This window comes from Zosterops lateralis, assembly GCF_965231275.1.
Source record: "Zosterops lateralis genome assembly, chromosome: 3".
Taxonomy (NCBI): domain Eukaryota; kingdom Metazoa; phylum Chordata; class Aves; order Passeriformes; family Zosteropidae; genus Zosterops; species Zosterops lateralis.
The window spans coordinates 21,073,042-21,217,220 of NC_139764.1; the positions used below are offsets into that span (position 1 = coordinate 21,073,042).

The 144,179-nt window shown below is 41.6% G+C and overlaps 2 protein-coding genes and 1 long non-coding RNA gene across 5 annotated transcripts; 1 reads left to right on the forward strand and 2 right to left on the reverse strand.

The window, feature by feature from the left end:
• Window positions 1-21,194: 21,194 nt before the first annotated feature.
• Window positions 21,195-33,490, reverse strand: TLR5 (toll like receptor 5). Of its 2 annotated transcripts, XM_083858173.1 has the most exons (3): window positions 33,362-33,469; window positions 29,245-29,352; window positions 21,195-25,538 (listed from the first exon to the last, which is right to left on the reverse strand). In XM_083858173.1, exon 3 carries the CDS (start codon window positions 25,529-25,531, stop codon window positions 22,949-22,951), a length of 2,583 nt encoding a protein of 860 aa, XP_083714299.1. In that variant the 5' UTR covers window positions 25,532-25,538; window positions 29,245-29,352; window positions 33,362-33,469; the 3' UTR covers window positions 21,195-22,948. The 2 variants fall into 2 exon arrangements, with proteins under 2 accessions (XP_083714299.1, XP_083714298.1); XM_083858172.1 differs by lacking the exon at window positions 29,245-29,352 and having other exon boundaries at window positions 33,362-33,490.
• Window positions 33,491-33,533: 43 nt separating this feature from the next.
• On the forward strand, window positions 33,534-35,857 carry LOC310907736. 2 transcript variants are annotated; one of them, XR_014589709.1, is made up of 3 exons: window positions 33,534-33,637; window positions 34,468-34,558; window positions 35,206-35,857. It is a non-coding gene; the product is annotated as an uncharacterized lncRNA (long non-coding RNA). The 2 variants fall into 2 exon arrangements; XR_014589710.1 differs by lacking the exon at window positions 35,206-35,857 and adding an exon at window positions 34,908-35,184.
• Window positions 35,858-48,959: 13,102 nt separating this feature from the next.
• On the reverse strand, window positions 48,960-118,306 carry SUSD4 (sushi domain containing 4; the record flags this gene model as incomplete). The annotated part of the gene is made up of 8 exons (XM_083856208.1): window positions 48,960-49,938; window positions 51,112-51,494; window positions 52,705-52,849; window positions 53,829-54,020; window positions 67,882-68,070; window positions 71,469-71,648; window positions 78,867-79,079; window positions 118,186-118,306. The coding sequence occupies 8 exons, from the start codon at window positions 118,304-118,306 to the stop codon at window positions 49,910-49,912; spliced, it is 1,452 nt and encodes a 483-aa protein (XP_083712334.1). The 3' UTR covers window positions 48,960-49,909.
• Between the last annotated feature and the right edge of the window lie 25,873 nt (window positions 118,307-144,179).

Below are 144,179 nucleotides of genomic sequence, written 5' to 3' on the forward strand. Positions count from 1 at the left end.
AACCCCACAAACTTGCGTGTCTACGTGGTGCAGCAGATCTTGTTGGTGATTGTTCAAGTACATCTAAGAGTTTTAGTGCTATAATTTTTATATACTGGACTTGGTATCTGTTACACAGGTTAGCAGTACATCAGTGCAGTGAGTTCAGCTGTCACCAGCCTGGACTTTGGACAGGAACTGAAGTGCCTTCTGAATGAGCAGCTCAAAACTGAGACCACCTCTGTGAGTGTGAGTGTGCCTGTTGGGCTTATGCCAGACACTGGTTTGTTGTGGGTAATGGAGAAGGAAGGTTGAAATCTCTACTTCCGTTTGTCCCCTGAATACAGAAACTGATAACTGTGCCCAGCATAGATATTTCAAAACTCAGAAGGTGAATCAATGAAGTAAGTCCTTATGATCCTGTGTAGCTGAAACTGTGTGCATGGGCTGGGATTCTTTGATTGTTCCAAATAAATACTTAGATTTTTGTAGCTAAGAAGTTGCTTATGTTCAGGCTTATTTATTTTTCACTTCAGCCTGTTAAATGTAAAAGTTGGCCTGATCTATTTCTGCTTTGGTGCTGTTGAAGAAACAGTATGCTCTTGTGCTTAAATTCATATTTATTTTGAATATATAAAAGCTAGAATAACATGCCAGGCTTAAATGCCTATTATTATAGCTGATGTTTAATGTTATTATTACTTCAGTATTTTTATAAATGGGCAAGACCAGTAGAGACATATAAGCTCTGATTTAATTTAACCAGTTTTAGTACTTTGTGATTTCATGAGGCCTTTAAAATAATGAATTTGAAAGGCTAGGCCTGGATGCAGAGATGATTCAAAGCACCTGAACTTGCATCGTAAAGGATAAGAGGTGGTTATAACACTGCAAAGGGCCAACCAGTTCCAAGGGGCTGCACTTATGCTGGTGTATGCCTGCTTTTTAAGTGTGTTTCCAGACACAGAACTTGAATAAGACCCACTATTATATCTCTCCTAGTGCTTGGAGCAGAGGGAGGGGTTGATCTCAAGCAGCAGAGCAGGTGATGTGGCCTGTGCAGCAGGGGAGCACTGGGCCATGCAATTCATGAGGATTGGAACCCTCAGTAATTTATCTGTCTGATATTAGGTCTAAATTTGCCTTTTGTCCATTGCCATTGTGTTACTCTGCAAGTTATTCCCCTTCCTTTGGGCAGCCAGGAACGGTTCCCTCCTGGTGCTCACGTTCCTCAAATCCCTGCAGTTGCTGCTGCCTGCAAAGAGGCCCCACTGAGGAAGAGTGCCTGCTGCTCTCAATATTGTGTGCAGCCTTGTTGGAGCCCCTTGTTAAGTGGAGGAAGAGCTGGTGGCATTCATTTATTTCAGTGGCCTTGCCCCAAAGGTAGCTGTTGTTTGTATGGTCACCTCCTCTGCCTCCTGGGGTCTGGGAAAAGAGCAGGAGTGCTGTGAGCTCCTGAGGTGGACTGTAAATATAAGGGCTGTGAATTTAAACCTTTTGTGTCTTCTGATCTCAGAAATTGTCCTGACATCTCACATTTGCTGTCTTGCTCCTGGCTTTTGATACACTAAAATAGTGTATCCTGAAAAGCCTGATTGATGTGAAACCCCGCTGGAGGTTTCAGTTTCTGCACTTGCTCTGGTTTCACATTGCATTTTGAGATCAGAAAAGCAAGGATTCATGTCAGATGTTGCTGCTGGTGTCCTCCTGCTTCCCTCCACCCAAGCCCATGCTATCTGGAAATGGGTCCGCCCTTCCTTAGGAAACCCAGACAGTGAGGAAGCCACAGCCTCTTCATGTTTTTACATTTAGGTGTGCCTGGCTGAATATAGATTTCCTCAAAGTGATTGCAGCTCTCAGACTGGTTTGTTTTTACTTCAGAGGGTCTGAATTCATGTTTCAGTGTATTGAACTAGATGCAACTCTTGTTTGTAGCCTCTCCTACAGCGGGAGGGGAGATGGGAAAGACAGAAATTGCATCAAAAGACTTACTCCTTCCATCCCTTCTCTGTACAACAGTGGCTGATTTGTAGCTGATGATCTGAACTGAGAATTTGACTCATAGCTACAAAATTTTGCCATACAGTGAATTAGTAAAGGGAGATCTTGGAGCTCCAGCCTGCCTGGATATGGACACAGCACCTAGAGCTGATTGCTGTCATAAGGAAAAGGATGTGCATCCTGGGCGGTGCTGTGCTGCCTGAAATCCCTCTGTTCTCACTGCAAAATACTCCAAATTAAATGTGGGACAGGAAGCTACTGACTATGGAATAGTAACATGAGATGTACCCCCCTTGTCTTCTGCAGACAAGCAATCCAGGTGCAACATTCTGGAAGCACGTGTGCCTTTTCCCAGTGACTGTCCAGAGAGCCCAAGGTCCTAATTCAGGAGCAGCAAATCATACCTAACTTGGAGCATCACCCTCTGAAGCTTTTCAGAGGTTGCAATGTCTTTTTTTTTTTTTTTTTTTTTTTTTTTTTTTTTTTTTTTTTTTTGCTAACATTGTAGCATAGGCTCTTTCTTGTTAATTCACAGACAAGCAGATTGAGACGTGAAAGTGGAATGACATGGGAAAGCTGGAAAAGCACAGGAACAGGTGACATGTTTTTATCTTCTTCCAGGTTGCAATATGGCAAAGGGGCTTCCATGAATCTTTCTGTTTGACCAGACAAAGGAAAAGGTGGACAGCCTTACCTGAGATACATACTCTGCTCCCCTTAGCTACCAAAGGAATCCAGCTGGGACAACACAAGCTCTGGCCTGGTTTATTTATCCTGCCTTCAGTACTCAGCTCCCACAGGTATCCCCGTGCTGTGGAAATTAAACCATAAGGCAATGTTGGCTTCTGTGGGAAATCACACTATGCAATGGTCTTCAGGAGTTGCATTTTAGGGACAGAGCAGCTCCTTTTCAGGGTAGCTGGTTGCCTGTCACAATAGGGTTGAATCAATGGATTTGATAGTCCCTGGCTCTGAGCCCAGCTCTTGTCTCTTGTCTTTCCTGTGTTGATGCTTCAAATCCAATTCATCTTCCTCCCAACAGTCACCCCTCAACCGTGTGCTGGCTTGGGAAAGCTTGATTCAGTTCACCAATCTATTGTTCCCATTTGTTTGTGTGTGTAGTTTTTAACAGGAAAAGGCGTGGGGTTTATCCATGGCATCAGACAGCACTCACCCAGGACAGCTGATAGTGCTGCTCTGTGTGCAATGTGCATCTTAATAAAAACTTTATAAATCTTGTGTGCTCTTTGTAAACAAAAACACTGGATTTCCAGTTCAGAATCTTCCAGTGTGTAAATACTGATGTTAGGAAATACAGGTGATCTACTCTTGTTCTTAGGAATGAGCAGTTTTCTTGCACACCTCTGTACTTTTATGTCAAAGCCATCATTTGATTTAGATTTTGAACAAAACCTCTCTGACTCTGGAATTTACAGTTGTCCTTTCCTGTGAGAAGAAATTAAATGGGAAACAGTTTTTCTGGTGAAGTTCTATTATTATATACACATATGTGTATGTCTAAAAATAAAAGCTAAATAAGCAGGCAAACCCCTGGATTTCTTTAAATGTTAGACCTGGTCAGAAAAGTTGAGAAATGTTTTTAAAAAGAATTTTAAAATCTTGTTCTTACAGTGTTTACTCACAGTGTTTAGGCCTACTGAAGCTTTGAGACACATCAGCATTCTTTACTTGAGAAAGCTCAGGTTTACATTAGTTTCTAATATTGTAGTCTTTCAGTCCCAGCTTTCTAAGAAAGAAGGCACTACATGGTATCTGCTTCATTTCTGCAATATTAAAGATAGGACCATAGTGGAAAGAATGCCAAAATAAGGCAGATGGTTTGGTTGTCCAGCATTTTTAGTTCTGTATTGTTTCTGCAGCCTTTTGTGGGTGTTCCAGGATTTACAGATAAATATAAGGTGAACTCTGAAAGGTAACATTATTAAGAGAGGAAAAAATGAAAGAATTAGGGAGAGCTAAGTGACTAATATTCATATTAGCTACTTCTAATTCAGAACTTACAGAGCTCCAGGAGAGGCAGCATCCCAGACATTACATCTCTACTTGCATGATTATAGTTATTAAAAACCATATATGAAATAAAAAACAAGCCTAATTCTCAGATAAGGGGTTAAATCTATAGCACTGTCAGCCAGATAAGTCCTTCTTCTGCCTGGTAAATAAAGCAGAGACAGAAGTGGCTGCTCAGAGGTGTATTTAATATTGATAGAAAAAATAAAAGGGACACATGTAGAGACAGAATAGAAGAGCCTGAGTTGTAGATTTGCCTCTCAGAGTGTGCATTGCTGTGCTGGTGGGTGGGGACCTTTAATGTCTTGAGTTAGGAAGAGCTGCCAGGCTCTATGAAGGCAGCCTGACCTTGCAGAACCAGTGATTGGAACAACTGGAGTTAAGCAGTGTGTGCAGAGCTGTGACATGGGGCCCTGGTGGCTGTGCAGACAATATGCTGCACAGTAACTGGAGTGCCTTCACACACACCATTACTGTGCTGGCATGAATTGCAGCACGCAGCCATCTGTGCCTCATCTGCCAGCATTTCAAGTGGAAAGACAAAATTCCTTCATTATCTCAGTTTGATTGCTGCTCTGCCTGCCTTTTGCACTGCTGTGGGTACAGAAGGGGTGAGTGAGTTGTCTGGTCAAGGTTTTTCCTTGACGCTGCTCCCAGGTGTGGCTGTTCCAAGAAAGGTTTAAGTGCAGATTGTGTTCCCACTGTAATCACATTGAAGTGTTGTATGGGTGAGGGTGGGGAAGCTATTTTTTCATGACTGGCAATCAGTTTATCCCCTTGAAGCATGACAGTCGATACCTTTGGCCATTTTTCATTAACCAGTGTAATATTAGATACTGTTCTTATTCCTACTAATGTCTAATCCAGCTTTTGTTCCCTGCCAGAGGATATCCAAGCAGAAGGAAGAACTAGGAAGACACTGTACTGATGTAGTGTGACTGATGTTCCTAGGAATCCACAACAGTAATTGCAGGGTTTTCCTGTCCTAGTTTCCTTCTCCTCTTGGTACTGAAGTTAATGAGGATTTGAAATAATTCAAATCTTCAATCTTGTACTTGCATAATAGTTATTGATATTCTGAACAATGAAGGCAACAGATTGATGTGCCATCAGGAAATGCTAAGTGTTGTTGCTGGGGGGCTGAGAGGGTTACACAAAATACAGTGCAAACAATATTTCTTCAAGTAAAGCAGGAAGTCAAAACCTTCCCCAGGCCTTTATAGTTCAAGAATTTGTTCTAAATTTTGCCAAGAGAGCAACTTGTCTAAGAAAGCAGTTTCTGGAATAAATCAAAGTCCTTGTTGCCCTGAGGGCCTCACTGAGATGTTCTTCTCAGATATCAGCTGCATGAGAGATGAAAATAAGTGAGTCTATCTGACTGACTGCTGTTCTACCTTGTCTTTCTGGCAGCCTGGAGAGAATTAACAGAGTCACAGGCCTGGAGTGAGTGGGGTTGTCAGAAACTGCAATATTTGGGAGTCTTGATTTTTAAGCGAAAACCTCAGAACATGGCTGAACTGGAAAACCCTAAAGAAAAGCACAAATACAAGAAATGCAGCCATTTAATGAAATAAACTGTTTATCAGCTCTGGAAATTACTGTCTATAGCTGTGTCTGGTGGCTGTGTGGATTGGCAGTAGCAAATGTTTTGTTCTGCTTGCCATTCACTGTGGGGCACTAGGCAGGAATAAGGAACAGTGAGCCCTCTATGCCCCTAAATGTCATTTTAAAAAAGAGAAGCTGGAAAGAAAATAAGAAATAAACAATCATGTTATATTCTTTGTTTTCAAATTGTTGCTGAGTGATACCTGAATCCAAGGACCTGGACCTCCAGGATTATTGTTTGTTTCAAATGTTATTGCTATGATTTTATTCAAGTGCAGTTTGAATGATTTTGAAATGTCAGAAATGCTTTGTGTGACTCAGAGTGTTATTACAGAGTTTGTGAAGTGCTGAGGATAGAAATATTATCTTTAAAAATGTTTCAGTTTTGAAGACCTTTACCTACCACGTAAACATGTTATTAATTTAAAACATATCACCAGCATTTATACAGAAAATGTCCACATTTCTTTGTGTCTGCTTGACATTTTCTCTTTTTCTAAGTCTTTCCATTTTGCCACTGAAAAAGTGAAAGAAGAGGAAAAGAGATAAAGGAAATAAAAAAAGGACAAGAAAGCTGAAGCTTCTTTAATCCATGGTTTGGTTTTTTTCAGAGGATGATTCTGAATATATGATTTTTGCTGGAAACTAATATTTTAAATGTTATTTGAAAAGAAAAAAGCACCTCAATCTGATAAGAAAAGCTTGTTTTGTTTAAGACTTTGATCTCTTTCCTGCCTCTAGCCTTTGTGCAGCTTTGTCTCCTCTTTTATAAATCACAGGCTTGTCTTTTCACTCCAATTTGGGAAGAATGTCAGGTATGCCTGTGTCAAATTGCCCACATAACCTTCTCTGCTTTGAGGCACACACTGACATTAAGTTGCCCCTGTGTAACTGTGTCCAAGCTATCTGGTTTATCTCTGTCACCTCAAAGTGGAGTCTCCTTTCACACTTTTCCAGGTAACAATTAAAACCAGTAACTGCCCAGAATTCTCAGCTCTGCCATGTGTGCCTCATGCTTGGCAATACAAGTCCCTGTGAGCAGAAATTATAGAGGAAATCCAGCTCCAGTGAAGTCTGGATTCCTGGTAATTTTAGGACCAGAAGATATGAAAAAAATGCATTTCTTTCTCCCATATTGCTGATCTTTCTATGTGGAGGTGCCTGGATCTCCCAAATCTTTCTCTTTCCTTTTTTCTTAGGAAAAGTTGCTACTTTGTCCAGGTGCTGGCATCCACACAATTTATCAATGCTAAAAAATCTCTGAGGTCACTCTGGTTTCAGTGATTTTTTGGGGGCAGTTTTGATTCTCATCAAGATGTCTGTACAGCGTTGTGCCAGTTACCCTTGCTGCATTCCCTAATTTCTGTTTGCAGTTTCCCTCCCATCTCAAATTAGTCTATCCCAGTAATACTTAGTTCTGCTTCTTTGCTTATTTCCATGTTTCACAGAAAACCTGTTTATGATATTTTCCTTGGCAAAGGCACTTGGAAATTAGGGGTGTTATAAGAATAACTGTGCAAAGCAATGACTTTTTTTAATCTTGCCCAAACCTCCCTCTCTATGAAGGAAAAGCTTTTACAAGTTGAAACAAGACTGGTTGGTCATCAAGACTGTACAGTGAAATTGCAATCACAGAAAGTTACTTGTATTTCCTTCTGAGGTGTTCAGTGTGTCCAACCAGTTCTTGGACAAAAACTGAGTGCAACGACTCAGCTGAGCAGAAATGGGATTAATTGATTTTTCTTTCAAAAGATTTTGGATGGCCCGTATGGTGGTTAAAGCAAGAAACACAGGGATTGTGATTACAGCCTATAGACTCTGACTTTTCCAATGACTTGTACTGTTCAGTTTCTCTGTGCTCTCAGGTCTGAGCAGTGGGGGGAGGAGAATGCTGATCCTTCAGGGAACAAAGAGAAGTTTACAAAACAATCAGGAAGCCAAGTTACATGGCATGAATTGTGAACAGTTCACCCAGACATTCCTAATCTGCTCCTGGAAGGGACTACCTGATTACTGAAGCCCTCTTCCCTAGAATCCCAAATGAAAAATATCAGTGGCCATGAAAAAACAGAGCAAATGTGCTGACACATGAGCAGAATTCCATCTTGTTATTGCACAGCTCTGCTCCAGAGCCAGCAGGACTGAGACTGGGTCTTGACTGTGTCTTGGATTTGTCTTTTTTGAAGCACAGATTGAAAACAACAGCCTGAATTTTTGAGGGTTTGTTTTGTTTTGTTTTTCCTCCTATATGAATTCTTTAATTATTCCCCAAAGTTTTGTATTTCACACCTTGCACTTTGCAGCTCTTCAAGAGCTCTGTACAAGATTGTCATGCTTGGAGATACTTCACCTTAGATACATCCCATATGTCAGATATTGCTTGGAAATGAGACAGAAAACAATGGGTTGGAGTGTGATGACTTCCACATGATATATAAATCTTATATAAACTTTATCTACCACATGATAATAATGCAAAATAAAAAGTTATCATAGATGCTGAAAAACTTCCATGGCCCAACAGACCTCTCAAGGTACTGGCACTTAGGCATCCTGTGATTCGTTGCTATCCCAGTGGATACTTTGTCCAAGGTCAGTTATAGAGGTGCTTAGATTTTGGAACAAATTTTGGTTTGTAGCATGTGCGAGTGGAATGGAAGTCACAGAAGCCACTGTGTGTAATCCAAAGGCAAATATTTTACTCAAAGCTCTAAGAATTTTGCCTTTAAAGTGCCCTTTATTGATTACCTGGTTCTTCCTCTTCCAATAATAGCTTTTCTGATTTTTTCTCTGCAAAGTGAAATCACATTATGAAATTACATTAGTGTGCATTGAGAGAGCACCAGTTATCTCATCTGACATTTTATGTATTGATTGAAATGCTGAGAGATGAGAAAGTCATGATTTATAAGAGTACAGTGAAAAACTGAGAAGCAGGTGAGGGAAGGTCACAAAACATGAGCAGTAAATGGGGTCTGAGCACACTCAGATGAGTCTGACAGGGCTATTCCATGATGAGAAGGAAGGAATATGGGAGGGCTCTTACTCCCCAGTCTAAGTTTGTTTTGCTTAGCTGTTTTATTTTTCTAGGTAGTCTTACCAACCTATATGGAACGAACGCCACTGATTGTATGAATTTATACTAATACCTATTGCAGACCTTCTTATTCAAAAATAGTTCAGACAGTTAAAATAGTCAGAAATAGTTCATGAAGTTAAAGCAGTAGAGGTGCCCCAAGGTGGTTACCCAGCCAGAAGTCAGGACAGCCCCCAGCACTCTTGAACCCCAGTCAAGGAGTCTGTCCTTTTGGCTGAATTGCCTCTAATCATGAGACCAAGGAGTGATGTCAGGGTTGTGTTGTCATCTGCAGTTTGAAATAGCTGGGCAAGTCACATTTAACTTGAGCTGGTTTGTGGAGCATGCTTGGCTTTGTCAGCTCCTCAACCTTGGCCATGGGGGAAGAGCATAGAAAGTCTTTTAGGGGAGGGTTTTTTAAAAACAAGATTTTTGCTTTAATTGCTATTTACATGTTCCACCCTTCACCCTTTTTCAGATCTCCTGCAGAGAGATCTTGTTCTATTTTAAAAGCTTGGGCAGGAACTTGAGGCTAGAGTCTGCAGCCAAATCAAACAGGAATCTCACCAACCCAATAGAGGGTTGGCTGATAATAAAGGCTATCTCCCCAAGTCTTTAAAGCTCTCTTCTTCCAAAGACACTCCCTTATCTGAAGCTTCTGGCTTCCCATGAGAGGGTATAAACATCTTCCTATGCAGCAGGGTACCCTTTGACATTAAGAGGAAAGCACAACTCAAGATAAATTGAAGAGGCTTTTATGTCTAATCTCAGTAAGCATTCAGAGGCTGTGAATGTCTTTTTATCCTGAGTTGTTGAGGTCTGTTTTGTTTTTTTGGCTGAGAGCACATTTTGCTTGGAGTTCTATTACATCTCTCATGGCTTTTTTTAATTTTTTTTATTTTCCAGATGAGCTATCAGTGCAGTACTTGTTTGGTCAAGACTTGTGTGTTTACTTGGCATCTTCAGTGTATAAACCCAGTGCTGTTTGCAGGGCTTCCATGCAGCCAATTCTGTTAATATTTTAAGGCTTTGACTCATGTGGCTTGAGGGTAAATGTTTTCTGACTTTAACATTGTACCTTGCTCACAGGAGCAAATTCTGATGACTTCCTTTCATTGGCAGAGGTTTCAACTTTGTCAATTCACTGCAATTCCTCATTAGAGGTTTTTTTAAAAGGTGTCAAAGATTTTTTTTTCTTTTTTTTTTTTCATAGCTGTTGGGACCCCATCAATGAACAGTTCATAGAAAGCCCAGCTCACTTCATAGATATGCATCCTCTGTGACTGCTGAAGGCAAGATCCCTGTGCTCCCTTTGCAATAATAATCTCCTCTTCCAGGAGTGCTAATCTCCAATGTGCTCTTCACCTCTTCACTGATCCTTGTTCCAAGTCCATTCCCAGCCCTTGCATCCCAAGCACCCTTCTCCTGGCTAATGCAGAGCAAATGAGGTCTCATTCAGTGCCTGCTTTAAGCGGCCCCACTGCTGTCCTAAAGGATGGAGGCTGAAGGATTTATGGGGTTCTTTGTGCCAGCCCAGGGCCATACACTCTGCTTCTGCTGCCCTCCAGCCTGCCAGGCTGGGAAGACACTGGAATTGACCTTCTCCTCCCAGCAGCAATGCCAAAGGCCTTTCTCTCCTGCTTACTGGGAGGCAATTAGAGAGAAAACAAAGACATTTCAGCATGAGATTCACCCCTGTGTCTTACCAGCAGTGCTGACTTTACTCAAAGCCCTTCTCCAGCCTCCTCCTTCTATCCCATGGGTAGAAAGGGGTGCCTCACATGTTCCCAGTAACCAGGACAGGCCTTCCACACTGAATGTACCCTCGTGTTCCAGCCACTTTCATTTCTTTCAAAAGGAAAACATCCCTCAAGGCTCGTGGTGTGAACATGTTTTTAGATAAAGAACATGTATCCAACCACTATAATTAACCTTCCATTTTAAAACCTCCAGTTCCAGATCAGCTCCCTACAGGCTAATTCTTCTGTTTGCAGGAATGCATGAGTGATGCACAGATGCTCTGTCAGGACACTTTACCTATTCATTAAGTTTGATTAGATAGGATTTGCACTCTGCCATCTAAGAGAGTGCCACTTTCTGATATAATTAGTGTTCCTCCAATTAGGATAAATGGCTGTTTCATTACTTTTAAGTGGATCATTAAAGTGCCATTCCTGTCTCCTGCCTCTGGAGCTGACAAGGGTACCTGCACACTCCTTTTTGCAAAGTCAAACCTAATTTCAGGAGGCTAATGGGGAAGGTAATGTACCAGGGCAGATGTTGCTCAGGGATCCTGCTGAGAGCAGTTCCTGGGTAGTTGATTTTCCTGTGTGCTTGAGGGTCTGATTTGCGAAAGAGAAGTGCCTGATTGCCAAGACAACTTTTGAAGAAGTTCCTGGAGGCATCAAAACCTGGAAATTATTTAAAATACATATTGATAAGCTTCTGTTGCCAAATGAATTCCTGTTATGACAGTGGAATTGTATTAGTGTCACAAGGAAAACACAGAGATTGTGCCTCATCAAGACCAGTCCTTGTATCTTTGTTTTCCCATCCCACATTCATCCACAAGGATGTCTTCTCTCCAGGGGTCATGCAATGCTTGGAACCTGGGTGTAGCAGCCCTTTTTGTTTCTACAAGAGGTCTTGCAAATTCCTTAATCCTTAGATACTGCTGTGTTAAAAACACCATTTTCTGAGAACCAGAGGGCAGATTTCTGGCCCATATCAGAGAATTGTGACTCACATTTTGGGAAGGGATAGAGACATCTCTTTTGTAAGAGAGATTTGAGTTGTGAGTCACTGAGCTGGTCCCTTTCTGTAATTTTTTCCTTTTTAGATGTGGAATTCATAGACAGCTATATATCTTAAAAATGCTTAAGGCCACATCTGCAGAAGAATAATCTTGACAATTTTGGATGCTGTAAGTCAGAAGCTGGTCCAGCTCTGAGATCATCTGATTTGTCCCATCAAGATCTAATACTATTTTTAAAAATTTCTCAAGAAGGGCTAAGATTTTGGAAAACAAAGATTATACTTCTTGCCACAGGATTAATCTACTCAAGGTATAGTAAAAATGCATTTTTAAAAAAATTAAATGTCTGTGGAACTCCCTGGGCATCTTTCTATTGATGAAGCTGGGTCAGATCTTAGATTGCTTAAAATGTAAAAGGGCTATTTGTTTTTCTTTGCACTCTTTGTTTTCCTCTAGTTTTCTCTGATTTTCAAGCCCTTTTGTTATCTTCTGACTCGTGGTCACTGGTTGTCTTTTTACCACAATATAATTGTGTAAGACTTGTCCTCCTCAGTTCATCCAGCTTACAACCATCCACATATTTCTTAGGTTCACATCTCAGATGACTCATGAAAGCCAAAACATCCACAAACCAGTTACCAGCTTACTGATTGCCTTCATTTCTCGTAAGTCTGGAAGAAAAAAAGAGTCAAAGATGTTTTTCCCATCCTCCTCAAAGTCAGTGGGTATCAGGCAGGTGGGCTGCAACCTTTATCCCCTTCAATGACTTCTCAGTGGGTAGACTGAAACATGCAGAGCAGTCACAAAAGCCAAGTGGGAGTTGGGCAGGGGGGATTAGATCTTGAGGAATTTTATTTAATTAATCTTTCTGCTCAAGTAATCACATCTCACTTCTCAGACTCTTACCCTTCTAGGTCATGTTTTCTCTATCAAACTGTGAAGTAACACACAGAATTATATAGCCTTCTTGGTATCTTTGATTTAAAATAAAAACATAAATAATTCTGAAGTGACAGGAAAGTATAAATAGATGGGGTAAGAAAATATTTACTGCTGTGTAAACAGCTATCAGTCTGTCAGAGATATGTGCAGCTGCTGGATCTCGGTGGGAGGCAGCCTGAGCCTTGCACCTTGAGCCACTTGTGACAAAGGTTTGCATTGATCCCAGATGCTGCTTTGAAAACTGAGGCTCGATACATCTCTACTCTTTGCAGGAAGTCAGAATAAACCCAGCAGCTCCTGTCTGAAATCTGTGCTGGTTTGGCTCTGGAGGGTGTTTTGGGGAGGTGGCAGCTCTAAGTGAAGATTCTTGCTCCAGACGCACATTCCAGAGCAGAGGGACATTTTGCAATGCCACATTTCAGGGACCAAGGCACCAAACACATTGGGGCAGATCATCAGGCATTATTAGTGCATGTATCCTGGAGCTCTCAAGATGAGGTCTGGCCTCAGGTTCATAGGTTCAGGCAGGATGTGCTCCTTATGTCATGCCAATGAAACACAGTCAACAGGATATGGGGATACTGAGATCTCCAGCCTCAGTAAGGGCTACCAAAGGGTCACTGGAAGAAAAGCTGCTGCTTCTTCTATAGGTGAAGTGCAAGTGTATCCCTTCAGAGTGTCTCCTGCTAAGCTTTTCCTTCAAAGAGGTAAAACCGGGGTCAGTGAGCAGTAAGTTATTGAGTTAAAAGCTCTGGATTCTGAGGCCATCTGAGAAGTCTACAGCATGGCAATAGGAAAGGTGAGGCTTGGCTGAGAAGTGCTGCTCTTGTGCTGCTGTTGATGCAGTTCTGTTCAGTGAATATCATCACCCATTGCTGTGTCCCATGAATGTGAAGCAGGAGCCAATTTCTGAAAAAAATGTCCTGCTGCCATGGGAGGACAGAAATACATTTCTCTGAAAATTGAGAAGGCAGAACAGCCCAGCCATAATGATTACTTGCAGCAACCTACTCTGTAAAATATATTTTCTCCAGATATTTCTGATGGTCCCTAATTTATAGTGTCAGGCCTCTTTCCTAAGGCCTTGCAAATACTGAGTAAATGCAAACCTGAGGTGAGTCATGGATCCTTCCTAAATCTTGGATCCTACAAGGAGCCCATGGAGAGTAACCTGAGTGGAAGGAATGATTGTTTATTAATAAGAGTGTCTCTGGTGCAGATTCTGAGGTCAGTCAGTGGTGTCTGTGCAGATGTCCCAGGCTGCCTGTTGGATGAGAAGGATGAAGCTTGTAGAGTGCCACTTCTGCCTCCTCACCACAGTATCAGCAGGATGGACTAAAAAGGTGCATCTCTGGTGCCTCTGGCAGCTCCCAAGTATGTTGGAGCTCTGTAGAAAACTGCAGTTATTGTTTTTATTCTTCAGGTTTGATACAACTGGGCAGCCCTTTTATCTCCCAGTGATTTTAGGAGTGTAACACATGCTGGCCTAGTGGAGTCGTGCAGAGGAGGAGTCAGGTTTTGCAGCTGTGTGCACTATAATGCTGTAACATGAACAAGATAGTTTAGTTCTGTCCCTTCACCTAACTCCAAACTGTGTTATAACCCATCCTCAGGCAGGACAAACTCTCTTGTGTGCCCTTCCTCCTTGCAGGGCACGGACGTGTCCCCTGCGTGTGCACTGTGGTTGGCCACCTGCAGCCTGGCCTGCCTCTCTCTTTGGGGTCAGGCTCTTGGCTGACTGGGTCAGTCTTCCCCAAATCATTTACTGCAGCCACTCTTAAGCATTTTATAGGCCTTCCTCTTTATTGCTCAGCTTGCAGGTAGCTTATTCCTCCCTCATGAGGCGTACACTCCGTGTTCTGACAGCACACATGGCCCTGGTGTGGAAACAGTCACGGTGCCAAATCCTCTAAATATTGTAAAATTCCAAGACCCAGTCCAGGTCTCCTAAAATAGCATGTCTGAGCAAACTTCCTGGGGCTTTTTAAACAGCCTTCTGATGTGTGTGCTGGGGCACGAATGGAACTGCGGATTTCTGGAGTGTCAAGGGGACGAATGTGTGTGTACCCAAATGAGAATATTATGAATGAGTCTCTTCAGAGAAGAACACTGATGAAAAGGACACTGTTAGCAAAAACGACCACAGAAGTATGAGCAAATACTCGAAAGGAAGAACACCCAGGGGGAGTGGGTTCCCACTTTCTAGTGAACTACATTATTTTCTTTTCAGAAGTCATGCTAAATAGGAAAGATTTTCCAGTTTTAGCAGAAAAACTGAAATAAGGTCCTTAGTGTAAGTTCTCTTGGGTGTGAAGACAAGTCCCAGTGTACTTCCATGGCCATAGGATAAGCCTATGGATTTGTCTCTTAAGAGGAGTTACTTTAAAAAAGACTAAGCTCTTATCTGTCTTCTGTGTTTACATTGCTTCATCAGCATGTTGTTTAATTGTCTCTTAGTTTTAATATCTTTTCAACTACAGCCCCCTCATGATACAGGGCTTTGCTGTCTTCTCACAAAAAAGATGAAAAAGTGAGGCATGAAGAGGGTGATTTGCACAAGATTCTTTAAAAGTTGAATTTGTCTCCATTATTTCAGGTTATTGGCCTCTCATACCATTCTTTGTCTCCCATTTGGTCATCTACAATATGAACAGAAAGTGAGCTGACAGGGACATTGCCCTCTGTAGTAGTGCAGCTCCACTTTCTTCACACTGAAAACCTCTGTTGGCTTCGGATAAAACTTTCCTGCAGCTGTTGTTGGTAGTTCTGCTTCTCTGGGTTCTTCAGCTCTTTCAAAACAGACTAAAGATCTTTCCTAACCTCTGTCTTGAGTGATTTGTTTCCATCTTCAGTGAGAATAATTGCACAAAAAATGGAAAACAGGGCAGAAAACTGCACGGGCTTTTCTAAAGCATGTTTCAAGTTTAGGAACAAAAAAGAAGAAATTCCCCCTTTATTTAAACCAATCAAGCCCTGTCATTCCCAGCTCGGGTCTGTTCTCCATCAAGTCACATTCCAAAATTGCTCTTGATAAAGAATTGTAAAGACAAAACTGAGTAAAATACCACTGGCTTTGTACTAACCGACAGCCTACATTTTTCCCCTTGCTGTATGTGTCCCTGAAGGGTATCAAGGGATTTGGTAAAGGTGAGGTGTGTTCTGGATTTCTCTTTCTTCCACACCACCTTGTATTTTCCTTCATACCATGAGGCTGCTACAGCTGAAGACTGAGCTGGCATCTTCATAAAAGGTCTTGCCTCTGGCAGGAAAAGTGCAGCCCAGACTTCAGAGACATGAGGAAGGACTGTGATTAATCTGTGGCTTTTCTCTGAAGCCTGGGCAGTGAGTATGGTGGACATACGTGGGTACATGGTTTGCAGATCTTTCTTAGCTTGTATTTAATCACACAGACATTCATGGTACTTGTCAGCTGCTCTCAGTCCTCCCTTGCAGCACAGGATGGGCTTTTCCTGGATGTCTTCAAGTCTATTTATAACAAAAGATGGTGCAGAACAAGGGAGGCTACAAAAAAGAGTTTTAACCAGTTAAAGTCTGAAATAAAGGAAGCTGATACTGACAAATGCAAGTTTACTTCTAACAGGCAGTTGGAATGCAGTTTGAAGGCTGTTCTCCCTAGGAAAAGAGTGAGAAATTCAAGGCCTGCTTTTTGGGAGTGTTGAATATTTATGTCAGGAGAGCTGCAGGTGCTAGTGCTCTCATACATAGTAAGTGATTCACACTGGCATTTCTCACCATCCCAAAGGAAAAGCTGGGTATATGGGCCTGGGTATTGCTTTCTGATGAGTTAAAGTGAATAAATTCCAGAACACTAGAGTTTTGGATAAAAGGAGGTTATAGTTAGAATAGTTTTGTTCATTTCTCATACTCTGTACAATTTATTGTTTCACCTTTTTTTTCCCTTATTGACTTTAAATTCTTAGGTGTCATTGTTTTGAAGCAACATATCCAAATGGCCCCTTCCAAAGATTTTTCATGATCACTGATGAATTTTAGTATCTGAGATTTCTCAAAAGAGAGTTCATGCATTTCAAATTATCTTGCCTTCTCCCTATTCTCCCTACTCCATTGCTCTCTTTCCCAAAGGTCTATCTTCATGAGGACAATGTCCTTATGGGGTCATATGTTTTTCATGGTTTTTCCTATCATTCTTAATTTGCAAGCCCTCATCAGAAATACCAGAGCATGGGGCACCTGAAAAGTGTTAGCACCTCCCAGTGAAATGCTCAGTGGATTCTTGCTCCCGTCATGAATAGGCTCAGATCAAGTTGGTGACACTCAATGACTCTTCAGGTCCCTTCTCCTCCCTGTAAAACCAGTTCTGACCCACATGGGCAGACAGGTAGCCATTAAGTGGAGGCCTTACACTGTTAATTAGTTCTGCTGATAAACAGAAGACTTCAGTTTGAAGGTAATAAAGATGCCCATAGTAAAACTCCTACTAAACCAAGCAAACAGACCTAAGAGCTTTGACAAACCTGAACTCTCTTCCCAGTGCTGCCTGTGCCCAAAGGTACATAACTTCATTTTCTCTGCCTCAATTTCTCCATCTTTAAAGAGCAGATAATAACACGCACTCATCTTTATAAAACAATTCTAGGTTTACTGCTGCAAAGTCCCACATGTGCCAAATATGTGTTTTGATACTGAACCTGATTTCAATGCTGAAATTACACTGCCAATCCAATTTTTAGGAACAGCGTCGACAGACCTCACGACTTGAAATACTTAACTTTAGATAGCAGCATGAACAGCCTGGTAGGTATAATCCTGATTCAACACTCTCCCCCAAATCTGCAAATCTGATATCTCAAACTGTTGTTTTGCATGGGGATTATCCATCTGCTCCACTCCTGTCCATCACTGCCCTCCATGCAGGTTTGAGGCAGCCTGTTTTCTTTCACTGTGGAATCTTGTATATGGTGATCAACCCAGTGCAATGACTGTTCATAAATCCAGTTTTGCAAGAGACTGGTGAACTGGTAAAAATACTCAAAACAACATTTGGGACATACTAAATAAAGAGTGAAGCCTTCTTTGATACTTACTGATGTTTACATACCATGTAATTATTATTATCATTGAAAATCCCAACTTCCTCTCTTTGAACATAATGTCTAAACAGGAAAAAGCTAACCTTCCTGTTTGGAGAATTGTTAGTTTCAGAAGAAATATATTTTTTTCCTCTCTTGCTTGCAATTCTCAAAGATTTTATTTTTAATACAAATGAAAAAGACAAACAATAGACTATCTAAAAGGAAGGAAAACCACATGTCTGAAACAAACAGAGTCTGCTATGAATAGATAATCTTTGCACTATGAAATAACTCATGTCATACCTACATTTTGACTTTTGCATATTGGGAAAGGAAATGTAGACTTATTTTTGGCACTCACTGTACTGTATGTACACAATACAGAAAGCAAAGTTAAGGTCAGAGAGGGAAGAGAAGCCTCCTGTCAATCTGTACAGAGAGGAGGAATCATGTAGGCAGTTGGCCTGGCCCAACAGTAATTTCTAGATGTGATGCAAGGCTGAATTTAAAACTTCAGGTACCTGCTTGGCATACAGTGTTCTCTGGTTCAAGTCAGTGCTGACATGGCCCTTTGGGTAAATCTCACCTCCTAAACTTTGCTTTTGCAGCTTTTAGTTTAGTTAAAGGAAATACTGGTGGAGCAGCACCTGTTCCAGGTGTGTGTGTAATTTTTGATGGCTGCCAGGAGCAGCTTAGTGAGACTGAAGACTGAGACACTCAGCTCATCTTGGGGAGGCAGAAATCAGAAAACAGGTAACTGAAAGCTGAGTATGAAAAAGTGCTCATACCAAAGGCAGAACGACCTGTTTGGCATTCCAAAAGTGTTTCATACCTTCCCAGAGTCTGACAGGCAAACTAATGGAATAACCACCAAGAGGGGCCTTGTGAGGACTGCTGATGTCAATTTGTCAGTATGGGAAGTGTTCATATTGTCACTTCGCCTTCATGTTATTTCATTGCAGTCAAGGTTGTAGTCTTGCATATCCTATTTAATAGCAACTACTGAAATATCTTGCATGAATGGAAAAGGATATCTATGATACAAGATCACTGCCCACAGAGGGCTGGGAAGCTGAAAAGGCCTGTGTCTTTCCATCATCTTCCTAAAGTTCTTTATTCCAGGACTGACTAATTTAAATGTTCTTCACAACTAAGCAGAAGTTCTGAAATACTTGGGCAATTTCTTGGCTCTTGTATTTACAGACTGTATGAATAGCTACCACCTTTTGATCATGAAGAAAGTGTGAAAATGTGGTCTTACAGGGTCAAATACCAGACATTTATAATTGTTTTCTATTCCTTGGGGGTTTTTTACACCAGTCTCTGATTTTGGAAGCCTTATTTTACAGAACTGCCCGCTTACGTTGGCAGTACTGTGTAAGTGTACGGAAACCCTGCCAATATTTCACTGGCTATTTCCAGGTGGATCTTCTTACTACATTAGGGCATTATGCTTGCTCATTTTGGTACAGTCAGACCCTGAAGACATATCTTGTTCCTTGTCTGTCTTTGCTTGCTTCATGTTTGTACTTCTCATGGAACCCAAGTGTGCAGCCTTCCCAACTTTGTGCTTTTCCGGAGATCTGCATGTGAAGCTTCAGCTCCATTTGCAACCACTCACTCCAGCCACTCAGTTTTCTCCTGCTCTTTCTCTGTATTTTACGAGGTATGGGCCTTGCTTTGTGATTTACTGGGCTGCAGCTCCAGCAAGAAGAGAACATGTTAAAGCCATTGGAAAATAATGGGCACCACAAGAAATCGAGAAGGTGGGGTCCAATGATCTGAAATGCAGATGGTCACTGGCAAGGAGAAGGAGAGCTGTCATGCTGAAAAAAAGACCCAGAAGTCAGCAAATGAGCTGAGTTAATGATGTGACACAAGAAAATTAAAGGCAGAGTGTTTCTGGGCAATGTAGGAGTGTCCCTCCTGAGACTGAGCTCTCTGTACTCATATCCATCCATGCTTGTGTTCTCCAGGCAGGTATTGGGGTGGGAGCAGTGCTGGATACTGACTGTCAGTAGTTAGATCTATCACCTTGTTAATTATAACAACCTGATACTCTACCAGCATGCGGAACAGTCTCTCTGATTGGGATTAACAAGTGTAATTGGACTTCACTGAGAATACTGTGCATGTCAGATGGGAGGGAATGCCTGATTTCACTGTGTGGGAAATAGTAACAACAATGTAAAATGTGAACTAATGCCTGCCCATACAATTGTTGCTTCTGTTAGTCTCCATAGGGATATGTTTGTAGAGTCTGGATTCTGGTCCTGAGTGCTGGGATTTCAAGGAGGAACCCATGCAATCCTTGGACTCTGAGAGGCTGGCTAGATGTCACTGTTGAACAACACTGCCCATTTGACCAGTAAGTGTTTATAATACATACTGCAGTGGTAGGACTGGGCTTTGCTATCAAATATCTGAGCTGACACCATGGGGCACTGAGTCACTGTCCTCCCCTGTGCTGCTACTGTGAATAAATCCACCAGCTTTCACCTTAATAGCTTGCTTTAGAGCCAGTGCCACACTTCAAACCCTATTCTGGACCCTCTCCAACAAGTTAATGTTTTTTACTGAGGAAGGTGAGCAAAAATGATGAGAGTATCCTTAACTAAGGAGCCATAAAAATCTGATAGAGCAGTAATGTTCCCAGTGAGCCTGAAGGAAATCCGATCAATAGTTATGAGGTTGAGGCTCAATTTATGGCCTGAATTCATCAAGCATAGTCTTTCTCCATTTTTGTACAGGATGCTTTTGTGGTTCCTGCTGAGCAGAGGAGTATAAAGTGAGCACAAGTCCTTTCTCAACAATTCCCCAGGCTTTGTCATTTAAGATAGCTGACTCTACAGAGGTGGTGATCAGGGTCCTATGATCTATCTAAAGGCAATTTTTCATCATATAGGACAGGCTGTACCAACTGTATGTGTTCTGAGAGTCTCAGGCTTGGAATGGTTTCACAAAGAGTAAAAAATAAAGTTATTTTGGATCTCTTTAAAATTTGACACTGCAGTTATTCATTACAGCCAGGAATGGTTCAGCAGCATGTCCTCCAAAAATCCTTTTACTGCTTTTTGTAGACCCTTTGCAATAGAATTTTCAAGATGGTGGCTGGACTAATTCTACATTTCTAAGCTGCCTCTGTGGAAGAAGTTTTCCCATCTGCTTCCAGCACAGGTGTGATCTCTTTAAATTTTGAAATTTTTTTTTAAGGACAGAGGCAGACAATCAAATTTCATCCAAGGATTTTATTAAAACCTCCATGTAAAAAGTCAGACCTTTACAAAGCCTGAAGTAAATGCAAACCTTATGTAGCCACCTCCCACCAGTGGCATCAGCATGAAATAGACAGAAGCTTCTCAGATTAAATGAAAAAGCCTTGGTTTAAGCCATCTCCTGTATCTACTTGTCATTCCTGCATACACAGGTCAGCAGGACAAAGTTTTAAATATCTGAAGTGATAGGAGTATTTTGAAAATATACAGTAAGGTTCTAAGCGAAGAAGGCTCTAAATTAACACTTGACCAAAAATATTTTCTGATACTCATTCAAATATAATTTCTTAAGGGTGCTTTTAAATCCCCAACTCTTGAACACCATGCACAGATCCATAGACTGAGCACCTGGAACTGTAGATGATCTTCATTGTACAGATTCATTCCTGCTTTGACTATCTGCCAGTGGGTTTTATGTGAAATACTCTCTAGTAGAGCCTCTGCCTTTAAAGGATGCCTATAAATATCTGCACCGGTTGACAGGCAAAAGGAGAAAGAGTCAGACATTTTTAGAAAAATGTAAGAAGTGCAGAGAGCTGAAATGCCCGTGGTGGCTTTTCTGACGGCTCATGGGGGGCTCTGGGAAGGCAGGGCTGCTGGTGCTTTCCCAGCCCTCTCCTTGCAGCAGGATTTTCCCCTCCTGCCAGCAGCTGCAGTGGCAGGCGACAGGAGGGGCTGAGGAAAGACGGGCTGTTCCCTGAGCCAACAGCGACACCCAGGGCTCCGCCAGCACAGTCAATCCTTTCTTTCATCTGCAACCCCGTATCCCATGCCGCCTGGAAAATATTCCAAGGTTTAGCCCTTTCTGCCTTCCTGAATGACTACACTTATTGAGAAGGAAGAGATATTTTGCCGAAGTAATTTTATCGACAGAAGTCATGTATACTGTGCTGAGAGTAAATTAGATCAGCCACAGGCACATCTATATTCCAACGACTGCATTCACACAAAGTGGATTAGGCTCTTTCATCTCTATCAAAACAGTTAAGATTATATTATCTGTTTGCAGCTAAGGTCGAGGCAGACAACTTATAAAACCTCCCATTCCTGCTTCCTCACGACTGCAAAAAAAATCTCACTGAGACCACACTGAAATTATTTTGGTAAGCTTCTGTTGAATAAATGCACAAAGGTGAACAGTACACTCAAGGAGTATGTCACGATCAAAATAATAGGTGCAGCTTCTGTAACAGTGAACACTGAGTCAGACTTTTATTAAAATGACCCTAAACAACCCCTTCAAGACACATACCTGAGCAGAGAGTGGCAAAATAATTAGAGAAGAGAGAGACAGGCATTCATGTCTCTAGAAAAACATTTCAATGGAAGCAAGAAAACATCTTAGAATTGATCAGCACACAGGGTGTGCTGAGGACAACCCGAATTACACAGGACAATTACAAAGTACAAATGCATTTCCCACTCCCAGAATGCAAAAGCTCTGTCACCAGGGTACAGTCTGCACAGCTGCTGAGGTAGTTTCTTGTTTCCATTCCAAGCTCAGGCTTGCTTCAGGTGCAAACGGAATACCAGTTCCTCTCTGCAGGGCAGGAGGCAGGTCAAGTGAAAAAGCACCCAAGCTGAACAAGTAGCAAATGTTGTAGACCAACTATTGTAGTTTGACCACCAAGCAGAGAAGTTGGTGGAGGGGAAGGGCATGAATGGAGTCCAAAGTTCGTATGTTCCAGCTGAGCTGAGGTAAATTGAGAAGAAAATAAACAAATGACATCTGTGTTACACCAATATAAAGCATAACGGTGCGAAACAATGATTGTACTGTGAAACACAGCATGAAAAGTTACCAGTGCAGCAAGCACAAAATTAAATAGACCAGGAACCGCAATGATCAGGCTTGCCAGGGCCTGAGAGCACTTTTGGTCACTCCTGGACAGTACCATGGGCTCTCTTTGAAAAAACAACCATGAGCATCCTTCTCTAGCTGAAACAGACCATTAAGCAGTACTCCAAAAATCAGGACTAAAGTGCCTGAAGATGCATCCAAAATGTGAAGCATCTGTGGTTCATTCAATCCTTCTGAAACGGCATGTTGTAGTCCACAAAACCATTGCACTTCCATAAATCTGCTGGTTGCTTTGTCTCTGTGTTCTGAAGGATTTATACTGAAACAGTTATCATTCTGCATGTCTTTTCAAGGAAAGATGGAGCCAACTTCTGTTTATTCCTGCCATGGCACAGATGGAAATGGAATATTTGCCTGGAACTCACACAGTCAATGTGAGACAGTTGCTATATGCTGCAGCTCTATGCCACTGGTTTTCCTTTGCACCTTTTTCTCCTTCCGAATTTGGCAAGAAAGGTTATCTAAAAACCAATCTACATCTTGATAATCTTCAGGCCACCGCAAATACTGACTCCTTTGTAAGAAGTTTCGAATTGGTTTGTGTTTCTTCAGCTGATACTGAGAAAGTGACCCAACCACTACCACAATGAGGACATCCTTCAGGTCACAGAAGTACCTGCTCTGGGCAAAATTAAAGGCTTCCACACACCACCCATCTTTGAGAAACTGCCTGGTCACAATGCAAATGGTTTTCCTGCTGTTCCAAATGGCATCACGAATATTGTTGATATGTTCTTCTCCAGGCAAGAAATCTCTTTCCTCAAAACACAAGGTAAATCTGTTTTTATCAAAATACTGTGAATCCAGGTGCTTTAGCAAAGAATTCTGGACCCATTCAAAGTCATTTTTGCTGTAGCACAGATATGCATCATATTTGTATTCACTTTTATCTTCTACTCGTGGTTGGTTGTCTATCAGTTTTTTTGTGATGGTTTTATACCAGACGAAACAAATCCCCCGGCAGCGAGTAAAAATGATGACTGCCACCAGAAGCATGAGAATAATGACAGAGAAGATGATGAACAGTGAGAATCTGAGTGCCTGCTGGAGTTCATCTTCATCACAGCCATCGTATGTCAGGTGTGACAGGGGCACCCCTTCAAAGCCAGAGGGGTACACACAGTACCTGTCAGACGGGGAGCCAGCCAGGGTCACATTGGTTTCATTCAGCCACACCAGCAGGCTCTTTAAACCACAATCACAGACATAACTATTATGTGTGATATCCAGAATACTCAAAGTCATAAAGACTTCAGGCTCAGGGGAAAGCAGATGGTTTCCAGATAAGTTTAGGCTTGTTAGGCTTTGTGGGAAAAGCCCAGGAGAAAGATGAGACAACAGGTTGGAAGCCAGGTTAAGTATTTTAAGAGATGTTAGACCTCTAAAAATCTCCTGTGGAAGAGCACTAAGATAGTTGTTATTCAGATGTAGAACCTGAAGTTTGGGCAATGCCCCAAACACATCCAAACATAAATCTCTCTCCCACACCAGCTGCAACATATTTTCACCTAGATCCATATATACTAACTGCTTGTTTTCTACAACATTAGTACTTTTCACACAGTAAGAGAGACGGTTCTGTTTTAAGAAGATGTACTGCAGATCCGGAATTCTGAAAAGAATATACAGGTCACCTAAGTCTGCCAACCAATTTCTTTCTAATTCGAGGTATGTTGCAGTTATTGCTCTGTCAGCTACAGACGTTAGCTTATTGGCACCTAAAAAGGCAAGGGTCAGATGTGGAAAGGAAGGGAGTCTTTTAATGGCATTGTCTCGGAGATCAATTGTTTTCAGATTTACTAATTGCCTGAATGATTTGTCATCAATGATCCCAATATGATTTTGCTGTAAATCAATATACATTACACTACGTAGACCCTCAAAAGTATAATCATACAACTCACCCAAAAGGTTACTTGAGAGATTGAGAATTCTTAGGTTGCTCAAGCCAAAAAATGCTTTCCTTTGTATTGCATTTATCTTGTTCTTGAAAAGGTTCAGTGATTGCAGATTACCAAGACTTTGAAAGATTAAAGGATTGAGAGAGAATATGAAACCCTGTGAAATATCAAAGATTCTAAGATTACTTCTTCCTAGTCCTGCAAAAGTAGAATAATCTGGATCTTTTAAGTTATCAAAGCCAAATCCTGAACCCATTATATGAGGGCTAAATATTAAAGAATTTATTTGAGTCCCTTTAATGGCTGTAGAGAAATACTGGAATTTCTCTGTGCTCCAGCCATTGTTATTAAGGTTTAGTAAGTTAAATGTAATATTTTTGAAAGGATTGGAGCAGTTGGCCCAGGCCACATCTTCTGTCTTGTACAAGTGATTAGAATCAAGGTTAAAAAATAAAAAGTGTTTTCCTTGGAAGCTGGTAAGATTGATTTGACAGAAGTTGGATATCTGGTTTAATTTCAGGTTCACACTTTTCAAGGCTGTTAGATTATAAAATAAGGGATGAGGATGAAGTTTTGTGATTTTATTTGCTGAAAGATCCAATTCTTCTAATGACCTCAAATCTTGAAAGTAACGTTCTTCCAGGATGGAGTCTCCAAGGGAGTTGTAAAACAGACGGAGGATAGTCAGGCTTGGCAATCCCACAAAAGCATCAAGATCCAGCTGAAGAATCTGATTGTTTCCCAAGTGTAATACACTAAGGTTTGGCAGGTTCCTGAATGCTCCTTTTCCTATAGTAACAAGACCAACAAACTGGTCTCTGATTTCCAACACCAACAAGTGCTCCAGCAGTGGAAACGAAGTCACAGTCACTTGTCTGATATAGTTGAAAGCCAGAAGAAGCTTCACTGTATCCTTTGGCACAGGTGGAACATCTGTGAGGTTGCAGAAAAGGTACATGGAGACTTGGGCTTCTGAGTAGCAGCTTCTAAATGCACACACCCCAGTAGCCAGTGACAGGCCAAAGACAAGTAGGAGCTGATGACACAACATGATGAACCTATGTGAAAAAAAAGTGACAATAGTGAGAATTAGTTCTGCAGTTGGCTGTCTTTGCAGTGAGTTTCAGACCACATTTTTAACAGCTATAGAATAGAGGGTTAATGTCACAACAAAAATAACTTGTGATTTGGGATTTATCCTTTCTCCGAAGTCTAACAGGGATCACCTGATGGGCTGTTGGTCAGAACATGCATCCCAAAAGGATGTGAGGACCTCCTATGACCTAAAAAGTAACTCTCCTTTATGTTCCTTAAAACCCTACCAGGTAAGAGTAAAAATCTTGGCCTAGCTATTTAAACTGCACCATGGAACTGGTAATGTTGCTGTCTTAGCTTAATTCCTTAATTAGTTTTTCCAAAAAGGCTAAACCAGTTTGGATTGTCTGAGTCAAGTGCAGCCACCCAGTCATCTCAATAGGCAAATGCTACTCTTTCCTTGAGTGCTCTCCTTGTCAGGACTGTCACCTGTTTGGAATTCAACTTGTTGTCACATAGAGGTGCCTAACAGCCATGAGTTTTTAAGAAGGGGAATCTCTTTTGGGGCTCCTTGAGCCTCAGATTAACCTGACAACCTGAAATTGGTCTGGAAATGGCTGTAAAATAGTTTTGAAAGTATAGGCAGGAACAAGACTAACAGTGATGAAACAACCAAAAGAAAAGCAGTAGCCTGAAACTGTGCTGCAAGATTTCATGTTTTATGAAAAACTGCATTTCCCAAACTGTAAATTCCTCAATTATACAAAAAGGTGCATAGCACAATTTATGCAGCTTGCTGATGAATCCATTTATTCCCATTCTGTATTTTCCTTGCATTATGCCACCTGTCTGTCTGTTGCCCTTTTTATCTGAGACATAAACCTCTGCAGAGCAAGGAAGGTCTTTTTTATTGAGCATGGTAAAGACCAGAGCAAATTACTAGCCCTAAAGTGGTTGTTTGTGTAGTGCAGTTTAAAAAAACTCCCAACCTTCTAACTAAGATTGCAGCCATCTGCTTCTGCTTTTAGGCAAGCATTTATTGAAATGAAATGACAACCCAATGGATGAATTTTTGTGTCCTCCAGCACAATCTGCTTAAAGATTGGTAAGTGTGAATTCTTGTAGAACCAAACCCCCAGTGGCCATCTAATGTCTGCAAAGTAAATCTGCTTCAGAGAGGAAAAAGTGGGGCTTGAAAAATTACCGGTCTGATTTGAGCACAACTCCTTCTTTAAAGGACAGGTACAAACCTCTATGCAGAATATTACACAATTTATTTTAATTTAATTTAATTTAATTTAAATTATGCTTATTGCTGCCATACAATGGGATTCCTGGGAAATGAGAAAGTATGTCAGTAGAAACCACTGACATTTCCACTACAAATACCAAAGGAAAGGTCCAGCCAATTTTTAGAGACTATCTGCTCTATAGAAAGTACAAGGATACTACAATACAATCCAGCCTCCTGACTGACATGATCCCACTGTATCAAACATTTCTGGTGATGTTCTTCACATCATCTGATTATATTAAAACCTTAACTTGTAGCAGCTTGGACTGCTGGAATGAGTCTGCAAATTTTCACCTTAGAGGCTCAAACACTAAGTGGGAAACCCACATAGCTCACAACTTAAAATAGTGATCTTGTCATTTTTAAGACAATCTCATGTGCTTGAGACAAGCTCTGGTCCTTGAAAGCAAAAGAGATTAGAGATATACGATCAGAGTTGATTTCTGAAGTCCTGGCATTCAAAGTTCATTCATGTTTTGTCTCACTAAGGAATTTAGGATGTGCCGCATAGGAAATCAAATTGTAGGCAGTGAGTATCAAAACTCTCTTTTATTGAGCATAGTAAAGACCAGAGCAATTTATTAGCCCTAAAGGAGTTGACTGTGTACTGTACTTTAGGAAAACCATGAAGAAATTTTAGCTTCTTCTATGGGGAATAATTCCAAGTACTAAAAAATAATTGTATTTACTAACCTCTTTTTTTTTTTTTTTTTACCTAACATGCACTCCTAAAGAGGGCTTTATAAGCAGTAAACGATTTAATGTTTGTTGTGACTACAAAATATTGTAGGTGATTGAAAAAGACACAGCTAAACATACAGCAAGTCATTCAAGATCTTGTTTACTTTTTTACTTTTCTCTTTGCTTGAACCATGAAAAAACAAAACACCAAGTTACTCTTTTAATATTTGATAGCTATTATATTGCTTATTCTTGACACCTTGATATAAGGTGTTTACCACAAATAGTTTTAAATTACATTTATCTTTCAGACTTTTACCTTTTCATCCCAGATAAGATGGCTGCTTTTAAAGTTTGGGCAAAATCACAGCATCATCAAAAGCAGTGACAAAGAGAAAATACTTTGAAAGTGAATATTTAACAGATATGAAAATGTTAGAAAATGTTGGTTTTAAATTTTAAAATGCAGTTTTATTTTTAGCATGAGAATATAAGAAAATGGGGAAATATTCGTAGTGATCTTCTCTTTTTCATTGACCTGCTTTTCTACATTCTTGTAGGCTAAAAAAAATATCTAATAATCTTTTAGCAGTTGTTAAACTCCAACTTTGCTCTGGTCTAGTGATAAGCAAGATTTCACTTGTAAACTCTTTGCTCCCTTTCTGCCTAAGTTATTACATTCTCCCCTGAATCCATAAGCAGCAGAGGGATACTGGCAATAAGAAATGTCTCTTACTGCTCCCATGAAAACAGCAAAGATTTGTAATTTATCAGAATCCCATCATGTAGCAGTTTATGCAACCCTTCACCACTGCACATTAGCATGTAAAACCTTTTGGGAAGAATATTCTTCCCACAAAATGAGGATCACCTCATTCAATTACATTCGTTGTAATTACATTCAATGTAATTACAAATTACACTTGATTACATTCAATATAGATGAAAGGATGTGTAAATGCTTAATTCATAGAAACATAGAGTCACAGAATCCTTAAGGTTGGTAAAGACAACCAAGATCACTGAGTCCAACCTTTGACCAAACACCACCATGCCAACTAAACTGTAGCACTAATTGCCAAGTCCAGTTGTTTCTTGAACACTTCCAGGGATGGTGACTCCACTACCTCCCTGGGCTGCCTCTTCCAATGTTTAAACACCCTTTCAGTGAAAAAATTCTTCCTGATGTCCAACCTGAACCTCCCTGGTGGAGCTTGAGTCTACACCCTCTTGTCCCGTCAGTTAGAGAAAATTTTCATTATTGAAAACTGGAGCACTGAAGTTCAGAGAACCAGAGCCCAGCAGGTGAGATTTTGTTTCCTTCTACTGTGCTGATGTCAGGAATGAGTAAGCAGTAAAGGGAAGAGGGAAAGTGGGAAGGCTTTGAGTCATCTGGAACTGACCTTCCCTATTGTACTCACTGTTTTAAAACCTGATTTTGCAAATCTGGTTTCAAACCACAGCAAAAAAGGATGGGAATTGGAAGTACCTGAGCATGGTGGATGTTGTAGCAGTGCCTGTCTGTCTCAGCACTGCTGTGTTTGCCTGAGGACACCCAGAAACTGTCAGTAAGCAGGGCCTGGGGGAAAGCCGAAAAGGAGGGCTCAGACTGTCTCTTTTTGTTATTTATGCCAGAGCAGCAACTCTCTCATGGAGATTTAGAAAGCACTTGCTGCTCCCCTTTCCATACCCCCAACAAAAATGCACTGGAAAAGTTGCTGTGCAATTGCCGCCTAAACCCCATGAAAATTCACCTGAATAGACAAATGTCTCAATCTCTTTCTTCAGATATTGGGCACCTTCCAGCCAACCAAAGGAGTCTCCCTTGTGTGATCTTCTCTTTATATTCCCAGGTCACAATTCTGTAGGGAAATGAGAATCACTCCTACTTCTTGGAGAACATGCAGAACAAAATACCATTGTCTGTTGCCCTAGTAGTATTCATGTTTTCCTCACTTGTGGCAAAGGTTATGATTATCTTTCCCAGAAGCAGGTGATATTCATTGACTGTGAAGGACTACTCGTATTTGGTGCTTGGTAAAATTTCTCAGAAAAAAAAAAAACCTCAAAGACCTTCAAAGAGCATCCTTTTCCTTTTAATCTAACAGAAAGCCTGCTGACAAGGCGTTTGTAATATTTATTTAGGCCATAAAAAGGATCTTGAAAGATATATTGCAAAACAGTAAGTCTTTGTTCTTAGACTGGTCAGATAAAGGCCAACTGCTATTGTAAAAATTTGTATTGCTGCTGTTATCTGATTAGATCAAATCTACTTACTGAAACAAAAATAAAGCCCCAAGCTTTTGCCTGGGCTTTAGGCCATCATAATATATGCATTTGTGCTCATAAAAAGTTGTGCAGTGTAAACACACTTTTTGTCCTGGGGCCCCTCTAGCCAATTCAGATGTAAAAAACAAACTATTTCATTCATCAGATGATTAATGAATGTACCCCATCCCAGCCACTCAGCCTCTCCCTTAAGTTGCCAGGATGCTTAAATGAAATATAGAATATCTCCTCTTCAAATCAGGAAGCATCTTACAAGGTAATTGAGCACTGTGACAGTTCCTATCATTGATGGAGAAAAGCATAAGGCAATAAGGCATTTAATGACCTGACAGAGCAGAAGGACCATAAAAGCCAGTACTGGTTTGGGTGTAATGATCTACTTCCTGTTTATATTTATTTGTTTGTTTTGATATCCCATCAGATCATATGATGAGATGCAAACACACAAAGACAGATGTGATTCCACTAATTATAGTGTAACAGTTCTTTACAAGAGAGCAGTCCTCAGAAGGGTAGGAAAATAAACTTGAAAATAAAGACTAAAACATACTCTGGTCTATTCTGTGGAGGATAGGAGTAAATTGGATAAGCAGAGAGAGAGTGCCTTAGCCCCAGACCTCAGCTTTTGGCCCTAGCTCAGCTGTTTTTAGCCTGTAGCACAGTTTTGAGTGTGCTCCTGCTGAGCAGGGCCAGTCTGCGCCTTTCCCTGCCCAGCAGCCAGCTGGGATGTTTGTTCCAGTAGGGCCCCAGCACTGGGCACTGCTCCATGAGCCAGCCCCACTCTGCCCTGTGTGCCACAGGACATCATGAAGGCAGAAAGAGCCTTAGCAGAGCACCAACAATCCATCTTCCAGGTCCTAAGGAAACAGGGCTTCAGTGAGGACAGTGAAGATTCATTTGGAGGTTTGGGGGGGTTTTGTTTGTTGTTTGTTTTTCCAGAGTTTTTGCTGCTGTCGTTTTCCAGCAGCGACACTGGTTCACAGCTACACAAACCACCTGTGGGCAATCACAGTCACCACTCAGGTATTCCTACATCTTGAGGCCATGTTTTCCTTACTCTTTGAAAGCTGTCATGAGAGAATTGCCTGGTCTAAACTAGAAGGCACCCTGGGGGGAAAAAAGTCACCTTTCTGTTAGTTTCCCTTCCCTCTTCGCTGTAACTTTGGACTGTGTTTTTCAGAAACTGGATTTAGCCCAAGGACACAATGTTGTTTTTTTGTGCTTGCAGGATAATTAGAAGCAGCCAGACTTTAAGCTCTCACCTGGAAAAGATCAAAGTGATAATAGGAAAGGAGTCTTAGGAATGACAGTCAAGTTTTTAAGTTACAGGAAACCAGCTTTCACAGATGAGACAGAAATTCTTCAGGAAGCAGTGAATTCTTGACAAAGCGGAGATGCGGCAGACATGTAACTCCTGGGGTCACAAGCAGAACTCTGAACAATTCTTTTTAAAGGTCTCACCTTTTTATAAAGTTCATCAGTGCTGTCACACCTGTGAAACAGTTGTCAGGCACAAAACAGTGGTAATGGTTTGGTAGCCTGAAGTCAGCAAAGATGAGTAATGGTGACCAGCCAAGGGGGAATAGCGTGATTACCACCCCTGCACTTCTGGGACCAAATCTGGGCACACTATTTATTAAAGAACTATTAAAAAATATGGAAACAGATTCCTGAATATGCATAGCCAAATGGAACAAATTATAAAAGAGATGTTTGCTTTTGCAAGTTTGGTTTTTTTTGGGTTTTTTTTTTTTTTTTTTTTGCCCATGCATTTTAAAAAAGTAATCAAAAGGTAACAAGCTGCAAATGTGCAGTGACAAAAAGTCCATAAACATAATACAAAGAGAAAATAAAATCTGCCCAGCTTTCAGGTGAAATCAGAAACCTACTCCAGACTTTCCTGGAATTGAGATGTTTGAATTTATTTGAAATAGTCTTTAGATCTGAATGAATTTGAGTTTGCTCTTGGTGGTGGAGGAGAAAAATGTGAAAATTTCACTCACTAGTATGGCTGACAAAACTCTGTACTGTCAACCTGTGATGCAATGAAGACCTACCAAGTGAAGGAGGTAGAAAAGTGGGGGATAGCCCTCCTGAAACCTTTCCTGGTTTCCATGGGAGGCTCTTGGTGAGGGAGCTGTTCCATCGACTCCCAGCATGGCAGGAGCATCCTAGGGCTCACCTGCATTTATAGCCCAGATCAAATGCTTATCTACTGATTATCCTTACACGAGGTAGTCCCAACCCAACCAGGAAGAAGTGCTGTCACACAGGCTGAGCTGCATGAAAGGCATTTAGAGAGGAAGCAGGAGACTGAATGACACGCTCCATGCAGTGCATCTAGAAGAACGTGAACCAAATTTCTGAATCCATGAAGACCTGCAGTCAGACACCAAGAGGTAGCCAACACAGAAATCCCCATGCAGGTTATATTTTAAATTCTCTCCCTACCCAGTTCTTTCCAGAGAGAAAGCCAGCTATGTCTTTATTTAGCACATTAATCTATCAAGTAAAACAGCTACAGTCAGTTCTATTTTCTTCACAATGGAACACCAAACCCTTTTTTCCTGCTCATACCCACTAACTGTGGAAGCATGGGTTATTTTGCACAGGAGGCACTCTCCTCTTCCATTATAGCTCTCCCAACTGAGTGAATAATACTCAAGATTCTCTAAATCAAATACATGTTTCAGCCTAATGTGGGGTTGGGGGATGCTTTGTATGTGGCCAAGGGAGGGAAGAGAGAAGATCTGCTCTGGGCTGCTTCCTTATTCTGATTATGCATGTGTTCAACCCAGAAACCATCCCTAGAGAACACTATGGAGGTCCTTCTTGCTCTGCCCTCTAGTTCCTGTCTTTCACCACTTTATTCAGCTTCTGAAAGTTCTTGCATAATGACACAGCTCCACAAGGAAGCCGGAGGAGGCCAAAATTAGCCTGTTGCCAATTAAGAGGAAGACACATGTGTCATTCACCCTGGGGCAGAGATCTGATGGACTGAACTCTCCCATGACCTGGGTGAATGCTCCCAGCTGTAAGTCACGGAATTAAAGAACTACAGCAACAGTCCACTGCTCTATTTTACAACACTGCTGTGTTTCCTGCTAGGTCTGACCTAGAAGCTTGTCTACCTCACAACACCTATGCCATGTGGCCAGATTAGGTGCTGCCCAGTCAGCCCTGCCAGACTGGGTGTCTGCAAAAGCAAAACACTTCGTGCTCCAGTTCTGAGGTACTGAACTCCAGGGTGGAACTGCTGAAATCCCACAAACTGGACTCTTCACAGGCCAGGGGCAGATGCGGCTCTGTCTTATCAAGTCCCACCTCCAACGCCTTTTGTGTCTCTTGGGGACTTTGTACCCCACAGACCTATTTTCTATCCTCATAAAAAGAATGTAGTAATCCTTGTCCGCCAGGCGGGGGGAAGAGTGAACGAGCTCTAAGTTACACAGCGCTTTGCAAAACGCCAAGCACAACCCTAAAAATGCCTAAACAAACATTCTCCTGGGGGTGGAGATCCTCATTGCTTGGCGGCTTAAAGGGACACAGGAGGGAGGGGGGGCAGAGAGGGTGAATACTGACCCTTGGGCTGTGACAGAGCCGGCTGTGTCGGGCTGTCGCTGTCGCTGTCCGGCCCCGTGTCCCGGCCGCTCTGTTCCCCGCCTCGTTCCCCGTTCCCTGCCCTGTTCCCACATCCAGAGCGGCGGGCTGGAGCGGGACAGCCTCCTCCACCCGCCGGGAAGCACCGCCCCAGGCAGACCGGGAAGGAGCTGTTGTAGCCGGAGCTGCTCATCCACGCAAGGAGGGAGTAAACAGTGGGCAGAGCCAGAGATGGCGTGTGAGGAGGAGGGGGAAGTGGTGAGTATGTGGATATGAAACGGTGGAAAAAAAAAAAAAAAAAAAAAAAAAAAAAAAAAAAAAAAAAAAAAGTGAAAAAGCGCTGGAGGGTAAATTCCCCAGCAGAATCGAAATGCTCCTTGGCTTTCCAAGATGGGCTGCTGCATACTGAATTTTAGGGCCTCAATAAAAGAAGAGAGTGCAGTGTTGGAGGCAGGTCTAGAGGACAGTCACAAAAATTCCACAAAAATTCTTAGAGGGCTGTGAAGACAGGGTGAGACAGCTGGAGTTGTTCAGCCTGGAGCAGAGAAGGCTCCAGGGACACCTCATCCCACCTTCCAGTACTAAAGGGGTGCCCACAAGAGGGCAGGAGAAGGACTTTTTACAAAGGCAGGTAGTGACAGGACAAGGGTGAATGGCTTTAAACTGACAGAATTTAGATTAGATTTGGATTAGACTTTAGGAAGAAATTCTTCACTGTGAGCATGGTGAGGCAGTGGAACAAGTGTCCCAGAGAAGCTGTGGCTGCCCCATCCCTGGAAGTGTTCATGGTCAGGTTGGATGGGGCTTTGAGCAACCTGGTCTTTTGGAAGGTGTCCCTGCCCATGGCAGAGGGTTGGAACTGGAAGATCTTTATGGTCCCTTGCAACCCAAACTATTCCATGGGGGAGGGTCAGACCAGGGAAAACCAGCCTGAGGGGTGCAGCAAGAGCACAGGAGGCAGCTTTTATGGGCTTTGCTGCATTTTAATCTATAGATGAGCAGACTGATTCATCTCAGGCTAAGAAACGTGAACATTTGTGTTTGCCAGCTGCTTGGTGCTTGAGCTGTTTCTTCTGGTCTTTTTTCAGGTGGAAAGAGGCATCACATCTCTGTCTCTTACCTCCAGTGCAGCTGACTCTCTGATCTGCACTTAATCTGACCCAAGATCACTGTAAGCAGGTGATCCTCCACTCACATTATTATCCTATTCCTAATGGCCATTATATCCCATTTCCTACATTACCTTATACTAAGTGGAATACTTAGGCTTCCTAAAGAAGTTAGGATTGAATGATATATCTGTGACTGAAGTGATTTATTTGCCTGTTACTGTAATTCTTAGAGAGCAATCAAGGAATAAAAGGGGAGATAAAAGAGAGGACAGGGTAACTTTTATTTTTTAAAAAATTATAGTAAATTAGGTTTTCATGGTACATTTAGATAAAATCTCTGGAAATTGATGCTGTTTGAAAAAGTGACCACCTCTGAGCTAACTCTTGAGCTCACTTTTGCATGTCCATATCCACAGGAGAGAGCTGGGGATTCAGTAACATTGCATGGGAGACATGGGAGCCTAAAGCACTGGATCTGCAGTACACATCTTGTTAACCAAAGTGTCACCTAATCTGGACAGCTGGAAATGCAGCACTGAGGGCCATGCTTTAAGATTATTAAATAAAGTGAATCTCAGCTCTCTTGGGGTTGCATAAATCTCAACCTCTTTTGGAATTAAGTGCCTAAGGCATCTCTTGCTTGCAAGTCACACGAGGTTGTGGACCCTTCTCCTATCCAGATTGCTCCTTCTGGAATCCTTCTCTTTTTAATAGGATGTGAACTCTACTTCTCTCCCTGATGTCCTCTGATATCCCACCAGACAATGAGAATATCTAGACAGGAAATTCTTATTAAGCTGTTCTGCTTTCTATGGAATCAGCTGGGCCAGAGATGACACCAAAGTGCCTGTTTTCATATGCCTTTTTTCATACTAATCTATGTTATGTACCTTTAATTACTTATACTTACGTCACTCGTGTATTAAGTACCTATAAATGATTGCATACCATAAAGGCCTAGACCTCCTGGGACATTGCAACAACAAAAGGCATACAAAGGGTGCACTTCATGTCATCTCATTACAGTGGATTACAATCACTTCATTTCAGAATTTTCTTTTACTCCTTTAATCTGAATTTCACTTTATTATAAATTCACCCCAGTCAGTTTTTTCACTTACTTCTGTGACTTCGAGATTTCATTTCCTTCCATGTGAGGAGATTCTTCATTTCATGAAAGGAAATGAAATCTTGCGATTTCAATGAGGATCCATTCAGCAACATTTGGTCCATTTTTCTGGACTTAAAACAGTAAAATCAGAGAAGAAAATGTAACAAATACTCGGGAAAGGAGATATGATGAAATAAAATGCAATTGAAAAAAAAAAAGAAAATTTGGAAATGGAGTTACTAAAATCAAAGGGATTGCTGTGAAATGAGGTGCAGTGAAAAGGAACAAAATTTGGCAGAAATATTATTACTGAAATCAGGGAATGAAATCAAACAAAAAGACAAGAGATGAAATTAATCAAATAAAATGCTAAAAAAAAAAAAAGAGCATTTTGCAATGAAATGAAAACAGTAAAAGCCAATATGATTATATGAGCAGCAGACAGTGGCCGAAAGTGTGCTGCTGCTTTCTAAAATAGTGAACATGGTAGGACTTCTCCCAGACCAAAGCTGCTAATACCTAAATTTCTGGCTGCCACTGAAGCACAAAATGCCACCTCTGAGCTGACCCCAAGACACTGGGGGGAATGAGCTTTTCCCCCCCATGGAAAGTGGGTACTATTCACATCCAGTTGCACTTGGCAACAGTGGGATGCTGCCTCCTAAATTCGCAAACAACACAGGATTTCTCCCAGAACAAAGCTGCCAGGTCCTAGGACTCTGGCTGTCCTTAGATCCTCAGATGCCATCTCTGGGCTGAGCCTGAGACACTGGGGGCTGAGTATTGTTTTTCTTTGAAAAGGGACCAGTTCTCATCCAGGCATTGGAAATCTAGGGAGATGCATTGAACCTTGCCAAATTAATTCTCATTTAATTCTCAAGTATTCATTTCCTCTCATTAAATGAAGAATTTCTTTCAATTAAATGTAATAAAGTCTTAAATTCAGAAAAGAAAATGTATCTTAGTTCTTACTAAGGTATGGTTGAAAATCCAACCTGGAACTTTTTTGGGGTTGGTGCATTGGCTGATTTGTCTCTGAACAATGCTTGCACATCATTATTATGACTGAGAACTTGCTTCTGGATTAAATCTTTTTGATCCAGTTATTAAAAACTTCTAGGCTTCACATGAATAAATCACAGAAATCTACAATAAAGATGCCAAAATATTCAGCTGCTGTGGTGGTTCTCTCTCTCAGAGAGAAAAAGAAACAGCCAAGTTGTTTGTTAATGCAGCTGTATTTCCTGTAACAGTGTGCTGACACCTTTCAGTGCCTTCTAGCACAGAGGAAGTAATGCAATTCCAAATGATGCAGATGAGCATGTCCTGCATGTTATATTTTGACAACAAAAGGCACACCTACACAGCCCTCTCATGCTGTTCTGTCACTTGAAAGAAATGATGGAAGGAAAAACAAAAGTTGTCGTCCCGCCAAGGTGCCTCTGTTTAAGCACAGACATGTTTCTTGCTCTTCCCCTGTCTTATGCAAGTCACATACACTCAGTGAGCTAAACACCTGGCAGGCACCAAAAGGTATTAGGATGGAGGAGGTAAAGATTTCCTCTCCAATATGCATGGGAAAACACCAAAAATTAGGAACAATTACTTACAGAATTTTACTCTCTCCTAGATTTATGCAGCTTCTTGAAATTTAGTACTGAGAGACCTCTTTTTAAGCATGTTACTAATTTCAAGAAAATACCATGGATGAATGTTCATTTATAAAAGATCAGTAAATGCTGTAACAGGTTTTATAGTTATTTGTCTCACATTTTGATAAAGACTGCAACAGGTTAATAGGCTGTTTATTGCCAGGGTTTATCACCAGCTATGATGTCTTCTGCTGATGTGCTCATAACATTTCCAGTGTATCCCACCCCATTTTAAACACTTGAATAAAATACATGAATAACATGCAGTCTTTATGAGACCTCTTAAAATGCAGCCAGGATATAGTCTTTATTGAAATAAGACCCAAACAGGTGCTTTCTCTTGTATTTAATGGAGTGAATTTAATAGAGAAAAAAATGTGCTTCCAGCCAAAACCAGCCCCTTGTGTGTGCTGGTTGTGCAAATGACATTTGCCAGTTATAATGTACTCAGCCTATGAAATTGTAATAGCCACAGAAGGTTATCTATGGCCAGTGACTAATACCTTCTAAATTAAGGCCTGTAATTGCACTCCAGTGATTAATGCATTAAATTACCTGTTTCTTACATGTAAGACACTTACCAAATGTGTATCTTATTGTACCTTTGAGCTCACCTATAATATACAATAGGCAGGTGAAATACATGAGCATTTTCCCCAGGCTCCTTCTGAGCCAGGCTTCCACCCACACAAGATCAACGCTGTAATAAGGTCATTGTTTCTGGAGATGCACATTCACAGATCTTGCATAGGTAATGCCATTAAGTTCTTTTACCTTATGAGTCCCAGTTAAAATTATCATAATAAATGCCAAGAATGATTTGGGTTTTTCCCATATGGTTTTCACAACTAACATATGAAAATCTATGATCTCTTTAACAAACCTCTAACTTGGGGAAAAAAAAAAAAAGTACAGGGAAAAATAGTATTTTGGGAATAATTAAAGTGTTCTAGAAAGATTTTTATCAGAGCAGTGAACTCAACAGTTTGTCCACATAATGGAGAGAATAAGAAAAGATAAAATTCTGCATGTACAAACTTAATTATTCTCTCTTTATGTACATAGAAGAATCTAAAATGAACTCCTGCAAATTAATTTTTTTCCTGGGTTAGATGGCATTGATTTTGATCTCAGTCTCCTTCTGTGAGCTTTTTTCTTAGTGAGACTAAAGACTTTGGAGAGGCAGTTTTTTGTATTTATCTGCCTTTAGAGCCTTGGCTACCACTGACTTCAGTTACAAATATGCCTGTGTTAATTTGAGCAAAGCAGAGAAAAGCAGGCTCAGTAAAGGCTAACTGAGCAAAGCTTGATCAATTTAATAAAGTGCTCTATCCATCTCAACATAAGAATAATTCAATATATTACGTTTTAGCTTGAAAACGATGATATTTTCATTTTAGCACACACTGAAACCAAAGTTTCTCTGTTGAAATTAACATGGTCAGATCTTGGCAAAAAGAAACCCTTGGGGCTGTGCTTACCCTGCTTTAGATTCTTAAACCCAAGGTAAAAATATGCAAAAGGATAGTGATGGAGGAACTGGTTCAGCTCGCTCTGCTTCTCTCCAGGATCCGAGTAGGTTGTAGGAGAATAATGTACTCCCACAGTTTATTATGGATAAAATACAGCTCTGGATTGTCTGACCTCCACAGCTGTGCAGGATAAATCCGTTTTGGGCCCTGCTGTCAGGCCAGCCAGACCCAGCAGCAGCAGCAGCAGCTGTCCCCTGAGGCCACTCAGAGTAGAAGGAGACCTTTGTTTGGGCAGCATCCACCAGCCAGCTGTTCCCTGTATCCAGCAAAAAAAGGCTGACTGGAGCTGAAATCTGGTTTTCCTCTAGCCTAAATACCTCTCAAACGTCGGGGCCGTAGCAAAATGACCTGTGACAGCTTTTGTGTTACTCAGTTGTCTGGCACCGGGATGTGAGTGTACACACAAGGCACTTGTGCAAGCTCAGGTTCTGCCATGGAAACCCCCTGGGAATCGCACAGTGCTCATGGGATCAGGAATGACAGGAGAGAGCCTTGAGATATAATTTTCTGCTGTGTTAACAAAAAGGGGAGATGAAGGTAAAACAAGATTGGCTGGTAACACCAGAAGAAATGTCCCATGAAACTGAAAACTGTACATGCTGACAATATGCCAGGGCTGTGCATGCAGCTGGAATTTAAAAGCCAGCACCTCCACGACAGCCTGGTATCCTTGTGACTCCTGTGGTACTCCAGATGAGTCAGTTAACAACAGCACACTCAGCCAGGATGGCCAGCTTGGTCCATCCTGGCCACTTCTCCAAATGTAAAAATGACACATGAATTGTGACACCTCACGTTGTGCCACTCAAAAACACAGCGGATGAGGAGAGCATAAAACTGGCACATCACTTCTTGCACTCCCAGAATATTATTCTTTTAAGGATCTGCAGAGTGGTTTAGTAGCAAAGCATGTGACATCCTAGAGAAAAAGTCCTTAGCTTTTTTTTTCACATGGAAAGATTCCTGCAGGCATTAAAATAATAACCTGAAGTCTCAATACTAGATCACATTTTTACCAAGAAGCAGGTGGAAGTAATCTTCTGTTCAAGAGGGAAGACTGCTGGGTAACCACATGAATTCCCAAGTTGGGTGACAGCCCCTCTGCTGCTGCTGCCTCTGGCTCCTATGTCCAGGGCAGGAGGGGCCCCAGAGTGGTGCAGACAACCAAGACCTGCCCACCTGAGATCTGTATCAGAGGCTGTACTTTCCAGTGGCCACCACAGCCCTCTCTGGAGAGATGCCCTTCCACTCCAGCTCCTGCCCCACAGCAGGGAGTCACATTGATGGAGTGAATACAGAATAGAAAAATACAGCAGTTTTTCTGCAGTTCCTTCCACCTCACCCAGTGCTCAGTTTAGCCAAACTCCACTAAGTGGTGCTTTGCACTCCTGATCTTATGCTGACAGTATCTGCTAGCCAGGAGTAACTGGAGAAAGTGCTTGGAGCAGGATGCCACATCACTTCTGGCTTCATCCACACCTGAAAGTCCAACCTTTCAGGCATGAAATGTGTTTCACTTTTGTATGGCCTCATCCTGTATTATTTCTGCCTGTTTTGATGTGACAGCAGTTTCTGCTCCTTTTGTGCTATCAGCACAAGCCCTAAAACACTGCTCTTATCTAACCTGTTCCTGCCACAGAGAGTCACTGCCTAAAGAAAAGAGAGATGCTGCAGATGCCAAGAGGTTTGTGACTCACTGCCTGTGAAGCAACCATCACCTCACAAATCATATTTGCCTGAAAAAAGCATGCTTGCCATTTACAGTAACCCTACCCATTGCTGATATTTTCTTTGTACATTTGAGAGAGAATTTGGTGCCTGGTCACCTTTGCTCCTGGCTTTTGTGGCCAATGCACCAGTACTGATGGAGCTGTGTGGGTCAAGGCCCAGTAGAGATGGGCTAAACAATATAAACTTGTGTCTCTTTTGCCCTAATGTAGATGGTACAAATCAAAACACAGCCTTTAGCAGTGAACAGCTGTTGTTTTTGAGAGAGCAGAATCAATTCTCTATGACCATGCCAAGGGGTAAAGCAGTTGCTCAAGTGGAACATTTGCCAGTTATCACAAATTTGTGCTTTTGAGGGTTTCTTGCATTTCCTACCTTTTCCAAGTTATATAGAAACTGTTGTGTTTGGCATCTGCACATGTGAGTCCCTCTACATTTGAAATTTAAAATGTATCACAACCTGCTTGGCAGCAGGTTCCCTGTAAACTTTCAGCATATATTTATGGCTCTCCACAGTAATTTTTCATTTCTTTTTCTGTGGCTCTGCTAATCAAAGCCACAGCTCACTTTCCTTTTAAGGTCCAAACTCTTTCACTCTGTAGAAGAGAAAAACACTCATCAAGTGTCAAAGGTCTTTGAGCTGTTGTATCGGTGTAATCCTGATGATTACATAGGACTCTTTCTGACCAGCAGCCTGGGATTTGTGCCTTTCTCACTCAGTAAACAAATCTTTTCTACAGAGCTTAAATATGTAATTGCAGGGCAGAGACTGTTGCCTCCTAGGAAAAGCACTTATGAACACATCTTGCAATAAGTGTTGAAGTTTCAGTGTAATTACGGAATAACATTTTTCTGGTTTACAGGCTGGATTTCTTTCCAGGGTCTAAATTATGAACATTAGATTTGGCTTCCCTATTGTGAACTTTCTGTTCTTCAAGTACATGACTAATCTGAAGAGAAAAATGAATGCATGAGGACAACATGACAACGAGGCTACTCCTAAGATTGATTTATTCATTTATTTATTTTCTAAAAAACGTTTGTTTAGTTTTCAATGGTACTCACTTTGGAGGTGATGGGAGTTGAAAATATTCACTGCCTCACAGAGCCAGGCATGATGGACATCCTGAAACAAAGATCTGACAGTGCTGAATACTGCTGAGGCAAAAACTTAAGAGGACTTGCAACCATTTCTAATTGGCCCAGCCCTGACCAGTGGCACATCCATCTTTAGAGTCACCAGGAACTGGATCTGCTAAACATGGAAGAAGTTTCAAGCAACTTCTCACAAAAGCCAGTCCTGTAGTCCGGCTACAAAAAGCAAGCAATGCTAAACCAATACAATTTCACTCCATTCCACTCCACTCCACTCCATTCCATTCTACTCTATTCCATTCTTTTCAATTTCTTTCAAGATTTTATATTTTATCAACCAAATTTAAATTTCTTAAAATCTTTTCCTTCCCTTTCTGTCCATTGTGCTACATTTTTTGATTTCTCATTTCATTCCCTTAAGTGAAATGAAAATTCTTTATTTCATGCAAGGTAATGAAATCTCAAAATTTCATTTTCATTTCATTTCAAGAAAGATTGTTTCAGTAAGGTTTGGTTCATTTCACTCCATTCCATTCCATTCCATTCCATTCCATTCCATTCCATTCCATTCCATTCCATTCCATTCCATTCCATTCCATTCCATTCCTTTGTTTTAACTTCATTTCACAATTGTTTTTCCAAATTCATTTCATTCTATTTCTATTCCTGTCTTTTCATTTCATGTCATGTCATCCCTTGAATTCTCATTTCATTTCCCCTTATTTTATATATTCTAGAGGAGGCAGATATTTGATTTACATCTGCTGTCTCCTAGTGACATAAAATACACTTTGGTGACGCGGCCTCAATGAAGAAACTGAAGGTCAGGGGACAATCACATTCTTGCCCATAATTCAATATGAAAATATGTAGGCATATTTAGGACACTTAGGCATCCAAAGGTGAAGGCAGTGCTGTTCTGGATTTATTAGTAATCTAAGAGGGAAACTGTCTTAGTTTCACTTCGTTGTCTTTGCCTAGAGCAGCCTAAGGCTGTTGATGATCTGTTGCACAGCCCTATGTTGCGAAGACTTAAATGAATCCACAGTACCACAATGCACCCATTCTGCCTCGAGTCACTGCAAATGCTGTAATGCAAGTAAAATCAGAAGTCTGGATAGATTTTCCAGAGTCTGGTTTTGCTCTAAAAAGTGTAATGGTAAACCCCACCTTCCCGTGGAAGGCAGCCCATGGCCTTTCTTCTGCTTCTGGGAATCAGACTGGGACTCCTGACTGCACGGTCAGAAAGAGCTCGTTGCTGAAAGGGGTCCCAGTTCTCATTCATTTCACTGGAAATGGAGAGCAGTCTGTATATCCAGAGCCTTCTGTCTGTGACAGCTCCTAGATTCAGAAATGCAGGGAACAGGACCCTCCCAGACTAGAGAAAACTGACTGAAGAGGCATCATTATCTTTAATGATGCTTCTTCTTGGCAATTTTTCCTCCCACTTTTTCCATAAACCAAAGAGAAAACTATCATCTAAGCCTTGTTGTAGGTATGCCTCTCCCCAGTAAGATGTATTTGTGATAGATCAGCCCAGCACTCTAAGTCTAATTGAGAAGCTGGACACTTTACAGCTGTCATGATGTCTTTTTTAATGGCAGGCTTCAGCACTTATGTGGCTCTGTTTACACTTCACACTGCTGCAATGTGAATGGATATGTAAGAAAACTTGCTAAGTTATTGTGGCACTTCTCTTCCCAAGTGGTTGCCCAAAATCCAATGGAAAACCAAGCAGGAGGTGTACAAGCTCCCTTTGCCAGTTGGATTAACCCTCATTTTTGCTGCAGCACTTCAGTAAAAGCCAATTATACCCAACTCCAGTAATGGCTCTATCAGTGATAGACTGCAGACATTTATAGTCTTCATCAATGAACAGGCTAAGTGAAGCTAAATCGTTCTGCTAAACTTTTTAGTAAGTAATTAACCCTGAATTATTAACAACAGGCAGCTATGGTAATGGTTATGAAAGAAATAACAACTGGTTGCACAGTTATTAGCATGAGAGCACTGAACAAGGCAGGCGAGCAGCATGTGCTGCCATGGAATTAATAGGAGGGACAAGGGTGGCAAATGTGATCCCCTGCAGGGCAGTGCAGTTCCAGGGGCTCACAGAGCTGCTCAAAGACAGTTGCTTTGGCAAGAGCAGCATGTACTCAGCAGTAGATGGATGGAAGACAGAAGCGGATGGTAATAAGGAACGTTAAAAATAAATCCAGCCTCATTAGGTTAAAAAAAAAAAGGAGAAAAAAGAAAATATGTGAACCTGACAGCTCAGCAACTGGCAACTCTTTAGTTCAAGCAGTTATCCAGGGGACAAGAAACTCATACTGGAGCATCAGGAAGCAGGCAGATGAAGTGACCTGCTGTGCACCCTGTGTGCCCTAACTGGACCGTATCAATGCCAATTTTCTGAAGATGTGAGCTCACCAGTTTCAGAAAGGAGGGGGTCTTTAAAAAGGTCTTACCTCAACAACACCCTAAAACACTAGCAGATCCTTAAAACCCTTGGCTACTGTGTTTTTATAGGAGCATTCACATGCACCTGTAAATATTGGGCCGATGAAAGCTGGTGAGCTGACAGTCCTGGGACCAAGGCACAGACACAGCACTCACAAAGCAATGTGGGCTCCCCTCAGTGCCCCTTTCTAACCATCTTCATGGACCATTTGCCAGGAGAGTGAGGAGCTCCATGTCCCTTCTTGTCCTCTCTGCTGAGAACTTAAATGAGCAAGGCAAAATAAGAGCAAGCTCTTACACGGGAGGGAAAGTGTCCTGCTGGGTACTGCACTGCAATTAAGCAACTTGTTTTGCTTCCCAGCATGACTGGGGTGGCAGAATGAAACTGGAACAACAGTAACAGTTACCAAAAAAAAAAAAACAAAAAAAAAAAAAACAAAAAAAAAAAAACAAAAAAAAAAAAAAAAAAAAAAAACCAAAACAAAACAAAACAAAAAAAAAAAAAAAAAAAACCCCAAAAAAAAAAAAAACCTGAGCAAAAAGAAGGATAAGCAGAGGAGAAATGAAGGCAAACACAGTAAAATGAAAAAAAGTGAATCCAAACCAAAACCAAGGCCCTTATTGTAAGCAGAACCAGTTTGATGACAGAAATGCAGAGGTAAAGAGCTGCTGGAGCCCCAAAACTTGGAAGCTTGTGCTTGCCTCTTGACTTTCTTTTGAACCAGTTGTATTAAACAAACAGCTCCCTCTTTTCTTACTGGAGAACATGGGGAATTTATCCATGTCCCCTGGACTTTATTAAAATTTAAATGTCTTTTCTTCCTTCTCCAAGTTTTTGCTTAATATATTTTAGCAGGTGAATGCAATTTTCCTGGGTTATAAAATGTTCTCACATAGCAGCTGCCCCTGCCCTGCAGGGCAGCCCTTTGCCTTGCTGAGGAAAGGTGCCTCGAATCCCAGTCACCTCATCCATCCAATTTCTTTATGGGATCTTTGTGAATTATTAGAAGTCTGCTCTGACATCAGGACAGAAGATAATTCAATCTCAGCCCTTTCTGTTGCTGTTAAATAACCTATCTTCCTGTCCTGGAAAATGTAGGGCTGGAAGAACGGGCTGTGTGCCACTATAGAAATAGAAGTGAGGAGAGAAATCTGAATGCATGAAGTCAGTTATATACATTCTATGGGGAGAGAAGGATTTATCTGTCTATTCTGGCTGCACACCTTGGCCTGGGAGAGCAACAGGCAAAGCAGGGCCCATCTCCCCACTGCCACAGGGCTTCCCCTCCAGTTAGTACAATTCCTTTGGGAACTATGTCGAAGGGACTGGATGTGTCCTTGACTATGGGAGATCCCCCTGGGTTTGGGGCAGATGTTTACTTGCTTTGTAATTCTTTCTGCCCTCAAGTCATGCCTGGGCATCCACAGGAGATCAGGAACAGGAGCTTGAGACATGCTTCCCTCATCTGTGCTACTCCCCCTCTGACAGCTGACGTGCTAAGCTGTGCTACCATCCACAGCACAGAGCAGGGAGAGCAAACTGCTTTTGGGCACGGGAAGCAAGTTTTGCATAAACATGACAATGGATTCTGTGCTCCAGTTGCCTGAGCTGCTGTTTCTCATTGAACTCAATAGGTGTCTTCAGATAATTGCCAAGAGAGGATTTACTTCACCTAATGCACAGGGAGTATTAGAAGGGCTGCATTCATTTAGCTGCCTAAGATAGACATGAAGACCAGAAAATCCCAAGTTTGGATTTGTCACAGAACAAAATTCTGAAATCAATGTCAATTCAATGCAACAGGGTTTAATGCACAGGATTTTATTGGAGTTCAGCCCACACTACATGAAAGTTTCTGTTGGTGGAATAGAGTATTCCTGCCTGTGGTTTTGATGACCAGTGTGCCCAGTACCATCAGTCTGGAATTAGTCTATGGGCAAAACTGGGCATCAGCCAAGTTTAGTTCTCACAAGGTGGGAATCATGCAGAGACAGAATGAGAGGGGGCCTCAAAGCTCACATTGTGCATCTCCCCAATGTTTTCCTGGCCTCTATTTATTTAAAGCAGTCTTAAAAAATCTCTCAAAGGTTTTTACAGCTTCTTCAGACCATCTCTCTCTCCTAGTAACCATACCTGTGACTAGAATGTTTTTCCTAATATCTAACCTAATTCTCTCAAGCTTCAATTAAGTCTATTATTCTTGTCCTACTTATATGGATAAATTCCTTCTTTGCAAAATATTCTTTTTATGTTCTCTTTGGTCTTCTGTTTTTCACATTGAACATTACATAAACTGTGACCTGTGAGGACAGGACAGGTTCTTCCAATTCTCTCTGCTTGATTCTCTCTGCTTGGCTGACATCCAGCTACACCACGTCTCCCTTGAAGAGGAAAAAAATTGCTCAACATTTGACACACTGCTCTAGTTGAGGCCTTACTAGTGCTGAGTGCAGCTGAATACTTCATGCATTTGGTAAGTTACAGTTCTGTATAAACACTCCTGTGTTGACATTTAACATTTTTACAACAGCCAGGCTCTGTTGACTCATGCTCAGTTGTGATTCACTCCCTGCAGAGCTCCTGTGAGACCTTGGATCCCAACCCTTCACCCTGCACGCTGCAGGTCAAGCCCCCATCCGTAAGTCAGTGTCGAAGGCTGACACATTGCTCACTTGTGCTCCTCTCTTTTCCTGTTAGAAATATTGACAGGGTGAAGCCAGTTCTTGTTTTTCTTTCCTGGAATTCTCAGTACACACCCTTTTTCTCTCTGCTGAAGGCACATGAGTTGTCCATCTTCACTAAGATGCTGCTTCTCCCCTCACCAACAAGGGTTTTCCTGGACCTGTTTTAATTCACATCCAGTTAGCTCAAGGGAAAACAGCCCTTAATCTGTGTAAGATGTTCTCTTCCTCCCATCTGGTCTCATTTACACAGTGAACATCCTGCCATGATCAGAGCAGCTCTCTCATCTCTTGAGGCCCTAAAAACATCCTGAGGTCTCAGGCCAGGGATCTGTGGAGTTCTCCAGGGTGTCCAGGTTGGTGGGCAGGGTGGGGGCACCTGGGGAGCAGCCCCCAGCCCCGGGTGTCACCTTGTGGGTTGGGACACAGCTGTGGATCCAGAGGCAGGCTGTCCTCTCATGAGAATTCAAGCCCTATGTGGAAAAAAAATAGCATGAGAAAGAATCCTCTCTTTTCCCCCAAATATTCAAGCATGCAAAACCCCCAAACTCAACCACACAAATAATCCCTCCCCAAAACAGCCTTTCAGGAAGTCTTACCCAACATAAGCAAAAAATGGTAAAACTCTCTTCCCTTTACAAGCTGTATTTAGCACAGTGCTATCCAAAAGCTACCAAGCAAAATTAATACATTAATTTTTTTCTGGTGTATTTGCAGTTCTGCACTTCTTAAAATAAAAATAGTCTAATAAGTCATAAATTTACATTTCTTAAGTTACCCTGTCTGGCTCCCTTAATGAAATGACTGCAATACAATACACACAGCAGTGTAAATCTGTAAAACCTCAGAGCTCCAAATGTTAATCAAGAAGAATTTCATAACAGAAATTAATAAATGGAAGCAAAAAAATTTAATAAGGAATGAAATTTCACGAGCCGCAAAAAGACCAGCAAAGATGGATTTCATATTCTTTTATAAGGCATTTAAAGTAAATTCAATACTTTTCAGTGGCATTATGAAACTGAAATCACATAACTGACTGGAGGCTTGGGGCGTGCTACAGTCCAGGGTTGGTTTTACAGCACTCCTGTCTTGTTTGCTGGAGTGATAATTCCGAGCATCAGTTGATCATGCAAACACCTCTGGAAGGCTGAAGGATCTATAAAGGAAGGGGCAGCCAAGAAAGTACAAACACCTGATCGATACATCTCTGGGATAAACCTGAACATACAGCTGCAAGTGAGACAATTCAGGAGAAGAAAAATGCAAATATTGTGTAAGCAAGAATGGAGGATAATATGGAGTATGTTTCATTTTTCAGTACCAATTGCTGTGTTTTCATCAATCTTACCATAGGAAAATTGACATAATTTTTTCTGCTCACCACAGTTTTTGGTCTGTTTTTGCTTCTTGCTGTCATTACAGTTCCTGACAGGATGCTATTAAACACTTTTCTTGAATGGTTGCAGCACATCTATTATTCCACTACCCTGGCTCATGAGTGGGGCCACTAAATGGTACCACAATACAAAGAAGTCATTAAACAATTATGAAAAAATAACAGAGCAGCTTGTAGTGATCCTCTATTTACAGCAATAGAGATATTATTAATTTACTTTGTACATAAAACCAGAACTCCCCTTTGGTTTGGATTAGCCCACATGATGGCAATCTCTGTCATTAACACACAGTGAGTTATTCCTTCAAACACTGCCAGTTCAAGATGTTTCGTCTGCACAATACCAAAAATAAGACAAGAAAAATTGCTTGGATTTCAGTAAGTACATGAAACAGCCAGGAATTTTCCTGACAAAGAACAAATAGCCTGTAACACCACAGAGAGAACCCCCCACACAGGCTTTAGCACAATGCTCTGGCACAGCCTGCAGAGCAAAGAAAACCCTTAACAAAACCACATTGCATCTGCAGAAGCTGTGCCCCTCCTGCACCCATTCTGTGTGCTCTGCTTAACCAAAACCACTCTCCATTTCCAGCTGGATAATGGACGTGAAGCTGAAAATGCCACAGGACAGGTGTTCTGCTACCTCCTACCTTCTGGTAGGAGTGGGTGAAAGAAGTGAGAAAGGGAAAAAAAGGCCAAGTACACAATAGTCAGATAAGTCAAAAGAACTGAAACTCAGCTTTATTGTTTTTCTTTTAAAAATTATTCTACAATAATGGCTCAGAATACTACCACGATGTGCAGGGACAAGGCAGTACTCTGGGCTATGACTGTAGATTACTCTCATATATATATATATATATTTAAGAGCTTAAGAAAGGTTGAAGCATGGCAGTTCAACATTTCTTAAGCATATATTTCATAATTTTAACATCTTCTAGATCTCTCATATTACAGCGGGATTTATCAAATGCAATGTAGTCACAGAAGTCTTGCATAAATACAAATATTGATATTGTACTTTGAATATTGTTTATGATAGAAATTCTGCCTTACCTTAAAAAAAATCTCCAGATCATTATGTAACCTGGGAGTCTTTCCTTTTCTTTCTCTTTAAGAGTTTTTAAATATATATATATATATTTATATATATTTGCTATTGTACATCAAAGTATATATGAATCCCTTCATTTCTGTTATACTATCTGCAGACATGGTCTGAAGCAAAATCACCAACAACTAAATCAAAAACTTCCTGGTTATCATAGGAAACCCAAAGAGAATCTTTCCTCTTTTTTTCTGTTTCAGTACTGATATTTTTTAAACTTTAAAGGATTCTTCATAAACTAGAGGTCCATAGGTCATTTAAAGCAGTCTTTATAAGCAAATTTACATATTTTGACATGCTTTTGTGAGGCAGTTAGTATCAAAATCCAATAGCATTTCTTACAGAGCCATACGACTTTCTGCGATGCAGATATACATTTCATTTCTAAAAAGCCACAGTTCTTTTTCTACATCTGCTCTCATCAAATCCCCAGGATTCATTCATAAAACTGCTGCTGTTCCAAATGCTGATGCTGTTAACCCCACTGTGGATTAAGACATACACCCAACCTGGTGACATCATCACGTGGAAGATTGATAAGTAGGAAAACACCCTCCCCAAATCCACAGAGAGTCTTTTCTAGCTTGGAATCCTCATGATTCATGTCACCCAACAGTGCAATGTGACGAAGACACAACTCAGTGCAGGCTAAGGGTCTTCTTCCATCAAAGGAATCTCTAGGAGAAACAAAGAAATACCATTGACTGCTGATTGCAATTTCCCTTTTCCCTTTTGCAGAGTATTATTGTTACCAATTCTACAAAACTAGAAATGGACGTTGCAAATATCTGAACAAGACATGGGATATTGCCAATTCTAGACCCACTCAGACTTTTAACACCTCTATGAAAATTTGATAACTAAAAGTACACAGGTTTTCTCCAACAAGTTAGGATCACAAGAACCTAAATGCAAACATCCTTGCTACTACATTAATCACTGAAGCAGCATTCAGAGGTGGCAGAGACTTTAACTGGCAGCCCCATTTCTTCCTCTTCTCCTGGGTGTCCTGTTCCCCTTGCGATACTAGCAAAACTACCCAAAGCCCTCTGAAGCAGAAGATTCCTCCACCCAGACCTTCACCCACACTGAATTTAGGACACTGAGCTTCATCTCAGTGACAATGGAGAGTGGGGCATGAGCGTTTCCCTCTAAATGTCTCCAAGAAAAGCCATCTAGTTTCCTTAACACGCTGAACAGCACCAATCAGACCCCTATGAAATGGTGTCAGTACATGCTCATGTTGGATTTAAAGGCAGGCAAGTTCCCTTCTGGCACATGGATCTCTGGGCATGTTCTCCCTGTGCTGTGACTTCCATGTCCATGGCTTAAGGCTCACATGCCTCAGATGGAAGGGACATTTTGCAGGATGCACAGACATGATGAGCTTGTTAATAAAGGCTGCTAATTTTGGCCCAGTATAAAAATATAATATATTTTCTCTTTCAAGAAGAAAATCCTGTTATTTGCTGTGAAAGCCAGCATATGTGAGGGAGCTGTGAAGGTAGGACTTGAGGAGCAGATGAACAGACCAGCACAGGCAAGATGAGGGTTGGCTTTGCTGCTGTACACAGGTGTTTGCTGACATCCCTCTTGATGAGGCTGGGGTCTGGACAGGAGCCTTCTGGCCTGGCATTCAAATCACATGCACCAGCTAGCAAGGACATATCACAGACATGAAATTCTATAACCACAGAGTTTTATGATTTAAAAAAGTTTCAAATTAAGGTGTAGACAAAACCATGGAGATTGTATAAGTGAGTCGGCTGGGTGAATTTCTCCTCTGCCAGTACAGACAAATGATGGTGCCCTGCTCATGGACTCACCTATTGCACCTATGCAAGACTCACCATCTGTGATATCGATCCGGGGACTCGTGGATGCAGCGTCCCCGTCAGTGCTATGGGATACGTCAGTTCGATCTGGGCCGGGAAGTGCTGCCCCTTGGCATGTCAGGGACGGGTACAAACTTTGGAGCAGTTCAGAGGAACCCGACCCACTGTCACAGGTCTCAAATTCACTGGGCTGCGTGTCTGGAATCCTGGGACCAGGGTAAGCAGGAGGATTTTGATCTTCTGTCTGCAAAATGTGCCCCTGCCCTGCCGTAGCTGAGTATCCGGGTGCCAGGGCATTCAAGCCACTGCTGACAGCTTCATCGTAGGAAGGCAGCATGACAGGAACACCATCCACCACCACGAAGTCAGGGTCACCCATGGAGCCCTCCTGGTTGCCTCTACATCAAACACAGAGAGGTTATCGCAGAGAGCAGGAGCAACTGCTGAACGTCAGTAAACACAGCACTTTCTAGTCATGACAAGTGAAGCTACAGGGTCATTAACATCCACAGAAATGTTTGTCAAACTGTGCTTGGGTTGGCAGGAGGAATCTGTTACAATGGGAAAAACTGAAACCAGTAATTGGAAGAACAGTTCCAAAAAGGGAAGGTAAACAATTATGTGGAAGAGATAAGGAGCACCATTTGCTGTGCTGTGCACAGTAGGTATCATGGATATAAGATCACAGATGTAGTTTACCAGGCAAAAGTGTCTGAACCCCTGGCAAAATGTATACTAGACCACAAAAGTGTTTACAGCCCAAATAAACAGGCACTGAGATCACTACTGCTGGATGACAAGGGTTTGGTGGAAAGATTTGTGGCTTCCTCCAGGCCTTACTTAAGGATGGGGGCTTCCTTAACCAGTATTAAGTTGGTTTCTTTTTAGACAAAATATTTCTGTTAATTGGGAAAGTCTGTTAAACTCTAAAGAATCTGTTCAGTAGCCTATTAAACACAGTATAGTCTAGGCAAGAGGGAATCGGTTCCAGGTACCTTTAAAACATGAAAACATCTGAAAAGGAGAGGGCTGAAAGCCATTTTAGTAAAGTAGACAAGTCCAGGCTATAGGCCTTCCTCTTGAAGAGCACTATGTCAATCAATGACAAATGCTCCCAGCTCCATGATATTTTATGGAAATAAAGGAAGATGCAAGAGACGTTTATGAATAGTGATGAAAAAAAACTAATGAAGGCAAAGCAAACTCTTTATATAAATTTGTCCATAGAGAAAAAAGAAATTCTTTCTTGAAACTTACATTACTAAGTCTACAGTAGTTAAAAAATTAATTCCCCCAGCACCTGAAAATGAGTATTTAAAAATATTGTCAGCTATTTTTACAGGCAGAAGCAGCAGCTCTCAATAGAAGAGTGGTAATTACTCCCAGAGTGAATCTGGCAAACTTTGCTTTTTATCTCAGCTGCATGAAGGAGTACTGCAGGTTTTTGGGGGTTCCCTTCCACACCAGTTGTTCAGGGGCTTCTGCTCAGAGCAGAACAAAGCATCTGCAAGGCTCATGAGCTGCTCCATCTCTCCAGCAAGGAGTGCTGTGTGTGAAAACTGAATCAAGGCCCTCAACCATCAAAGTAAGAAAGAAACCAGTACAAACCGTGGAAGGAAATGTGTCTTAAATTTGGTCTGGAACATCCTGGCTAAAATAACCAGTAGCAGTACTAATAAAACACTGGTAGCAGTAAATGCCACTATTTTCCATGTCGTCAGGAGGGTCTCCTGTGTATTTGGCCAGGTTTGTTCTGCAACAGAAAGACAATACAAGAGTTGTGTATTCCTGTTGTTATTTTATACTCAACACTACTCAGAAGTGCCAGTTAGGACCAGACATTTTTTATATGCAACCTGTAAAAACACACATAAACCCTTTGCCATGTACCAAAAGCAGTGTTAACATTAAGCTGCCACAGTGGCTGGATCTTGCTTTTTCCCCTTGACTTGTCTTTTATACATGCTATTATGACCTTAGCTTGCATACATAGAAAAATACTCAGATGTTAAAAAATACATTTGAAGAGGCAGTGATCAAAATGTGTGGGAAAGGGATTTGTTGAGAATTCTCAAAGCCTGACAGAAGGCTCACACAGTAGGTATCTGTGTGCAAACATCAAGATAGAAAATGCTGACTTAGAAATGCCAGGGAATAGGACAGACATTGTTGAGAGAGAAACAGAACTAGAAACAAGTTTCAAGCAACAGCCTTGCAAATAAAACTAGATACTTTGAAGAAAGAGAACTATGAATGGTGTACTGTAGTAGGACCCACAAGGGGTAAATTTAGATGATTTGCTTTAAGGCATTTAACAGCACTATGTGGCAAAAGCTGATAGGCCAAGAAATGCTTATAATGTATTGCAATTAGGAAATACTTGGCTTCTGATTGTGTTGGTGCGAATTATAACATCTGTATTGTCTCACCCTTCACATGAGACTGAAAATAGAATAGAAGTTTTTTAAATGCCTCTCAGTTGCCCCATCTCTGGGTCAAAAAAGGGTATAATCTGACAAAAATGGTTTAGAATCATTCAAGGTCTTGGGAATGCACTATATTTAGCCTTTTTCAAAACCTTGAGACTCTTGAAAGCAGTAGCATCTTAAAATCATTGCTCATCACTTAACCATGAAACAGAAGAAGTTCACCAGGCATTACCAACCTACAGATCTGCTCCAAAATGAGGGACTGTCAGAAGACAGGACTGCCAGGGCAGGACCATCCTTTACCTGTTTTGACACAGTACACTTGGTAGGAGGGGAACCACTCTCCGTACTGGCAGGTGATGTACTTGTAGTCGTTGGTGAGGGTGTAGCCCGGGTCGCAGTAGAACTCCACCACCGTGCCGTGGTTGTAGCGCTCGCAGGGCCGCGGGTGGCAGATGTAGTCCCCGTGACTCACCATTGGAGGTAGTGGGCAAACTTGGGCAAACAAACAAACAAAGAGAAAAGGAGGAAGACATTAATGCCAGCAACCCGCCACTGGGCAGCTTCAGAGTGTCAAAATGCAGCAGGCACACCTCAGGCTCCCTCTCAGCTCCCTGCGGCTCTGGGGACATCTCAGTGGCACCAAGGCACTGCTCATCCACACCAGTGAAGGGATGCACATGCCAGGGGGTCACTGAGGTGGGATCTGGGAACCTTCCAATCCTTCTGGATTGAGGGGAAGAGGAGGGGAAGAGGAAGACAAAAAGGGAGACATGCCCATCAGCTGGCTGCATGGGGATGGAGCAGGGCAGTCAAAAGGAGACTCATGCCTTTCATGAAGCATTTATAACTCAGCTGTAACATGCTATTTTTTTGTTTCATTAACATAATTAAGTGGTTATATGCATTAATTAAATTCCTTTTAAAAATAAGTTTGCCGTCAGCAGCGCTGCAAGAGATGCAAAGCACCTAGTGTTGCTTAAGCATGTGGAGTCTGTATCACTGTAATTTTATTAAGTTGAGCTTAAAGTCTACTGGTGGTATTTGTGTTTTGTTATTTCTGAACAGCCCGAGTGATCTCAGTGGGACCACTGGTGGAGTGAGGTCTTAAATATAACAGAGGCTGAGCCTGTGTTAATTAAGTGGAGTGGTTTACTTAGGGTTAGGTAAATAGGAGAGAATTGCAAAATAAACATGTGGGACTTTTCCTGTAGGCCTTGAAATGACAGCCCAGGCAGATGAATTCCATGGAGAACTGAGGGAGCACTCTGGAAAACAGCAGTGGGGAAAGCAGCTCACAAGCAGTATTTTTACAAGAGAGGAAACTTTTGCACTGTGTCTTGGTTGATTACTGCTTTCTTAAGTGCTTTTAGCACGGGGCAAAAAAACCTTACAAAGTGTAATGATGTTTCAAATGACTGCATACTGACCCAAAAGGGGCTTCAGTTACTGGATGGCTGCTTTTATTTCCCTTCAGAGGCAGTTCCCATCTGGCTCAGTGCCCCACCTACAGGCCCTTCCCTTCACTTCATGCCTCTTTCATGCAGGCAAGACCTACTGCACTCATTTAAATAATGAAAATGACATCTCTTGGAAGAAGAATCTTCCCAGAAATTACAATTCAGCTGCTTCTCCCTGTGAATCTTGTTACATGAATAATGCATTTCATAAAAAAATACACAAGATATTAAATGAATCTTCAAGAGAGGCTGATTACAATGTGCAGCAATGTCTATTCCCCATCCTCTGGAGACACGGTTTTGTTTGCATTTCCACTGGCAAAGCTTAATAATAACTTGAAATCAGAGTGAGTAATTCACATAAAAATTCACATCCTTAATGCTCTGCACACTTTCCAAAGTCTCTGGGCCCACTAAAAAGAGGAATACTTTACTGGGAAGTCAACTCAAGATTGAAAACAATTTTCTTAAGATTAGGGCGAGGTTGTCAGACTGAAATAGTAGGAAAGCACCTATTAATAATTCTTCTATTAAAAGGAAAATTATCAGTGAAAGCCATGATCCTGGCCTACCATAAGGAAACCTGGTATATTTTTATTACCTATGCTTAGAGCATGAGAACAAAGGAGAGAACAATTTAAGCTCCTCTGCAACTGAATTTTGCCAAGCTCTGGCAGTGCACAAGAGACGTGTAGATGCTCACAACCTTTCTAGCAATGAGCAAGTAGAGCACACCTTATCACAAAGAGCAACACTCAGAGAAACTAATTTTCCCCTCCAGGAATGTAGCTGCTACATCATCCCTAACCTCTTAATGTCACTGAGAGCCAAAGCAGCCTGCTGAATAGAAAAATCCCTCAAACTGGCATCCCAGCAATGTGGGTCAGCTCAAGAATGACACATTTCCAGGCAGATTTAAAGCTTTATACTGTGGGAACAACCCAGATATGGAGCTGTCAGTCTGTTTACAAATGGAGGTGTATTTTATAACACCCTAAAAATGAGAGTATCACTCTTTGTGTAGGATATGTACTAAAGAGAGTGCCACCCCTTCCACGGACACATCCATATTTCAAGGGAAGTGCTTGTGTCTTGGTGCTGCCTGGAAAATCCTGCAAACAATTTTTTATTGCCCTGTCAAGTATTGGTCATGAATTAGTCAAGATTTATGGGGTCAAACCTGCCAACAGCTCCTGCATGGAACACTGGGAACCAACAGATGCAATGGAACAGGTTTGGGACTGAGGGCCTTTAGCTCAGCTGAAACAGTGCTTCATTCTTATGTCAACTGGACTGCAAGAGTCAGGGATTCTAACTCACTTGGAGTATCACTTGCCACCTCCTGTGAACTTTATGTTCAGCCAGTTTCAGGATCCCTTTAACGCTTCCATGGGCAAACTGGCCCCATGTACAGTCTGTAGCACTCAGGTCCAAAGCCTCTTTTCACAAATCAAGTCAAAGATACATCACAAACAACCCTAAATGAACTCACTTGGAGCTCTAGGCAATGAGTTGTACACTCAGTCCTTTTCTCAACTCACTTCATTCTCATGGTCATCAAGATCTTTTAAAGCCAGTGGAAGGACAGCCAGCAAGTGCCCTTGGTTTTGACCATAGAAAAGAAAGATTATGAAAGTCTGGAGGGCAGCTGAACTCTCTTGGCTCTCTTGGACAAAAAATTTTTTAGTGCAGAGCCAGTCACCTTATAGAGTCTGAACCCTTATTTATGCCAGATGCCAGTGTGTGATACTGGTTACACAGATTAAAGGAATGAGTCAGATTAAATATGGAGGGAAACTCAGGTAACAAACCTAAGGCCACTGAAGTCTTTTAGGAAAATTAAAATTCTAGCATTCTCAGTGATGAACCCTAATTGTGTTTGGAAATTATAGGCCATGGATTTCAGGCAAATGCATCAAACTCACAGAATGAAAATAGCCATAAACTGATTACAATAAAAGCATATCTGACAAGTACATTTTCACTGCCAAAGCCAACAGCAGTATGCACAATAATCATAGAAACAAGGGAATTCTACCTCAGAAAGTCCTCACAGATTGAAAAAAGCCCTAAGTGCTGTTCTTAAGTGTTATACTAAATCTTTACTACCAATAGCTTTCAGCATCTTCACTTTATAAGGCTTTGGAGACTTTAATGCTCTAATTACAACATCCAGCATGGATAATCCAGTAGTATTTTCTGACGACCAGCATTAAAAGACAACATGCCCGTGTCATTTGGAGCTTGGCAGAAGGCTGGACATAATTCAAACAGTGTCTGCTGGTGGTTCTGCAGCAGGTGATCCTGTTCCTCTGGATCTGTCTTTGTACAGCAATTGGCCACAGACTGTAAGGGGATTTACAGGAACTTTATAGCTCAGCATTCTCAGCTGAGAAGTTGAATCATTCATCAAAAAGAAAGAGCAATTGTGTTTATATGGCAAACAAATCCCTTGCTGGATGCTCAAGAGTCCTGTTATTCAAGGAAGTTGAAGGGAAAAATTCCTGATTCGATTTGGTGGAGTTTCCTGCCTGTTCCTAGGAGCTGCTGGAGCTCTCCTCTGAGATCAGCTTTCTGCTCTGGCTGATTTTAATGAAGGACTAACACTATCAAGAAGAGCTTAAAACCCGGGGAGCTGAGCCTTGAGTTACCAGCAGTGTGACACTGTGGCCTGGAGCAGGGCCAGGCAAGGGTGGCACAGGCTGAAGGCACTTTATGAATTAGTGAGGTTCACCCAGTAATTTTTTCCTACCCATTACGGTCAAGAAGCTTTTTAAACTCTGCCCGGAGGATGCTGCAGTAATTCTGCAATGTTGACACTGGAACTGGAGGAGGGAGGGAAGATTTTTTGGCATTAGCATATTCTCAATTAACATCGATGGCACAGAATAAAGACATTGCATGACTTTTTAAAAGCCACTGGTAGAGAGAGAACAGTGGTGGTACAGATATTTATACAGCTCAAAACCTGTTTTTCAGACAACGTTCAAAGGCTAGTGGTTTTAGTCTATGGTCAAAGTAGACAGGTGGTAAATCACTCAGGTTTTGCCCAGCATTTTTTATGTGAGCCAAAAACTAAAAGGCAAAAATGTCTTGAAGTACAGGACACTTACTTATTAAAAAAAAAAAAGGGGGGTAGGAACAAGCAAGCTTATTTTCCACCTGTGATTAATTGTCTCAAGCTACTAGTTCATCTTTTGTGTAGGACATTAACTTCTTGGTCAGCTAGGTTAGCAGAAAACCCCAGTGTAAGGCCAGCCATTTCTGTCTGACACAGGGATGGAGAGGATTAGAGACATTTGCACCTTATAAAGAATAACACTTCTTCCAAGGAGATCGTGAATGCCTGCTTGTTATGCAAAGAGTGAGAATAGATTAAGATGAAACTTCCAGATGAGAAAGACAGATAAAAACCTGCCAGTTCCACTGTGCAGGAAAATGCTGGTGTGTCTCACTCAGAGAATCATCTGAGAGGGGGATACACTGCTTTGCTCACAAACTGGAAGAGAACAAGAGTTCCTCCTGACCCTCACTAGTCACTTTTGTACACATCAGGATGCTAATTATCACCAGGAATCTGGACACCTGTCACCTGGCTACTGCATCCGAACCAATGTTTAATTCAAGCTGTCACTTACTCCATGAGACCACAGCTGTGCATGTCCCAGCAGGTCTGACCCTTCCCATTGGGGATGACCAGGTCCCCACCTGGAGCTTTCCTGGCTGGCTCCTGGGGCCTAAGGAGGGGTCCTTTTCCATATACTGCCTCAAACAAAACACATGCTTAGGGATGTAAGATCTGAAAATTATATTTTTTACAGGAACATAGAAGATGAAGATTATGTTTGTTCCTTTTTCTTCTTCTTTATGAACACTGTGCTAATAAACTTGGTTTCTTGGTTCCCTCAGTGCTATCACCCTTCATACTTACAGAATAAAACAAATCATCAACCAAAAAGTTTTTCTTTCATATTCATAAGAATTCCTGTCCAGTTCACCTGACAGACCTGTCCATTTCCACAGGTATTACCAGCAAATGAATCACACCTGCACTGCACAGTACAGAGCCTGAGGAAATTAATTCTGCACTTTGAATACTAAAAAAGGGATTTTTCTATTCTATACTTAGACAGAACAAAAATACAATTGGTACAAAACCCAATGTATTTTAGTTCTAAAACAGCAAAGCAAAAATTCCCATTAAAATGTCCAGTATTCTAAGTAGGATGGAAGAAAAACTACTGGACTTAACTGCTGATATCCAATCAAAAGCTTGAAGAAGAAATTTCGAGGTTTGTAAAAGGAAGGAAATAGCAAACCCAGTTGCTTTAAAATAAGCCCTGTCAAAACACCTCATTCTAAGAGCAGCTACTTAATGAGACTTTTAAAAAATGATACTCTTCAGGAATGTAAGCAGAACAGGAAGCATTACTGGAGTAAATTTTCATTTATTGTGAACATCAGCTTAACAATATCCTAATGAAACATTCCTACAAGAAATGCTGCTGGCACTGTGGAGGGTGCCTATCACAGCTGTACTGGAACAAACTTGGTGGCCGTTGAATTCTGTGTTCTGAAAGTGATGCCATGCTTTCAGGAACTTTTCTGATTACTCATTCCCACAGCAAAACAACAGCACCAAGAGTAATAACAGAATAGAAAATTTGGTGGAAACAACTGAGCACTCACATATAAAGTAAATCCTATTTAAGCCTGACTGAAGATGTAAAGTAATGAAGATACAAGACGCTTACTTTGAACTCTCAAGGTGCCAGAGAATTTATTTCTTGAAAGCCTAGAGCAAGAATGATTAATAATATTGTATTCTTAGCCAATAGTGTCCAAATACTTTTCAATCTTAATCTTTCTTGATTATTTAACCTTCACAATGCCACTTAGATGTTTTCTACTGAAGAGACAACTAACAGGTAAGCAATTTCTTCTCAACCACTCAGCAAGTCAATGTTAAAGCAGCCAGGAACATACCCCAGTTCTCCTGGCTCCAGACTGCTGGCTGTACCCCTAGAAAATCACCCCAGGGTAATCCTGACCCAGCTTTGACACTGAGGTAAGCCTTTCTATGTGCACACAGTGAGAAGAACTTCTCACTTTCTACAGAGTGTGAAATGAATTGAATAATTAAGTTTTTAAAGAAAAGCTGCTTCTCTGGTCTAGCTTTGACAGGCACCATCTCACTGAGAATTGCATGAAACAGTATAAAACTAGTTTCAAACATGTTTTAATAATAATAATTTAATATTAGCTGATTCCAAAATGGAAACAGACAGTGTTTGACAATCACTTACGGTACACACTTCCTTCCTGGAACTGCAATTACCCATCAGGGTTTGCAGTTCCAGTCAGTTGAGCTCCTACAGGAGCATCATGCCAAATTCACACTCAACCTCAACAACTCTGCCCTTCCCAGCACAGTATCCTGTGAAACATTGATATCGATGCTGAAGTCTTTAGTTTCAAATGTGTTTCACAACAAATACAGGCTGAAGCACACCCAAGTGATCTTCTTCCTATAAATTATAAGTTAAACAATGAAAGTTTCATTTAAACGACAAAAAATTGATGACAAGTTTGCAGCTAGAGAGCCAGGACTTCTTTTAGCAAATGGCCTGCAATTATATTTAAGGAAATATTTAAATTCACTATTAACATGTGAGTGCTTGGAGCACTGTGGTCTCATTTACAGCAGATAAATCTGACTTTCTCCATCCTCCCTTGCTTCCAGTTTTGTTTCTTCCTTCCCTCATGAGTGGATGGCTTTACGATCAGCAATGGTCTTTTTAGGACTTTGAGAAACAGATGCTGGGAACTACACAGAAACTTTGCAGGGAGGAATTAGAAAACTCAAAAATCAGCCAAGGCTTGGGTATTTGACAGGCATCCCAGGATAACTTGAGGACTGGAAAAGGTCAAAGTGCTTAGAAGTATAATGGAGGAGAGAGAGCAGTCAGGAAGTTGGCTAAGAAAACCAGACAGCCAAATGCTCCTGTCAGGAATGTCTGAAAAAGTCAGTGAAAGCTGGATGTATCAGTGGGTTTTTATGTTACTTTAATCTCTCTTTTTTGAATAGCTTTTTCTTCTTTGTCATAAGCAAGAATCCCTTGAGCTTATGTGGGGTTACCTACACCCATCACCAGGGACTGATGGAGACAAGGAATGCTGGAATAGACAAGCTGTAATCCAGGGCTTAGCTGAAGGCTGAGGAAATCAAGCTAGACAACATAAGGAAGGAAAAAGCACAAGGTCCCATTCCCAATGGAGAGATACAAGGAAAAAAACCCCAATGAAACAGGGGAGAGAAAAACCAGCACATGATCTTAGCTCTGTAATTTCACAAACCATCTTACAAGACCAGGAAGGCATGGAGGAGTGTTGGTTTCTGGTATTTATGTTCAGCTCCCAAGTGCCTGCCTATACTGATTGGTCAAAGTGACACCCTTTAAATATTGGGGTTTATCTCTGGAAATGAAGGAGTGAGTGGACTTCCTGATGCACAGAGTCCATAGGTACAGTTCCCTCCATTTGTTCTGTGACTGCACTGTGTGGCCAAATTTAATTAACATGTCCATAAAGCACGGAGATGTTTGATTTCAAGGTAGGCAATTTGTTATTTTCATTTCCAAGCAGCCTTGTCAGATACATTTAAGATTAATATCAAAAAATAGCCCTCAGGAAGAATTTTTGCTTGCTTTCCCTCACCTAACTCACAGTATATTTAAACCACTATGGATAAAACATTACATGCATCTGGCAGCTAATATGGAACTTCAGGGCAGAAATGATGGCTCCATGAACAAGTTGGGATGTCTGGCTGATTCTGGAAATGCTAAGGAGTTTCTGGAAGGTACAGAGGTGATAGAGCAGGTGTAAAACAATGATTTGCTGTGGCAGTCCTGTGCAACAAGCAATACCAGACATGAAAGAAATAGATTACAAGATCTTATTCTGTTGCTTTCTTGAAAAACTATGAACAGTGGAGAAGGCATCTATTTCAATCTCAGCGAAAATCGAAGATTTCTGTAATGCAAAAAAGGAGGAGTCACTTAGAAATACAATGGTATTTATGTTCTTCGATGTCTTCAACTTGGAGCCTGCTCTCTAAACCCTCTAATCCCTCACAACAAGAGCTGCAAAAAGCCCACTTTGTTGTGTATCCATTCTGTCTTGGATTTGGACTATTTTCCTTCATGTTTCACTTAGCAATACAGCTGCTGGAATTAAGACTATTTAGGCAGCATAACTTGACTTCTCTGTCTAGCATTTCATGTCTCTATGTTCCTTTTAAATTCAATTTTTTCCACACCTCTTCAGCTGTGGGTAACAGATCAAGTTCAGCATTTTCCAAAAGCACAAAAATCCAGATACTCCAAGTTAAAATGTTCACCTTCCACACTCATACATGGATGCATATAATTTTTGCGCTCCTGGGTGATGAATGAATCAACTGTCTATAGTGCAGAAAGCAGCAGATTTATTGAATGACTTTTTCTAAAGAAAAATATACTCTTAAACTTCTTCCTCACGCTTGCTTTCCACGACAAGCACCCCCAGGGTGAGACACTGTCAGCCTATTTCATCCTTTGGGTATCAGGCTGAAGGTATCACTGACATAAAGGTGTTGCCCTGATAAAGGCCTTTGATATATGGTTGTCTGCTGCTATTTGAGCATTTACTGCTGGTTGTAGTTTCTGAGTCACACATTTTGCTGTAGGCAGTGAAATAGCACTGTAGTCAGAGCTATTAAAAAGCAGGCTACCAATATGTCCTATGTTAACATTAACTCAGTTAACCTGGATGACCTCTTTGGCAGTTGAGCAATATTTAATTTATTCTCTCTCTTGCCTGCAAGCTGAGTAGGTGCAAGCCTAAAAGAGAATCCTGCTATCTACCTCACTTAATTTCTCAATACCACAGTGTTTCATAACTTGCTCGTATTGCTGCCCTCTGCTCCCTCTACAGGACTTGTATCTGTTGGAGATGTGCTGCATCAACATTATCATCCCTGAGGATACACATCAGTCTGTCATGTTGAGATTTATCTAAAGCCTTCTCAAAGTCAGAAGAGAAGCACAGAGAAAAATCCATTTGTACCATTGTATAACATCTCAGGCTTAGGATTGCTTACTTCATCCCATCTCCTGAACATAACTGATTACAGGCTGACTTCTCTCCTTTTTTCTCAGGGTGTTGCTCTATGTTCCTTCAAGAATTTAGGAGATTTTAAGTGCCTAGTTTATCAGAGAGACAGTTCGGTGTCAATCACTGTTCCTGACATTAGGGATTGTTATGGAAGAATGTAAATCTGTGAAGTTTTCCTTCAAAGGGTCCTGCACAGAGCTGGTTACAAAGTTTCAGCTGTTTTGTTTTGAACTATTACAAGGCTATGGCATTTCATCTGTAATGTCACCCTCTTCTGCCATACCCTTTACTTTCCAGGGTCTAAGTCAGAATTATCAGCCCCTCTCTATGGGTGTCTATCCCCAGGCCTATGAGAAGAAAAAAAATTTAAAGCTCTGTTCTGTATTCTGACCTGTCTTTCCAGAGTATTTTTTTCTCTGCAGCATCCTTTGTTGGTTTTGATTTTCATCTGGTTAACCCCTTTTATTCTCCAGAAATCTCCTGGTACCCAGGTAAGAGAGGTTGGGTTCCCTTGCACTTCCGGCTTTATTGTAAAATTTCTTAATTCCTTCCTTCTCCTACCTTTCTTCCACAGTTTCTATAATTTTCAGAATCCTGTCAGTACCTTTGTGGTTGCTTAGCTTTGTATCTTTTCATCTACCCTCACTATGAGGTAGTTTTATATTCCAGAGTTCAGAAATACCTTCAGGTTTTTTCTGTGTTTTCACTATCTTCCATTTATTGAATCTCCCCTTTGAAGTCTGTTCCTCATGTTTGTTTCATTTTAATTTCAAATCTACCTACAAAAATTTGAAATTTTCTATTTTACTTTCTTTCAATTTTAACCTGAGCTAGAGAATCTGCTGGTCCCAGAAAGCAGAATCAAGTTTTGATATTCCAATGCATTTGATTTCTTGCAAGACCAGCTTTTCTGTTCAGCTGGGATGGTGCTGAAACAAGACATTCTGGATAACAAGATCATGTCTATTGTTTGCAAATTGAATTAACCTGTTTTCCCTTTTACTCTTAAATACAAAGCCGGGAATTCCCAATGACACTATCCATAAAACTGCTTTATTTTCTGGCACTATAATCAAATTCTCCCAGCCCTTCCTCTCTTTATCTGCTTCCCTTGCCACTCCCCACCCAGTTCTTTATAAGAACTATTTCTTACATCTCCTTGGAAGATTTCCAGAGGGCATGAAAAATTAAAATACAGACTCCAGATGGCAAGGAATGTAATCATATGCAGATCATGTTCCCAAAGTACTCATGGCCAAGGTTTCTTTTTTCAGTTTGCTTTGGAGTTTCTTGGGTTCAGAGGTTTGGGGGGGGGGGGGTTTGTTGTTGTTTTGTTTTTTTCTTTTCCCTCAAAATCCTGTGTAATATTTAATTCACTTTAAAGTACAATATCATAAACATTTCCTAATTTTAAAGGTTTCATTTCACAGAGTTCCATGCAGGTATATTTTCAAGTTTTTGGTCTCCTCTGATGTTTTTGGAAGCCTTTTGATTTATTTTACAACTAATATTTATACCCCCCCTGTGGTATTCTTCACTCTCATTAATTCTGCACCCATGATTTGCATACCAGATTTTACAGAAGGCAATCACTAACTTACATCAGTTTCTACAGATGGATAATTAACCCCAAATTGGTACTTTAAAAATCATATTAAAAAACCCAAAGCCCATTTTCCTTCAATTTTCTTGGAACTGTCTATTGAGTTTCAGTACAAAAGAAGATTTAAAAAGTTTCTGCATAATTGTGAAAGTCTTCTAGAAAAAAAAAGGAAATTAAGAAAGTTAAAGAAGTAGAAAATTCAGTGTGAAGATGCTTCATCTTATCCTCTAAATGATTGTAAAATTTTCTAGAACTGGTAAAACAACACCATTTCCTTTACTGTCCTCTGACATCACTCAACCATTTCAACTAAAGCCACCCAAATGATTCAGCTTGAGGCAGACCCTCAAAAATCAATCTAAATGTTTTAAATCTGGCAACAGTACAAGCAATTAAGAAGAGGATCTCGTACCGGTGAACACTTGGCAATCTGAGCTAGAGGCATCCTTTTTTTGCCAGAGCCACAAGCACTGCCCTGGCCAGAAGCAGCTGTTTCTGAGCAGTTGCTGCTCAGCTCTGCACTGCACTGCTGGCTGCACTTCAGTGCCAGGTGACACAGTTTCTGTGCTCTGCTCTGACTAAAGCAGCACTGATTTCACTCATCAGAAAAAAAAAAAAAACTTCCTTCTCTAACAGCAAAAATGAATCTCTCACCCAAGCTGGTGGAAGCTCCCTGCTCACCAGTGTTGAGGCTGAGGCTGGGAAGCCTTGGAAAGCTGATGTGCAATAGGAGCTGCATGATCCCTGGTGTGCCCTTCTATTTAAATAGAGCCACAAACCCTTCATTCAGAATTTATTTGCCCTAACGAAGAGGAAAAAATTCACCAGACTGATGTAAAGTATTTTTGTGACTACACACAAATTTAGGAAATCCCTTCTGTGGAGGCATCAACAAGAACATACATCTAAATGGGGAAACTGTAAGCACATTGTTTATACGAGAATAAAAGCTCTCAAATGGTTTGCTATAGCTTCCTAGCAGTCATTTGCTTTTAATCATTACCATATTAAAATACGGAGTAGGAAATGTCATTACAATACATATTTAATTGAACATGGAAAGAAATAAATGGAATTAATTTGTTATTTGCAGATTTCCTCTGTGAAAAATACTGCTTGGTGAGATTACACCGCACACATAAAAGGAATGCTTAAAAATGAGCTTGACATTGGAATGCAAGGTGGAGAATAAAAAAATATGCAGGGAAGGAATTCTGTCCACTAATTAAGAGTAGTGGATTGTAACAAGATTCCTGGAGACTGGCACTCTTTGCATAAATCACTCGAACAAACACTTTCAAACATGGGCATCTCGAGTTGATTTATCCTGTCTGGATTCACTCTGAAGATCACTGCACACCTGCTGAAGCAGAGTTCACAAGGGGAGCTGTCAGGAGTGACCTTTCAGTGCTGCTGGAAGCCCTCTCTTCTCCCCTAAAGCTGAGCAGAACCAGCTCTTGCAAGTGTTGTGCTCCAAATTTAGTCTCCTGTGGTTCACTTAACAAATGCACTGTTGGGATGCCCACGTGAAACCAGGATGGAAAGGTTTGGCATTTAAAGAGAGCACTAAGAAAGTGATTCAAAAGGGGGCTGAATGGAAATCAGAACTGAGGAGGCCTCCCCATGGCCTTGGCCCAGAGTCTGGCACACACTGATCCCCCCATCACAGATCACAGTGGTTGAGTGGGGATAATAACTTTTGACGTGTAATTTAAAATGTAGAACTGTCAGGGCAAAAATTCTTGCCTCATGTTTTAAATTATCAAGAAAAAGAGCCTCTCTATGACTTTAAAATACAAGCAAGAAACAATGAGCACATGAGTTCACTCGGGTATTTTGATAGCAGCTGGGATGCTCACCTGTGTTAAGTGACAGTAAGACATAACTTTTTCTGCTTCACATGCTTGAGTTTCATGCTCTTATCTTTCTGACTGAAGAATTGTCATTTTTATCAAGTCAGTTATATTGTTTGGATTAAGCCTAACAGGGCCCTTCTGATTCTTTAATGTGTTTTCCATGCTATAAACAACAACAAACAAGACTTCCAAAAATGGCTTACATAGAGCTGATTGAGGATTAATCTTTCATGGTGAGCTAAATAAACAAACAAACAAAAAATCATCTTGTTTTGTCATTCCAAAATTGCAAAGGCATTTTTGAATTTTGGAACTTGAATTGTCAGCTAAAAATAAGGATCATTTAATTATTTTTGTGCAGTTTATCACTTTGTTGATGCTTTTGGCAAATTTTTGCACTTCCAGAATGCTTAGCATTTAATTCAGTGACATAAGCATCACATATGAATTACTCTAATTGCTTTTAGCTAAATTCTACATATAGAGAGCTTCCTTTCAGGCTTCAAATAGAACAAAAATTTAGTTCTTTTAGGGGAATGAAATGCCGAGGATGTATTTGGATTCTCATAACGCCCTAGGATGTTTCATTCAAGATGTGAAGATGGAGGAGGGTAGTTTATGCAGTTTGGCAATGTATGGAGCAATCCATCCAGTGTTAAATGTTTGGGATGCAAACACAAATGCACTACAACACCCTCCATCCCAGCTGTAGTCACAGATTATTCCTTTTGGCTCAGTAGGATCTACCTGTTCCACACTGAATGGTTTTTATATTCCTCATCAATAAATTAGCTCCGTTATTTTAGTTGTCAATCCTCCTTTAAGGTTGACTACTACGAGAGACAGCGAATACTCGAGTGTGCAGCACCGTGTGGCTGAGTAATGACTGCAGCTGGCACAGCCCAAACTGAGAGCTTCTGTGGGGTATTTTTTAGCTGATCATGGAAATCTATCCATATGTGTAGGAGCTCTAACCATCTGCACAGGAAGGCGAGTTACATAACCTCTTTGGCGTCCTGAGCAGAAAGGCAAGCAGAGAGTTCACATTTTAAAGGCAAAGCAATCATTAGGAGCTTTCCCTCTTGCACTTGGGACACTGCGAGGGCAAACACTACTCAGGGAGCACCAGGAGCTGAGCACACAGCAGAACCCACACAGGCTCTGCACAGCCAGGGGAAACACCAGCAAGAGTGGGACCGTGGCTACAGCCCTGAGGTAGAATCACAGAGAGCATGCAGGTCTTGCAAACTGGAAAGATAAACAAACAGTAAGACATTTACCTTCCACATCAAGGCACCTAGGTGGGCTATCTGACCAGATAAGGTTATACATGCACTCAAGGATCTCTGTCCCTTCTAGTTTATATCCAGGAAAGCACTGATAATACACCACTGTTCCTACGGGGAAGGAGGCCCCAAACTCAGATACATTAATGTAACTATGAGGAAGAACCAACGGCCTCAGGCAACCTGCAAATTAAGAAGAGGGAGGTTTCTTTTATTATCAAGTGCTTATCTCAGTCATCTTCATGCATCTCAGTCACAGTTTCTAAATTGAGGAGTGTGATATTTTTCATCCTCTCCACTATGAATGGCATGTCTGCATGATCTCCCTCAGACAGATCTGCCTCATTATCCTGTTTCAAACCCTTTTGTTGTTTAGCCCACATGCTTTGCTAGCGTGGGCTCCTCTCCCAGCAAATCCAGGAAAGGTTTTTGGAAACTGACGGTATTTTGTTTAGCAAACATGCACCGTTTCAGCAGATGGCAATTTCTTTCTGAGGTAGAATCTTTAATAAATGAAGATTGTCATTTATATAAATGGTGAGTTTTATTCCTCCTCCTAAAAGTGACAGGCGTGTAAACCCTCTTAAATATTAAAATCGCTCCTGTGACAAAGTGCACGCAACTGTTAAAGGTTTGCAGGCAGAATTAATGACTTTGAAATTCTAGTCTGAGAAAGTCTAAAAGGGACGTGACTTCCTAGGAGCAGTCCCATGACAAATATTGAGCAAGGGCTTAGACCAGGTTATCAAAAAGTTAAGGTCTCTGTTATCATCAGAAATTGTAAATGTAGTCAGAATCAGAGACCATGTTCCAGTTCTACTTCTGGAATTACTCCTGAGGGATTTGTATCATGGCTGGTACTGAGCAGTGACAGTCAAACGGTCACCAACCAAATTTGGAGCAGCAAAGAGCAGTGAATTTAACAGATGGCATGTCTTCGTAACATGTCATTCCTCACGGCCCTAGAAATGACCCTCTGGGTAATGCTTGATACTGTTTAATGTTTTAATTTGCAATAATGTGGAGAAAAGATGACCAGTAATCATGGCATGAAAAATAATATTTTAAAATTGTGTGACTAATGGAAGCTGCATTATGGCAGTCCATAAATAGGTCTCCTGCCACTACTAGGAATTTGTGAAGGATGCTCATAGGACTCCCATAATTTTAAGCCAGAGGAGGAAACAAATCAGTCTGAAAACTTCTTGTAAAACACTGGCATTTAAAATAAAAAGCCTCAGCAGCATTTCAAACAGCCATTTCCTTGCAATTGTCTTTTGAAGAAGAGGAACAAACTCAAAAGAAAACAAAAGAAAAAGCTTGAAAGCTTTTTGCAGCATGCTGTACTATCAGAGCAATGATTTCGTAGCTGTTTAAGCAGCTGGTTATGTCCCTGCTCAAATAAAGCTTCAAGCATCCTATCTGCTGGCTGCTGCTTCTACCCTGATCAAGAATGCCCCACACACAACACACTAATTCCTGCAAACTGAGCAGCCCATCAAGCAGGACCACATAAGCAGCCCCCAGTGGGACAAAAAGAGCATAGACTGCCCAAGCAAGACCAAGCTTATTCTTCTCTGAGCTGTATCAGGAAAAATTTGGTCCTGCTAGCTCAGAATTTTAATGCTCATTATATTCTTGGCCATGCAAGACAGAGATTTATTTGAATTTGAATGACAGCCAAGTGTTTGTGGAAATTCCTACACCTCCAAACGAGTCAAGCTGCTTGGAAAACTTCATTTTGACATTTTTTTTTGCTAAATAACATCGTTCCAGACCAGTAATTAATATTATTATCTCACGGCAAAAATAGAGGTTAGATTCTTAAACACTCTATAATCCTTCCCCACTGCTCTGGCAGGGGAAAAAAGGCATCTTAGTGTCATCAGACTTCCCTGCCTTTTGTAATGAAAGGCCTGTAGAAATGTAATTGACAGACTACCTGGAGCAAGTAGACAAGTGGCTTTGATCTTACAAGTGCCTGACGTGGCAAAAAGGAAGTTCTGGAATTCTGCAGTAACTTTATGGAATTTGGCAAAATATGGCAAGGTCTTGAATCTGAATTGCCTATTCTCTGCCTGCCTGGTAATCACAGCACCTGGGTCTTGTGCAATTGATCTCTCAACTTTTATTAGCACTGCTTTCATTTTGAAAAGCAATTAATATTGACTATTGAATAGGAGCAATTGATTGTGTTTCACAGTATAAACACAGCAAAAGAAGTACCAGGCCAAGGGGTATTTGGGGTACATCTGCTTACTCAGTAAATATTGCCTGTCACAAAATTTGCACCTGGATCTTTGGCAAATACAGCATCTGCAAATCAATCTTTTAAGCATTCATCTCCACCTGCTGCAAGAGTCTTAATCTACCTAAATTAGATAAGAGGTGCACCCCCACAGAGAGGGGCTGTACACTTCCTACTGCCACACCTGATGCCATTGCTGATAAGATACCCCAAAACTGGTGTCTGCTTTGCTGTGGTTTTGCAAAATCTCCACTTTGCTGTTAGGCCTGTTCAGATAAAATGTGTGCATCTCAGATGCTGAGCTAGCCTGCTAATATGTCTAAGCTTCTGCCACAGTTGAAGGCAAGATCTTGGGGGACAGTCTGATGTGCTATTGCTGCTGAGAAGTGTCCCAGCTCCCCTGCCTGCCTGCCCTGACTCTGTGAATTGGTGTGACAGTGTAATTAGGTGGCTACAGAGAAGTGTTAGCTCTGTGAGGTGACAGATCAGTTTGAGGAAAGCTGGGAGTAACCCGGTCTGCTCCTCAGTTAGAATCTCTGGCTGCTGTTCAGGGGGCCAAGCTTGCTACCAAGACGTGACTTGGTTAAAGCGGAGTCAGTGGTACTCAGACGTGCTTGTTAGAAATGTGAAGGGAAGGGGAGCCCAGGGTTATTGAATTTCCATTCACTAAAGCTGGCTTGCCCCCAGCCATTTCTCACAGTCTAAGCTGAGCTGGGATCCCATGCTGTTGATGTTTCTAGTTCTACGGTTAATGGCTTTTCTGGCCAAAATCATCTCTGTGCACACCCTGAATTTTCAGTCAATACGTAAAGGTTTAATGGGCTGTGAATCTAATCAACAGCTCTGCCAGAAACTCTGATAGAAGAACAGGTTCCAGTTTCTCTCCTCTTCCCCTGCCTTTTGCACAAGGTAAAGGAATATAAAGTGCAGTTAGAAGCTTAAAGTCTTCCACAAATTAATGGGTGAAAAAACGCAAGATGCCCATCAGAACTTCTGACTGATTACCTTGGTTGTTTTTTCACTTTTTGATGAAGTGTATCTGTGTCAGATTTGAGCTTTGCCAAAAAAAAAAAAAAAAAAAAAAAAAAAAAAAAAAAAAAAAAAGGCAATATTTAAAGTAGTATTATAAGCATGGGAATGTTCAGGAGGCAATATCTTTCCTGTAGTGAGCAAAGGGGAAGAGAAATCAAAAAAACCTTAGCAGCAGCACTACTCAAACACTGCACTGTGGAGCTTATCAGATCACTGACATTCTTCCAACTGTAGGAAAAAATATTGTCAAACTATCACAAGATGCATGAGCTATAAAACAGGACGTGCTGGAGTACTAAACCTTGACATATGGGTAGATTATCCCATGTTCCATCGTCTTGACATATGGAAACCATGTTGTCTAAGTCAGGGTAACGGATCTGGAATCCTTCATGACAGCTGATTATTAACTTATCGCCAGTCCTGTATGTCTTGTTATGAACCTCTGCATCTTCAACATGTGGAACAAGGCAATCTGTGACTTCATGAGAAAAAGAAATAGTGACTTAATTAAAAAAACATGGCCAGACCAAGCTCTTAAACAGAAGTTAGCATTCAATACAAGTGCTCTGCTTTAACTGTTTGGAAAATACATGCATTTCAGTAAAAGTGCCCTTTCCTTAGTAAACCACCATTTTATGAAGTCTATAGCACTGTAGGAGAAGCTGAGGAGCTACAGTAATGGATCATTCCCCCAGCCTTTTTAAAACCAACAAAATTAGGAGCCTTTAGGAAGACTGGTTAAATTTGGCCCTCCATTCATCATGTGTGCAAATTACACCCCAAAGTCTGACTATCCCAAGGTTCCATGTGAAGGCAGACTCTGACAGCACTAAGGACAGGACAAAATAAAAGATAAAATACAGATATGGCACAAGGAACACAGAAAAGCTGCAGCTTTTAGCAGAAGACAGATGAAAATCAGGTACATTGACAAGGGTTTGTCCAGCTCCATTCCACAGAGTTCATTATGAGAATGCTTTCAACTTTAATCTCCTTGATTATGTTTTAAATCAGATAGTTTTGTGTGCCTGCATTCATATGCCTTTAGAGGATACTATTTTAGTGTCCTGAGCAGCATCTCAAGTGCTTGTAGAAGACTCTCAAGAAGGGACTGCAAACCTGAAGTGATATACAGGGATGGGCCCTAGTACCTATCTGTGACACATGCATCAGACAGGCACATAACTCACTCTAGGTACCAGTGCCAAAGACACCAAAATACAGAATGAAGCTCAGAACACTGAAAGATGTGGAAAGTGGAAAGTGGAAAGGGGAAGCAGGGGAAAAATCCCCTCATAATACTGAATAACTGAGATACAAGCCAAGAGGGTATGAGAGAATACTCTGGGTGACTCAAAGTTCATCCTCATCACAAAGGCAAAGTGAGAAGAAACAGAAGACGGGGAAAGATTAAATATTGGGAGAAAAATTTTGTTTGTCTGCCAGCAGTCAATCCATGACAGAGATGGTAATAAAAGTTTCCAGGCATCAAAATCCATAAAGTATTTCAAATACAAGAAAGACAAAAAATATTATAAGCCTGTGTTGTGCTGTTTTATTTCCCCAACACTTCTACCATGAGAGACAATTATATTCACTTAGGAATACTATATTTATAAAGAAAATAAAAAAATAAATCCCTTGAGGCTTGCATAGAAGAGAAAGCTTCTGCCATTTTCATGGGCAATTCTTGCTAAAGAGGAAAAGCTAAACTTGTATTTAGCAATTAATTGTTAATATGCTCTAAGCAAAGTGATAGCGACAGCTTGTTTATTTAGAAGCACAAGTAGAAGGAAGATAAACTGTCATTTAGCACTCACAAACTACTAAGATCAAATGTATTTCATGGTGTTTTTCTTTACTTGGGGGGGGTCTATTACTCTGAGACTCCATCACTAAATTTTACTAACCTGAAGGGGGACAGTGTTGCTCCCCCAGTTAAAACATACTTTGTACCTTCTCATCAGAGGGATGTTTCTAAAATACATTTTACTTAGCTAACTTGCCTGAGCACATTATTAGTTAAAAATTCTTCCCTTTCTCTTGTTACTTTTTAGCTTCTTGGCAGCTGCTGCAGGTGCCTCCTGCCGCTGGTAGAAGGAAGGGCTGGCAGCCTGCCAGGCAGGCAGAGAAACTGCAGCAAGAAGTTCTCTTAGAATTTATTCATTTATAAATGCACATGTCTGGGAGGATCCATGCCCTAACTGGAGGCTGTAAAATACACTGGCAAGGGTGCAGACATTACTTTCAAAGATGGAACAGTTTTCTCTCTATATATAAAGTTAATCAGCAGAGAAGACAGCAGAGGATGCCCCAGAAGAAATGCCTTACACTAAGCCATAAATGCTGCCATGAAGAGGCTGTCCTGGGCACCCCATGAGGATGGGATGAGATAGATGGAGAACCTGCTTGGCAGCCACACAGCAAGAGACTGGAGATGGATGCCAGAAGATAACGTCAGTGAACAGCTCCCCCTCTTGCTACAACCTCTTCCTGTTGCTACACAAATAAAGGAGGTGCGTGTACACACAGCACAGTAAAACATCAGATTTCATTTTCAAAATAGGGGAAATTGATTCGGTAACAGTGATCTATCACAGTGACTCCATCCCCATTATTCCAAGGAACAGCTGTAGATGGGATCATTTTGGTTGGGTAGATGTTGGCAGAGAACAGCGATAAGTTGCTCATCGCGCCTCCTCTGCCTGCCACATCCTGGCTGACTTTGATAACAGGCTTATTACAAGCCCCAGCTAAATGCCAGACCAATAGACCACAATATTACAGCTCTTTTTCCTGATGCCTTGCAAGCAAATGCTTTCCCACTGGCTGAACTCATATTGTTTAGCACTTAGTCAGGCATAAACTGCAGTAGCCACCTCTCCACAAACAACTGGATTAGCTGGCACCAATTCTGCATGGAAAAGCTAGAAGGAAGTGACTGAATTTTAAAATGTCCTGTCCTAGAAAATAAACTATTTTATTTTAAGTCCTTCTCAGCAAATCCGTGGAAGCTGCTAAACCATTTAAGGGCATATAGAGTGTTTAACCAGCATCGAACAGCAAAGGCTGTGACTTACACTCCTTTCTGGCAGTTTTACATGATCTGCTTATGTCTACTTGGTGAGTATTAAAATGGACCAGCTAAAAGGACACATTTCTTATCTTGCAAGGGCAGAAAAAGGTGGGGTAGAGCCAGCAGGCTCAACAGCTTGACAGGCACAAGGGCCCACCTTGCCCTTACTTTCATGAAGATTTGTACATTAGGAACTCTTGGCTTTAGCAAACTAATTGCATTCCTCATCACAGCAGATTGGTCTGAAGAACAAAATTTGTTAAACAGTATAGTTAGAGTCTTTTGCTCAGGTGCAAACAATGCAGAACCTCTCAGAACTTTTCCTTCCACCCCATGGGGAAGGAAAATCACCCTACCTCCTCCCAAGAGCACTTGGACCACAAGAGCAACTCAGAAGGAAGGCATGACCTAGACACCATGGAGATAGCCACACCATCCATGGGTACCAGATGGCCTGAGACTGCTTGTATCTATTACAGGTGAGCCCTTACCATCCAAATATTATCCCTGGTCCATGGTAATGTAAGAAGGTGCTTGTAGGATTTACTTGGGACTACTGCTGGATGTTGGCCAAAACCATGTCAAGGACCTTTCCAACACTGTAAGAGTGTGTACAACCAAAGAACAGTGTCCCAATCCCTGCTCTGGCACTGTTTTGTTTACTATCTGTATGTAAGTTTAAATGCAGAGGTCAGATGCTCCTGTGTATCTCACTGCAGACAAGTCTCTGAATTAGCCTTGACTACATCAAGTCACACCACTGGCAGGCTGGAACAGAGAGAAACAGGGAGGAAGGATGAAGGGAATATCATGAAGAATTGGTTTGATTCAGAGTGTGATCATGTACACCCTGTGCTCTTAAAAGTAAACATTTAAGAGCAATATTGTATCTTGGGGTTTTTAACTAGTGTTAAATCCACAGTACTCTGTTATTAGGGTTGCTCTGTGGATGGCAAACGGTATTTTAGTGCAGTTAAATAATACTTTCTCTTTATTGTTATTGCTTGTATTGCAACAGTACAGAGAGACTTCGCCTAAGATCTGTGGCCATTGAGCTGTGGGCCGGTTACACATATCACAGTGTGCTCATAACCAGGCTTAAGAATCAGCAAACACTGGGCAAGACAGATAAAAGATGGGAGAATAAAAATATTTCAGTCATCTCACAGACTCAGGGACAAAGGCAAAGCAAATGGAGGGCTAAACGTCCTACAGGAAAGCTGTAGTCAAACCATATACTAGCCCACTACTTTCACTGCAGGTTTATCATCCCTGTCAGTGGGAGAATGAGGCACTGAGAACATCTCCAAGGTGTCTGCCTGCAGAAGCACAGGGAGAGGAGGGCACAGCTCTTCGCTTCGTTGCCATCTCCATGCAGACTGTAAATTTAGATTCAATCTCATAGGAAAGAGCCAGCATTTGTTCCAAGTAGGGCAACAGCCTCAGCAGCCACATTATCACAGTGGGAGAAGATTAGATTAAAGTGTGAACAACATGACATACTGCTCTTAAACAGTAAATACAAAATTCCTACCTCAGAGGTTTGGTATTTATGTGCATAACCGTATTAGAGCTGATGAAAGGTACAGTCACAACATGCTGTAGATCAACCTAAGAACATAACTCTAAGCATACAGATTTTTGACAGGGCATTTATTGGGCACCCAGTCATGCAACTTCATTCTCGTCCTGACACTTAAAATCTCCTGCCTCTTAACGAGAAATGACAGACCTATAAAATCAAATTGATTGGGTGAAGAGCTCCAGGCAAACGTATTAGTTCCAAAATCAATTACATTCTGAAACAGGTTGCTTTGCTTCCTTTGGTAAATAGCATCCATTTGTGATTAGAGATTGTGCTAGTAAACACATAACGACAATTAAACGTACATAACATATAGACATAAAATTATCCTTCACCAAACACAAACTCCTGAGAATAAATGAACTCCAAAGTGAGGAGTGTTTTTACTGTTCAAGCTCAGCTGGCACTGCCTGACATTTATATATGCTGGGATGAGAGGCGTGTAGAGCATACCATAGCCCAGGGAGCAGCCAGCCCCCGCCGTAAATGGTAAATGCAGCATAAAGTTTATTTCACCTTGTGATAGGTAATGATGAATGGGAAAACATTAACTTCTCCCTTCTCCAGCAGTTGCTAGAAACTTCAAATTTCTTTCTATATATCATTACAGAACTTCTGCAATGAAGACTTTTATGTATGTCATTAGACAGCTGAGAATCACAAACCCTGTTGTAATTCTCTCTTGAATTGTCTCCAGATGTGCCACATTTCTACACTGGCCACCTCCCTGCTATTACCCTCTCTCAATATTCTGCTCCCAGTGTGCAAAAAGATCAGTCTAAAAATCACTTAAGCCAGTGTTTAGGCCACATGGACTGCCACTGAGCCTTTGCTTAGTATTTCTTCTGAATCAGTGGTGCTACTGTGCATTGGAGGGGAGAATTAATGCTGTAATCTAATACCTGAGGTATTATTATAATGTTAATCAGGGAAGTACTTAAGCACTTGCTTCACTAAGTCCTAAATCAGGGTCCTACTCTTTGGTCTAAATAATAAGAAGCATTTTTGCATCTGCCTAATTTTGAGCACAGAACTTTAACAAGACTAATCACATAATTACAGTTATGCTCCAGCTTAAGTGCTTTGCTTGATCAGAGCATTGGCTAGCAATCCTTTTTAAGCGTTCTGTGCTGGAAAGTAATTATTATCTCTAAAGCAACTGTTGTCACGTCATCCATCACATTCTCATCTTCCAATTTCTTTCTCTTTTGAAAACACCTGGCTCGAGTGTTGATCACACTGACATTAGTGGCAGTTTTGTTGCTGGTGGCACTGTGATAAGAAACTTCCTCCACAGATTTCCACTGGGCTGGACGGCCTGGGAAGAGGTTTGAATATTCAATAAAACACATTAATGCTTATTTTGACAACTGCAGTGGATGATACAGGCAACATTTCAAAGATCCACATCAGCATTCCTAGCTCCCTGCTGTGCTTAAGGAAACAGAATTTCCAAGCATTAACACTTTTTCTGGTAGTTCCAAGAGCCAGTTTAGACACAGGCTGCTGTCACTCTATATGTATTTTTTCTTAAATAACCATGAGATGAGAGACAAGGTCATTTAGGAAAAGTGGCTGTCACAGAAAGGGCACGATTTTCATATATAGTTATTTTTAAAAGCATCAGGTAGTTTCTTTGAAGCTGACCCATGTGACCATTTGATGAGGTGCTCTTGGCACCCCTTTGCCTTTATCTCTTGACATCAGCTATCACCTCATGGGACAGCTCACAACTGTGCCCCTCATGGCTCTGTATCCCATGGCCTCACGTGTGTCCAGGAGAACATATTTTACCAAAATTTCTGCTGCCAACAGGCCAGCTGCCCAAAAGCCAATGCACTCCTTACCAGCTGCCTCTGGCTACTCTCTCCAGTATCTCATGTACCACTTTCACACTGGCCACTGTTTAGGACAGTTCCCTTCACATGTCCCTCCTGAGCGTGGTCTTCCCAGGCCCTGCTTGTCCCTGGTGTGGCACATCCCTGTCCTGGCACAAGATATTCACACCCACCCCCCAGGACCATAAACAAGTACCTGCAGCTTTTATAAAGGCTAAGTGATGCATGATCCTTTGCAGTAAGTGTTTTTGTGAGCCACATAACTCTTCAACTACCTCTGAATAAAGTCCACGTATTTATTTGATTTTAAATGGTGAAAGGTAACCTGAAGTAGAATTTATCTTGCTCCACCATGAAGACAATGAGGCAATGGCTAATGTCTTCAGTGGAGAAATCACAACTCTAAAATGTAAACACTTTATTTAACTAACACTTTTCATGTCTGTTGACTTTAATAGCTCTGTTGACCAAAAATAAATCATCAAGAAGGACAGGTTATATCTTTAATATACTTGGTGAAATAAATAATTTGTGCAGCTTGGGTGTACTTTGGCCAAAATTTACAGTTATGAAATTCAAATTAATCCTGTCTCTAAGACATAGAGGAAGAAAGCAGTGTAACATCCTAAGTATTTAAAACCAAATACAATTTCAAATATACAATAAAAATAAATTGGTTTATGCCATAATAGTTTGAATTATCTCAGACTAAACTTCTACCCTGGCTTTAAACTTTTGCAGTCTATGTGTATTTGATTTTGCTACTTGACTTATGCATACATCATAAAATACTATTGTGTAAAATTCCTGATTAGCAGTAGCAGTAGCATTGGAAACACTGTACTTTCCCAGTAAAATATTGCAGAAAGGAATATTAAGTGGGCAGCTTTAATAAATAGTTACAGTTACCTTACAATGGAGGTTGTTTTTCCTCTCTGCATCAATTTGTGACTAGTTAAAAGGGAAGGTTAAATTCTGTTTTCACATATCTTTATGCCCCTTTCAACACACACAGCCTCTCATGGTACAAATTTAACTGACAAACAAGGATTGTGGATGGAAAATTAAAGTATATATCCAATAAGACACAGTGAAATGGACTCCAACCTGTTGTGTTTCGTCCAGAGACACACAGACATGGTACATGGACAGTGAGAAAAACTGACACGGTGAACAGCTTGAAGAAAACTGACTTACCTTCTTGTAGGCACACAGGTTTATCACTGGGTTTCCAGCTCAGGGAGCCATTAAAGTGTCTCACACAAAGTTTTTTGGAAGTACCATTGAGCCTGTATCCCTCTTGGCAATGGAAGCGGACCACCACGCTCTCAAAGAAGACGCCGGCGCTGGGCGTCTTGTAGCCATGCTCAGGAGCCCCAGGATCAGCACACGCCTGCAGGTCATCAAACCCTGTGCCAGACAAAGATACAATCAAACTCTGCTCGTTTACTCCTCATGCTTTTTCTGTCTTTATCCATCACCTTCATGAGGACCTCATATCTTCCATATTGAACACTAGCAACCCTGGTTGGGTACCAGGAATTCCAGAGTTGGGAGAGGACCCTCCCCCAGCTACAGCTGAAATGCTCAGGTGACAGAAGCACTCCTGTCTTTTCACACAGCTACTGGGGAAGCAGAAGTCAACCACACTCCTCAGTAGCTGCCCTGGATAAAAATAAAGCACTTGACCCAACCTACCAGTGGGGATTGCTCGGTAATGTATCTGTAATTACTTTTAGGGACTAGGGGATTTTGGAGGTCTCGTGCAGTCACTGGTAAGAATAATAATGTGTCAGAAGCGGAGAGGAAGAGGAAATAAAGGGGCATGAAACTTAACTGCCATCCAAAGGCACAGTAATTGAAATAGGAGAGCTGCTAAGTACAGGGAGATTTCAAGATAGGAGGGAGATTTCAAGATAGGAGGGAGATCTGCCACAGGGCAAAGGGACACAGTGATGTTGGATGAATGTGACCCCCCCCCCTTATCACTCTGGCTTGGTAGCCATTCCACACTTTCCAAACACTGGTATGGGAGTGCTGTATTACTTCATTGATACCAGAAGGGAGTTTGTAAAGTCCTTTACCTCTACAAAATTAACTGTAAAATAACAAACTAAACCCCAACAGTTGCAATCATTAAATGTGCCTGTTTATCACTTTATCAAACTCATTTCAATGCTATTTGCATAAGTAGAAGCTTTTTTTTCTGCAAAGCAGCAAAGGTTTAGTGCAGCACTGAACAAGGGCTGCATACAGAAAGAGCAAATAGCTTTGGAACAGGAACAGCAGGGGGGCAATTAATGCTGGCAGGAGGGACTGCTGGAAAATGTGAAAATCATTGCATGGTAGTTTTAATGTTTTGATTTAAAAAGAATACTATCAGAAAGACTCAGCCACTTCCTGAATGATAAGAACGAGATGCCTCCACAGTGCAGTCAGAGAGAAGGAAGATATTACAGTAAAGGACTTTTGGAAATAAATCTCTGTTTCCTGAGGCTAAATCATTCCCTCTGCCAAGGGCTCGTTGTGACACTGTGGCAGCCAAATGGAGAGCACTGAAGGTGATGAAGGGCTCTTGCATTCAAGCACTGAAAGTCTCTGCTCAGTCCCCTGGCTGACAGCTGCTAGAGGAGAAGCAGGAGGCCCACACCAAGCCACTGTGCCCTATGTCCCATTACCTGCTCCTGGGAGCAGAGGCAGGACACACTGTGGGGTCACCAGGGTGGATTGCACATTCCTGATTTCCAGGTCCTGTGCTGAACTCCCCAGCCAGGCTACAATTCCCAGCAGGTGACTTGATGGACAGAACTGAATTCCATGACCAACAGCCAGCCTGTGCCCCCCTGCAGTGCTCCAACACCCATGGACCTCCCTCTCCACTTCACCAGCATCCCCTCTGCTGGCTGAAACAGCACAAGAGCAGCAGAGCAGCTGCTCCTGTGCAGCTGCACTCCTCCATCCAGTGCAGTTTGTCCTGGGAACTGAAGGACCAGTGCAGTGACCAAGTCAAACACGTCCCTGAATTCCATTCTCTGTCATTTGCCAGTGGGATGAACAAGGAGAAGCACAGTCATTATGATCATGGGATTACACGCTGTAGGCAATACTTATTAACAGAGAAAGGCTGTCCATTTTTACTGGAGATTAAAAAGAAGCTCCTTATGCTTCAGACAGCAAACCCACATCCTTTAATAATGTCAGCAAGGATCTTAATTATTTCCCATTAAACCAAGGGATAACATGACATTTAGATCAATTTTGTTACTTCAGTAATCTTGGAATTTGCAGTCAGGCGAGGAATATTCTAACCCACCTTGAGATATGTGTCCTTTCTCACTAGCTGCATCAGGGAAAAGTACACTACTGCCTACTACTTTGCCTCTGCAACAACATAGAAAAAGAAAAGGTGCTGAGATCACACACAATTTGCCTGGTTAAAAAAAAAAAAAAAAAAAAAAAAAAAAAAAAAAAAAAGAGCCAAGCTCATTTCTCAGTTTTCATTAAGGCTGATATGCAAAGTTAGAGATTTTGTGTCTGTCAGCACAAAACCCGACTCAGAAGGCAAGAATATTTTCTTCCCTGGTGCAGGCTAATTCTGTGACCCTACTGCCACTTTTCTGGTGACCCTTCACAAGCAAAGATTTCCATTCCTCCTAGGGATCCTTTTGCAGTGCGTTGGTCTCTCAGGTTCTTTTTCTCAAGTGCAGTTAGCGAGCAGATAGATTTATCCCCAAGAGGAATTCCCAAGTAAGAACTGGAACACGAATGGGAAAATTGAATTATGCACCCTCTAGTTTCTACAGAGCCAGCAGCCAGCTGTTATTCAGCTACTGCATAAGAGATGACACATGGACTCGGCACAGGATCATCGCTTCCTTGCTTGTTCCTGAAGCAAGGAAGGAGGAAAAAGCCTCAGGGAAGAGCCAGTTCGGCAGATGACACATGCAATACAGTAACATCTCATGGTAAGGCCATGAAAGCAAAGCAAACAAAACCCCAACTCCATCTTTGCTCCATAGGTAGCAACAGTAGACTCAGCCCAAATCAAAGTCCTGTTGGAATCAGTGGAAGGCACCTGTATGTCGACCTTCTTTATGAAGGTGTAGATGATCCAGGCATAAAGCAGGGAAGCCAGGGCTGTGCTTGGGCTGGGAAGGAGGAAGGACACATATGAGGAAGGTGTGGGGAGGCTGCCCTTGTGCTGAGGATCTCCAGTGCACAACAGGCATGGCAGGTGTTCCAAAGGGGCAATTGCCACCACCCAGAGGAGCCTGGAACTGCTCTGATTTTCACCAGGGCTGCTCCTCTCTTTCACAAGAGCTGTGCTGAAATTTCAACAGCATATTTGTCTTACAGCTAAGACCATCAGCCTTTTCCAATTTAACTATAAAATTTCTGGTACAATATTCAAGAACAATAGTGCTCAAACATCCCTGAGAATTGCCACCTTCCGGTTCTTAAGGACAGCAGACTTGGACCCTTTACATAATAATCCTTTCCATATAATATCACCTAGTTAAGCTCCACCCTATCAAAAATTTGTAAATACATGAGATACAGCTTGGTAACATTTTCATAATCTTTGTTTCTTTTTCTTTTTCGAAACTATACATTTAAGATCAACAACTCCAAGTTGTGATACAGTAACTTTCTAATTGTAGGAATAATCTTACATTATAGATGAGATGCTACAGACACCTTATGCTCCGATCCCTTTAGAACCTGATGAAAAAAGCCAAAAAACTTCTCAGCCAGAGCCACAATACAAGTCTTTGGAAGAGAAAGCCAATCTTTTGGCTATAATAAAAAGCTTCCATCCTCCAGGAAAAAGGTATCTCAAATAACATAAAAAGTAACTTCAAACTACAATGGATTCTGTTTCTTGACAAATCCTTCAATGAGTCTTTGGGGAAAAGAAAATTACTGGTCTTTTTCTCATGGTTAAAAGGAGGGAAGGGGAAATCATCATCACCACCTACTAGTAAAAATTATACAACACACTTGTTAAATAAAGTAGTAAATTTTCATGTTGCCTATATAGTAAAAATTTAGTAAGGCCAGCAGCCATCATAATCAATACTACATCATTAGCAGCAACTTTATGGGATGCTACTGCACAGCTTTAAATCTCTAAAGTAAAGACCACACAATTACTGCTGGAACTGACTATTTCAGTAATCAAAATAGGTTAATATTTTGTCCAAGTTGCAGACTTTCTGTATTACAGCACCTTTAGGGGATATTGTGTAAAATATCATGGACAATAATGTCTTCTTGGCAAGGTTAATGAGCCCATAAGATCAGCATAACCAACAAAGCATGCAGTTGATGCAGAATATATTTTGGGTTTAGTATTTACCAATTTACCACATTTCTACACTTGGGCCAAACAGAAAATAGCAATGTTCTTATTTTGGATAATCCTCAAGCAGATTATATGGGTGCTTACTTTACCTAAATTACTTAGTATTGTCAGTCAGGTAAAATAACGTAAAATTAATGAGAATATTGAAAAATAAGCAATGCTCTCCTTCGAGTATAAAATGAACCATTGCAAATAACTTGATCAGATTGCTCCTAGAATTCTGCATTGTACATTCTCAAACATAAAATGATCCATCTCATCCCCCATGAAAACCCTGAAATGTTGAAATCCAGGGAAAAATTACATGAGTGATGACAAGAAATCATGACAGCCACAACCGAGCTTCAGACATGCCTAAAAAAAGGCAGGAGAAAGAATCCCTCAGTTCATCCCATAAATCTGTTTTTCTCTGTTTCTTTTTCTCAGTTTCATATTTTGTTTTCCTTGTTTCCCTCTTCCCTCACCTCCATATCTTACAGCTCCTTGTAAATTCATGGTGCTGGCAAGGTGATTTCTAATCTAGATTTGATGGACTTCTTTGCCTCTGAAGGTGCTATAAAACATTTCACTGACACACTGATGATGCATGTGACCTCAGAACTGGCTGCACTCATTCTTAAACAGGGGCATCACTCTCATTTCAGTTTGTTACATACACCCAGTGAATGAGAAGTGACATAAAATGTGCAATAATATTCAAGATAGAGAGTATTTTCAGGGTTTGTCTTCAGTAGGATGGAGAAGGTGCTTCTTGTACATCAAGACCTGCTTTTGGGTTCACTAAATCTGTCTCAGCCAGAAGCAGAGGGAGGCAGAGGCTTCACAGACTGTGGCAGGACCGGACTGCCTGCACGCACATTTTAGAAGGAGTCTGTAAACACTGCAGGAACAGGTTATCTTAGGCCAGCTCTCAGTAAAAAGCCATTCTGGGACTAAAACAGAAGGGCCACGAGTGCAAACATGCCAAAGGCTTGCTCGTCTTGTACAAAGGAAAAGTCGTTTCCATCCCTTTAGGAGTTTCTGCCCCGTTTCTGTGAAAGCTGCGCAGGCAGAGCGCTGTTTGCCTCTGGCTGTTTATGCTTCCTTGCTGTGGATGATGTTAATTGAACTATCCATGTACCCCAGGAACAAGAAAAGAAAGGATGTGCTTCGATTAGCATCTAGACTTGGAAGTGAAATTTAATTATAAAGCTATGATTTCATTAGTGAAATGCCTGCTAAAATCTAAACTCTCCTTAATCCCTGAAGGGTCACTAACGCTTAAGCTTCCCTGAGACTCCAGCGGCTTTGTAAAACCCTGCCCTGTTTAAGATGTGAATCACAACCTCCCTTGCTATCCTTGCAGAACGCGCTCCCAACTCCCAGCACGGCTGGATATCCCTCCTCACTTGGCTAAGCCTTACCCAGGGCAGCCTGACAAGCCACTGGAAGAAAGGGAGAAGTTCAAATTATTTTGTAGGTGGAACAGAATAGCAAAAAAAGACCTCCAAGGGCAGGTATTTTGCTTAAGTCACAAGCTGATCTATCAAATCGAACATCATTAAGCTTCTTTATCCTTCTTATAACACAAGATCATCATAGCAGAAAAAAGGATCAGTGTGAAATGCAGCTCATGAGCACCAAAATGACCCATCTGCAGTAAAAAATGAACATGCAAGCCTTGCATGGAGGGCAACAGACACCAAGAGAGGGCAACTGGTCATTCAAAAGGCTGAAAGGTTGACTCATTTGCAATTCCTTGTTTTCCTGATCTTTCATCTTCTCCCACAACCCTGGCCTCCCACCTCTATTCTCTATCCTCCTTCACCACAGCCCACTCTTAGCCAACTCACCACCTGCCCTTGCACTCTCCTCCAAGACTGCCCTGCTCCCAAATCTTGCCCACCACCATGTTTACCACCTCCCTTTCTCCTCTTCTCAATGGGCTCTTGGAAAGGGGCAGTCACTCAGAGATGCTCCTAAGGGTGACAATCAGCTCAACCTTAAAATCCCTACTCAGGTATGACAAGTCCCTGGGCATTTTTGTGCTAAAACAAGCTGACATCTCCCTAGAAATCCCAAGAACTGCTGCTCCCTCCAGAGCAAGTACCAGGGGAAGGAATGTGAGAAGCTGTAAGCAGGATAAAGTGTCCTTAGAGGACAAAATGGGTCTTCTAGGAACCACCCAGGAACTGCTTCTGCCTGGGAATACCACCAGGGAGAAAGCTGCAGTGTCAGCAGGGCAGGTTCCTGGGCCCTGCAGAGATGACTGCAGATGTAATAACAGCATCTTTATTTCAGGGGTCACGCCTCCAATTAGTTACTCCAATTACCATTCAACACTCACGGCTGACAGCACACCCCAGCTGGTGCCTGACCAGTGTCACACAGCAGGCAACAAGCTGAATTTCCTACCCATGGAAACCATCACCAGTTTTAACTTTGAATGGGAACCTTGATGCAGGATTCTTTTATTGCCTTCGTGTTAGGCTAATACATAAGGAAAAATTGCTTAAAATTGCTAGAAAAGGAAGGCAGTTCAGAATACAATCAGCAAAGCACTTCAGTAATCCCACAGCAAACTAAAAAGATGCATTTGTTTCTTCTGGAAAAGGAGTTTCTTCTAATTAACATCTTAAACAGTGCAGGCCTATCCCTTTATCCCTTTAATCACAACTTCTCACAATTAATACAGCTATGTCATCTTTGTAAATAAGCCATTTCATTTATAATGCAAGAAGCACTTGTTACTCCCAGGCTTTTGTAATCCAACAAGTCTGACTGCATAATTTATGAACCCTGATGAAATGTCATATGCTGCTCTATCATCCTCTGAACTTGCCATCACTTAAATGAAAAACAAAAGGCAGAAGGCAAATTTGCTGCTGGTTCTGCTGACAGAGCTCACTTCTGTGTTTTTGTTACAGAAAGTTACCATGGCTATCCTGGGATATGATTCAGGGTGAATAAAAGCCAATTTACCAAATAATAAATCCCACAACCTCCTCCCAGCTCCTAAACTTTTAAACTGGATATTTATTTTTTCAGCAAAGCCATTGAAAATGATAAAACTGGTACTCTGAGGCCTGGACTGAGGTAAGCTCAAATCAAGTATTAGGCAAGAATAATTAAAGACCCGAAGACAAAGTTTGGTCAGCTTTCTGCAAATATAGAGTGAATATTTTCTAAATCTCCATTTACTTGGCTAGTTCAGTTTAATGACTAGTTCTCTTCAAGCTGCAAACTCCACCAGAAATTTTATAAAGTATAAAATCAGAGAGGTTTCTTTCCTGTTCTGTGAAAAAGAAGCCTGTGAGAATAAATGACTTCTTCAATTTCCAATAATATCTCATGTTTCTAAGTTAATTTAAAATACAAAATGTGCTTAAATAAGCCTATCTGTGTGCATATTTATTATCCTTAAGGTAATTTAAACTACTTTAAAATGGTTCTTCTTGGAAATGGTAGTTCCACATTTCTTATCAGAGCCTTGAACATCTGTGAATTATAATATCTATTTTATTTAATCTAGTTTCTATTTAATTTACTTATTCTAATTTCTATCTATTAAAAATTCTAAACATGGTTTGACAAGGATGGCTTATTTTTGAAACAATCCAGTTTTAAGGAATAACCAAGCACCACCTTTTACCATAATAAAAACAAGAATTCACACTAAGCTCTCTATATGCTTCAGTAAAAGGGCAAATACCTAAAACAAGCTCCTAATCATTTTGCTGATAAGGCACTGTAATAAAGATGATATTTGCCAATGTGTGCTTGTAGGCTGGTGACCCATAAGCATCATCTTAAGGAATTAAATATGTACAAATCCAGAATATAAAATATTAATACATCACTTATGCCAAGATTTTCTTTTTACTGATTTAAATGAATAAGTGAGCTCATTACTTGGATTTAAACCAACCAAGCCCATTCCTGTTTTCATCCTCAGATGTAACATTTATATATTAGCTGTCCAAGGATTTCATTAGAGTTGCAATACTGTCAGTGTGGGAATCCAGCCTCAGGTCACTAAACTGGATTAATAACAACATAGACAGTCACTAATAAAAATGTGACAAATAAAATAAAACAATATTCCCATAATTTCAAGAATGTTATGGGCCTTCTGTGTTTTTCAAACAGCAGTATCTAAGTATTGTTGTTTATCTGTCCCATATTTTTAGCACTCTGGAAAAAATTAATTACCATGAGTTAGCTTAAACAATCTTAGTCTAGACAGGCAACCCTTAGGAAATATAGCAAAAAAACCACAACCAACCAAAAACATAAGAAATGAATCATGAGCTAGTTACTATAGTAATGCTTCTTCTAGACCAATGGCATATAATATTATTCATCACAGCAAATCCGAAGTGATGAAATGTCACACTGTTCAGCAGAGATCCTTGTTTCTATAAGATGCAGGAATCAAATACTCAGGGGTATGAGTTGGGGGGTTGATATTTATGCTCTCATCAGCCACAGGCTTCCCTAGATAACACTATATTTTTATTGTATACCACAGTATGGTAATCCAATAATTTTTTGCTTTTCAGCTGTGCTGTATAAATCGATTTTATACTTTCCCAAGACCAGGCAGAACTGGATATGGAGACAATCAGGATTAATGTCTGAATATTGTAATATTAAACTTTTAAATGAAGTGCACACTAGAGAAGACTGAGAGACAGGGGATTTAAAAAGCTGGTACATACTAAAACAGGAGAGCAGACAGACACTGTTTCCAGCTTTTGCAATGGTTCCTTATCACAAATCCTCTGATGCTTCTGGGTACTCTGGCAGCTCTCATGCCCTACAGTGATTTTTCCCTATTTGCACCTACCCATGAAACCATGCCCTTTCCTCTTAAATGGGGACCTCATCACAGCTATCCATTTTTAATTCATCTTTTCCTCTGTCTATGTTTTACTTGCAGGTACTTACTTAGCCTTGCAAAGTTGGGATAATATTTACCTACAGGTCTAGAAGATGTAAAGGAAGACGAGGGTTTATTGTCACCATATCCAAACACTTTTAACTTAAATTACTCATTTAAAGTTTTCTGTCCTGTGAGTTATTCTGTCCATACCGAGAAGACTGGAAAAATCAGTGGGAGGTTAAGATGATGCAGAGACATTTTTCTTCCCTTCCTTTTTGATTTGCAATTGTGCTACACTTAATCCTCATGTGCCCATTTTCCTCATAAAGTCCTTCCAAGGAACTCCCAACAGATAGAAAGTGATAGGAGGCTGCTCACAGCATCGGAACAAGCAGCTCAGAGCAAAGACTCAGAAGAGCCAGTGAGCAAGATGAAACATTTATAATTAAAATCCTATGCAACTACACAGCCACCGTATTTAACCTCCTAAAAAAAATTCCAGAAAAATGTCAATGACAAATTCCACTGGCATACTCAATCTTTATGGCATCACCAAAAAATCGCTGGTGTACAAAGTCCCCTCTGGTCCAGTATTTCCCCTTTCAATGCAGTCTGTTTACCCTCTAGTCAGTTTTCTATCAATTCTCCAATTCTTCCATGACCCCAAAGCTTCACAAATACTTTCCCTAGTGGCAGTTTACAAAAGTCAAGGTGGACAATATCTGCTGTATTTTCCATCCTTGGGAAACCAGCTTTCTCAGGAGATTAACAGATTATTCTGACACAACCTTTCTTTTAATACAGATCTTATTTTTTTTTCATAGATTTTATTTTATATCATACCTCCAATATTTTTAACCTCACTACCTTAACTCGAAAATCTCAAATTTTTGAAGTGAGACAACCAAGTCCCTAATTTCCAGATCCTTTTGTGGTTTTCTTTCCTTTTTTTCCCCTTTAATCTGTGAATATTACAGATAGTGTCTTAGGGAAATACTGGAAGTTGCTCCATTTCAGTTCTATGGCAGTGAACTTAGGCAGAAGAGGAGGAAGCTGAGGACGGAAGAGAAACCAAAGGAACTGGAGCAGGAACAGCAGGAGAGACTTGGCAAAGGTACAGAACTGGGATGTAGGGACATACCAAAATATGTTAGCCTGGAAGGTGACTGACAGCTGTTTGGATGGTGACACCACTGGCAGGTCAGAGAGGAGGAGATGGGAACACAAGAAGGAGCCCAATAAGGTTCCTGGAGGCTAAAACTGGAAATGGAGAGGGACAAGAGGGAAGCGAGGGAGAGACCCTCAGTCATAGGCAACAGAGATGAGCAGTGCCTTGCAGGACAACTTTGGAGGCTGGTAAAACACTGTGAGAGCCTCCTCAAAGGTTAATGGCCTACCCTTTTGGATCAGAAAAACCTGATTTTTTTTTTTTCTGATGACACCTCTAAAAACTACAGACTCCGTAATGTTCTTGGCGTTGACAACACTGAAGTGGAGACTGTCAGATCAATTCTAATACAATTTATATAACATATACACATCACTATTAGTCAGCTGAAAGATTGAGAGTTAGGGTATTCTTGTGCACAGATAATAGGTATTGCTGAGCTACCTGATGCTCAAAATATTTTCATAAAAGCCAATCTGAAAATAACATATGCTAGTTAAATTTAAAGATTATGGGCTTTTGTTCTTCAGAAACCATTCACATCCCTACTTTTCATGAAAATAGGTTCTCATCATTTTGAAAAAATAGAGGAAGAATAAGCTGTTATTAAATTGTTATGGTACTGTAAGTTGATTAACTGGGAACTAGGAAAAGTCTAGAGCTAATAAAGTGATAGTTCTTTGTTCTTATTCAAGGGACAGGAGTTTTAACCATATACACAAGCAATTTATTTGAAACTTATTTTTCTTAATAGATATTCATTTGAGGATTTCTGCAGCCTCTCTCTCCCCAGAGTGTTAGATGGTTCTTTTCAGAGCAACAGCTGCAGCAAACCTAGTTAAAATAAAGAGCAGGCAGCACACAGATCCATACATATGCTTTGCAAGAAACAGGCAGCATATCCAGATTTATATGTGTGCCACTCCCCTAGGATATCATAATTGTGTTTGTTCTTTTAATAACTTTAGGCTCCAGTGATCAGAATAAAAATTCTATGCTGAAGCTAATGCTTCATCCTTAGTTCACCTCACTACCCTGAATTATATAGTAAGCAGACTTAAATAAATGCAGGAGTCTGGCTCCTTCCTTACACCAGACTCCAGCCACACACATAATAGGTTGCCTGATTTAATTCAGGGTCTCTCTCTTCAAATCTTATTTTGTTTTTACAAAATATTCAGCTCAGCCATTTCTTTCCGTGTACAGCTTTCCGAGCCCGCCTTCCAGCATTTGGTGAATTGCAGTCTCCCTGATAGGAGCAGCACATCAAGCTTCCTGACTTGCAAGAGCAGTTGGGTTATTTAGGCAATCTTGTTCTTCCTAATTATTATATCTGCACTTTACATTTACAACCTCTTTCCACAAAGGTACCCTGAATAACTGAGTTTGTTGAGCAGCTTATTAAGTCAGCACAGCCTTTCAGCAGCTATTGTGACTACAGCACGCCAGTCCTAATCTAATGATTACATATGATTTTTTAATTACTATAACCAGGCTGCAGATTACCTTGTAATGAAGACGGATCTATATAACCTATACAGCTCCCTTATAGATTGCCAGTATCCATGAGGGTCATAGGTAGCACAGGCTAATGGGACAGTGGTGAGCAGAAAGCCAAACCCCCGTCAGTCAGTGCCTACTCCAATGTGTCATACAACATAATGGCTAAAAGTGAGCTGAACATTCCTAAGTATACTCCCATTGTCAGTTTCTGATCACCTTGAATGTTTTTTTCTTACATGATCTGACACTATCTTGAACCTTGTTTGAGACCAGAGATAACTGCTTAAGGAAGTTATAGAATCATAAAAGGGCTTGGGTTGGAAGGAATTTTGAATTTATCTTTTTATGACACCTTCCTATTCCCCCATTCTTCCCCTTTCAAGTTCAGTTGTCTTTTAAGCCCTACCTCAAAACTCCATTTAATTCATGTATTCAAGCTGCTTTCCCCTTTTTGGATTGTTCTCCATGAGACCTTTGATTTTAGGCAATAAAATCCACAGAGAAGAAAGCACCTTACCACACTTGGTGGTCTCAGACATAGTCTGCCCCAACCTTGGGCTGAAAATGTTGATCTTTTAACTATTTGTTCCTGGAAAAAGCCACCTTCCTTCACATGTCATTAATTTTCTATGAATATGTTGCTGCACCTATAAACAGAGAGACTTTGATTGATTTGACCCGGCTTGTTGTTGAGGAATACTTGTTCCTGGGATGAAAAGGAGTCTCTCTGCTCATGATTGCTGACTCAAGCCACTTGGTAGCCCACATGCTGCTCACCAAAGAAGTATCAATCATCACACATCAGGCAGGAGTGACCTCCACAGGTAGTTACAAGTTCCCTCACTGAGATATCACACATGGCTTCACCTAAAGTTCTTTCCCATTTACAAAGCAGGCTTGTCCTCCAAGCATTCAGACCTTCTGCTCTTGTAAAATGCAGCATCTTGTGCCCGATCAGCAACCTGATGAAACTAGGCAAGGATATGGGAGTGATAACTGTACTGTTTTTATTTTCCACTGTCTTGATGGAAAAAAATAATGTATAGATATATGCCCTTGTGCATTTTAAAACTCCGCACATTTCCTATGTCATAGATACAATTATACACACAGTACACCACATACACAAGTCTAATTGGAAACAGAGTGAAGGCTGAGGTAAAATAACTGTATTCCATGGAAGAATTGAGGAAACTGCTACTTCTCAAAGTCTCTGTATGCAATCCTGGCTGAAACATCTCAGCTTTCTCTCAGGAGGCAAGGGATGCTCTCTCAGTCTCATCAGCTGTTCTACATGGTAAGAAAAAAATACAAGAACAGATACTCCAAATTGGGATGAGTTCAGCATTTTTTTTACAGTTCATTTAATCAGTAATCAGGTAAACTTAATCTGGTGCCAAAAACCCACATGGTTACACCTACTTTTGAAACCCAGCACATCCAAATGAGGGAGGAAATTGCTTTAGTGTGATTTATAACGGCAATGAAGAGTTATATTCTTTTTGGTAATGACATTGTGTGATGCATTTTCTCTTTGAGGAGAAAGGTTCTAAAGTGTTTTAAGCTGTCTCATCTACCTCTACAGACTCCAGTGAAACTGTGAAATCCTCATGAGAATCACGACTGTATAAAAATCCAGTTATAACCCACAAGCTTCTCTGCACTTCGGTTGTGGGTTTGTTTTTTTTTTTGTTGTAGATTCTAGGCTCCATCAAACTTTCGTGGAAAATTTGTCAGTTTTATAACTCATTGGGCCATTGAAAGGGCTTTAGCTGTATATTATGGCTGCTGTGTTTGTGGGCAGCTTTTAGAGTGAAAGGGGAGAGGCAGAACACAACGAGGAGGGAGCGCAGCTTGTTCATGACCTACAGAAAATGAATGAACTGGGCAGCACAAACTCCATGTGCCCAAATGGGAAGGGCACTGCTTAAAACCAGTCCTTGCTCTGGCAGCTGGGAGGGTCAGTGCCACTTCTGGGGCTGGCAGAGGCTGCCTGGAGCTGGTGTCTGTCCCATCCCCCTTGCACAGGTAGCGTGTGGCAGCTGAGCTGCGGCAGCAGCCTGTGCACTTTCTTTGCCCATGAGATGAAATGCATTAGCTTCCACTTCCTGCAGCCACATTATTTACCAGATGGATTCCTAACAAACAGCAGAACCCAACTGCTGAATTATTTTACATATGCTTGGAAAGCCTGGGAGGAAAATAAACACAAAATAAATTACTAATGGGAATTGAGTGATGCATTTTTGAGCACAACAGACCCCATCATTATATCAAAAATCCTCTGTGCATTACAATTCCATTTAAAATAAGTCAAAAATCAAAGTAGTTTCACACTCTAAGTGAGATAACAGGTCTAATTTTCACTCAGTAGAAATACAAATCCTGTTCCTATCTGAGCACCTGTTCATTAGCAATGGTGTACAAATGTGTTAAAGCTCATATTGTGCTGCAAATATGTTTCAGCTTTGCCTGCAAGAAATTCCCCTTTCCCTCTTCACTATGAATTTACATTGCTGCTTCTGTACAACAGCTATTATTATTATTATTGCTATTATTATTATTACTACTACTTTTTCTTTTGGTTTGGGCTTTCAATCTTAGGAGGTGCTCTGCTTTTTTCTGCTTTTTAAAAAAAAACAAACAAGATCCAAATGAAATTAACGCAGCCACGAGAGGGAGCCTCTGATGTCTTTGTAGAGAAGAAAAAGCTATTGACAGTGACAGAGAAATTAATGAAAATAATTATCGCTGAGAAATTGAATTCCAAGAAGCAGTGACTTTGCCTTAAGACCAAATTCTATTTCAGTGTAAGGTTTTGTGAAAAGATGTAATTTCTGGCGTGACTGCCTCCTTTCAATATGCAAAGTATTCAGAGGAAGGACAAAAATCTGACTGGGATGAGAGCAACTTTGATTAACAGTTGCTTAATCTAAAAACGCAGAAACTCTTCAGCCATGGTGAGCAGCAGAAGCAATTCAGGCTACTCAAGAGAGCCAGCCTTTTGCAAGCAGATATTAATATATAAATAACAGGAGGGTAGTAGAATGGTACCAAATTTTCATTATCTAGACATAAACTTTTTTATGGATTTTGCAAAACAAAACATGCAGCTTCTTTCCCCTGTGTGAAGTCTGTGCAAACACAGGTTTTGTATATGTCATGACTGCCTTGGCAAGAAGGGAGACGAAACCAGAGCTTTCCAGAAAAGACAGAAGAGCTTTCTCAGACATCTCAACATCTTGCATAACCCTATCATGCTCCCTAGACAGCTGACCTTCAAAATGTCATAAAAATAGGCAATATTAAAAGTACAGTTCTACAGAGTAGCATCTGTGCTTTACATCCTATTCCTGCCATGGCTCTTCAGAAGAAATCTGCCTTAAAGCATATTTTGCTTAAAGGATAAAAAAAGGATGTAGCATGTTTGCAACTAGTATCTTCAACAGCACATTTAGTGAAATATTCATCACTTGTTCTAGTCCCTGAACTACTTCTGAATTGCTTATGTCATTTTTTAGAAGATACTCATCATATAAAGACCTTTTATGTTGGTATTTCTTAACTATCATCTTTCTAACCAAGAAATTTTGCCAGAGGGGCTTTACTTCACAATTACAAAAACTTGTTTTAGTTTACTTGGTCTGGAACTGTGAACCCTTTCTCTTCCTACTAATGGGGAAAATACTGCCAGGGAAGTACCAGACTAATTTTTCAGATGTATGGTACTTACTATCCTCCCTCAAGATGCTTCTTGTGCATGCTAGGAGACTCAGTTCTGGGCTTTTCTTTCCCATAACTGACACAAATATGCTACTGGAACCCACAGCAGCAACACTGCTCAGTTGAAGCTATCTTTCATTCTCATATCCAAAATAACTCTGCACAGGCAACCCAAGGAGTAACACGACAGGCACGATTAGGTATTTAAAAAATTTTGTCCTAACATTTCCCAAAATCCAAAGCTATTAAGCCAGAGATAAAACAAGAACAGAAAATTTCATTTAAATGCTTCAGTACAAAGTGACAGGGCACTGAAAGTAAGCATTCCTACTGAAGCAGCTTTAGCTACAAGCCTCTCTGCCAACTCCACCTTCCCCAACGCAGCACAACCCCTCTCGACTACACATCTGTTCATCACACCTAATATAATCTCAGTTATATAAGCAGCTCCAGCACAAGGCACTTGATATAAATGTTGATGTCATGGTGATTTTTAAAAACAACATTTCTATTAACATTCTGTCTTCAGCCTTCCCAGCTGGCTGACTGCAGACCATTTCCCAAGATGTTCCAGTTCTTCCCTGCAGAGCTTTCTCATGTATCTTAATAATAATTCATAACATTTCTATTGCACCTTTTACTTTGACTCCCACTGACATATTCAGCTGTGACTTCAGAACAGCAGTAATATTGTTGTAGCTGTGATTGCCTCCAGGATACATCAAGGCAACATTTGTCAGTAAAAAAATATATTTTACTAGACCAATTAAGATAATTATAAAAAAAACAGACCATCTCACAGCCACACAAGGCCCTCCTCACAAAATCTGCTGTATTGTTTCTCCTGCAGTTATGAACTAGGAAATGCCTGCTTAATGGTGTGCTGGCCAGAAGATTGAATTGATTGGGAATATAACCTAACCTCATTACAGGAGTTATAAGTTTGCAAAGATTTTATATTTCGAACCAGGGCAAAATCTAATCAAACTAGAAACGTATTTTCAAAAGCACTTTTCCTTTCCCTCTCATCATTAGACTCTTCACTGACCTCCTTAACCTTTTCATATATATATATATGTGGATCAGCGAGTAACTATTTACATTTTACATGCTGAAAATTAAGAGGCCGAGAAATGCATGTCAGAACAAAGAAGAGAATGTAGATCAATCTAATGCTAAAGTAATCAAGGAGAAAATGAGGTAAAATCACTTTGCAGATCTGTTCCAGCATTTTCCCTCCCCAGTTTCAGGAACGAGTACAACAGGCAATCACATGCCACTATAAATTAGCCTACCTCTAATAGCACACACACAAGGCCGAAAACCAGTGAGCAAACATCACTAAACATAGTCTAAAAAGCATAAAAATTATTGTCCTTTTGGCAAAGATGTAAAATGCTATGAAGTAAAATACCAGAATCCTTAGTAGAGGGTGATTGCAAATTTCTCCCACTGCCCCAGCAGTGCTCTCTGATCCCAAGAAGTTAAATTCTACAATCAAGCACAGTTCAACTTCCACAATCTCATCCAAAACCGGCACCTCTGATGAGACTGCGAAAGGTCATGAGGAGACCATGTGGGATACAGACATCTGAGCAGCCGGAAAATCCATTTTACATGTGTGAGTTCATTTAATTATCTACTTAGATGGCAGGAATCTCTTGTCACTGTTGAACTAAGGTCATTGAATCATGAGCTTAAAATACAGTATTCTTCATCCCTCTGTCCAGATTCAAGGTTTCAAGGCCATGGTGGCTTTTATGTAACCAACTATGAGACACTGCCAACAGAGCAGTCATTTCATTGCTACACAAGGGAAACGTATCCACATTCAGAACCAGATATGAGAAGAAATGTATCAAAATGCACGTATGTCTGTGAAATCAGTGACTTTGCAACTTCTGAAACTCTTTATTTCTGTGTGGTATGTGCTTGCCATATTTGAGAGATGTTTGGTATAATCTGTGCAATGGAGAATTACATTTAAGACTGACTGTGCTGGACAACACCTAATTGTAATAGCCAGCGTATTCCAATGAAAGCCAGTTCATTTGACCTTCTGCATCTTGTTTCAACCAAGCCAGGAACACTCCTGCTATGCCATCTGTTCCTACCACGGAAGCAGCAACACAAGGACACTGAAGAAGTCGAGCTGTGCCTTAGCAGTCTGGTCCCACCTGAGCCAAGGCAGCATACGGTCATGTTGTGTGTTCACCAAGACACCAGTGTGACCAAATTCCTAATTTCAGCTGAGGATGGTAGCCAGGCTATGCTAAAAACAACTGTGGCACTCATAACAGCCATAACAAGGGTGGTAACAGTAACAGCAAACTACAACAGCACTGCCCTGCCTAATGTTTTTTTAGTTTTAATTTTCTGTCATTCCCTTCACTTACATTGCAATGCAGATCTTTAACTCTGTATTGAAAGGGTTGCTAAACTGTTTCACCCTGACCAAGTGCTCCATTTATCTGGACTAAACTTAGAAAACATATGAAAGGGGAGGAAGAGTAGTTACATGTGGCCAAAGTTAAATATTACTTAGGCCATACTTCCAGCCTGGATTATCCAGGTTCTGGAACATGAGCAAAAAATGTTCATATGCATATACAAATCTTGCTGGATACACTTAAAATTTCATATAGCAAGTCTGAGATCTTCATCTTCTTCTTTGTATTAAGAGTACACCACAGCCTTGCACCCAGCTTGCCATAAGTCCATGTACATTGGACATGACCTGCACGTCACATTTAGCCATTCCATAATTATGCAATGTCTGTATATCAGATTGTCTCCCACACTTCTTGTTTCCCTGACAGGACTGACGGACAAGTCTGACAGGGAGGCTTCCTCTGAGGTGTGTTGATATTTGGTATGTCACAGAGCAGCACAACTGCTGAGGCTGGAAGGGATCTTCTGATCATCCAGTCCACAGCCCCAGCTCAGCCAGGGACAGCTGGAGCAGGCTGCCCAGGACTGTGTCCAGAACTTGAATATGTCCTCAGATGGAGACTCCACCACCTCTCTGGGAAACCAGTGTTTGGTCACCCCAATAATGCAAAACTGTTTCCAGATATTCAGAAGAAACCTCCTGTGTTTCAGTTTGTGCCTTTTACCTCCTGTACTGCCACTGGGCACCATTCAAAGCCTGGCTCTGTCTTCTTTGTCCTCCCCATTCAGGTTATTTTTACACATCAGCAACAGCTTCCCTGAGCTTTCTCTCCTCCAGGCTGAGCAATCTCAGCTCTCCTGGCCTCTCTTCACAGGAAACAAGCTCCAGTGCATCTCTCTTCCCAGTGCAGCCCAGGATGCTGTGGCCTGCCTTTGCTGCAAGGGCACACTGCTGGCTCATGGTCACCTTCTTGTCCACCAGGACCCCAAGCTCCCTCTCTCCCAAGCTGCTTTCTATCTGCTCAGCCCCAGACTGACTAATAAAACTTGTAAGTGTCTGAAAATGAACTCCACTTTAAAATGTGTTTCTGCAAAACACCAGACTTGGATGTAGATGCACAAATGGCAAAGAAAAAAAGAGATCCTTTAGACCAGACCAGGCAGTGGAATTTTTTACAGCCAACTGTGAAGTGTTGATGAGTCAAACATGAGACTTGAAGTGCTCAGCTTGCAGCTACCCTGACTTAAAACATTCCTCTCAGACATTCACATAGGACCGGAACAGACAGCTATAGTCTTCTGCTTTGAAAACATCTCCCTGGTGTAGTTTGATAAGATTCCACTCTCTCCTGTACAACAAAAGAAGATAAATACCCATGAACACCAGTTTTATGCCTCCTATGAAAAACAACTCATCCTCAACCTTCTATATGCGTCATTTCAAACACAGAGATGAAACTTCCACTGGGCTATCTCGATTTTCATGTCTGGCAAAATAAAAAGAGAATCTTTGAAAAGGAAAATATTCTACACAATTTGCTACATTGTGAAGGTTGCTTCCAAAATCAAAGGCAAATGATCAGTAGCAGCCTGTTGCAGTCTGAAGTGTCTTCTGGATTCTTAATTCAATATCCATATGGCTTCTGTAACTATAAAACTATAAACTCCTTCCACAGTTAAAGGCTTCTTCCATGACTTGAAGACATGGCCACAGCACACTACATCTTTCTCTGGGTCAACTACCCTATCCCATTGTACGTGGCAGCAGATGGAAGCTACGGAGTTCAGAACTAAGGGAAGGAACAACACAGTCCCAATGACCCAGTATGCCAGGAGCCAAAACCAAATTGATCTTCCAAATCACGTAGTGAGAAAGTTGCATCCTCTCCTGAAATTGCCCCTTCATGGCCACAGCAGTGTTCTTAGGATCAAGGTTCCAAAGACAAGACCTGCAATGCAACAGATGCAGTGAGACAAAGGGTGGCAGAATTCCACCTCTTCTGCTGAGATGTCACCTATGGAATATGATTGTGATCTCAAAACTTACTATTACCAGAATGAAGCTCAAGTCACAATAGCTCACAATTCTATAGGAATTTTCTCAATGACAATAAATGGAAAAAGCATCAATAAAAATGTTGCCACATTGGACTCTTGCTTAATGCACTGCAGAGGAAAGGGGGAATATATATGGTCAGTGTTTCCTTTTTCTGACTTTTTTTTTTTTCCCAGAAAGCTCTAGTCTTAGACATCTGTACACAGTAGACAGATGCCCAAGGGCAAACAGGTTAAAAATGTGAAAGTCTAAGTGCATGGTTCACAAAATATCTGCAGTTCTCTCTCAATGTAAAATTCTACTGAATATCAGTCAGAATAATTCTTTTGTTGAAAAATGAATGCAGGATTGGTTACCTATGACCTCTGCATTTCAAAGGACTGTACCTAGTAAAAGGACAGACTGTAAGCTACAAGTGATCACACCCTCCTTCCAAGAGACTGAGAAGACAGTAATTTAGAAAGTGCTGATCTTTAAGAGGCATTCAAAACAAAGAATATCTTGAGTTTTGAGTTCAGTTTTAAGGACAATACTAAATAAATATATTATTTATTTAACATATTTCCCAATTTAAACCTTTATAACTCCAGACCTGTTATACAAGTCAGAACTTTCCAGAGTCTGAAATAGAGCAATCAGAAACTATGTGTGCATGATTGCTTATAAAACCAAAATGTTGTATAAAATACATAGAGGGTATAAAGGAAACTGAGGTGGGAGACCAGCTCCACTAATTTCTTCAGCCTACGCAGACATATGCCCAAAGGATAAAACTATCATCATCTAGATATTATATCTATTCTCCACCATTTTAATTTCTAAGTAGTCATATCTTTTGCCCAAAGAGTCTTCCAACTTGGCACTGCTAACACGTCCCTGGAAAAATCATATATTCATTTCAAAATTGAATAGAAACACAATTTACTAACAATTACTTCAGCTACTTATTTCTCCACATTTCAAATATAAAGCCACAGCTTTGCACCCCTGAAACAAACTCATCCTGCAGGCAGGATATGGGTTGGAATCTCACCACTGTGTCCCAGTGAACCAAGGTGCACTGGGATGTCTCAGCTGCTCCTGCGTGACAATTCCCACATACAGTGGAATTAGTGAATCAGCCCATTTGGGGCAGACTAGGGACAGGCATTGCCTTCATTTCACACAGCAGCTGTTTGCTGTGGCCATACAAACCTGAGAAAAAGACAAATCCAACACTACTGATTCCAAGGGTACCTGGAGGCAAAAGCAGCCCCTGGAGAATTCACATGGCAAGGCCAGAGCAGGGACAGCATCTGTGAGCAGAAGTGGTGACCACTTCAGAACAGGGCCCTCCTGCACATGCAGAAGACACATTCATGAATAGTGATGTGTTCATTCTGAATAATCAATCTTAGGAACTGTCACCTGCTCGGGTGGAGTGGATAGAAGATCCACGCTTAAATAAATATAACCTGTTTGATTTAAAAAATCACTGCCTCCAGCAAACACTTGAGTATATATTTACATGAAGAACAGAAGAATGAGTAGGCAGAATACAATATTCCACTCCATTCCAGAAGCACATTGCATAAAAATCCCACAAATACAAGCCTGGAGCAATGTCAAGATTATTTCACTGCCTACTTAAAACCTGCAATTTTGCTGTTAAGCTTGATGTTTGGAGCAAGATTCATCAATGGTCTAACAAGAGGTGAAACGACTCACAGAACACAGACAGTTTTGGCAGCAAAGGACACATGACCTCACCCAGAGGCCGTGGGAGAGGTCCTCAATTCAGAGTCAGAAGCTGGATTCAAAAGCAGGGAGACATCACTAAGAGCCACTGTTGTTAAAAGGGCAAGATGATGCAGGCACTGCCCTTGTTAAGCAGGAGCAGGTCTGTGAGCAGTTTTGCAGACAGAGTGAAGCAGAACTGAACTGAGCAGCGTGGCTGAAGAGCAGCCCTCTCATGGGCTTGGCTAAGGGGATCAGACTGTGTAGTTCCAGTTCTTAACATTTATCCATTTAGAAACCTTTTCAGCTTAGGTCATTCAACTCATAGCATGTACAGCATCGTCTATTGACAAATAACCTTTAAAACATTTAAGCACAGGAGCACATCTACTAAAAAACAGTCAGATTTCATATTTTCCTGCTTGCAGCTGACTCATTATGTGACCTGAACTTTATATTTAAATCCAGTGTGTGTGTGCACAGTGTGTCTCTTGGTATTTGCTTTGGTTTTTCAAATATGTTGTTAAGTGAAAAATGTTCTGCTGTACAAGCCAAAGATGCTGAACACAGTAAGCTTCTGTCAGTCTTAAAATACATACTAACTTTTCAACTGCTACATTGCATAAATAGGTATTTAGAGGCTGTTTAAAAGCAGATTATTTATGTAACAGTTCATAATAAATCCTGTAGCAACAGTACCATTTTCATGCAAATTTGAACTGAATGCCTTTTAAAAATATTCTCCTTTTGTCTAATATACTTACACAAAGGTAAAGCAGTTCAGAAAACAAAGTGTAACTGAGCTGTGCCGTTCTCAATATAGATCAACTTCAATTTTGTGAACATTTGGGTCAGATTCAGCTGTGTCACAAGTCCAGAGATGTCAGAATATTCTGTAATTAGTATTTCCTGCTTTTGCAGAACACTGGGCAGATGGTCACATTTTGAAGAGATTCCAGTACAGTGGCCAGAAGTCCTTCCTCACTGATGGTGCCATATGATTGAGGTGTCTTAGGTCAGGATCCAGTTTCAAAAGATGGTACAAAATCACAACTTCCATGGACTTTTACTAGAAATTCGGGATAAATCACCTCTGAGAATGAAGTCCTTCAATTAAATCAGTGGTCTCCAGTGCTTTTTTTTTTAATATTAATAACATTTGATCTTGAAATGCCACCTTATGTGTCAGGGCTCAGCCCCAGGCAAAGATTTTTCATTAAATGGGAAAATAAATGCTTAGAGGACAAGCTCTGAAATCTAAAAGAAATTCAAGCCATCAGTGCAAATGAACTGGAGTCATAATCCAGCCTTCAGAGAGACCCAGGGTCTCCCCTGGCCAGTTTTACAAATTACAGGATCAAGTAGGACAGAAAAGTTCTGCTGTATAGGCACTAGCCTGCTACAACTGAAGTCTATTGTACAAAAATATCAATTTCTAAATTGGCACTAAGTTAAAGAAAACTGAAAAGTGAGCTAAATTTAAATTTTCAAATGCTTTCAGTGTATCTCTAAAAGTATGATCCTAAATGGTCTATCCAAGGGACAATCTGTGCAGAGCCAGGAGTTGAACTTCCAAGATCTTTGTGGGCCCCTTCTGAACAATTTCTTATTGTTTCATGAAAATCTGGCAACTGAATTTCTCTCCTTAATTGTGACATTTCACTTCTGGTGCAGAACTCCTGTGGTCTTCACTGAACCAGCCAACACTCAGAAAATACACAGGGGAGGCCACAGGAGCCTTGTGGGACAGCTGGTGCTAAATGTAAAACTTCCAGGGACGGCAGAACAATTCCCTCTCTTTGCTGACTCAGTACCAGCTTTTCCTTCAACATTGACAGAAATTACTGGGAATTAGTGTCAAACAGCCTAGGGCTGCAGGACAGACAGGTATCCCTCAAGAGAATGGTAAGAGAAGGCCTCCAGGTAAAAGGAGCTTCAGATTTGGAGCTAACAAGTGCTGACCTACTGAGGGAAGAAGGATCAACGATCAAGTACAAATCCCTTTCGTGTTCAGCCCTCTTGAATATACAACCACTCGATATTAATCTTCCATTTTTTTACAAGCTGACATTTCAACTCCCTGCTCCTATTTCTGGCTGCATAACTTTGCATCCTGTATTCCCCATGTATAAAGAACAGGATTCTTGTGTACAAGTATATTTTTTCCTCCAGCGACGCACAAAGGAGTGGGTGTTCACATATGTGTAAGGCATATGTGCGAGCATTCACCCACATTAACATTTCTGGGTTGTCAGTGGCTAGGTCTGTGTGCAAGTAATCACAAGACAGGTTGAGACACAACACGGAAATCTGTCCCATCTGCAAAACTGAATCAATCATGTGCTGTCAGCAGAGATTTAGCTCACAAAGAGCTCGAGTCTTACAACATGGTATTGACTTAAAGGCCATGTTGGTAAAGAAAATCGTATAAATTAATACTCACCACAGTATTTTATCCTTCATTTAAATGTCTAACAGAGGGGCAAGCAAGCAAAAAATTGTGACTGTACCAAAATGTCAGGTCTGTAGTTCAGTGACCACTGCTAAACCAAGGGGACTGGGATTCTTTGGGCAACTCACCTTACACACATCACGGATACTATCTGGGTTTTTTTTACCTGCCAGCTCAGGGGTTTTTTGCATCCAAATAGTGTGTATTGCAGTTGACAGAATTTCTTCTCTCTGAGGAGCAGAGAGAAAAGAAGTCTTCTGAGTTGTGCTTCTCTGTCTGCTCAGGGGATCTGAGGAAGCAGGGAGAACAGATGGGCAAAGTAGCATGTGCAAAAGCATCTCTGAACCCAGCAAGTCACTCAACAGAAGATCTAGAAGGGACCCTTCAGCTGTCACTTTCCCAGAGGTATCATATAACATTTTTGGGCCTGGGTTTTTGTAATTTTGGAGGTTTTTTTAATCACAAGCATTTTAATATATTAAGCTGAAAATGAGAATATATCTGTGGGACTTTTGGCATTGACAGCATTCAGTCAGTCCAAGAAACCAACAGGCTCTGTCCACTGGGCCACGAATTATGACCTACCAGGAAAGGACTATGATTCCAGAACTGCCCAATGATGCTATACAGAAATCACTACACTGAGCATGGGCAGGGTACAGCTGAGTTCTATTCCCACCATGGCATTTTATTTCCTGAGTCTGGGTAGCTCCTCACAAGAAAAAGGAATTACATCCTAGCAGCATTTACCACCCACAGACCCTGACAGATTTAGCAAGAGGTACGGTGATTCAGTACACAGAGGGTGGATTAAAAATAGTGACGTTGTGGCTAAGCTGCCTCCACTGTGTCTCTAAACACTGACAGCTTCAAAGCAGCCACTTACAACACTTGAAAACTATCTCTGCTATTGGAATTGCGTGTCCACACATCAAGGTCATGAAACATCTCCTTGGCATGAGGGCGATGAGGCCAGAAAAAAGACAATCAGGCCAAAAATCCTGATTGTACAGATAGTTACTAAACAAAACCCCTACTTCCTACTCCATGCACTACAGCTTTAAAAACGGATGAGTCAAGAAGGCAAGTGGAGAGAGCAGCACAGCACAAACTCAGTAGCATCACTGTGCCCCAGGATATAATAAAATGGATAGAGAAGAGCTCAAATATACAGAGAGACTGTTCTACTTCCACTATCTGCAATCAGTATGTTTGTTCTGGGATAAAACACACATCCATAATCAATACTAAAGGAATGCTAGACTGTGTCTCCTATACTTGAGCAACTGATCAAGAAATAATTTATCCCTGTGCAAGTCTTGCCCTTGTAAGTCTGCCAAGGTCAGTGTCACTTTAGGTTATCAGCTGTTGGAAGTGCTGGCTAAGTTAAACTGCCTAGAGCAAGCTTTAAACTTACATACCCGACTTCTTTGACAAAATGTCTGTGTCTTACTTTATCTGAATTTGTAATCCCCTGATAATGCAAGGCACAGTCTTCCCCTGTGCTCCTTATTCTGTGCCCTCACTTCCCTTTTTGGCCCAGATAAGTCTTCCAAATGTAGCAGACCAAGATTTCACTATGGAGAACATACAAGCATCACTCAGTTGACATTCACCATCATATGTCCCTCTTAAGAGATAATTCCAATTAGATGTAAATCCTGGTAAGGTGGGAATTTTCCATTAAAAGGTTGCTGTGTGTACAGTTCCTTAAAGTGATTAAAAAATTATTTCTTTTCTTCAACTCACCATAAAACCAAAAAAAAAAAAAAAAAAAAAAAAAATCTCCTTATTAAGTATGTGGCATCACCATAATGAGCCACAGACTAGGATCTAAACCCCATTATTCAGTAATCTGAATGCAGGTTTTTGCTTTGGTCACAGTCTTAGCAAGTGTCCCAAAGGCAGTAGCACCTCTGTGTTCTGCCCTGAACCTTCACAGTAGCTCAGGCTCCTTGTTTCACTGAAAGTTTAGGGACTTCAGGCTTATTTCAGTGCTTAAGCTAATTCTATAGCAGTTTTTAAACTCCAAAGTTACTTCACTGCTTTCTTAGGGTGTAAACATGGTTTTTCCTTCAAATCAGACAGTATCACCACTCACTTTTACTTAGAAATTCAACATTAGACACTGGAACTGCTTGGGTGCAACAGAGGATTTTAATGACCAAGTATTCCCCAGGTAACCCTGGCAGGAGCAGGGGCCATGCAGCCTGGTAGGCTTTGCAGCACTCCATGAGATTAGGAGCAAAAGCTTTCAGAAATCAGTGCACTTTTCCAAACTGAATCTGGATCAGTTATTCCACAGGAAAATGTGATTTTTTGTTTATTATACCAGTACCACCAAATATCTCACCTCCGAAAATCATTCTTTAAACATAAAATAACTGACAATCTGAAGAAAAATGGAGAAAATATTTATACTTTAAATAGGACACACCAAATCCACAGGCCTCTGTGTTGCTGTTTCAATTAAGTCAGTCACATTTTCTACTTTGGTTTTTTCCAGCAACAATTCAAGTTACAAAGTCTCTGTCCTGTGCAAGGGCCTGTACAGAACTAGAAGAGCAGAGGGCCATTCTCTCAAGGAATAAGCCTGTTATGAAAAGAAGCCAAACAGATGCACAGCATCTTGCAGAAACCTGGTTAAAAACAGAAAGATGAACATGAAACCTCTCAGCAATATCAGATTGTTCAACAAAAGGCACAGCTGGTATGGAAAAATGAACCTTTGCTCCACCATCTCCTCTTCAGAGCTAAAAATAATAGTGAGTCATGCCAGCAGCGGTTTTGCTATTTAGCTTTACAAATTCAGGTCATTAGGCTTGGATGTACAGAATCATTCTCCTCCTACCACAGATCATATGAACTGATAGTAGGGAACACTCAGGACAGGACACTGACCAGCCTTTGCTTTCAAAACTCACTAAGGCAGCCCAGAACAAACCAAATTACTACAGTCAAGTTCAATCAGAGAGTCAAGAGTGACTACCTTTACAACTAGGAAAAAAGAGGAAGCTTTACATAAAGCTCTGAATAATACATCCCTTGACTACCTTTTTCCCCATCTAGCACATCCCTGTCTTGTTCTTCTGACTCTTTTTTTTGTATTTCTGATCAAGGCAAATGGTTAAAAAGTGTGCATGAAGATATTTTTAAAAGCTAGTTGATCTAAACAGCAGAGAGACCAGATGATATGGAAAAGGCTGAATGGGAGCCAAATTACAAAAAGAGACATATTAAACATTTTTAATTGCCTTGTAGCTTCCCAGAGAATCTCTTAGAAAAGGCACTATGCCACCTGTTCATTTTATTTTCAGGTAAGTACTTTTAAAAATAAGTCAGAGGAAGAGATAAGTATGGACTGACAAGGATCTAAGGGAGAAAGAATTAGTGGTTTTTAGATGCTGAAAGGAGAGGCTGTACATCCCACCAGAAGGACCAACATCATCTTGTGTCATAGGAAAAGCAGATTTTCATCATCCCCGCACGTAAATTGAGGGGAGCATCATTTTAGAACTGTTTCATGAGGTCAAATCTCTTCCCTACCTCCTCCATTCCCAAGGCCAAGTGTAGGAGGTAACAGAGAGGATCCAGATTTGCTCTTGTAGGAAATTTGTCTGTGGTGCTGGTGCCCAGAGTCCCCACGGCCTGAATGACTGCCTTGGAGCAAGATAGGAAATTCACAGCAGAAATGGAAAGCTGATGAATAGGAAAATCCCTACATCAACCTATTTCCAAACACGTTCGGATCAGGGAAAAACCAGCAAATGGATTTCCAAGCTAACAAACAGCAGTCTCATGTTAACATTCACAGTAAGCTGCCAGTCCCATTGGCTCCTGGAACCCTGCTGCAGCTCCCTGCACTGCCTTGGGTTTGCACTTCAGAGGAGATTTTAGGATAACAGAATCACTTGACTGCAAGGACAGAAAATATCAGCACATGGAAAATATTTTTTCTAACACTGTAGGTATGTATATATGCAGTACCAAAGGACCTCTCCCTCTCCAATGAAACAACCAAAGAATTAAACTGAGATTAAGTATGGCAAAAAGGGATCATAAACACCAAATGCTAAGATAACTACAGAGTTGCATCTGGGAGCTGCTACATTGTTCCTTTGGAAAAAAATAATTATCAGATCAGATTTATAAAATATATTAAAAAGTCAGATTTATGAATGCTTTCTCTGAAAGTCTGCATTTTTAAATCACAGCTTTAAACAGGCCAGGATGGCAAATGTCATTAATCATTTACCTGTAATACCAATGCACTGCAGCAAAACCTCTAGTCGACATAATTCTGAGCTACTTTAAGTGAGTGCCCCCTTACACTTATTAATATTCTAATAATGTTGGCCTTCTAAAAAAAAGTTCAAACTACTGGTTTTTTCAGTCCTGTAACCTTGGCCTGGCGGACATACTGATTTCCTGGGCAGTATAGATCTACCTGCTCCAAGTACAGGGTTTCTCAGACAGCCTTTTGGAAGAACCAAGAAAACTCTTCCACATGCAGAACCCAGGGTTAAAAAATACACCTGTTAGCAGCATCCAGAAATCACACCTCCTAGTACATCAAGGCTACTGCAGAAAGGCATCTTTCATCTTGGTTTTGACAAAATTCCTCTCCCTGCAGTGAACGCAATTTATCTGATGGATTTCTCTTTGAAATGAGGAATGAAGTCCATCTCCATAACGTTACTGAGTATGAAATAAAAATGAAATAGAATCTAAATATACCCAACACTATCCAGCTCTCCATCCCTCACATGAATCCAGTATCACTCTTGTGCCTAAAAAGAAACATTAGAGGCAGCGCTCATCCATATTTCAGTGTAAAAAGCAACCTTGTAAATGCTAAGAACCAGCAGAAGAACTCTGGAAAGGCTGTCAATGAGAGTAGCATATTTTTTGCTGTTTCATTCCTGGGTTGTATTGGGTTTTTTTTAGTTTCTTACTCTTATTCAGCATATATGCATACATCTCTCTATTTATCTTCTTCCCTACCCATCCCCCTATCTGTAAGATTAATAAGGGGCATGCTAAGTGCATGGCTGCATGCAAAGACAGATATGTACCCCTCCTTTATAACCAGATGCTCCTTCCTGCAGTTTCTTCCACTGGCATCCCTTACAGCCACTGTGCAGAGGTGTGTCCCATCATGACCTAATTTCCAAGAGACCATAGGCATAATGGAGTTGGGCTTCATCTACACACATTGTGCAATCATTCATATATTTTATCTGGTGAATATTTTCACCACATGAGATTTTCCCTTTGAACTAAAATATCCTAGCCTCTACAGAACAGCCTAGTCTTGACAAAACCAGTCCTAGATTGGTTTTGTACTGGTTCTTGAAGACAAACACACTGAGTAAAGACAGCAGTGACAGATGATGTGTTACCAGCAGGGAAGTGCTCTGCTAGACTTGTAAGGTGGATTCTTCCATCTGGGCAAGCATTTCTGAGTGTCAAAAGAGAAGAGGGCAAGGCCTGAAACAACAGCTTTGCTGGCTGGGACATGAATCCCACCGTGCAGAGTGAGGGGGAGTTTTAAAATGTGGGTACTGTGCTCACAACCATGTCACACCCTCCAGCTCACCCATGTAACTCCAGATGGTATTAACCTGGAATTATGTCTAAAGAAAAGAGACCGTGTCCTCCATACTTCTTCCCTGGCCCCACAGAAGAACCTCAGGCCTTTGAAAAGAGAACAAGGAGTGCACAGGAAAGAGCATGTGATGTTATGAGTCAGCAATGGAAAGAACTGCCCAGGATGATTGTCTCTGAACCTGAGGAGGGATAGAGCAGGACCCAAGATTGTGGTTGCAGCAGCTTGGTGCTCCCCCAGAATGATTGTGACTGTATTTTTGGGGGGTCATGGTCCCCCTTCAGAGGAGAGAAGAATGTTCTGCACTTTTACAAGATCAAGACAAACGTCTGTGTATTTTCATTTTTACTATTGCTCATGATAACACCATTTTATCTTAATTTGTTCAAGATTACTGCAAAGCTGGTAATTGCAATCAAGCTATTTTATAAGTCCAATTTACAGGAGACCAAATTATTTATTATTTATTTTCAGTTCTAAGTGGATCATTTGTGTTTTCTCTGAGTAAGATGATGTGTACAAAATATCCCTAAAAATGTCAACTAAGTGGAGAGATACAGAAAAATGCCTCTCTGTCTCATAAGTACCCATTGCTTTCAGAATACAAATCATTCTTACACAAACACAGCAATAGCATGGTAGGCTTCCACAGAGTATTAGAAATGCATTAAAAAAACCCCACTGTATGCTATGAAGTTTTTACAGCTAAAAGATTTGCCCAAGCAAGCAGTGCTGTTGACTTCAGTCCTCACACCATCACAGGTCTCCTCTTGCTAATTCAGTTCTTAGTGCTGCCCTAAATCCAACTTCCATTTTAGCTTAACCAAGCAGCTCCTCCCCACACACTCTCCAACATCCCCCACTTCTCCCTCTGCCATTCCTGAATAACACAATCTTTCTGGATACCCACAATTGGAAACCATTTCACTGGAAATAGGAACTCAGGCACTGGGGGTGACAGCTGTTAAGCAGCTGCATATCAAAATTCCAGTTAAAATTGTTTATTTGCAAACACACATGGAAGTGTTAAGCTATTGACTGGCTTTTGTGTGGATCTAATCTATTACCACAGGGCTGTTCAGTATATACAACTTCACTCAGTCTGCAGAAGTAAAATACAAATTCACTTGGGTGCAATTTACTGTGGCAATAACCATACTGTTTACATCATGATCAAGCACAAAGAGTTGGTCTAATATCCCCAAGGAGAACAGACTGTGTAAATAAGCATCTTTTATGGGAGGGATCTGAGATTTATTCCTGATGCTTTCCAATTGTGACTTTGGAAAACCCTTGCAAGCCCTTCAGAACAAGTAAAGTAAAGCTGACCTTTTTGAGAACTGCTGGTGAAATATCTGATCTTGTGTTAAGCACAAACTTAGCTGTGACCTTCACTAAACCAGAAGAATGGAAGTTCCACCATTGAGAACCACAACAGCTCCTTCTGTGCTGGCAGCAACACATGAACATGGGGCAGCCAGAGCTAAACTTCAGCTCCCAGGCTGTTAATTAATCCATAACTTTTGAAAGACTCTATGCTGGGACAGCCTGCATTCTTCCAGCCTGACCCAGGAGAGTGACAGCAGCAGTCAGTACAGCCCAAGACACAGAACTGATGGATTTGCACTGACAAGCAGCACAGTGGAGGAAGTAACACTTGGGAATCTCACACTAGAGATGGAAATCCTGAGAGTCCTATGTTACAGCATTGACAATCTGAGCTAGACTTGACAAAAACATTTACAAAGGTTAGAGAATGAAGCATTTGGATAGGTGGTAGAGTTTCCAACCTAAAGTCTCAAGTGGTAGCGTGCCTGAGGTAAATGTGTTCTGAGCAGGAAGAAAAACTACAGGCACTTCTGAGCTCTTTTCCAGTCCTATTTCTGTGACTCTGCTCTCAAGTGTATTGTCCTATGCCTTGAAAGATGGAAATGAAATTTCTGTTCCATAGTTTTTTTACCGTACACACTTGCTGGTGCTAATGACAGAAAGAAGAGGACCCCATGTTTACTTTCTTTTTCTGAGCATTTTCTCCCTCCCAGCATGGCAGTATGGCAGCTTTTCTCTTGAATCTGTATGGTGTTCTCCAGCCTCCTGACAGATAAACAGCTATGAGTTCTGCTGCCTTTCTGCAGTACCAAAAAAGATCAGAAGGCTTTGCATTTTCAAAGACAACCTCTTCTTTTTAGCGTGTTCTCTCCAGAATGGGAGTCCAGTGATATAATGGTTCCTCTGATTCATGTGCATGCCATATCCCATTTTTCCTTTAGCAGTGTACAAGAGAGTGTATTTTTAGGATATTATCTCATGATACACTTGATAACCCAACTTCTACATAATCTAACCTTTAGTAACATAACCTATTTTCTTCCTCAGGCTTCCTCTTTTCAGTTTCCAGACTTTTTTTTTTTTTTTTTTTTTTTTTTTTTTTTTCCAGATTTTGTAAATTTTTCTAGTTGCAGAATTTGGCTTTACACAGAAACTCTGCTGCACCCTTTGCCATGCTTCACCATGTGCAGAAAGGATCAAGGGACCAGACCTGTTTCATCCTTCTGTGTCCTCTGCATTACATCTTGTGTTTGCATGAGCCAACATTTGTAAGCTGAACCCATATTTTTATGGAAGCACATCACACATCCACTGATTTCTAAAGTGGGATGGGCAGTGTGAGGCAATGGCACTCATGCCACAACCCACATGGAACTGCCTGTCATGCAATGATCATCTCCTCTCTAACTGTTCAAGTATGTTAGAATTAATTTAAAACACACACAGTACTTCTCTAATGTTGCCCTTTCGTGTAGACTGTGATCATGAACCAAATGACTGAGCAAGGCAGAAATACCCTTCCTGTTAATATGGGCTTTACACCATGAGAAACCTGCATAATACCAATTTTCAGGGCTCTACCCTATCTCATGACACTTTTTTGTTGTTGTTATTCTGAAGATGTTTTTGGTGTCTGGAAAAATGCCATGTGCTATCTCAGATATAAAGGAGTCAGGCAAATAAACCACACTGGAAATACTCTCTGATTTGCTTAAGTAGCAATTTAAGTGAATAGGAAATCTGCTGCTCATCTCAATTAGAAGACAGTCACAGCCAAAAATCCCATTATAGCGACCATATTATAAAAATGTGGATTAGGAATTTCCCTAAATTCTATTTACAGAAGAAAGAGCCGGATGAAGATCCAAAGGATCTCTTCCCTGTATATGGCAACATCTGTTTCCTACGTGAAATGTGTCTTCAAGACATTACATCTTTCTACAGTCATTTCTCCATCTACAAAGGAGCATAATAAAACTTATGTTCCTTTATAAAGTGCTTTAAACTCCATGGATGAGAAGAGCTATATAAAAAAAAGTCCCATTTTTATTACTGTTGTTACTATTAAGCTACCACAAGCAAGAATATTTGTCAAATTATGGGTTTAATGAGATATGTTTATCAAAAGTAAGTAGGGGTGCTGGCAGAAAAGCCCCTATACGCCTTTCTGAAGGTGGTCATAATGACAAAATCAATTAATACAGAAATGTTCCTGGTAAATTCTGGAATCTCCCTAGCTAAAAAAAGCTTGGGACAATCCCTTAAAAACAAGCAGAGGAGGAACCCAGGATGGACACTACTCAATTTAAAAGATTCAAAGGTCACAAATGTGGAAACACATTTGCCCCACAGGATCTCAGTGAGAACAGATGGCACCACCAACCGCTCCCACTGTTTACAGTGCGAGGAGAAAGAAAGAAACATCCCAAGTTGCATAAATCCTATCAGCAGCCCAGCTGTTCAGGAAAAGCCATTGGGAGCCCCCTCTGAAAAGCAGGAGGCCAAACTTGGTGTCAACAGAAGCCTTGGGGTAACACAGTTAGATAAAAGGTGAGTGTGGACACCAAAAAGTGCTGTTATAAACCACGCCACTGTGAGAATTAATAGATGTACAGCCTATAATTGGTTTCATAGTGCTCTGTTTGTGCCACCTCCAAGGAAGTAGCTGAGGAGATGTAAAACCAAGTGAGGAGATGCCAGTTTCACAGTTAAATTGCTGAATTTGGTAGGATCCTCGTACCTTCAGTCCCTTAATATGTTATCAAAGCAAATTTTTCCACTTAGTGAATCAAATTGTACACAGTACACCACTTTATCCCTCGAGCTCATTTTCTGACAAGCAATGCTCGCCAGTAACTATAGCCCAGCCTTCATTCACATTTGCACCAGAACACAGCAAACATGAATTCAGGCGACACTTTGTTGTCCTTTTCCTGTGTAAAACCTCATGAAAATGCACAGTGCAAGTGCAAGGTTTCCTACTTCTAATAATGTGTATTTTTAAAATAAAAATAAATGAATTTCAATCAGAATTAGACAATATTTGAAAAAGAAAGTTGAGTACCTGATCAATGCTGTAGGAAAAAAAATCTATAAGAATCTGTAAAAGTTAAAAAAGATAGCATTTTCCTAATTCTGGTAAGAATATTTAATTATTAAACCACACAAATATCAACAACAAAAAATCACAAATAGTAAAGAATCTTCTATTTTGATAAAGCTCAGTTTATACTTTGCTAAAATTCCTATTTCTTATTCCGGTAGCATTTTCTTTGGGAGGTTCTCAAACTCCCTCATAACATGCCCACAAAATGCATCACTTATCTACTTTACAGATGAGAAACTCAAGCAAAGCATAATTAATTAATTCTCCAAAAGTTGTAATCATCCCTAATACAGAGATCAAAGATACTCTCTTGCAATCCTGGGAGTAAGGGAGCAAAGCAGAGAAGCAAAAGTTAACCTCAGTCTCCAAATGACACAGCACAGCAGTGATAAAGCTCCTTCTTGCAGAGTGCTAAGAAACTGATTTAAGATTAATCTATCAAATATGCCCACCTCTCTCAAGGCTGTAGGCAGATGGATGTGCCACTAAGACAAATTATGAACTGCCATCCTCTGATGTCACCGGCCTTGCCACTTACAATCAGAGCAGCACTGGAATGGTACTTCACTGCTGAGAACAGGGGTTGCATGAAGCACATCTGGGACTGAGGTCCTGTCACGGCAGGAAAAATATTTTCCTTCCAAAACACTGAGCTTCTCCAATAAGATGGAGGTTAAAAACAATGCTGCAAAATAATTGATGATTTCATCAAATGTACAGGGAACTCGAGGCTGAAATGTCTGTTCTGCTTTACAAGCAAAGCAGATGCACTGAGAGGGAGACAGTAAAATACATGAACTACAGACTTAGTGAGAGGCTATCAGAAGACTTGAAGTTTTTAGAAAACCTTCTTTATAATTCCAAAATGGTATGCAAGGCAGTTATGTTAAATCTCTGGCTGGCTTTTCTTGCCAGAAACAACTGCAGGTTACCAAATCAGCCCTATCACAGGCTTGCATCATCAGCACACATTAAAAACTTGTGTTACCCCAGGAAAACAAGTCCACCATCCTCAGAAACCTGAGGGATGTGTTCTTGATGGCCACTACATCCACAGTCAGTGGTTAGTTACCATAACCACAGCAAAACCAAAATTTCAATCAAATGCAATACAATCACAGAGCAATTACAATTCAACCTTGGTCTAGAGAAAGAAGCTCACCACTATTCTTCATGGAATCACTAAAATTCAGCATATTAGAAGGCTTCACAACATGCAGAATTTTTTTGCCATCATGCATGATCCCAGCTTAAAAGCACTACTGATGTGCAGGGATGTTGCCAGCAGAACACGCAATCAGGGAAAAACCACAAATTGATTACAATGTCAATAAAAAGCCTTTTTTGCCCTGGGAGCTACGGGGAACCAGAATCTGAATACAACCCAGCATCGTCCTATAATGACAACAAAGGAACCTGGGATGTCAGAGCAGGAGCAGAGCTCCAAGGCACAGGATATTCCTCAGCTCTGTTCAGTGCCAGTGCATGCAGTGCCTGCATTCCACAGGGAAGCAGTTCCATGAGAGCGAGCTCATGGTCTGAATGACCAGCAATCCAGAAAGTATGACAAAAACTTAAGAAAAGTTCAGAGAAACTGGAGGCATCAGGCTTTGGAGGAACTGGAGTGTGCATTTCTGCAGCAGAACATCGAAGAGGTGAAACAGACCATGAAAGACAGCCAGAACATTGACCCTGCTCAAGCCCAGGAGGCAAGACAAGGTCATGGCCCTCTCCAAGCCTATGGTGATGTGTGCTGCAGCCCTGAGACTCCCCACTGGGCCCTCCAGAAGACACTGCAGAAGAACAGAGTTCACCCAACTGACCCATGACAACAAAGCAGACACATGCCCAAGTCACATCTGGGTACAAGACCATACAACAAACCTCAAAAACAGAAGCTTATTGAACTCCTTTTCTCCCGCTCCTTTTAGATTTTGTTATCCTCCACTATCTTAATACAGTTGCAGGAATTTGAAATACATTTAAATGTTTATTGTTACAGCTATTATCCCCATGCTACAGTTTTCACAGTGAACTCAGTACAATACCTTGAAACTCCAGAGTAAGTTGTCATCAGTTCCATCCACTATGAATTTCATTTCTCCTCATACCAGCCTTCCCAGCCTGCTCCTGCTTTGTCTCTTTTTTTGTCCCTCCTGATGAGGAGCAGCTGAGGGAGCTGGGGAGGCTCAAGCTGGAGAAAACAAGGCTGAGAGGGGACCTTACTACTCTCTACAACCACCTAAGGAAAGGAGAGTGTAGCTGGATGGAGGATAGCCTCCTCTCCCAGGTAATGAGCACCAGGATAGGAGGAAATGGCCTCAAGTTCCACCAGAGGAGATTTAGATTGGATATTAGAAAAAAATTCTTCATCAAAAGGGTGGTCAAGCATTGGAAGAGGCTGCTCAGGGAGGTGGTTGAGTCAGCCACCCCTGGGGTATTTAAAAGATGTGTGGATGTGGCACTTGGGGCCATGGTTTAGTGGTGGGCTCGGCAGTGCTGGGTTAACACCTGGGCTCGATGATCTTAAAGGTCTTTTCCAACCTAAACGATTCTGTGATTCTGTAAACAAAAATGATTAGATGAAAGCCACAGGCTGAAGTATGAGAGATACACTATATCATCGGTATCAGCAGAGTTTTAAATACATCAGGGACGAATGAGGGATATTGATAGCTGAAAGGTTTGCTCACTTGAGTTCACTTCTACAGCAAATTTTTTTCGCTAGATTCACTTTTGTGAAAGTCAAAGTGTAATAAACAAAGTTATTCTCTGTAGGGTTATTGACAAGAAAAAAAGAGTTATAAGTAGTATTGATTTGGGGTGAAATGGTAGAACGTGACAATCAATAGAGCTTAGTCAGATATAAAATAGAAGGAGTCACACATGTCATGACAGGATTATTACAGGAGGCAAATCCTGGTATCAGCCAAGGAAGGGAAGAAGCTGTAGATGGGATCCAAAATATAAGCTGTGGATTGTTTTCAAGAAAAAATAACCCTAAATTATTCATTTTAATGTTTTAATATGTGAGGTAGTTTTTATTTCAGCATATTGTCAGTGCTGTTTTTCTAAAGCTTTTTAAACAAATTCTTTCCACCTCCATAGTATTTTCATTAAATGTCATCAAAGCGCTTTTCAAATCTCTGAGAGAAGTATGATTATCCTTATTTAACAGATAATGAGAAGATAGAAAGAGACTGGAGCTACATTTCCCAAACCAGTCAGTAATGCCACGTGCCTTGTGTCTAAATACACAAATCCATAAAATGAGAGTCCTACAGAAACAAAATTTTCACAGGTCCCTGGAAATCACAACTTTGGTCAACAGCTGCTTAAAAGTTCTCAAACTCTGGGTCACAGGCTGGGGACCCAAAAGCTGTGCCTTCACAGCAAACACAGCAAGCTACATAAGCACAGCGAGCTTGTTCACAGATACAACAGAGCCTAAAATAGGAGGGATGCTAATCCACAGTCCTCTGTTCTAATTACAAAGCTCATTATTTTTACCACTCGAATGACTCAGGGTGAAAGAAAGCCAACAACCATGTATTCTACCACACGAAAGGACTGTACATTTGCTGGGATTTATACAGTGCCTACCTTCTGAGCACAACCGCACTGGAAAATAATAGCAGTAATCAGAACAGTAATGAATGTTTTTCACTGGTGATTATGCCCATGCACAATTGTTCAGAGCATTGCCTTTTCCTAGACTCTGGACCAAAAAAAACCCCACCCCAAATTATTGAAAGATGCTAAAATGATTTTCAAATGAAATTCGATACAGAATTAGTTACACTACCGAGGTGAAAGGCAGCGGCGTTAATAATGATCAGCGTCACACAGCAATTTATTGCAGGCTGTGATGGAAACTATTCCATTCCGGGGAGATATAAACCATATTTTGAAGAACCTCTTGCACTAATCCACTAAATAAGCGCTGACAATCAAACTGTGGGATATGCAGAGCCTCAGGGAGGAGGGGGCCTTGGAACAGCTTCATTTTTATGAATGGAGCCATAAGAAGTAGGTTAGAGAAGGACAGGAGCACGCACAACTCCAGTCCCGAGAAAGGCACAGGACAGGCTGAATAGCACCCCCACAGTGAAACATGAGCTGCCCAGGAAATCAGGGCTTACATAGTTGCAATAAAATAATTTTTTTTTTTTTTTTTTTTTTAAGCCATTGATTTCTAAAGAGGGATATGTAGTCACTGCAACAGTTTAAAAGCTTTTTTAGCTGGAATCACATTTGCAGTCACGGGATTTCTACTGGAAAATGGCATTATCGTCTCCAGAGAGAAAACTAGGACTGAATCACATCAGGAGGAGGATGGACAAGATGACCTTTTGAAGTCCTCTTCAGCCGTATTCCCGTAAGTCCACACTCAGTGACAGAAAACACATCTGGACTGGAGCTGGTGGCATTCGAGTTAGAAAATTTTGGCATAAGTCTTTGGCACGAGAAGAAGCCCAAGCAATTTTTATATTGAGCTCTGTCTGCCATCAGTGATGCGATTCAATCATAAAATGGCTTATTCCCCCAACACAAATATATAATACCATGCCGGAGTAGGAATGTGAAGCTGCTCTCATTATCACAGCTAAGTTCATTTTACAGCAAAGCAGTTTACTTTAAGACTTTTCCCGTAATCCAAGTCTAATTATGGAATCAATTTAAAACAATTTTGTAATTAAAAGTACCTGCTGAAAATATCTCACAGGCTCAATAATTTAAATGATAGTGTTAAAAAGGTAATTAAAATTAAAAAGGCCAAACGAGGCTGGGTCGCTCCTCCACTAGGAGAGTGCTGAAGGACGTCGCATTTGCAAACCCGAATGGCCAGCTTCCTCCCCAAAATCCTGCTTTCCCCAGCTGCAAGGGGAATTCGCACTGAGAGTCATTCAAAGAGATGTCTGAGCGGACCGCGGTGGGGCAAGGCTTTTTTTTTTTTTTTTTTTCCTTTTCTTTAAATTCGAAACAAATTACGCTGTTTCAAAATGAAGCTGTACTTAGAGAGAGCCGGTGCTCCCCAGCCGGGGCGGGGGGGAGGCTCCCTCCTGCCGGGGGTGCCAAAGGCGGGCACGGGAGGGGTGGGGGGCGCAGGGGGGGAACTTTCCCCGCTCCCCCCGGGCCGGGGCCGGGGATGGGGATGGGGATGGGGTGTCGCGGGCCGGGGCCGGGCGGAGGAGGGGACGGGGGCCGGGGCCCCTCACTCAGTCACTCACTCACCGCCCGCCGCCAGCCCCGGGCCGAGGCTCAGCGCCAGCTGCAGCCACAGCGCCGCGGCCAGCGCCCGCCGCCGCGCCGCCGGGAGGGCACCGCCGCCGCTCGCCTGCTTCCCATGACACATCTTCTGCCCGCCAAAGGCATCCGGTTCGCCGCCACCTGCAACGAGAGAGCCGCGTCCGCCTCGCCGCTGCCCCCGGCTCCGCGGGTCGCCCCCGCGCCGCCCCCCGCCGGCCCCGGGATGCGCTCCCGCCCGCCCCGCCGTGCCCCCCTCCCCTCCCCTCCCGCCCCGCCGCCGCTACCTGCGGGGGCCCCCCCGCCAGAGCCGGCGGTACCTCCGCGGCTGCTGCCGCCGCCTCCGCCGCTGCGGCTCGGCAGCCTGCCGGGGCCGGGCGGAGCGCTCGCACACGCACACACACACACACACACACACACACACACGCTGGCACACACACACACGCACACAGGGACGCGCACCCCGCCGCCCGCCGGCCCTACCTTGGAGCGGGGCAGCCGCAGCGCGCACCTGCCCGGCCCGCCCGCCCGGCGCGGAGCGGAGCGGAGCGGAGGCGCGGGGAGCCGAGCGCGGCGGGAGCAGCCCCGGCGCGCAGAGCACGCATGGCAGCCGCGGGCACGGCCGCGCCGCCGCTCCGCGCTGTCCCCCCCGGGCACCCCCTGCCCCGCGCCGGGGGGAGCCCCAACACCGCCAGGGGTAGGGGGAAGGCGAAGTTAAGGCTTCGCTCCCGGTAGTTTCTTGCTCGTTTTCACCTCAAACGGGGTATCGCGGTGCGCAGCTCTGACGGAGCATCTTTGGGATGCCCTGTGCTTCGTCACGTAGGCAGAACCTTAGATACGGGGCACGGTTTGGCAGCGCCGGTGGCAGTGCTGCGTCTTTCACAGTTTTTGGGGAGTGGGAAGGTGTATTCCCGAGCACTCTCACCCGTCAGCTGCCATTGGGGAAAGCCAGGACGCCTGGGCCTGCCGGCTGGAGCAATTTTGCTGTTAGGAATCAGCATCCAGCTATACTTAGTGAATCTGTGAATTTCACAGGCACGATCACTGTCTCCTGGCTCCAGCAGCTGTGGCAGCTCTGTGTGTTCCCGGTGCCGTTCCCAGGGTGCCGTTAGGGGCATTGCCCCTTTGCCCACAGCTGGGCATTGCATCTCTTCCCTTACTCAGAGCAGAGCGTGTCCTCTGCCTCAAGAGGACTCTGCTAAGCAGATTGAGGTGTTTGCAAGGGGAACAAAACCAGGAACAAGGGAAGACACGTTTGTAATGAAACATACCTATGCTCAGTACAAACACAGACCCAAAGGTACGTGGGATAATATTAACAGCATGCGGACTTAGCACATCCTGATGCTTCAAAGTTAATAGTAAATACTGGTAAAGTTGAAGTCCTTTTCAAGTGTCTCAGCTACCTGATGCTGTCACTTCCAAGTTAAAACTTAAGGCTCTTCAGGGGAGATTTTAGTTCAAATCATTCATCAGTTCAAAGGCCAGTGTAAGAAGCATACTTCTTTATCTCCCCTGGAGAAAATGGGCCTCTCACAGTGAAATGCAGGCGTTCTTCTAAGAACGGGGAAGTATGTGGCCAATTTTCAGCTAAGAGAATGTATTATCTCTGAAATACCTTTGCTTCTCCTTTTAAACAGGAAAATTTGGAAACTATAGAGCATTTTCACCAAGCATCATTTCCTGATCAGGTCAGTTTTCATGTCCCCAGCCAGCCCAAAAGAGGGAGTTCAGGTCAGCAGCAGCCCCTGTAAGCCGTGCAAGCACAGCGCAGGCACAGTTACCTGACAGAGGTGTTCCTCAGAGGAAATAAGCCATTGACAAGTGGCAGGACAGAGCAATAGTGCAGCAATTCCTTTATTAATCTATCTGTAATAAGAGGATCTTTATGTTACTGGTTTGGTGGCTTTCATTTTTGAAAATAAAACAGCAAAAGATAATGTCACGAGCAATCTGACGCTACTTGTGTTCTCCGTCAATTCAAATGCAAAGTGCTGGATGCAATGTTTACCTTCAGTGTGGCTGGAGCACTCAGATACTTCTGAGGAGGAAGAGGCAGATGAACTAACATCTGTCAGTCTGTATTTAACCCTTGTTTCTGCAATTTACTCCTATCCCCCGTGTTGATAGGTACTACTTAACCCTTGTTTCTGCAATTTGCTCCTATCCCCATGTGTTCATCTGCACCTCTGACACCATTCAGCCTGAGGAAGGACAACTGAGTGCTCCAGGCACCTGTCAGCCACCCCACATGAATGGGAGTACCACTGCTCCAAATAGCACCAAGAAATCAAGGTTTTCTTGTGCAGCAGCTATTCCTCAAAATCTTAATGAACTGTAGAAATTCACTTCTTGCTGAGCAGGGCAGGTATGTGCAAGGTGGTGGCAGTGGCTGAGGGGGCTGGGGGGGTTGCCCCCCCAGTGGCTGAAAGAGTTTAGCAGGAATCTGTGTCAGGCAAGAGCGAGGAAGGGCTTCTGCAGCCCAGGAAAGCCTAAACTGAGTGAGGAGCAGCAAAAGGTGAAAGAGGATGAAGCCTGAGGCAACCCCGACCACAGAGAGACAGAGGGGAAGGAGCTGCTTCGCTTTGGCTTGGACTTTATTTCTGGAAGGGATGGATGGATTGCCTGAAGGGCTACAACTGCTCTGTGACCAAATCTGACATCTGTAATCAATTTTAGTGCATCCTCCTGAGCTGCAGTGGGGGCAGCCAGAGCAGTGATCAGCAGGCTGGACCCGAAGCTCTGAGCTGCTGTTACATAGCGCAGACTGTAAAATACAGGAGGATTTGTCCCCTGGTTATCCCATGCAGATGTTGTGATTTCTGTGCCTTCCTACACTTGACTGCCCCTCCACTATTTTTTTTAAGGCAAGTTACAGATGAGCCTCAAACCTGTGGGGACTAACCCTGAATTGCCTCTGGTGGGGATAAACTCTCCCTGGTGCTGGTGCAGACGGGCTGGAAACAAGTCCAAGGGATTATGTGACTTCTTTTTTTTTTTTTTTTTTTTTTTTTTTTTTTTTTTTTTTTTTTCTTCATATATACTCACAAAGCTGCTTCCATCTCCCTGCACTGCTTCTGCAGGTAAAAATGCCACCTCTCAGAATGAGGGTGAAAAGTGTCAGTGCTCATCTGTACCTTCCAGACTCAGGTTCCTGTTGTTTGGGCCCAGGAACACCGAGGTGGTTGTGGGGATGGGGGGAGATCACATCTTCCTCGTGGCAGGTTGTGGGTGCTGCCATGTGGTGAGAGGCGTTCCTGGCCAGCTTCGCTCTCCTTGGAGGGAGAGGCTTCAGCTCTGCTCCAGCTGGTGCACACAGTCAGCTCCTGGCTGCTTCCAGCAAGTGCAGGGTGGGCATCCCAGTCAGATTCTGGCTGGCTGTGGGCTTACAGCTCATCTTCTCCTGGGGTTTTGTAATCGCCTTCATGAATAAACAATTGTGTGTATAACTCCTGTAGCTGCAGGATTTTAGTTTGGTCTTGCCATACACATTAATCTGCTTCATTCTCTTCTTTTTATCCTCTCACATGCCCTCTTTTAGTTGATTATCTTATTCTGAGGTCTGTACTGGATAAAAAGGTAGATTGGAAAATTCAGTTGAATGCATCCAACCCAAAAAGTGGCCCCTCACTCCAAGCCAAGCGACAAGAGCAGCAACATTGGCTCTGCCCAGGACTAGGAATATGAAGGCCATGCCCACCCTACACATCATTTGGCCCTGAGTCCTGGATACAATGTAATAATTTTCTCTCTGTGTCAAGAAGTAGGGACTCTGTTTCAAAGCATCCGAGGCAATGTGGGAGTCTGTGGCATCATCAGCCCAAGTGGTTCCCTTGCTACGTGACCCTGTGTTGCCCAGCTGCTGCCATGGCACAGGAAAGTGTTTGAGAATGCTCAAAAACCAGGACAAATGTGGGACAGGAGCACTCAAATCTGCTGTAGTCTCATTCACACTGCTCATTGGGAAGATGTCTGGACTAAATTATTTCCAGAACTGCAGACAGGTTTTGTTTCAAAGGGAAAAAAATTAATTCACTCAAAAAAAATAGCTAGAGAATGAATGAGCTCACCCAGTCCTCCACCATCCTGACAGGAAGGGGAGGAGAACTGGGGGAAAAAGAGAAGAAAGTCATGGGTTGAGATCAGAACAATTTAATAATTGAGATAAGAACAGTTTAATAATTGAAACAAAGTAAAATATAGTAAGAATACAAATGATAATAATAATTAGAATGAAAGAGGTGGACAGAGAGAGAGAGAGAGGAATAAGGCCCAGAAGAAACAAGTGATGCACAGCACAGTTGCTCACCACCCTCTGACTGATGTCCAGCAATGACTAGTCCCTCCTGGCCAATTCCCCCCCAGTTTATGTCCTGAGCATCACTCTTTATGGTGTGGAATGTCCCTTTGGCCAGTTCAGGTCAGCTGTCCTGGCTGTGCTCCCTCATGGCCTCTTGTGCAGCTCCTTGCTGGCAGAGTATGGGAAACAGAAAAGTCTGGGTTTAGAGTAAGCACTACCCAGCAACAACTAAAACATCAGTGTATTGTCTACACTGTTCTCATACTGAACTCAAAACACAGTACTTACCACCCACTAAGAAGAAAATCAGCTCTATCCCAGCCAAAACCAGGACACTGTGGTAAGAGTCAGCTGGAAAGGAGGCTTTGAGGTCCAAATTCTTGGGTACCTTGCACTCTGGTTGGCCCCAGTGCATGCATGAGTGGTCAGGCACATCTTTAATTTGCTAGCAAAATATAACCCAAAATACTGTGTATTGGATTAAATGTTTGGGGGTTTTAACTATCACATTCAGATATTCCTTCTCCATGTTTTATCTGCTCAAAACCAAGGGCAGAAGGAATCATCCTGGTGATGTGGCTGTTGAGTAGGTAAGTTTTATCCTTAAAGTGGGCTCCAGAAAGGGGGGAAAGGCAGTGGTGAGGATTGTAGCTGAGGGTGAAGAGAGAATTTATCTGTGGCTAGTGTGGGACTGCAAAAAACAAAGACCCCAGGGCTTGTTAGTGCCAGTTGAATGAGTAAAGGGGTGGTCAGTCCATGGGGAAAAGAACAGCTTAACACAGAAGTCTGCAATTAATTATTTTAAAATATAAAATGGCAATGACTGGCATTGAGATTTGGCTGCAGAACATCAATCCAGACTGTAAGTACATATTGTTGCAAAACATCCTCCAGACCTCCTGGCCACAGACCAGCTTCCCATTTCATCAGCCACAAGGAAGAGCTGTTGCCTCAAGCTCACAGGTATTTATCGATGTAAACACAATTCCACACACAAAATTAAGAAAAAGAGCTCCAGCATCATCTAACAAAATGCAGGGAGTTGCTAAAGGGAGTTCTGAATGCCTTGGAAGGCACAAAACTATTCAGGGCTAAGATTCATAATGACCTTGTTATGTCCTTATGAAAGATAATAGCCTGAGATATGCTGTATTACTTGTATTCTTAACAGGCTCAAGCTTTCAGGCATTTTCAAGTAGAAACTCATTTGTTGAACTCCCTTATATATCAGATAAGGCATTCAGTCACTTCCTTCATACCTAGAGTACACAGTACAAAGTATTTCCCTTTGAACTTAGAAATATTAATGAGCTGATATTTCACAAAAATAAAGCATGGATGAGATGCCCATTATTAAACCATATAAGAATAAACAGATGCTTTGCAAAGAAAGGTTTTATCTACTTAGATGTTAGTGGTGATGTCTTATTGTCAATATTCAGGATTTAAGGAGTTCCTGAGTACTTTCCAATCTATTCCCAAGTGTGCTCTGGTCTCCAAAAGGGCACTCCTGGAGACCCTCCTCTTCACCATGACATTGCCTTTAACTGATTTTGCATGAGACTGACCCCCCTACATGTGTCTGGGTAGGTTTGCACTGGAAACCTTGATTTCATAATTTCCCTCCATCCATGTCTAAAAAGGCCAGCTCTCTCACCTACCTCAGCCTGAAGAGGGTGATTTCTGGACTCACAGCAATTGCAGGGATTGCAGGAAAGCAATTATTCTAAACAGGATACTTTAAGGTGATTGCTTATAAGAGAGGCTTCCCTCATAAATGTGCTTTCAAAAACAGGTAAGCCATTAGGAGGATAATTATTTTGATGAATTCTGAACCATTAACAGTTATGATGGCTCAAGAAAAGCAGCCCTAAAATCGTAGAGTCCTGATTCTGCAGATGCTAAATAGTGCTGGCTCCTTTAAAATCCTACCAAATTGAGAGGAGAGCTGAAGGCATTCATTTTCTCACAAAGTCAGGATTTAAGAACCTTTCTCTTCCCTAAACATAATCAGTCTTGTTTGAAGGGAGGAGGGGGCACCCTGAAGAAAACGATGGGAATATGAAAGGAGAATTCTTTTTCCTTCACTGAGCCTTTAGTTCTGACAGCCATAAACTCACATCTGGGACCAATACACAAACATTAATAACCAGCCATCAGTGTAGTTTTACCAATTAGTGCTAATTACATTTCATTAGAAAAACTGGCAGTGTAGGGAGGACGGAGTTTGAACTACTTTTTTGTTTCCTACTGACCTACATAAGTAATGAAAAGTTTTAGTTAACAGAAAACCATGCTTTATTTTTATTTCCATCAACATAGTTTAGAGGACATCACAGAAATAAATGATACCTGGCTAATTGGAGAACTGGACCAACTCACACTTACTGGGAGGCCAATTCTTCAGCTGAACACATGGAGATTTTTGTACTCTTTTGATTACAGCCAAATTGAACTTGCCACTATTCCTGTGACTGTATTTGGCCCTTGCTTTCCAGTAAACAGTAATTTCCAGCAGAAGAATGTAAAATGAAACAATTCCAGGAGCTGAAACAATTTAAATCGGTTATGAGTGCTTTTCATTTCATCCCCCCAGACCAGAAGAGGCTCGGAAACACAAAATGCAATATGTAGTGTTTGATTTGCAACACCATTCTAAGCCCTGAATGGTATTCATCACCCTTAAGTATAAACTCATGATGAATTTCCCTATGCCACTTGGCACAGTTCATTTCCTTTGCATTATGATACCCAAAGTTCTGCATAAGAGGACCCCAGTGTCTTTCACCTCCAGCTTACAAGTTCATTACTCACTGGTCTGTTTAAATTAAAGTACTCAGCCCCATCCATTTACCCTCTGGAAAATTCCCAAATCCCACTTTCTGACCTTTTCATTGATCTGCTAGAAGCAGACCTGAGTGCCAGGGTGCCTTTGGGGTGGACAGCAAAGTCCCTGGCACAGGGAACTGCACAAGGACAGCAAGACACAAATTCCTTCCCACCACTGCCTGAATTTACAGCTACAAGCAAGTCCCTCAGACTCAGCTCCCCAAAAGGCACCTACATTCAAAATTGCAGCCTCTAGACCCCAGCTCAGCTGCAGTTTAAGTCCAAGGCACTTCACTATCTCTTAGCAAAAATTCCCAGGAGTTTGTGGTTGTGTTTCAGGCTGTGGGCTCAGCCCTGGCAGCAGGGATCTTGTGGCATGTTTGGTAGGGTTGTACCTCTGTGTGCTGGATTCACAGAAGATTTCACAATGCTTCTGATAAGCAAAATGTCTTTCAAACCAGAAGGGATGTGCTTTCCTTTGTCCAAACAAAGAAGCTGAGGTTTCCACTCAGGTACAGAAGAAATCGGCCGCCACACAGCCCCTGGATTCTGGCCCTTGCATCTCATGTCTCTGCAGAGTTGGTGTAGACAGAGTGTGTTTGCCTAGAAGCATTTAACTAAGCCATGTAGAAAAGTAAAGAATTGGGCACTACCTTTTCCCTTGCATGGAGAGCAGCTTTATGTATTCCTTGAGGACACAAGGAAAGAAGAATAAGGAATCGCAGTGGAGTCCCCATGAGAGAAGAGAATGAGAGAGCTGAAGCAGATGTATTCAAACATATTCTTTGAAAAGCTGTGACAAAAATAGAGCAGCTGGTTGAGAACCCTTCCAGTGCAAATATCTGTACCTTTACAATCCTAAAGGTAGAAAAACAGAAAAAGTTAAAATGTCACAATTTTATAGCACTGCATAATGACCTCCTAAGGTGTTGAGATTTTTTTATATTGAGTCCTAACTAAATGCCATGCAAAATCGTAACATATGGTCAAATATGAATTCAGAGAATTAAGAATTAATTTACATGCATCTTATGTATTCCATGTCTACACATTTTTTTATGTTCCTTGGTAGGCATACAGCGATTTGCATTAACTTCATTTCCTAGCAAAACCATGGAAAAGCTGCAAGAGGATAGCTCTGTCAGTGTTACACTAGAATTTTTGTAACTTCCTCTGGCATCTGTTCTGATGCATATATCAAAAACCACCAGTATCAGGCTCCAAAACTGTTCCAAAAGTCCACAATGTTAAGCAACAGTCATATAGTGTGAATTAGTGCAGCCAGAAGAAAGGGATCAGAAAGAAAGATATGAGACAGAATCCATGAACAGACCTTGAAGATGCAGAGATTTGAATTTGAGCTGTTCTTGTCTTTAATTTCCATGCTTATTTTCTACCTTTTACACACAGATGCAAAAATAACTCTCTTCTGCTGTAGCCACATTACCACTGAGTTGTGCCAATTGTATCAGCTGCTCATCTGGCTCTCAGTACAGGCAACAGTTCAGGTTTGTTCAGGTTTCTCCCTGCATGTGATCCTTTTCTTCCTTTTCGCTGATGCATTTTTGTAGTTTAATATCTGTCAGCTCTTATCAGGTGAGATAATAACAAATCTAAAGCTGTCTGGGAAATACATGATCACCATTCCTTCTTGCTGTTGCCACCCTGAAATTCATAGCAACAAGAGGATTACCTTGAATTGAAGACTAAACGAGATTAGGTTCGATTAGCTATTCTCCTTTAGCAAAAGAAACTCTAAACAAAACAAAAACCCAAACAAACAAAACCAAATATATATGTATATATATCAGCATTTTCTAAAAGGAGGAGTGCAAGAAGGTCAAGAAAAGTCCAGGCAGCTCCGAAGGTTATGCATTGGGTTGTGACTTTGGTGGCTGTCCCTGCCCCCTCTCTGGTCCATAGAGGTGAAGCTCTGGGTGGAGAGCAACAGAAGGTGGGAGAAGAGGAAAAAATAAATTGTTGGAATTGGGGTGAGTTACCCTGTGATAATCTATTTGGGAACAGAAAACATGGGAGTGAGAGCAAACCCTCCAGGGTCTGGAGAAGGAGGGTGCAGCCTTGCCTTTGGTGCAAGTGGCAACAGCCTGGATTGGAAAGATCTCTGAAATGGTGCTGCTTTCCTCTTTTCTTCATGTCCCTGCCTTTTCTGCACAAGGTCTACTGCATCCCCCAGGGACAGCAGCTCCCCAGAGCAATGGCTGGAGCCCAGCTTAGCTGCACAGAGAAAGGAATTCTGCTTTTTTTTGTCATGCAAAAGATGACTTTCAGATATTTAGATCCCCATGAGAGTCATCTAATTCTTCATGCTTGCTAATGAAAAGAAAATCTAGCCAGGTTTAGTCTTCCTCAACAGATTAATTGTCATAATATTAATTACTCCTTTTTATGAAGTTTAGTGCCATTTAAAGCTTTGACCTTCTTTGTACTTAGGTGTTAAGGCTATATTAATTGTATGTGATTGGTTTGTTTAATGTGTAAAACACAAACTGAAACATAAACTAACTTTTTTTGGTATAGCAAAACAAATACATTTTTGGTGCAATAAAGCATCAGGTATTAAATACATGGATGGGACAATATGTGGTGGTGAGATGGCAAGAACTCCACATGATAGGCTTTCGAAATCTAATGCTAATTACATCCTCATCAGCTCAGAACCTCTGTGTGTTTCTGACCTCTATTTCTCTCAGTTTCCCCAATATACTTTGCATGCTGAAGCTCATTAGTGGTTAAACTGAAGTTTCCAGGACATCTGGTTTACTTGTATTAGTTTGTTCAAACACTCGGTTACTTTTCATGTGAAAATAAGATTTCCAACTATCCAAATTGAATTTGTCAACTTCAACTCACAAACAACGATTTCTCAGAGGGTTTTTTTTCACTTGGATTTCCCCTTACCCTCATTTGGAGTCCCTTTGTAAGTGTACTTTTTCCTCATGAAAATACTTCAACAGCACATTTGAAGCACTTCACAAGATTCTTCAAGGTAAGAGCGAGGTCTTCAAATTTCTCACACTGAAAGCATTTAAAAGGAGCTGGTTTGAGCAGCTCCAGGGACACCTGACACAGGGAAAGCTGAGCAGGGGCAGGACCCCAGACGGTCTAGATGATCATTCTATGGTTCTATGATTCTACCTGTGACATGGACATGCTTGAGCTGGTGGCCCCTGTGATCTGGACCTGCCCAAGCCACCTTTGTGCTCAGCACTGCTGTGGCACTACAGGGAAAGCACTGCTGGGCAGAGCAGGCCTTGGCTGAGCTTGCTCCTGCATCGTGAGCAGCAAGGAGAGGAGAAGCCCTCCTTGGTGGTGGTGGGTTTTCCCCACCTTTGCACCCACTGCCTGCATCTGGGCTCTGCTGGGCTCCTGTGCAAGGAGGGAGAAGCCTGGGCCAGGCTGGAAAAGCCTTTGCTCAGGACTGACAGGAAAGGGCAGGAAGAAACAGACATTCCTCTCTATAGACGTGGTTCTTTCTCTTCTTTGGAGCTACAAACTTCAGGCTTGGTGTCACTGTTGAGAGGTTCATAGTAGCCTCTTTTTCAAAGGGATTTCTCCATGCTGATGAGGGCAGCCACCAGCCCCAGCACTGGGCTGTCCTGCCCCTAAAGAAAAGCCCAAACTGCCTCATGCCCAGCCTGAAAGGAACTGAAAGTTTTTGCTGTCATGTCTTTTTGTCCCTCCTCCGTTCCCCACACTTCATAAATTCTCATCTATAATTGATCGTTATATGTAGCCCTTATTTATTAATTGTATATCACTGCTTATCCCTAATTACTGCTTTAATTATTTTTTTTCCAGAATCTGGCTTTCAGGCAATGCTGTCATCTTTCTTGGCATTGGAATCACAGCTTTTTGGCTGTTTAATGAGCTCTTCTTGAAAGAGCTCACAGTTCTCCATCACATTTGCTCCTTCTGAGTTTTTTTCTCACTATCACTCTCTTCATCTGTGGGAAACTAGTCCTTCTGAAACACTAAAAATGTGTCAAAGTCTGTTTTCTTTTTGCCCATTGTAAATACTGGCAAGCAGTGATCACCATTCCATGGCTGACCACTTAGCTTTACCTGTAGCAGAAAGGTCCAGACTAGACTTGTTTGGGATGTTACACTTAAAACTTTTAGAAAAAAATGCCTTTGGAATAGTCTTGAAGAATATTGCAGCTCTTTCCTTACACAAAGATTGTGAAGAAAAGGAGGACAGTGAAATTTTGTTGTAACTGATTTGAATCCAGGAGTTCTTGTTCAGTCCATCATAGTCAAGTCAGAAATTATTTTTCTAACATTTGAGACTGTTTGGGTAGGAGGTTGTATTTCAGCTGATGATTTATTTATAAATCTGAGGAAAAGGATTATTTATGACTGCAAATGCAGGATAAATTGTGAAATTTTACCTATAACCAGAGTTACAAAACTTCAGCATATATTTTATTCACAAGCTTCCTTCCTTTTACATTATTTAGCAAACATAAAGTTATCTCATTATATGTGGTCTTTGCCCCAAAGAGTTTGCAACCTTATTCAGGCACCAAAGATTTTTTAGCAGAGGAAAGCATAATGAAGTAATTAGTTTTCAAATAAACAGACATCATTGCAGATTAGAGAGGATGCACATTAAATTAAGGCATCATCCAGAGCCCTTCTCCTGCAAGGCACACGCTCTGCACCAGTCACAGCTAAAGATGTTACAGAAAGGACTTCACTGAAAGTAGAGACATTTCCCTTTGGATTATGACCGTGAAGTCATTTTATCCATGCCAAGATCTTAAGGCCATCAATAAAACTGAGAGTTATTTCAAAAGCCATACATTATGTTTAGCCCTCCTTACAATGCACTCAGAGCACTTCCCCGTGGTTTGATTTTGCTGGGAGCTGAAACCATCGAGGTGCTCAGTCCTCAAGCAGAGTTACAGCACCGGGAATTATTCCACCACAGTTCAGTGCCATTTACCACGCCTCATCATACAGACAGTCCCTGAATGCAAATGGGAAGAATAATTCCATTAAATCATTTTTGTACCTGCATAATTTTGGTAATTAAAACCTTTACTTATACCTATTCAGGAAGGAGCAGAATATTATATTAATGCACTGCACTTATTAAATTTTTAAGGTTGACTGGTAAATTTAGGGGTGATGCAAGACATAGTTAAACACCTTTGAGGAAAAAAATGGCCAAACAGCATTTTGATTAGTACAAATATGTGGGAATTGTCTCCTTAAATTAGTTTGGTGGGAACAGATGGGCTTTTCCACGTACCTGATTCTGTGGCTATTTTGCTGTGCTTCAGATGTTTCTGAGGCACAGGTGTTTCTAGGCAACATTTACAGAGTTCCCAGAGGAAAAAAATCAGCATAGGAAAAGCAAAACTAAAAGCTGCCTGACCCAGCCCCTGTACTGAGTTAGCATGTTGTCTACTTCTCAGTAATTCAAGGCCAAAGAAATACATTTTTTTTTTCTTCAGCCTTTGTGTCAAGCTTTTAGGTTATGATTTGCAAAAACAGTGGGAAACCCAAACAGAGCAAAGCCCTAGAGGCATGTAATGAAGACATTCATCAAATACTGATAATCATTCTGACATCTCCATAAGCGTGGACAGGACACGGAAAACAAATACAACAAAGCACATGCAGTACTTTAAAATCCTGATGTTGTATATATATATATATTGTCCTGCCAAAAAAACCTGGATATCTCACATACACACCAAAAAAAAAAAAAAAAAAAAATACATATAAGGGAGCAAGGCTCAATACAGATTTAATCACAATCTCTGATCCCAGGTTAGTTTAAAGGAAAATGAAATAAATCATCTCACCTTTCATAATTCATTAGAAATGTAAGTTAGACACTACAATTGATTCAGATGAGTACATGACACTTTTTTCATTGCCTCTTCTCTATTTCTCTGCCAGAAAGCTCTTATATCTCAGCTTCTTACAAGATTGCTAAATTACTAGTCAGAAGAACAAACCTTTGAAAAGATTTAGAGGTTTTACCTTCTGGATTATATACCGTGGTAATTTAATGCTAACAAGCTGCAGTGCTGACTAAGGCAATTTGATTCATAAGAATTTATGGCCTATTCAGAATATACCCCAAAGCATGATTACAATTATCTGACAAATTGTTCTGTGAGGAGTGGGACTGATGTTGCATCCGTGTCCTCTTCCCATCCCAGGCATCCCAGCTCTCTGCTTCCTTCAGCAGCCTCTCAGGGTTTGGTTTTTCACCCGAGATTCAGGTGGTGGTTCGAGAGAGTCTTTTGCCCTCTGAGAGGCCTGACCCAGACGTGAGAATGAAATGGAGTCTTCAAGGTCTTGTTTTTCAATGTTTCTTGTGTGTTTATTGTTTCTTATCTTACAATTTTCTCTGTGCCCGGCCAAGATCTGTTCTGCTGCTCAGACACAGGACGACTCCCCCCGCCTCCCCCTCCCCCACAATGGGAGGTTGGTGCCTTCTTATACAAAAAATTACATGTCTATTATTTACAATTATGTGCCAATACCTATTACCTATACTAAAAGGGTCACCTCTACTCTGACCCAATCTTCTTGAACTACTTTGTGCCATCATCACATCAGAAGATGGATGCCAAGGGAGATGAACCAAGGGCATTGCCCCAAATCCTCCATCTCGTCCCCCATTCTAAAAACCCAAAACTACAAAATTTTCCACCCTGTGATTAGCTACACTACTGTCTGTCACACTTTTGTGACTTGTAATTCTTCTCTCAATGTTAGAAGCTTTTTTCCACGGATTGAAGTCAAAGACTGTGTCTTCCCAGGCTCTGTGCCAGGGTCTGCAACCCCTCTGTACAGATCCCAACCCCCACTGTACAGATCTCAAACCCTCTTGTTTGGGTCCCAGACCTCTCCACCGAGGTCTGTGACCTTCCAGGGTGACCAAAGGAATACCCTGGACTCCAACAGCAGCCCTTGGCTGTGGCTGGGGCAGAGCTGCAAACATGCCAGCTATTGCTTCTGGGGCCAGACAAAACCTGCAGTGTGTTGATTCTACACCTAAAACCAACGTGCACAATAGAAGGAAGAACTGTTTCATAATCCTGGTAGAAAGAGGCTTTCTTTTCCTGGTCCCTTCACAAGGCTGTTTATTCTCACTGCTATCCAAGCAAAGGCAGGATTGCCACAACAGCTTTAGGCACCTGCTGGAAACCGAGATCACAAGTCCTTTGTAATTCATGGGGATTTGCCTTTGTCCCCAGCAGTTAAGGGATCATTATTGAAATCTTTCAGCACTCTGTTTGCTCCTGTTTGTACTAGCACAGGTTATCTCGACTGTACCTCCTATGCTTGATCACATTCCAGCTTTACAAACAGAAAAGTCCTTGGGAATATACAATTCTGAGAATATACAATTTACAGTTTCACCTTATCTGCTATGACTACAAGGCAAAAAATTGTAAAGAAAAAGACACAACAACAAAAGAGTACAGTGGGGTGAAATTCTGTTTTCTCACCCTGGAATCACTCCCAGGAGCTATGGAGCTGAAGTAAGTGGATTTACACTCAAGTAGATTAGAGCAGATTTAGTTCCTAGACTGTCACCCATATCTGCCTCTTATCTCATCATTGTCATGCTTGCACTACACTGTTAAAACTATTGAAGAATGATACCTTCATTTAACATTGCCCCCAGATCTGTAATTCCAACTGTACCACAATGAGGTTTTAGCTGCTGCTGAATTGGGCTTCTACTTCAGTTCTCGTAGGAAAAGAAGGTGTTCATTGCCCTAACATTTTTTCCTAACCTTCATCCAAAGTGATTCTAACTTGTATCAGCACCACCTTCACTTCAACTCTGGTCAAGCAACATCTTGGATGGCTTTGGAAAAGGAGAAATGCAAAGTGGCTTCTGTTCTTTCGAGTAGCAGAGCAAATGAGCAGCCCAGGACTTCTGATCTGAGCCACTTTCTTTTCAGCCTCTGCAATATCTTTATCACCTCTGGCTGTTACATTACAGATCCATCTGTGATAATCATTCTGGAGTCATTTCAAGCTCATTACTTGGTGTTCAGGTGCAATTGTTGTCAATAATTCTAAAATAGAAGAGTTCCTGCACTCTGAGAAGCTAAACTGCTTAATGTCCTGAAACTGAGTCTCCCCTGGCTGAATTCTCTTGGTGTTTAGACTGGCCCTTCCAGCTCCCCAAAAGTTTGGTGCCAGTTTTGTTTATCAGAGACTGCAGTAATTAATTTCTTATTACTTTCCTGTGATGATGGATGAACGTTTTCAAGGATCTGAGGGAAGGATCCAGCTGTGAAAAGCACAACCACAGTGGGAATTGCCATTGTAGGCACCAAGGAAGTCTGAGAGTCTGCTGCCTGCTCAGAGAGTCCCCGAGCGAGCATTTCCATGTAAAGTGCTTCACACCATGCTCAATTGCCTAGAATTACAGATTGGAAAGCTGAAGGCTATGCACTGACACCAGTAAAATAAAAGGTTTTTATGCACAACAGAAGAAATACTTGACCAGTCTACAGTCTTTGCAGGAAAAACAATCTTCAATCCCATTCCAACTGCAAAAGGAGGAAATCTGTTAAAACCAAACTACATTATAATGTTTATGCTTATGCCTTGCATAAATTTCTTGCTCTCTATAAAGTTTGACTCTGATGAGAAGGAAAGCTGTGTTAGGAATGATTATGTGCTTATTTTCATAGAAATGATCCACCAGTTTCTGAAGAAAACAACAGAGAAATATGCTTAAAAGATACCAGCTCTGACATCAAATTGCCACACTTGTTTTCTTCTACAAATACCAAAGTCCTGAGATGAATCTGAAAGTTCTTTAGACTCTTAGACAAAAATTAACATACTCAGTTGTGACATGGTAAGTTTCATACTGAAATCTCAAAAGCTATGGAAAAAAACATCCTTTTGTGATAATATTTGGGTTTATGTTTTGTTTAGGGTAGAGTCACGGAAGAATCTGATCTATGACAGCAAAGTGGATATATCACCCTCTACAAAGTAGTAAGATACACATGCATTTTGAGAGAGAAGCCAGCAAGCTGCTGGTTCTCTCTTTTTACTCTCTCCCCACTGGCTAAAACACAAAACAGCAAAAAACACCCCAACCCAAGCCCCTATAGTAAACAAAACACAGATGTAGTTCTACATTTGATTTAAATAAGCATTTGTTTGAAACCTTGCAAGCCTTTGTATCCAGCAGCACTAAAAAGCCTGAAGCAGAAAACACATTAAAAACCAATCATAACTCACATCCAGGTACAAAAGGATCGTGGTCTCCATGTGCAGTTCTCCAAGCCTTATTCAAATAACTTCTGAAAACACTGCCCCATACTCTATTGCTAATAACAGAATAAAGGGTAAAAAGGTTACTTCATATACATCTCAACAATATCATCTAGTTGAAGGAATAAGGTGTTTTCCAGGCATCTTGGACAGGATATCCAAATTTTAAATCCCGAGAGGGTCATCAGGCATTATGAAAAATTTGAACATTTTCCCTATATCTTTAGTATTCTGTTTGCATTAAATAATGAAGTTCTCATATTCCCTAGTGCCAAGATTTTGGTCTTCCAAATAAAACCCTTCAGATTTGCTGGACAGAGAGATAAGTGAAACAACCAGTTTCTTGTAGGGTGTATCAGTGCTCCCACTGCTGTGAGGATACCCTCTGTAAACATAAATGGTTTTCTGTGTTGTAGGAATTTGAGTATCTCAGTACTCAGACCATTTATTGACTTTCAAAATCTGTATGGCTGAATTATATGGCACAAAAAAAGTCTTTTATATTTAAATAGAGCAAACAGGGAATGCCGCAGTGGTATGATGAAATGAATTTCTTTTTATAACAGGAATGTTGTTTGCTGCAACCATTGCAATAGAAAGATAACTGTGTGAGCTTGCAAGTTATTAATTCCTTTTCATTGTAGAAAAACCTAGTGATAATGTATTTTGCTTTGCCTTTCTAAAATGAGCTTGAGTTTTCTTTAGTTGAATCCCTTAACATCAGGGGAACTGTTCAGCTGAACTGGTCATGCTGAGTCATAACAATTCAGAAGTTGAGCAGACAGAAATCTAATTATCCCCCAACCCTCACCACAGATCAAGTCTCTCTGGGCAAAGTTTGGTAAGTATGACTAAATGACAGTGGAAATCTTATCCATTCAGCTTCTTCAAGCTAGTTATTGCACTAGGGATCAAGTAACAGTCCCAAACTCCAGTTTTCACATTGCCTCATGCACTTTCAAAGTAGCTTGATGTAATCTGAACATACAGATGAATCTGCATCCTTTTTAGATGGCATTGTGCAAATCATGTCTGCTTCATCCAGAAAAATTGCAGCCAAGAGGAATCACATACCTGATACTATCAATGTCTTGTGGCTGCCCCTTCAAGGGAGGTGTGGCTCACAGACAGGGCAGATTACACCCGCAGAGCAGTTCCCTGCACACCCAACACTTCCAAGTGCTCCTGCCTCCTTGTGGCTGTCCAGCAGGTGGGCTCAGGCTCCTCTGCAGAAATCCTCTCCTCTCCCTTCGATGTTGACCACCAGACCTGGAGTGCAACCCAGCACTTGGAGTAACACTGGTGCACTCTCAGGGCTTTTCTGGTGGTCTCAACACTTCTGTAGGCAAAACCCTAAGAAAAAGGATCACTGCCCTCGAGAAAATTCAGACCCTGTCGTGGATGTATCTGGAAGACATGGAGCATGAGACACATTAGAATAGATTGAGGGAATAGAAAGAAGCAAAGCATCCCCTGAACCTACTCAAGAGGACACACACAGTGGATTAACTCCTCATGGATGTCCTGGGACAATTAAAGCTAGAGGATGGGTTTGGATACAGATAAATCTACATTGGGGGACCATCCAATCATCTTGTTGTGGTCTGCTGAAGGCGTTAAAGTCCTCGAGAGAAAAGCAGATAAACAGCATTTCCAATCTGAATTAGACTGCTGAAATCTTATTAATCCACCTTAAAAAAAAAAAAAAAAAAAAAAAAAAAAAAAAAAAAAAAAAAAAAAAGGTTTTCATCATTTCAGCAGTTTCCTAGGATATCTGTGATTTCTTGCATTGCACACAGACCATTATGTCTCACTCCTAAAGGTCATTGGACATTAATTAAAGCTTCACTGTACAGCCATCTTTCAAAGGATATCTCCTCAACTTGCCATCTGCAAGGTTGATGACACACAGATTCACAGGCCATGCTGCAATGCTCCAAAGCTGCAATGGATCCAAAGGTGGATTTCAGACACCACTGCTTGCAGCGGCTCTTCAGAACTGCATTTTGGGTGGTTTGCATAGGAAGGGCCCTTCTGAAAGTTTGGGTTCAGTGTCAAGGCTTTCACAGGGTTCCATTCTAGTGCTGGAGAGGCCAATGTTGACTACTTAAGAGCTGGGCATGTAAATAATCAGAAAGGGTCAAGTGAAAAAAATAACAAGGGATTCTCTGTGCTATCTGGGTGGAGAGAGCAACTGAGTCACCACCTGGGACTGCTTTGGCAAGCAAACAGCTTCAGCCAGTTTTGATGCCACCTTCCCTCACATGACACTAAGCCTCAGGGCTGGAATTCAAGGGCAGGTAATAACACAGACAGGTTACATCTTCTCTTCTAGCACCAGAGAGAGAGAAAGATTAGCAGAAGCTTCCTGAACAGTGGACTTTCATAGCTTCTCTGTGACTTTTTTGAGTGTTTTGGGGGAATTTCTGGTGGTAGACTCACAGCTATGGCATTGGAAATACAACCCCCCTGGGATGGCATTCCTAAGCATGTTTAACCCAAACTCTTTCAATGGTCTCAGCTCTCTCTTTTCCAAAGAACATCCCACTTCATTCTATCTTTTAGTATTAAATAACTGATGTTTTCTTGTGCCTGGCATTTGTAAAGGTCTCCAAAGAAACAAATTCTGAACTTTAAAATTGGTGTGTGGCTTTGTCTTCCTCTTACAGCCTCAATTAATTTACCCATTTTTGCATCCACACCCTTGTCTAAGAGATGCAGAGGAGCACAGTGATATGTAATCCAGAAATGTTGCTCATGCTTGGAAAATGGTGTTGCACACCTCACCCCATAACCCATGTAGGGCTACAGTCTTTTACCACACACAGATCATCAGCCAAGGAAGGGCAAAGGCGTTTGATCGAGCTGAGCTGTCCCCTGTGCACAGAGTCTTGTTTCCTGGTAACATGTTACAACCCATATAATAGAAAAACAGCATCTAGAACTGTAGGCAGTGTTCCCCAGAGAGGAAAAATTTGCAGCTAGAGAAAAGACTGCTATTTGCTACATTATACTGGCACCGCTTAGCATTTAGTTCTATTTTTGCTGGGAGAAGACAGCTCGTGATGAAGAATGTCTCACCTTATCAGCGATGGACAGCAGCTGCTGCATGGGGATGGGAGGTCTTTAGGTGATCAGCTGCACTGGGAATAATTTGAAGAGATGAGAGTTAATTAGTCCAGGATAAACTAAGAAGAGATCTGATTAGCCAGAGTACTAAAAGCCAATTACTTCCAGAACACAGCTAAATGGCTTTACAAAGCTAAAAAAAGACAGCATCTGATAGCTTTTCCAACACATGAGCTCTGATCACTAAAAAAATGACCTCTTCTTGCCCTCCTCCAGAAAATTTAGTTCTGGATGACTGGATGAGAGCAGAATTGGGAGACAGTTTGCTGCCTTTTTTTTTTTTTTTTTTTTTTTTTTTTCCTAAGTAACTTCTACAAGGGTTTTTGTAAGATACCCAGCTGCTCATGAGCAGCCTTTAATGTGCAGAAAAACTCATCACCACAAAGCATGATTTTTGTGGAGGGCCACTGTTAAGAACAAATTGATCTCTCTCGCTGAGTCAAGTTGTCCTTTCTTTAAGTGGAGTTGGCACTCAGGCAATTTGGCCACCCTGGGAACTGCATCAGGTCAGCCTCCCAACAGCTGGTCCCCTCTTCTCTGGCAAGAAGAAAATGTCCTGTATGTAACTGATGACCTGATTATTTTCTTCCCATGGGTTGCCCATTAGAATATCTACAAACTCTGTAGCTGAAACATGAAGAAATGCATTTCTGGATATTCAAACATATTCGGCATCATGTGTAACATATATAAAAACAGAAGGATGCTCAAGGGGGGCAAAGCTGAAAATGTGAGCAAGAATTGGACCATCTGTGGTCTGGTGTGTGGCTGCCTCTGTGGCTGCTAGTACTTAATTCCAGCTGGACTGTCAGCTCCTTCTTTGCAAGCATACTGTCAATGTAAATTGACAGGAATCCCCGGGATCCGAGCTTTGGAATGTATTCCCTTGCGCAGTGCTAATTGTTCACAACAGGGCAGATATGGCAGGAGAGGATGTTTGACTAATTGCATATAAAATTGCACCCAAGCCAAAAAGCAGCCACAGAAGAGGCAGTGTGCAGTTTCAGATAGGGTGAAATGGGATCACATGAATGCATTAACTCAGCCACTTAGGTTCTGCTTAAATTCTCCCTGTAAATACCCAGCAGAATTTGCAGAGCCGTGAGCTGATGCTCTGCATGAATGTGAATTGCATCCCGAGCATTTATAAACTGTGCCTTGGATAATTCATGAGAATAGCCACACGGGGTCATACCAAAGATTCATTTAGCTCAGCATCCTGTCTCTGAGGCTGAACAGTGAAAGGTGTGTAGGAAAAAAGCATGAGAAATGGGATAAGCATAGCATGCTCCTTCCCCTGGTGTGCTCTCTATCTGCTGACAGTCACTAGTTCAGTCTTCTGGAGGCTGTTTCTGCTTCCCAGAGCTTAATGGCCCATGAGAGACCTTTCTTACTGATTCTGTCTAATTACTTCTGCCCATTCTTGCTTCTATCCAAAACATCCTGTGGCAAGGAGGTATACAGTTTAATTATGTGTTGTGTGCAGATGTTCTTAGTTTCATTTATTGTGATTAATAATTTCATGTGTTTCCTACTAATTCCTGAGTTATAATAAAGAGGGAACAATCTTTTCTTACTCATTTTTGCAATTTGCTCTTCTTCCCATAAATTGCTTTGTATTATTTTGAGAAAATTAAACCTTCAAGGGTCTCATTTCAAATATTAAAATGATAAGAGATCACACTTATTTGTTAACTTCCAGCTGTGAATAGCAGACCTGTTCTGAATTTCAGGTGCTAGAAATGGTCTGTCTTTAATGTTCAGGCTTTGAACACAAATTACAGCATGAACCTGCCTCCAGCATTATTATCCACTGGACTACTGGGATTTAAAAAGTCTTTGTATCTTGTGTGCTTTCTATGGCCATTCTCAAAGTCTGATATGTCTGTACTTTGTATCAGACCTGTAAGTATAAGGCAGCTTAAAAGGTACAGCATTTCAGTGAAAATCTCTCCATGTTCAGACAGAGGTTTCAGTAGGCCCCCAGATGGGAAGACCAAAAGGAGCCCAGAAGCCCTGGATCTAAAAGAAAAACAATCCTGTTTCTCTTTTCCCCTCATCTCCACATGTGATCTTGTGCAAAATGCTCCTATGAAGGTTTCCCTCTGCAACTGCTCCACCATTGGCTTCTGCAACTCATTCAAAGTCTCACAAATATCCTGTCTCACTTTATGCAGTGTTCCTGTCTCCTAATACTGTACCAGATCATCCTCCTGATTGCTTGCCATGGGCAACAGTCATTTTTCCTTTCTCAAGGGAAAGCCATATCTGCACATCAATTCTCCACCTTCATGCCAGAGTCTCTCTCCCTCTCTTCTTGTTTTCAAATCCCCTCATATAAAATGCACAAGGGGTAAGAAATGACAGAAAATCAGAGCATCTGCATTTTGTATTCCTCAGGCACTGGCTTGAGTGGCTGCACAAAAACACAAGCCTGGAGTTTTGGGGGCTGCACTCTCATCACCCTCACATCTCTGCTTCTGTTACAGACTTTATCCCTTTCTGGCCTGTCTGAATTGGAGTCACAAAGGCAGGAAAAAGTGATATTCACAGTGCTCCTCTTCTCATTGCCAGTGTCTGGGAATATTAACAACCCAGTGCACCCTGACAATGGTTCATTTCAAGTGTGGAGCATTACAATTCTCATCAAGGGCAAAGAACCCAGTGCAGTTCACAAGAGCTCAGGTGCTTTAAGCTCCTTTCTAAAATTACATTTCTGCAGACAGCAGACCATTTAGTTGAGTAATTCTGTGCAAACTGAATGAAATCTTCCAGTTGCAGTTCTGTGTGATCAATAGCGGGTGCATCATTTGAGGGGAATATTTTAAACCATCCCATGTGGAAGTTTATCTCTGGCAGCCGGGGCAATGGCCAGGCTCCACCACAGACCAAAGAGCCAGGGCAGCCCCTTTCTCCTCTTCCTGCTGCTGATCCCTCCCACTGCAAAGGAAAGGAGAGCAAGAGCCCATCAGTGGAGACAACAAGGCAGTGCTCCCAGCTCTGCCCTGCCCAGGAAGGGTGGGGAGCCAGCAGCTGGAGCCATGGCTGTGGCTTGGAGGCTGCTGAGAGCTGGCACATCACCAGGATGGCCTGGTGCAGCCCTTGCCTGCTCTCCTCCAAGCTGTGTGTCCCCACAGAACCATGTCCAGCAGATGCCCTCACTCTTCCAGATGTTCTCCATCTGTCCACCCTTGCGTGACAACACTCAGGGGACAAGTGAACGCAGCTCCTGCCAGCTTCAGATGGGGAGCAGAGACCCATCTGCCTGGTTCTGAGGGCAGAGCTGAAGCAGGCAGCATCTGGAATGCCCAACACTCTTGAAACATCCCAAGGATCTCTCTCCTGCTGCAGTATGATGGGTACTGACTTCCTCTGGGCGAAGGGCAGCAGCACCAACCTCAGTTCTGCAGATGTGTAAGTTCAAGAGCAAAGACCAACCCTGCCTTTTTTTCCAAAATTCAAATGATGAGCAGGAAGACTCCTACCATTTCCAGATGGGGCAGTCAGAGCCCTTTGCTTGCCCTGTAGAAACCAGGCTGTGCTCACAGAGCAGCCCCACAGCAGAAAGGGTCTCTGGGGAGCTGCCACCCAGCACCAGCTGGGACCCTCTGCCCTCTGGGGCTCTCTGACCCACATGGCAGGTTTCCTCCCAGCACCACCAAGGCTGTGCTGGTGTTCCTGGTGGCTTTTCAACCCTCTATGTTCCCTGAGGGGCACAACTGGACTATCTCTCCCTCCTTCCCACACCTCCTCCCTAGCTCACCCCCCTCTGCACAGCCAGAGCCAGCTGAAAGGCATCTTTGGATCTGCCATCCTCCCCTTCTTCTTCCTGCCCCACTGCCTTCTTTCTGCCACAGCACTCACAGCTCTCAAGGCAGAGCTCGGAGCAGAGGGACACACAGCTCATCTCTTTCTCAAGAGATGTTATGGATGGCAGACACACAGGGGAGGAATCAGGACACAGCTGCGGGGAAGGATCCACCTGTTGGTCTTCACCTCCCCTTGCTCTGGCTTCACTGCTGGTCCTGATCTCTGATAAACTTGGTGCCACTTTGGTCCACCAGGCTTTAGGCCCAGCCACTCAGCCAGTTTCCAAACCACCTCCCATTCTGCTCAGCTTGCCCACCCTCTTCAGCTTCTCCATGAATCCTCCTGAAGTGGACAATGGCCACTGTACTCCCCTCATGTCCCAGCCCAGTCATTTCACCACGAAAGATAATCAGGTTTGGCAAGAAGGGTTTCCTTTGCTGTATTTTCCTGGCTCCTAATTCCAATCACCTTCACATCCTTCACATCTCCAGAATGTGCTGTGGTATTCCCAGCATCTCCTTGAACATAGGATCCCCTTTTCTTACCAAATACAATAATAAGGGTACCTGGTGATCTTGGCCCTAATTTTTTCTTTGTTTATTTTTTTTCAAGTCCCTCCAAGAATGCGACAGTGAACACGACAGCAAACATTTAACAAGATGAGTGGGCTCTGTCCTCATTAGTCTTAACATGAGAGGTGAAGCAGCAGATGCATGCAGAGCAGGCATTGCTGAACAACATGAAGTTAATTTGAGCTTGCAAGAGGGGAGCCTTTGACTGGCAGACAGTCCCACAGCACCTGAGAGCCCTGAGCCACATTGCATTGCCTATTGCCCCAGGGTCCTTCACTGGAATATGATTTTCAAACACCCCAAAAAGCCAAGGGCAAGTGGAACAGAAATTTTAGATCGACTTGTCATCAAAGCTGTTTTGAAACTTGAATTCACCTTGTGTTTGAGAGCTTATTTCCTTGAGCTGTGTTCACAAAACCCACTATGAAATTGTACTTCCAGGGCATTTTTTCCTTGCAGGCTTGCTGTACTATCACTCACATTTTACAGAAAGGGAACAGAGATACAGGGGGAGACTTGCTCAAGGTCAGAATGGGCTGTTGTGATAGAAATGGAAAAAGCACAGAAACAATGTGGTAAAGATGAATCTGATGTATACAGGAGGCCTTGAATGACAGTGATTTATACACATGTTTATACCAAGCCTGAAATGAAAACACAGTGTCAAGACATTTGCATTATCACTTCTTTTTATTTTTAATAAAGGCAATGATTTGGCTTGAAAAATAGAATAAATCTAACCTTAAACATTGACTTGATATTTTCCTTTGGGATTTTTAACTTCTGGTTATTATTCCATACACTTTCTCATCTCATCTTTCCCATTCTCAAATCAACTGTCGTTTGTTTATGACACTACCCACGTCTGAGCTGCCAGGACATCTCTGTGAACAATTCTCCCAAAGTATTTTCCACCGAGGCTTAGGAGCAGGCCTCTTCCTTAGTCTGGCTAAAAAGCCTCCTGCTATTACAAGGAGACCCAAATATAGTCACTATTTTCGGGGAAGTTCATGAACTAAGGGATTGCATGCAGTGTTTTGTAGAAAACCATTAGAACAGAGCTGCCTGTTGCTTGGCTTGGGGTTGGTTGAAATTAGTCAACCTACAAGACACAAGGTGACACAGCACAGCTCCCTCCAGCTGCACAGGACTTCCTCTGGAGCACCTGGGGCCAGCCAGCCCCATTGCATTGTGACAGGCTCACAACCCAGTGGGAAAGAAAACCCATTTTGCTGGAAAGAGCCAGAGAGGCATCGACTGTGATGTGCTCAGAGTCCCCCAGAGAAGCACCATATTATGGCACCAGTGACAGTCCAGAGCAGCAGTGATGCACATCTTGCCCTCAGACTCTTCAGAAGATCACAGGGATTTGAATAGACAGTCCAGATTCAAGCTGCAAGAATAAAACTCTCTGTGCTTCCTTGGGTAGATCTGTCTCAGCCACAAATGACATGACAAGAATCCTATACTGGAAAAAAATATTAAAGCACATGAAAACTTTGTAGCCCAGGGAGGAGAATAATGAGAAAGACTTTCTGTGATGCTACAGACAAGACCACTGTGCCTGTGTGGAGCAGATGAGTAAAAACATACGTTTCAAACTAGTCCTCTGGCAAACATATGGCTCTTGTTCAGTCTTACTGCACAGGACATAAAGCATCTGCCTGTGCCCTGTGGTTCCTCAGCACACTCTGAAGAAGAGCCATTTGTCAAGTTGCCCCCAATGCATGTCAGCTGCTAGAGAGGAGTCAGAGCTGAGGGTCAGGACATCTCCCTCTTTCAGTTCTCCCCCTGATGCAGAAAGATAGCAGGATCACATGAGTCAGAACACAAGTCAGTGCAGCTCCCAGCACCATTTTGGTTCCCAGTTTAGGCTGTCCAGGCCTCCCATGAACTCAAAAATCAATACGATACAAGCGTAGAGAGTTCATTGATCTGCATTATTTTGGCATTGTTTATACTGGTGTCACGGGCAGAATGGGAGCTTCAGCTGAAGTTTATTAGAGAAGCCCTTCTGTTGAGTGATGGGGGACAGAAAGAACCCCCTT

Coding starts and splice junctions, on each gene's coding strand:
- TLR5 (XM_083858172.1), bottom strand. CDS start 33,474: ATGTGGGAACAGGGCAGGGAACGGGGAACGAGGCGGGGAACAGAGCGG. Junction 25,539..33,361: donor GGCTCTGTCACAGCCCAAGG/GTCAGTATTCAC, acceptor TTTTTCACATAG/GTTCATCATGTTGTGTCATC.